This window comes from Bos taurus, chromosome 24, assembly GCF_002263795.3.
Source record: "Bos taurus isolate L1 Dominette 01449 registration number 42190680 breed Hereford chromosome 24, ARS-UCD2.0, whole genome shotgun sequence".
Taxonomy (NCBI): domain Eukaryota; kingdom Metazoa; phylum Chordata; class Mammalia; order Artiodactyla; family Bovidae; genus Bos; species Bos taurus.
The window spans coordinates 25,255,094-25,399,272 of record NC_037351.1 but is presented as its reverse complement, the minus strand read 5'-3'; the positions used below and the strand labels follow the sequence as shown (position 1 = coordinate 25,399,272).

Below are 144,179 nucleotides of genomic sequence, written 5' to 3'. Positions count from 1 at the left end.
TTGTCTGCACAAGTCTTAGTTGCAGCGTGTGGGGTCATTTCCCTAATGAGGGATCGAGCCCTGGGCCCTGCATTGGGACAGCAGAGTCTTAGCTGCTGAACCAGCAGGGATGTCCCTTATTACAAAAAGTCTTGAAGCCTGAGACTTGCCTTTGTGTCTTTCCATTCTCCCTAGAATAGTAATATAAGCCTCCTCTTTTGGAGACTAAAACCTTACTTATCAGGGCCAGCGGATTACCTACTTTTTTTTCCCAGTTAACTCTCCTCTTTAGATGTTGAGTGATCATAGATAAATTGTCTTTTGAGTTCTGCCTGTCATTATAGAACTTTAAGCTACTTTCTGGGCATCACAGATTAAATAAGAAGGTTCACTGGAAGGCCGCAACTCCAAGCTTCAACATGCTAATGTATGTTATTTTCTGAGACTGCCAGGGTCACATGCCAGGAGATGCCAATCTTATCTATCTTCTTGGTCCTCTGTACCTCTTCCCTCCCCGTCCTCCCCTTCATCCTTATGCCCTCTCTTCCCACCTGCTCACACCCCAAAATGTTGTCGTTGTTCAGTCACTCAGTCCTGTCTGACTCTTTGTGACTCCGTGGACTGCAGCATGTCAGGCTTCCCTGTCCTTCACCATCTCCCAGAGCTTGCTCAAACTCATGTCCATTAAGTAGGTGATGCCATCCAACCGTCTCATCCTCTGTCATCCCCTTCTCCTTCTGCCTTCAATCTTTCCCAGCATCAGGGTCTTTTCAAATGAGTCAGCTCTTTGCATCACGTGGCCAAAGTATTGGAGCTTCAGCTTCAGTGTCAGTTCTTCCAATGAATATTCAAGACTGATTTCCTTTAGGATTGACTGGTTTGATCTCCTTGGAGTCCAAGGGACCCTCAAGAGTCTTCTCCAACACCACAGTTCAAAAGCATCAATTCTTCAACACTCAGCCCAAAATGGATAAAGCTAAATTCTGAATATATTGTTAGCAATGCAGGCTTTCAGGGGCCCTTGGTCCTGGACATGAGCTCAGAGATGGGAATTCCTCTCTGATTCCCAGAGCTATGAGTGAGTGAGTGAAGTTGCTCAGTCGTGTCCAGCTCTTTGCAATCCCATGGACTCTAGCCTACCAGGCTCCTCTGTCCATGGAATTTTCCAGGCAAGAATACTGGAGTGGGTTGCCATTTCCTTCCCCAGATCTTCCCGACCCAGGGATTGAACCCAAGTCTCCTGCATTGTAGGCAGACGCTTTACCATCTGAGCCACCTAGGGCTATAAACCTGTTAAAAATCAAGAACATACCAAGGAGTGAGAAAATTGTTAATGAGATTCTTGACCTCCTTAATCAACAGAAATTGATCAGAGGCCAGAGAAGAAATTCAGGCAAGGCTATATTGGGGTCCCTGCTGCAGTAGGGGGCAGTGATAACAAACAACCGGTTCCCTTGGTTGCTCACTCCCCAAGGTGGGGACAAGCTTGTTCCTTACATGGGGTGGGGATAGGGATGTGTTGAGGAGTCGAGCTGGAGGGGTGGCTGGGTCCTTTGCCCTTAGGTGGTGTCCTGTGCAAGGGAGCTTGCTCAGTAACTTGCTTTTGCTCCAGGAGCTTCAGAAGTAACAACTGGTTCTTTTGGTCTCTTTGCATCTTTTGTCCAGAATTTGCCCTGAGTGAGAATGCACACGGTTATTTTTAGTCCCGTATAGTTTCTTTGTATTTTGTTGTTCTAGGAGAGGTGTGTCCAGGTGCAAGCATTGCAGCATTACAGCAAAGGGTCCCAGGGCTCAGCCTGTCTCAGGGTGATGGTGGGAGGGGTACATGTGGCTGAGAGGAAGGGGGAGGGGACAGGGGAGAACTTGGGGAGCAAGTTGACTGAACTGAGTACAGGTCCCAGGACAGCAGGAGAATCTGGGTTAACGCAGGTAGGTCTGTAAAAGATTCAGTGAGGAATAGGAGACAAAGCAAACTGATTATACTGAAATTCATTTTAACCTACTTCACAATTTTGCCTAAGGCCAGCTGTAGTCCTGTCCACTAGAAGTTAAGCACATGCCAGAAATAAAGATACGAGCCCTGATGGCTCAGAGGGTAAAGAATCCGCCTGCAGTGCGGGAGACCTGAGTTTGATCCCTGGGTCAGGAAGATCCCCTGGAGTAGGAGATGGCAACCCACTCCAGTCTTCTTGCCTGGAGAATTCTGTGGACAGAGGAGCCTGGCGGGCTACAATCCATGGGATCACAAAGAACAGGACACAGCTGAACAACTAACACTTTCACTTTCAGAAATAAAGCTATTTCATGAGCTTGATCTAAGTATTTCTTCTAATTAAAAATAGGATTCTTCAGAAACAGACTCACAGACACAGAGATCAGACTTGTGGTTTCCAAGGAGGATGGGGGAAGGATGGGGGGAAGGGAAGGACTGGGAAATTGGGGTTGGTAGATGCAAACCATTACATTTGCAATAGATAAACACCATAGTCCTACTGTATATCACAGGGAACTATATAAAATCTCCTAGGATAAACCATAGTAGAAAAGAATATTTGAAAAAGAAGGTATATATATATATGTGTGTACAGTTTGCTGTATAGCAGAGATTAGCACAACCTTGTAAATCAACTATACTTCAATTTAAAATATAAATAAATAAAATAAAAGGATTCTCTGGAAAAAAAGCAAATTATAAATACAGGCAGTTCTTTCTGTGTGTTTTTTAAACACATAGTTACCAAGAACATAAGATAAGTTAGAAAATATTTATTTGCTCTGTTCATCTCTCCAAAATACCACCTTTTAATAAAACAAAGCTAAATTTATAAGTTTCTCCCAAAGAGAGAAGACAACTTTGACAATCTTAGCAGCATTTCAAAGAGGGAACTCAGAAGTGAGATATTAATTCAGCTCTGGGGTCTGAGCTCAAGATGGGTTTAAGTTGGGTCTTCAAGGCAGGAAAATTTATTTCTATTGTACATAAATATAGAGTTTATTTTTACATATAATATGTTAAAATTATTTTATTACTTACTTATTTATATCTAGGTTGGTCAGCACAGCAAACCAAGGGTCTTGAATAAGAAACCTGTGGTTAATGAACAAGATTTTGCCCAGGTAAGCAACTTATTATCCCTAATGATTTGCTTTGAGGGAATTTCCTGAAGTAAACACTGAAGTTATTTATTGGTTTGCAACTGTATCTGTTTTGAACAAATTCTTAGGAATGAACTAGGAAGTCATGTTGACATAGGAATGCTACAGTTTTAGGTAAATCCCACTGATATACTTGTAACAAGAATTTCTTAAGAGGGAGGGGAGGAAATTTTTAGAAGTGATGGCTTTGTTTATGGCATTGTTTATGGTCATGGTTTCACAGGTTTACCTGCAAACTCGTCGAGATGTATATATTAAGTAGGTACAACTTTTTGTATGCCAATCATACCTCAATTTTAAAAATTATTTTACTTTGGCTACACTGGGTCTTTTTTTGTGGCACACGGGCTTTCTCTAGTTGCACTGCCTGGGTTTAGTTGCTCATGGGATCTTAGTTCCCCAACCAGGAATTGAATCCATGTCTCCTGCATTGTGAGGTGGATTCTTAACCACTGGACCACCAGGAAACTCCCTTAAAAATAATTCCTTTTAAGTATCTGCCTTTGTTAGAATTAGTGGGTGAACAACTTAGAAAAGAGACGTGTAGAATCTAAGAGTAGCTAAATTCTTCCACATGAGAAAGAGCATGGAGGTGCCCATGGAGATGAAACTTGGGAAACAGAGAATAGGAAGATCTTGACAAACTGGAGGCTGGGAGTCAAGAAGAGAGCTAGTATGGTGGCAGCGAGCAGCATGTGAAATAGAAAGAAAGATGGCAGAGGGAGTGGATATGGGAGGTTATGTGGAGGCTGGAACTGTGGGCAGCAGGAGTTAAATACTTGTAGTAGCATTTAAATACAATTGTATTAAAGTTAAATTCAATTATACAAAAATGTAGTATAAATCCAGTTTCCAAATTCTCAAGAGATGTTTGGTAAAGACCTGTGTGGAGTCCAATCTGCGTTTCTTTTATGTAACCATTCAGAGACTGGTCTCGTGAAGGGTGGGCACATTTAGGTCCCATTGACTGGACTGCAGTATTCAGATGCCAGGAAATGTTTACATGGTGGTTGTCCTTTAAAAGGCTCCCCAGGTGACTTGGTGGCAAAGAATCGACCTGCCAGTGCTGGAGGTGCAAGAGATAAGGGGTCGATCCTTGTGTGAGAAAGATCCCCTGGAGGAGGAAATGGTAACCCACTCCAGTACAGAGGAGCCTGGCGAGCTACAGTCCACAGTGTCACCAAGAGTCGGACACAATTGAGCACGCGCGTGTGCGTGTGCACGTGTGCGCACACACACACATTATATCCAGACAGTGAAACCACTGGAGAAAAACCCAAATAATAGATCAAGACCAGAAAAGAAGAACTAGATATATGAAAGGAAGTATTAGTAGTAGCCAACATATCAAAATAGAATCAACACTGTAAATGTTGGATAGACTCCATTTCCATACTAGAAAGATACTGGGAGAAATACAAAGGGTGAGAGAAAAAGAAAAGAGAATGACAACAAGTTTCATAATTTGAAACTATGTCATTAGCAGATGCTGTATTGGCTGCCTTCCTTGGCATTTATTTCATTAATAACTCAAAACAACCACTTACAGTAAATATTACACCATTTTCCAGATGAAAAACACAAGGGTCGCTTCCCTGATATCATTACAGCTTTTTAATAGTGAAGTTAGGATTTTAACACAGATGAGTCTTATTCTAAAGCTTACGTTCTTTACTTCTTATGGTCTGTACTGTTATTTTGGTGTGTTGTTATCGAAATTTCTGAGTAAGGTTTATTGCCATGAACTACAAATTCTGATGGGGGAAGGAAAAGATTTTCCCAAGCTCACAAATACCAGGCACCATTCTAGACAGAAGGTTAACTAAGCTTCCTGATTCTACATGAACAATTTGATTTGTCTCATAAAATCAAAACATAAAAGTAGTCTGGGATTTCCCTGGTGGTCCAGTGGTTTAGAATCCACCTGTGAATGCAGGGGACACTGATTCCATCCATGGTCTTGGAAGATTCCACATGCTGCTGGGCAGCTAAGCGTGTGCACCCTAACTGCTGGAGTCCAGGTGCTTAGTGCCTGTGCTCCACAAGAAGAGAAGGCTGCACACTGCAACTAGAGAGAAGCCCCCTTGATGCAACTGGAGAAAGCCCTTATGCAGCAACGAAGACCTAGCACAGCCAAATAAACTAAAAAAAGAAAGGAAAAAAAAAAAAAAAACAAAAAACCATGAAAGGAGTCTGAATAAACTTCCACACAATGACTGTCTAATATGTGAGAAGGATTCCTTTTGAACGAGCATGGCAATATCTTTCTAAATGAGCTGGATAAAATGAAAGCCAGACTAGTCCAAAGATACTAGAATCCCTAGATATTAAAAAACATAGACACTACTTGTGTTTCTTCTGTCGCCAACCTCCTCTAAGGGTACCATGAAGATACGTTCCCAGTCATTTTCCTAAGGAAATGTTACTGAAACTTTTAAAAATTACTATTTTTTTAAGTTGGAATATCCTAAGTGAGGTAAGAAGATTTTAGTGTAATTTTTCAGGAAGACAAAACAAGCTTTATATCCAGAAGCACAAAAGCTGGGAATTCATAGCCCGCCGGTTAAGCCTTGGAATATTCTTTTAAAAAGAAAGGAAAAGACGATGGTAAGGAAAAGATGAGTAAAAGGTTAAAAGTTCTATATGCTGCATGGAATTCGCTTGGGAGAAAAAGAAGTATCAGGCTGAAGAGGCATAAATGAAATAACCTTGAAGCCCATTTTGCCCTACAACTCTTGGTGTGTGTTCAGGGAGCATCAGATGTTTGGGTTTCATGTGTGTGTATGAGAGATGAGCAGAAACAAAAATAACCTCCCTCCCAGGAACAGTGAAAGACTTTAGCCACAAAGTAGGTCATAGCACCCGGCTACACCGCCCTCTGATGCAGGCTGCCCACTGTAAACAGAGTCAAATGACAGGCTTTTTTGGGATCAAATGATGGCGCTTCCCTGCCCATCCCAGTAACAGATTCCTGTAGTGAATTGCTCCTGAATGAATCCTACAAACCCCTGAGTCCTTTTTAAACTTTAGTGAAAAGAAATAAAACCTTCTCATAGAAGGAGAAAGGAGACACCAACATTCAGACTCAGACTGATTTTTGTAGCAATGATTTTCATTACAAATTTAATTGCTGGGTATTAAATATTAGCACTGCTGGAGGCTGGAAGGATATACTTTTTCTTTTTTCTGTTTGTTTTGTTTTCTTTGGTTTGGTTTGCTTTTCTCTGACATCGATAGTGAGTTCTCACTTTTTTTGTCAAGATGTTGGCAATCAGAATGCAGTAGAAAGAGAACTAAAGAGAGATGCTCAGAGTCTCCTGGGTGAGAGAACCTTGCCCCTTCTCAATGCGCCCCCCACACTAGAGCTGAGGTGATCATCTTCCTAATATATCTCCCTGTGTAAATCGTTTTCTCCCTGCGTAAATCATTAAACAATATCTGAAAGATAAAGGTCCCTCGTGATCGGATGTCTTCCTACCCTGGGCCCTATCTGCCAACACACTTCAAAAGGCATTCTTTGCACCAGCCCCATATCAAACGACTTGTGGTCTCCAGAAAAAAAGCATAACGTGTTGGCTGACACTTCTTTGCCTTTATATTGTTATCCCCTCTGCCTAAACTGTCCTTCCTTCTATCTCCTACTTAGCTTTTGGGAGTCTTTCCTAAATCCTCAATCTAAACACAGACCCCTTCTCCCCATACAAGCACAGCGAGGCCCTTGGCACCCTTTACTGCACCCACCGGTGACTATGCTCAGCTTCATGAAGACACAATCCACTCTCATGCCACCATGCATTCCCCAAGGTCTCAGCACGTGCTTAGGTCTTCACCTGCTGAAGAATGTTGATATTTGTGTGTGTGTGGTAAAAATACTTAAGTTCTACTCTCATCCAAATTTCAATTATACAATGCAGTGTTATCTAGGATGTGCCTTTGTAATAAGCCTGCCCAGATGACTGATGGGGATCCTATAAGTCAAAAAGTTAGTGGCAGAACTGGACTGAAATCCTGAGTGATGTTTTGTGATCTCCACACTGTCTGCTAATTTAGAGGTTAGATGTGAATATAAGACAGGGATTTTGATTCTGAGTGAAACTCTACAACGGAACTCTGTATGTTCAGTTCAGTTCAGTCACTCAGTAGTGTCCGACTCTTTGCGACCCCATGAATTGCAGCACGCCAGGCCTCCCTGTCCATCACCAACTCCCGGAGTTCACTCAGATTCATGTCCATCAAGTCAGTGATGCCATCCAGCCATCTCATCCTCTGTCGTCCCCTTCTCCTCCTGCCCCCAATCCCTCCCAGCATCAGAGACTTTTCCAATGAGTCAACTCTTCGCATGAGGTGGCCAAGTACTGGAGTTTCAGCTTTAGCATCAATCCTTCCAAAGAAATCCCAGGACTGATCTCCTTCAGAATGGACTGGTTGGATCTCCTTGCAGTCCAAGGGACTCTCAAGAGTCTTCTCCAACACCACAGTTCAAAAGCATCAATTCTTCAGCGCTCAGCCTTCTTCACAGTCCAACTCTCACATTCATACATGACCACAGGAAAAACCATAGCCTTGACTAGATGGACCTTTGTTGGAAAAGTAATGTCTCTGCTTTTGAATATGCTATCTAGGTTGGACATAACTTTCCTTCCAAGGAGTAAGCGTCTTTTAATTTCATGGCTGCAGTCACCATCTGCAGTGATTTTGGAGCCCAAAAAAATAAAGTTTGACACTGTTTCCACTGTTTCCCCATCTATTTCCCATGAAGTGATGGGACCGGATGCCATGATCTTCGTTTTCTGAATGTTGAGCTTTAAGCCAACTTTTTTACTCTCCACTTTCACTTTCATCAAGAGGCTTTTGAGTTCCTCTTCACTTTCTGCCATAAGGGTGGTGTCATCTGCATATCTGAGATATTGATATTTTGATATTGATATTATTGATATTGATATCAATATATTGATATTGATATTATTGATATTTCTCCCGGCAATCTTGATTCCAGCTTGTGTTTCTTCCAGTCCAGCATTTCTCGTGATGTACTCTGCATAGAAGTTAAATAAACAGGGTGACAATATACAGCATTGACATACTCCTTTTCCTATTTGCAACCAGTCTGTTGTTCCATGTCCAGTTCTAACTGTTGCTTCCTGACCTGCATACAGATTTCTCAAGAAGCAGGTCAAGTGGTCTGGTATTCCCATCTCTTTCAGAATTTTCCACAGTTTATTGTGATCCACATAGTCAAAGGCTTTGACATAGTCAATAAAGCAGAAATAGATGTTTTTCTGGAACTCTCTTGCTTTTTCTATGATCCAGCGGATGTTGGCAATTTGATCTCTGGTTCCTCTGCCTTTTCTAAAACCAGCTTGAACATCAGGAAGTTCATGGTTCACGTATTGCTGAAGCCTGGCTTGGAGAATTTTGAGCATTACTTTACTAGCCTGTGAGATGAGTGCAATTGTGCGGTAGTTTGAGCATTCTTTGGCATTGCCTTCCTTTGGGATTGGAATGAAAACTGACCTTTTCCAGTCCTGTGGCCACTGCTGAGTTTTCCAAATGTGCTGGCATATTGAGTGCAGCACTTTCACAGCATCATCTTTCAGGATTTGAAATAGCTCAACTGGAATTCCATCACCTCCTCTAGCTTTGTTTGTAGTGATGCTTTCTAAGGCCCACTTGACTTCACATTCCAGGATGTCTGGCTCTAGGTCAGTGATCACACCATCGTGATTATCTGGGTCGTGAAGATCTTTTTTGTACAGTTCTTCTGTGTATTCTTGCCACCTCTTCTTGATATCTTCTGCTTCTGTTAGGTCCATACCATTTCTGTCCTTTATAGAGCCTATCTTTGCATGAAATGTTCCCTTGGTATCTCTAATTTTCTTGAAGAGATCTCTAGTCTTTCCCATTCTGTTGTTTTCCTCTATTTCTTTGCATTGATAGCTGAAGAAGGCTTTCTTATCTCTTCTTGCTATTCTTTGGAATTCTGTATTCAGATGCTTATATCTTTCCTTTTCTCCTTTGCTTTTCACTTCTCTTCTTTTCACAGCTATTTGTAAGCCCTCCCCAGACAGCCATTTTGCTTTTTTGCATTTCTTTTCCATGGGGATGGTCTTGATCCCTGTCTCCTGTACAATGTCACGAACCTCAGTCCATAGTTGATCAGGCACTCTTATCTATCAGATCTAGGCCCTTAAATCTATTTCTCACTTCCACTGTATAATCATAAGGGATTTGATTTAGGTCATACCTGAATGGTCTAGTGGTTTTCCCTACTTTCTTCAATTTAAGTCTGAAGTTGGTAATAAGGAGTTCATGATCTGAACCACAGTCAGCTCCTGGTCTTGTTTTTGTTGACTGTATAGAGCTTCTCCATCTTTGGCTGCAAAGAATATAATCAATCTGATTTCAGTGTTGACCATCTGGTGATGTCCATGTGTAGAGTCTTCTCTTGTGTTATTGGGAGAGGGTGTTTGCTATGACCAGTGCATTTTCTTGGCAAAACTCTATTAGTCTTTGCCCTGCTTCATTCAGTATTCCAAGGCCAATTTGCCTGTTACTCCAGTTTGACTTCTTACTTTTGCATTCCAGTATGGGGCACACCCAAAAGGCAAGTACCACCTTCCCTGCCCCACTGGTTTCTGTATCTTATACAACATATTCCGGTTTTAATATCAATCAGATGAATTTTGAACATTTCTTGCTCTGATCAGCATATGAGTATCTTAAAAGCAGGCACTGTGTCTCATTCACCCTTATGACTCCCAGTGGGAAGGCCTGTCACATAGACCGTCAATAATCTTTAGTGGGTAAATATTTGGATCAAAGTTTCCATTCTAAAGTTATTTCAAAAATGGAGAAAAAGTTAGAGTGCTAACAGTGCACTAACAGTATTTTTAATCAATATTGCATGACCATTTAATTACAGAAAATAATTTAATATCCTGCCAAAATGGAGCAAGTTGTCTAATCAAAGCAACTAAACTAATGTACCAAATAGAGTAGGTGGAGTTAACCAGTATGGCTTCAGCTTGGCAAGAATTTAATTAGAAATATGCTTTTAATGAATTCTAGTACTAAACAAAGTCAACAATGATGCAATGTTTTTTCTGAAGAACTAACACTCTATTTCAAGCCAGAACTTGAAAGGTTGTTGTTGAATCACGCGAATACACTGGGATTCTTGGCCCCCGGAGGAGAAGAATTCAATCTGGGGCCAGAGACGAGGCTTGATTGCTCAGAGCTTTTGTGTAATAAAGTTTTATTAAAGTATAAAGGAGATAGAGAAAGCTTCTGACCTAGGCATCAGAAGTGGGTAGAAAGAGTACCCACTTGCTAGTGTTAACAATGAGGTTATATAATCCAAAGAATGTCTGGAGGTTGTAAAGACCTCATCAGACCTACTCCCATAATTTACATTTTAAGATAACACTGTCCTCAGGCAAGATACATCCTTGTAAAGACCAGGTCTACTCCCATAATTAACATTTTAAGATAACAGAAGGTTGAATCCAAAGACTGTCCTTAGGCAGGATACATTATTGGTATATAATCCTAAGGAATGTGGAAAAAGAAAAAAAAGTTTGTCCTTTCTTCCTCCTTGAGAATTCCAGACCCCTCTCTCCTTGGGGACCCCTAGACTCCTTATCAACCTGCCTAGGAAACGACTCTCTCAAACTCCAGATCCTCCTTCCTTACAATTGTCAATATTTGCATATTTAATAGAAGCCCTGTTTGGGAAACTGGCACTGTAGTGAACATGAAGGCATGTTTACTGTAATGGACGTGAAGGAGGATCTCTCCTAGAGATCCTGCTCTAAGAGAATGGGTTAATGGCATTTCAGGGACACATCCAGGACCTGTGGTAAAGGATCCGCCTGCCAATCCAGGAGACTGGGGTTCGATCCCTGGGTAAGATCCCCTGGAGAAGGAAATGGCAACCCACTCCAGTATCTTGCCTCAGAAATCCCATGGACAGAGGAGCCTGATGGGTTATAATCCATGGTATCTTGGCGACTACAGACAGGACTTGGCGACTAAACAACAACAATGGTCATAACACAGGCCCCACAGAAATGACTCCTCCCCCTCCACAAAAAACAATGATAATGACTAGACTTAGAACAGAGAGGTAGCACAGACATGAGAAGACTGTAACCTTGAGCAGCCATTCCTTGAGTAGTTATAGAAGCAGATAACCAGAATTTTGAAAAGAATATTGGAGAGAAGCAAAGACTTCTTGGTATAACTGAGATAAAGATTCGATTCCTAAAGTAGTAATAAATGTTGATATTTGCAGATGTCAAAGCAAAGAATTGTCTGCAAATACAAATCCACAATCTCTTCTTTGAGAACAGTTGTGTTTCAGACTTCAGAACGTTTCAAATTTTGAAAAGGAAGGCACCATAATAAGGAGCTCAAGCACCACAGTAAAGAGTAGCCCCCACTCGACTAGAGAAAGCCCTCACGCAGCAACAAAGACCCGGAGCAGCCAAAAATGAATAACTCTTAAAGGAGAGAGAGAGAGACCTGGTGCAGCCCAAGTAATAAATAAATTAAAAATTTTTTTAAATCAAAACACTTCAGTCACCTAGCTTTCTAATCAGCCTTTTCAACATCCTTGCGATTCTCAGTAACAAGACCTGAAGGAACTGTAGAGGTTCTTCCCATTCCTCTCTTGAAGTTGGCTTGGAGAGACATTTCTCCACATTGGGGATGAATCTCTTCTGGTCCTAACTCACACCGGAGCCACATTCTTATTCTTCAACCCCATGACTATTAAGCAGCCCCTGTTCAAATTATGGGGATCTCTATAATGAACTTCGAGAAGTTCCGAACCTATTCCCTTTTGTTTAGGCTCTTGCCCCACACCCTCAACCCCAGCAGTGCCAGGCAACATGTGGGATCTTAGTTCCCAGTTATTGTTCAGTCACTCAATTGTATCCAACTCTTTGCAACCCCATGATTGCAGCACGCCAGGCTTCCCTGTCCTTCACCACCCCCCGGAGCTTGCTCAAACTCGTGTTGAATCGGTGATGCCATTCAAGCATCTCATCCTCTGTCATCCCCTTCTTCTCCTGCCTTCAATCTTTCCCAGCATCAGGGTCTTTTTTAATGAATTGGCTCAATGCATCAGGTGGCCAAAGTATTGGAGTTTCAGCTTCAGCTTCAGCATTAGTCCTTCCAATGAGTTCCCAGACCAGGGATCAAACCCACATCAACTGCATTGGAAGTTCAGAGTCTTAACCACTGGACTGTCAGGAAGTCCCTGTTTGGGCTCTTTGAGAGATACACATCCCTTTCTCCTTAGTTCCTCTGCCCTATTTGTTAGGGCAAGACTTCTTACAGTAGGAGTTTGCTGGGATTCCTTTCTCCCAAAAATGGGAAAATAATTTTAGAACTTGGAAATAAGTGATCAAAGCAGTCAACCTAACTGTGATGTATTTTATTTGTTCCATCTCTAACAGTCTTAGCGCAAATCTGAAAATACCTATCATTTGTCCCTATTGAATCAGCTACCACCGTTTATGGGCAAAATCATCAGCTGATATTAGAAAACTTCACAGTACAACTCTCATGGGCAAAATCATCAGCTGATATGGGCAAAATCATCTGCTGATATTAGAAAACTTCACAGTACAACTCTCATCAAGATTCAATAGATCTATTGAAATCTCTTCCCAGAATGAATCAATATTCTGTAAGTAAAGAAGCCCTTCAAGGCATAAAGACTATAATAGAAGATTACAAGACTTAAGACCTCATGATCCCTTGTATTAGTCTGTGTAATTACTGGTGCGAAAACCTAGCGGGTGAGGGTGGCAGTTTATCTAGGGCCTCCCACAATAAACAGCCTTGTTATCGACACCCAGCTGCCCCTAGTTCTCATACATGACTAACATCTGTCCCCACTACTGTGGTTGATTTATGCTGTGTAGTCTTTAGTATTTCAGTTGATGAAGCTCGTCAATACTTCACTGCCTTCAGCTGGGGAGGAAAACAGTTCACTTGGACAGCAGTGCTTCAGGGTTTTACTGAGAATCCTTCTTATATTTTTGCAAATTCTAAAAGCTAATCTGTTTGATATAAAGTTCCCAAGAGGGTCTCCTTGGTTGCAGTCAATAGTGGATGATTTGTTTCTTTGTTCTTTTACTCAGGCCTCATCACAAGAAGCCAGGACCCACTTGCTAAATAAAGCATTCAGCCTTAAAGGGATATAAGATTGCCAAGGAAAATTACAGTTTGCCCAAACCCAGGTTCACTATCTAGGGCATCTGCCATCAGGACAAGGACAGCATCTGGATCTAGCTAGGCTTCATGGTGTCCTGAGTTTCCCAAAACTAAGAAGCAACTGTGAAATTTTTTCAGGCTAGTGGGTTATTGCTGAAGATCAATTCTGAATGTCTCTCTATGGTCAAACCACTGTTTTACTCAACAGTAACAACCCCAGACCCACGTTCATGGGGAGAACCATGGGAAATTCAAGGCCTTAAAGGAGAGTTTGATGACTCCACCCTTGGACATCCCATTATTGATTCCCTTTTTCCTTTTTGTATACGAAAAGGAAGGGAATGCCCTTGGGGTGTAGCAGTAGTGCCTAGTCGCTAAGTCATGTCCAACTCTTTGCAACCCCATGGACGGTAGCCCACCAGGCTTCTCTGTCCACAGGAATTCTCCAGACAAGAATACCAGAGTGGGTAGCCATGCCCTCCTCTAGCGGATCTCCCCATCCCAGGGATCAAACCCAGGTCTCCCACAATGCTGGTGGATTCTTTACCATCTGAGCCACCAGGGAAGCCCTGGGGGTACTCACCGCCAAACATGGGGCCACCAATGACCCATAGGGTATTAGAGCCGGCAACTGGACCCTGGGCCTTGTGGGTAATACCTACCTTGTCTTAGAGCCATTACAGCCACTGCCTTTTTGGTTAAAGCCACCAGAAAAATCACTGTGGGATCCTCTTTAACCACTTCTGTACCTCGCACAATAGAAGCCCTCCTGAATTCTCATCACATTCAGTATTTTTCAGTCGGATGTCTCACCTCCTATGAAGTCTCTTGTTAAGTGCTTCTTCCATCACTCCTTTCCACTCTCACAACCTTAACCTGCCTACTCTTCTTCCCTCTGTCACTGACCAAGTCCCTCATGCCTGCTTAACACTGACCTGTCATCTGACTCCTTGCAAAGATCTGCAGGAAATTCTGCTGGGTAATGCTGACTTCTTATGGTTTACTGGTGGTTCTTACTTAAAAGTGACAATGGCCAATGATGCACTGGATATGCTATTGCTACTCCTTTTGATATTGTTGAGGCAGCATCTTTAGCAATGGCTACTTCAACCCAACATGCTGAATTATATGCTTTTACATGAGGGCAAGGGCAAAACTGCCAACACTTATAACTGGTAGTGATAGGCTTTTGAAATAGCTTATGATTCTGGAATGTAAAGTAAAAAAGTAATGTGACTTCCTTACTCCCAGTGGAAATAGAATTTTAAATGACCCCTATATCAGGAATTATTGGATATAACGGTTTGACCTGCTGTTTTAGGTGGAAATAGTGGCCGACTTTATTTTTCTGGGCTCCAAAATCACTGCAGATGGTGATTGCAGCAATGAATTTAAAAGACCCTTACTCCTTGGAAGGGAAGTTATGACCAACCTAGACAGCATATTAAAAAGCAGAGACATTACTTTGCCAACAAAGGTCCATCTAGTCAAGGCTATGGTTTTTCCAGCAGTCATGTTTGGATGTGAGAGTTGGACTATAAAGAAAGCTGAGCACCAAAGAATTGATGCTTTTGAACTGTGGTGTTGGAGAAGACTCTTGAGAGTCCCTTGGACTGCAAGGAGATCCAACCAGTCCATTCTGAAGGAGATCAGCCCTGGGATTTCTTTGGAGGGAATGATGCTGAAGCTGAAACTCCAGTACTTTGGCCACCTCATGGGAAGAGTTGACTCATTGGAAAAGTCTCTGATGCTGGGAGGGATTGGGGGCAGGAGGAGAAGGGGACGACAGAGGATGAGATGGCTGTATGGCATCACTGACTCGATGGACTTGAGTCTGAGTGAACTCCGGGAGTTGGTGATGGACAGGGAGGCCTGGCGTGCTGCGATTCATGGGGTCTCAAAGAGTCGGACACTGAGCGACTGAACTGAACCGAACTGAACTGTGGTCCAGTGGCTAAGACTCTGCACTCCCAATGCAGGGGGCCTGGGTTCCATCCCTGGTCAGGGAACTAGATGCCACATGCTGCAATGAATATCCAAGACCCAGTGTGTCACAACCAAGACCCTGTACAGCAAAATAAATAAGTAGATTTTTAAAATGCTGCTCTTAAAGAAACCAATAGCAGCCAAGTCTCTGCCATTGTCCTAACAGATACTTCCCTAAATGATAATTTAGGAAAACTTGTTAGAAAAGTGTGACAACTGGCCTCAGAAAAGGGAAAACAAGATTGAAAATTTAGCAACTGTTGGCTTGTGAAAAAAAAAAAAGAAACTCTGGTTTGTACCAAATAACAACCTGGTCCTACTGGAGATTCTAAAATTCCCACTCCTCTCCACTGTACATGGTTTAAACCATTGGTCTACTGAAAAAATTGTAGCATTCATGGATCAGTATCAGTGGGGAAACATCAGCAAGGCCACAAAAAGTGCATACTTCACTTATTCCATTTGTTCAAAGTACGACCGAAGGAAGCCTGTTTGTATAGTTCCTGGGCATTTTAAACTGCCTGACGGACCTTTTGAGGTTTGGCAAATGGATTTCATACAACATTCTCCATCTCATGGATACAAATATGGTTAAGTCATGGTCCATATATTTTCACCCTGGACTCAAGTCTTCCCATGTGGACAGGCAGCATAAGCCAAAATATACTTTGCAACTCTCAGCCCCATAGAATCATCAGTTGAGGGCTTGGTTGCTTCAAGTCTGGTCCCCTTTGTGGTCTCTATGCCAGTGTTAGACACAGATTCTACTTTCAGTCCTTCCAGACCTTCCAACAGGTCACTATCAATAGTAAATAGATCTCTTTCACACACACACACACACACACACACACACACACACAATGCTCATGAGGACAAACACTGATTCACAGTATGCACCCATATGCTTTTTCATCTGGATGCTTGTTCTGTGTGCTTTTTCCTGCCTTGGGAGTGTATTCATAAGCAAAGCATCTAGTAATGAGCATTCTTAAATTCAGCTGTGTTTTTTTTAATTTTTCTGCTTTGGAGGGTGATGTCAAATCCTCATGCAATTTTTTGGGTCAGTTCGTAAGATGAAGAACACTGGATGGGCATCTATCAACCTCAGGTCCCCAAAGTGTGGGAAAGACCCTAATTTTCATCTTCCTGAAATGCAGCTCTTTCTGAAACCAACTTCCAAGTCCTTGTCATGAAGACTCGGAGCCCTGGGTCTAGGAAAATGGTCATTTTCCATCCTAGTCTGCAGTGCTCTTCTTGACTCTAAAAATATTTTCCTGTTTCCCACATCATCATTTCCCACTCTCAGTTACACCAATTTATCATCTTTTTATATTAGGTCTCTTTACTGTAGAGGTTGCTGTAGAGTTGCTTCCCTAGTGGCTCAGACAATAAAGGATCCACCTGCAATGCAAGAGACCTGGGTTTGACCCCTGTGTCAAGAAGGTCCCCTGGAGAAGGGAATGGCAACCCACTCCAGTATTCTTGCCAGGAAATCGCATGGAGAGAGTGCTTGGTAGGCTACAGTTCATGGATCACAAAGAGTTGGACATGACTATAGCGACTAACACTAACTGTAGGGGTAAATAGTCCATTACTCGTAACACCTGTTCACCTAAAACAAATAGACAACCTATTATATCTCTAGCAAAAAAAACAAAAAAACAAAAAAAACCTGTTATTCAGGATCAACAAAGAATCACAATTCAGGGTCTGCAACCATGGCGAGCCACATGTAAGTTCCCTGCAGCAAGGAGAGAGGGGCGGTTTTAAAGAGGAGGAAGGAAGTTGGGGGGCTGTGGAAAACAAACTTGGAAGCACTGAGAGTTCAAAGTTTAGTGACTTTTCATTGACTGAGTTGTGACAGCTTCTTGTTGGCTGAATTCTTGTAAATGTCATTCTGTTTTTGAAAATTTAAGCTAAATTAGATGAATCTACTTGCCCACACTTGTGAGAGGTCTAATATACAACAGATTAGAACTTTTAATGGTCTCCAAGGGTTTCCTTGGAATAAAAGCTATGACAAACCTAGACAGCATATTAAAAAGCAGACATTACTTTGCTGACAAAGGTCCATATAGTCAAGCCATGTTTTTTTTTTTTTTTCCAGTTATCATGTATGGATATGAGAGTTGGCTGAGCCCTGAAGAATGAATGCTTTCAAACTATGGTGTTGGAGAAGACACTTGAGAGTCCCTTGGAGACTCTCCAAGGAGATCCAACCAGTCAATCCTAAAGGAAATCAATCCTGAATATTCATCGGAAGGACTGATGCTGAAGCTGTAATGATTTGGCTACCTTTCCAGTGGTCATGTATGGACGTGAGAGTTGGACTGTGAAGAAGGCTGAGCGCCGAAGAATTGATGCTTTTGAACTGTGGTGTTGGAAAAGACTCTTGAGAGTCCCTTGGACTGCAAGGAGATCCAACCAGTCCATTCTGAAGGAGATCAGCCCTGGGATTTCTTTGGAAGGAATGATGCTAAAGCTGAAACTCCAGTACTTTGGCCACCTCATTGGAAAAGACTCTGATGCTGGGAGGGATTGGGGGCAGGAGGAGAAGGGGAGAACAGAGGATGAGATGGCTGTATGGCATCACTGACTCAATGGACGTGAGTCTGAGTGAACTCCGGGAGTTGGTGATGGACAGGGAGGCCTGGCATGCTGCGATTCATGGGGTCGAAAAGAGTTGGACACGACTGAGGGACTGAACTGAACTGAACTGAACTGATTCGAAGAGCCAAATCATTGGAAAAGACCCTGATGCTGGGAAAGATTGAAGGTAGGAGAAGGGGGCAACCAAGGATGAAATGGTTGGATGGCATTGCCGACTCAATGGACATGAATTTGAGCAAGCTCCACGAGATAGTGAAGGACAGGGAAGCCTGGTGTGCTTCAGTCCATGGGGTTGCAAAGAGTTGGACACGACTGAGTGACTAAACAACAATAACAAGGGTTTCTGCAAATTCCCCAGAGTTTATGTTTCCCTGAGCAATTCTGGCTTTGTGCTCCCAGAGGACTCCTGAAACTCAGAGATCTGTCACCTCCTGTGTGCCAGACTAGATGTCAGATCCAACTTCTTGTCCTTGGTTAACCACACATAGACTCATACGCTCACACAGAGTCAAAATGAGGCATTCACGCATATAACAGAATTTACTGACATTTGAGGTCGACAGAGGTATTCATGAGACAGCAATTCCAAATCCTAAAAATTAGATGAAGCCCGTTCTTAAACTGTTTTTCACGACCTCATCATGTTATTCAACTGCCCCCATCCCTCCAACACCATCCTCTTTTCAGAGATCCCCTTTCTCACACAGTCCGTAGAAACTTAACTCTCCTCACTTTATTAGTTAGAACAATTATATTGTCCCCTATGCTCTTTAATAGTATTGTTAGGGGAACCACCGACTTGAAACCACCTGCCCTGGCCAGGACCAATAGTAACCACTTGCATGAGTTATCCAAAACAGGAGGTCCTGGTAAGGAATGTGGAATTAACAAGTTACCACCAACCGAGAGAATTCAGCAGAGGTCTAAAGGAGAGAGGAGATGTCAGTCTGTATGTCCTACCAACCTCCCAGACTCCTCTCACTGGAATCAATCTTGGTTGAACTATATGCATCACCAGGAAGGACCCTGAGTCAGAAAGATTGACCAGAGACAACCTGGAAACTAACCCAACTACCATAAAACCCGAGACTAAAGCCGCAAGGCAGAGCAGTCCCGCTGACTCCCTCCCCCTGGCTCTCTGCCCAGGCGCCCCTTCCCAGGAAAGTCTCTTGCTTTGTCAGCATGTGTGTCTTCTCAGACAATCCATTTCTGAGTTAGAAAAGAGCCCACTCTTGGGAAATATAGTCTCCAGACTGGAAAGTAAAAGAACTGTGTGTTCTGCATCTTTGTTTGGATCCTGAAAAGCATCATGACAGGCAATGGACTGTTTAAAGTTCAGCTGCATTCCCGCTTCTGCTCTCTGCCTGACCCCATGTCACCCTTTCAGGTTGAGGGGACTAATGAGCACCTCAGCTGGGGGAAGAAATTTTGTTATTCCAGTGATGAGCACCATAGACATATCTGCATCATCTGCTTCTGGACGGCAGTTCTTTCCTGTTGGGTAGACAGGACACCTGGCACCTGGGACCCAGCCCACACAGACTTTTTTTGTAACCACTGATAGAGTCGTGATGTGAAACGAAACTATAATATTTCCTACTCTGAAAAACATTAGCTACTTATGTAATCATTCTTTCTCCCAGCTAGTTAATACCTTGATTTTCATTGCCTCTGTCTTTCTTCCCTTTGAACTTTACTGGTTCCCTTGACCCTAGAAAATTAATAATTGTAGGTAAAATCATGATCAAATTTGTCTAAGAAATTTTGTTCAACAATAAGCTCTTCTAAATTAATGACCAAAAGTTACATGAAAAGACAGTCTACATTATTTATCAGGGAAATACAACTTAAACCCCCCATGAGTTACTATCTCAAATCTACTAGAATGACTAAATGTAAAAGAACAACATCTCAAGTGTTGGGGAGGCTGTGAATGACCTGGACTGTTGGTGGCAATATAAAGTGATATAGCCACGTTGGAAAACATTTTGGTAGTTTCTGAGGTGGTTAAATGTACACCTATTCTGTAATCCAGACACTTCAGTCCTTGGCATTTTACCAAAAGAAATGCCAGTCCAGGTTCGATGCACGATACTGGATGCTTGGGGCTATTGCACTGGGACGACCCAGAGGGATGGTATGGGGAGGGAGGAGGGGGGAGGGTTCAGGATGGGGAACACATGTATACCTGTGGCGGATTCATTTTGATATTTGGCAAAACTAATACAATTATGTAAAGTTTAAAAATAAAATAAAATTTTTTAAAAAATCAAAAAAAAAAAAAAAAGAAAGAAAGACTTATACACAAATGTTCATAGCTGTTAGCTAAAGTTCATTATGATAGCCAAAATCTGGATATGACCTAAATGTCCATCTACAGGTGAATGGATAACCAAACTAAAAGACTAGGTTCTTACAATTCAATTCATATATTAGGTTGGTGCAAATGTAATTGTGGTTTTTGACCATGAATTTTAAATCATTGTAACTAGGCTCAAACACATCTTTATAGAAACCATTGCAATCAACACATTTTTGCCAATGAGAAATAAGTTTGTTTATTCCTGTAGCATAAAAGTCTATGCTTTGGGATTCGACAAACTCTTGGAAAGCATTTTTTTCTGCCTCTTGCTAGTTGTGGAATTGTCTTCACTGCAAACATTTGTCAAGATGCTTGAAGAGGTGAGAGGTGGGGAGAGGGCAGATGAATATGGCAGATGAGGCAAAACTTTGTAGCCCAGTTTGTTCAGTTTTTGAAGCCTTGGTTGTGCAGTGTGCAGTCAGGCATTGTTGCAGAGAATTGGGCCCTTTCTGTTGACCAGTGCCGGCTGCAAGCATTGCAGTTTTGGGTGCATCTCATCAATTTGCTGAGCATGTGTCTCGGATAAAATGGTTTCAACAGATTCAGAAAGCAGTAGTGGATCAGATGGGCAATAGACCACCACACAATGACCGTGACCTTTTTTTTTGTACAAGTTTGGCTTTGTAAAGGGTTTCCCTGGTGGCTCAGATGATAAAGAATCTGCCTGCAATGCAAGAGACCCAGGTTCGATGCCTGGGTCAGGAAGATCCCCTGGAGAAGGGAATGGCTACCCACTCCAGTATTCTTGCCTGGAGAATTCCATGGACAGAGGAGCCTGGTGAGTTACTGTCCATGGGGTCGCAGAGTTGGACAGGACTGAGCAACTAACACTTTGGCTTTGGGAAGTGTTTTGGAGTTTCTTCTCTGTCCAACTACTGAGCTGGTCATCACCAGTTGTCATATAAAATCCGCTTTCCATTGCACATGAAATGATGAGAATCTGAGAAATGGTTTGTTTGTTTTTGTGTAGAATAAGAGAAGAAACTTCAAAATGATGATTTTTTTGATTTGCAGTCAGCTCATAAGGCACCCATGTATAGAGCTTTTTCACCCTTTCAATTTGCTTCAAATGCTGAATAACCATAAAATGGTCAACACTGAGTTCTTGGGCAACTTCTTGTGTAGTTGTAAGAGGATCAGTTTCGATAATCCTCTCAATTGGTGTTGTCAACTTCTGAAGACTGGCCACTGAGCCTTCATCTTCAAGGCTCTTGTCTCCTTTGCAAAACTTCTTGAACCACCACTGCACTGTATGTTCACCTGGGCTAAATGAATTGTTGATGCTGTGAGCTGTCTCCACTGCTTTACAACCCATTTTGAACTCAAAAAGAAAATTGCTTAAATTTGCTTTTTGTCTAACATCATTTCCCTAGTTTAAAACAAATATAAAATGCACAGCAAGTAATCAGTGATTAGCAAAAATAAATAAATAAATAAAGCAAGAAATGAACATTAAAATAATGTAGATGATGTATAACATAAGCACATTTATTTAAGAACGTATTCCAGTGCCGTGCTGTGCGTAGTCACTCAGTTGTGTCTGACTCTGCGATCCCATGGACTATAGCCTGCCAGGCTGCTCTGTCCATAGGGATTCTCCAGACAAGAATACTGGAGTGGGTTGCCATGCCCTCCTGCGGGCAAATTTCAACAATGCAAAAACCGCAATTACTTTTGCACCAACCTAATAAAATCATAAGAAATGCATACGAATGTGGAATAACAGAAAGCAGATCAGTGGGTTGCCTTGGGCATAGAGGAGTTGGTGAAGAACAAGGAGAAATGACAAAGGGGACTTGGGGAGTCTTGGTGGAGAGGTATATTCATTATACTCATTGTACGAATACATTCATTATCTTGATTACATTCCTTATCTTGATTCTGTTGGTAGTTTCACAGGTGTACCACTTGTCAAAACTTACCAAATGTACACACTCAAAACATGCACTGTTTATTATGTGCATGGCAACCCACTCCAGTGTTCTTGCCTGGAGAATCCCAGGGACGGGGGAGCCTGGTGGGCTGCCGTCTATGGGGTCGCACAGAGTCGGACATGACTGAAGCGACTTAGCAGCAGCAGTTACACGTAAATAAAACTGTTAGACAAAGACTTTTTATAATTTTACTTGTTTATTTACTTTGGGCTATCCTGGGTCTTTGTTGCTGCTCAGGGTTTGTCTAGCTGTGGTGAGCCGGAGCTACTCTCTGGTTGCGGAGCTTGGGCTTCTCATTGCAGTGGCTTCTCTCATTGTGGAGCACGGGCTCTGGGTGCTTGGGCTTCAGTAGCTGCAGTACACAGGCTCAGTAGTTGTCACTCACAGGCTTAGTTGCTCCACAGCATTTGGAATCTTCCTGGACCAGAGATGGAACCAGTGCCCCCTACATTGGCAGGTGGGTTGTTATCCACTGGACCACCAAGGAAGTTCCAGAATGTCACCTTATTTGGAGTCAGAGTCTTTACAAAGGTCATCAAGTTAAAATGATGCCATTAGGTGGGGCCCTAATCCATTAGGATTGGTGTCCTTATAAAAGGGGAAAATTTGGAATCATCAATGGCACCCCACTCCAGTACTCTTGACTGGAAAATCCCATGGATGGAGGACCCTGGTAGGCTGCAGTCCATGGGGTCACTAAGAGTCGGACACGATTGAGCGACTTCACTTTCACTTTTCACTTTCATACATTGAAGGAAGTGGCAACCCACTCCAGTGTTCTTGCCTGGAGAATCCCAGGGACGGGGGAGCCTGGTGGGCTGCCGTCTATGGGGTCGCACAGAGTCAGACATGACTGAAGCGACTTAGCAGCAGCAGCAGCACACTTACAGACAGAATGCCACATGGACATGAAAATGGCTATCTACAAGTCAAGAAGAAAAGTCTAGAACAGATTCTGCTCTCACAGCCTCAGAAGAAGCCAATCTGCTGACACCTTGATTTCAGCCTTCCACCCTCCAGCACTGTGAGACAATGAAATTCAGTTATTTGAGCAAACTATTTGTGATACTCTGTTACAGCAGCCCTGGCAAACCAATGTAACACTCTTGTGTAGAAGAAAGACAATGTTCTCATCTGGAATTTATGACCAGGGATGGAATTTTTGAGAGAACCTGTGAGGAAAATATCACTTGGACCCCACTGGGTAAGAAGCTAATTGTGCCAAAAGATATATATTTGGATTAAGGAGATTAATAACTCCTTAACTAAATTACAAGGAAAAGCCTGTTGGTAAGCAATAACAGATCACATTTGGTTCCTGTTAGAAGTTCCTTGAGGGGCTACCAGGGAAAGAGGCTCTGGAAAATGAAAAGAGAAGGGCACCACCAATTTTGACTTACGAGGAAACGTACTTTTTAAACTTTCTATTATATTGGAATATAGCTGATTAACAATGTCGTGATAGTTTCAGGTGGACAGAAAGGGACTCAGCCATACATATACATGTATCCATTGTCCCTCCAACACCTCTCCCATCTAAGCTGCTGCATAACATTGAGCAGAGTTTCTTGTGCTATATGGGTGGTGGTTTAGTCGCTAAGTCCTGTCTGACTCTTGTGATCCCAGGGACTGTAGCCTGCCAGGCTCTTCTGTCCATGGGATTCTGCAGGCATGGATACTGGAGTAGGTTGCCATTTCCTTCTCCAGAGGATCTTCTGACCCAGGAATCAAACCCAGGTCTCCTGCAATGCAGGCAGATTCTTTATGACTGAGTTATGAGGGAAGTCCTGTGCTATATAGTAGGTCCTTGTTGGTTATCCATTTTAAATGTACCAGTGTGTACATTTCCATCCCAAACTCCCCATCTCTTCCCCCCACCCTTTCCCCAGGCAACCATAAATTCATTCTCTAAGTTTGTGAGTCTGTTTCTGTTTAATAAATAAGTTCATTTGCATCATTTCTTTTTTTAGACTCCACATAAAAGGGATATCATATGATATTTCTCTTTCTCTGTCTGACTTACTTCACTTGGTATGACAATCTCTAGGTCTATCCATGTAGCCGCAAATGACATTATTTCATTCTTTTTAATGGCTGAGTAATATTCCACTGTGTATATGTACCACATCTTCTTTATCCATTCCTCTGTCCGTGAATATTTAGGTTGCTGCCATGTCTTGGCTACTGTGAAACAATGCTGCAATGAACATTCAAATATATTTTCAAACCATGCTTTTCTCCAGATATATGCCCAGGAGTGGGATTGCAGGGTCATACGGTAGCTCCATTTTCACTTTTTTAGAGAAACTCCATACTGTTCTCCATAGTGGCTATACCAATTTACAGTCCCACCAACAGTCTTGGAAGATTCCCGAGAAACATATTTTTTAGGAAGTTATTTTTTAAGTATGTGAGTGTAAATATTAGATAACAGATACTACTAGACAACAGGCTTTAGTGTGATTTGTTTCCCTAGGCATTTTATATATCATTAAATTATTTGTTTGTAAGTATATTGTTTAACTTACCATATACTCAAGTAAAAAAAAATCATAATTAAAAACTGATTATCAAAAGTCAGATTACATTATATTTATGACACAAGGAGAGTCAGAAATACAATGAAAATAAAGTCCAAGGTTACAAATATGGCATTTACACCCATGATTTTATTAATTTTTCTCATTAATGTTTAAAATAATTAGTGACCATAGATAAAATAGTTCAAATAGTAAAAACCCAACATGGGTGAGGATAATAAAAAACCTCATAAAAGGAGAACTTCACAGCAGCTAATTTTAAGGAAAATGTTCCCTTCTGTTTTTAACCCCGCTTTCAGAAGTGCCTGGGAGCTATGTGAATGCTAATCACAGCTCTTGTTGAAACAAGAAATTCAGCCTCACAGCAGAATCTATACCAAGAAATCTATCAGGTAGATCTAAATACTAGGCATTAAATTTATAAGACACTTAATGTAACTGCTCTCCAATACATTTCTAGGATCTCATGTTCTCTGTATTGTAGTCAATGACTTTTTTTTGAAAAGTACAGCAGAACATTTCAAAGTACCATCTGCTTCTACCCACCCCCCAACCAGCTTCCTTCTGCTCTTGGAATATTGCTCTGAATGGGAAAAAATATGAAACCAAGAAACATTTAGACCTTCTCTCAATCTAAAGTGGCCACTTTAGTTACTCTCCACGCTCATTGGGATATCAACAAGGAAAAGAAAAGCGGAAGAGACGAAAGAAGAAAAGGAAAAGAAAGGAAATAAAAAATTCTAACTTGCACTTGCTTTTGTGGTTCCTAGAGGCCAGTGAAGTTTGCGCCCCACCTGGATTTTCCAGGAAATCTGAATGCAATAGGATTTGATGAATGCCAGGAAAGAATCATACCCAAAATTCCTCCTACCTGAATCTGCTATTGACAAATGGATTTTCCACTACGAAAGAAAAATTATTTTTCGGAAAATGTTGTCCTTTTTAAAATGTAAAAAAAGCAAAAACAAGAAGACTAACACTAAGCAAAGATCCAGATGTAATACCTTCATTGATCAATGATAACTGACAGAAGATATTGATTGGATGGAAAGATACCCGTTTTGCTTTATATCTGGCTAGACCAGATGGCTCAAGTGGTAAAGATTCCACCTGCCAATGCAGGAGCCAAAGGTTTGATTCCTGAAGATCCTCCGGGGAATATCCCTTGGAGGAGGAAATGGCAACCCACAGCAGTATTCTTGCCTGGAGAATCCCATGGACAGAGCAGTCTGGTGGGCTACAGTACATGGGGTCACAAAGAGTCAGACACGACTGAAGTGGCTGAGCACACATGCAGAGCAGGGTTTCTCCACTTCTGGACCTGGATAATACTTTGTAGTCAGGTAGAGGGAGGGAGCTCTCCTCACTGGACCCAACATTCAGCAGCGTCCTTGGCCTCTAATCATTGCCAGTAACAACCCAGTCATGTGACAACGAAAAATGTCCCCAGGGAATTCCCTGGATGTCCACTGATTAGGACTTTGCGCGTACTCTGCTGGGACCCCAGTTCAATCCCTGGCCAGGGAACTAAGATCCCACCAGCCACACAGCACAGTCAAAAGAAAAAAAAATCTCCAGATAATGCTAACTGTCCTTGGAAGGGCAAAACTGCCCTTGATTGAGAGCCACTGGACTCTCAATGAAGTTTTAATGAAGTAAAGTTTTAAATGAAGTTTTAAATGAAGTAAAGTTACTGATACATGCAACAACAGGAATGAACCTCAGAAACATTATGAGTGAAAAAAGCCTCACTCCAAAAGAACGTATATTGTATAATTTCATTTATATGAAGTTCTAGAACAGGCAAAATCCATGGTGGTAAAAAGTAAAACAGTGATTGCCAGTTGGGCCCAGGGATTAATGGAGTGAGACATGAGGACATGAGGGGACTTTCTGCAGTCAAGGTAATGTTCTACAGCTTGAACAGAATTTGGATTATACAAGTGTATGCATCTGTCAGAAGTCAGCAAATGTATGGGACTTCCCTGACGGTCTAGTGGCTAAGACTCCATGCTCCCCATGCAGGGAGACCAGGTTCGATCCCTGGTCAGGGAACTAGATCCACCTGCCGCAACTAGAGGTCCAGCATGCAGAAGCAAAGATCAAAGATCCCATGTGCCCCAGCTAAGACCAAATTGGATCAAATAAATAAATATTTTTAAAAATCCAAAAGGCTTAACAACAAAGTTTCCTTTCTTTAAAAAGTTCAGTTCAGTCCAGTCACTCAGTCATGTCCAACTCTTTGTGACCCCATGGACTGCAGCAGCCAGGCCTCTCTGTCCATTGACAACTCCCGGAGCCTGCTCAAACTCATGTCCATTGAGTCGGTGATGCCATCCAACCATCTTATCCTCTGTCGTCCCCTTCTCCCCCTGCCCTCAGTCTTTCCCGGCATCAGGGTCTTTTCAAATGTCAGTTTTTCGCATCAGGTGGCCAAAGTATAGGAGTTTCAGCTTTAGCATCAGTCCTTCCAATGAATATTCAGGACTGATTCCCTTTAGGATGGACTGGTTGGATCTCCTTGCAGTCCAAGGGACTCTCAAGAGTCTTCTCCAACACCACAGTTCAAAAGCATCAATTCTTCAGCACTCAGCTTTCTTTATAGTCCAACTCTCACATCCATACATGACCACTGGAAAAACCATAGCCTTGACTAAACGGACCTTTGTTGGCAAAGTAATGTCTCTGCTTTTTAATATGCTGTCTAGGTTAGTCATAACTTTTCTTCCAAGGAGAAAAAAAAAAAAAAAAAAAACAATAGCAAACATGTACTTAAGATTTGTACATTTCATTTTACATGCAGGAAAAATAAACTAAAAAAATTAAACTAATGATATGTATGCTGAAGTATTTAGGGGAAAATATTCAAATGTCTTTAATTTACTGTCAATTGTATCAGGGAAAATAAAAAGATGACTTGATGGATGAATAGGAGATAGACAGATGTGTTATAAAGCAAAATGTTTACTGTAGGATGTAGGTGGTGGTACATGGTGTTCAATGTAAAATTATTTAAGCTTTTCTAAATGTTTAACATTTTATTAGGGAAAAAATGACATGGCCGGTTAGTGGTATCAGATGACCTGAACCACCACTTCATAAATATTCATGCTAATAAAGCCAGTTCTTTGTTTGTGCCCTCACTTCATTCGGGTCTTCACTCAAATGTCACCTTAGACAGCAAAGCTGTCTCTTACCCCTTCTGTAAAAATAATGCCACAACCCCTGTCAAACCCTGATGCTGTCTTCTGAATTATTTTTCATTTTAGTTCATATCATAACTTGACATATATTTATTTCCTAGTTGCTCATCTTCTGCTAGAACATTAGCTCCATGCAATCAGATTCACTGTCTGTTTTATACACTGCTGCTGCTGCTGCTGCTAAGTCGTTTCAGTCGTGTCTGACTCTGTGCGATCCCATAGACGGCAGCCCACCAGGCTCCTCCGTCCCTGGGATTCTCCAGACAAGAACACTGGAGTGGGTTGCCATTACCTTCTCCAATGCATGAAAGTGAAAAATGAAAATGAAATCACTCAGTCGTGTCCGACTAGAACAATGTCTGACTCACAGTAGCAGCTCAATACATATGTGTTGGATGAAAAAATGTTGAAAGAACCAAGATTTGTCATGTGTGATCACTGTGTGCAAGATGCTGGGCCAAACATAAAAAGCAAGAGTGGGTATCATTGCTGTTTTCAGTAGATAGACCTTTCTTCTAGTTGGATGTCACAGGATGGTAATAAATAAGATAATAGCAGCACACAGGGGCAAATGAAAAGTGCCGGAGGAAAGCAACAAAGCAATGAAGGGCCTCCTGGAGATGAGAGTTAAGCTTGGTCTCAAATGAACACTTGGTTTCCTTGGAAATTATATGTGTCACTATAAATACATTAGCATGCCACCTTTCAGGGCTGTGTGATGTATCTGGGTTCTGGGGAATTCACTCAGTGTAACAGATGTTGACATAATCAAGCTTTGGGGAATCACAAAGCTGGGAAAAGCTAATGAAAGAAAGAATTTGAAGACAGGAAATAACTGAGAGAAGCAGGTCTCAGAAGTGGGATCACTCAGGTGGAGGGATTTACGTGGGACAGTATGCCTGCATTGAAATCCTAGTTGTGGTACTTAGTAGCTGTAGGGACCCTGAGCAAGTTCTACAATGTCTCTGTGCCTTGATTTCCTCATCTATAAAATGAGGCAAGAAGTAACAATAATAGTATCTACCATCCAGGGTTGTTAGGAGAATTAAATGTGCTTTGAGCAGTGACTCACACATTGTCAGTATATTATTATTTGGAAGCTTAGGTTTGTAAGAACTACGGTGAGAAAGCAGACCAAGAGGAGGGTAAAATGAAATTCCAGTGATGCTTAAACGAGGTTGCAGACTATGGGTTGATTGCTGTACTAAGGATGTTTAGGGAGGATAAACTGGAAGATTGGATTGACATATATGCATTCAGATCAGATCAGATCAGTCACTCAGTTGTGTCCAACTCTTTGTGACCCCATGAATCACAGCACACCAGGCCTCCCTGTTCATCACCAACTCCTGGAGTTCACTCAGACTCACGTCCATCGAGTCAGTGATGCCATACAGCCATCTCATCCTCTGTCGTCCCCTTCTCCTCCTGCCCCTAGTCCCTCCCAGCATCAGAGTCTTTTCCAATGAGTCAACTCTTTGCATGAGGTGGCCAAAGTACTGGAGTTTCAGCTTTAGCATCATTCCTTCCAAAGAAATCCCAGGACTGATCTCCTTCAGAATGGACTGGTTGGATCTCCTTGCAGTCCAAGGGACTCTCAAGAGTCTTCTCCAACACCACAGTTCAAAAGCATCAATTCTTCGGCACTCAGCCTTCTTCACAGTCCAACTCTCACATCCATACATGACCACAGGAAAAACCATAGCCTTGACTAGACGAACCTTTGTTGGCAAAGTAATGTCTCTGCTTTTGAATATGCTGTCTAGGTTGGTCATAACTTTCCTTCCAAGGAGTAAGCGTCTTTCAATTTCATGGCTGCAGTCACCATCTGCAGTGATTTTGGAGCCCAGAAAAATAAAGTCTGACACTGTTTGCACTGTTTCCCCATCTATTTGCCATGAAGTATGGGACCGGATGCCATGATCTTCGTTTTCTGAATGTTGAGCTTTAAGCCAACTTTTTCACTCTCCACTTTCACTTTCATCAAGAGGCTTTTGAGTTCCTCTTCACTTCCTGCCATAAGGGTGGTGTCTTCTGCATATCTGAGGTTATTGATATTTCTCCCGGCAATCTTAATTCCAGCTTGTGTTTCTTCCAGTCCAGCGTTTCTCATGATGTACTCTGCATAGAAGTTAAATAAGCAGGGTGACAATATACAGCCTTGATGTACTCCTTTTCCTATTTGGAACCAGTCTGTTATTCCATATCCAGTTCTAACTGTTGCTTCCTGACCTGCATACAGATTTCTCAAGAGGCAGATCAGGTGGTCTGGTATTCCCATCTCTTTCAAAATTTTCCAGAGTTTATTGTGATTCACATAGTCAAAGGCTTTGGCATAGTCAATAAAGCAGAAATAGATGTTTTTCTGGAACTCTCTTGCTTTTTCCATGATCCAGCGGATGTTGGCAATTTGATCTCTGGTTCCTCTGCCTTTTCTAAAACCAGCTTGAACATCAGGAAGTTCACGGTTCACATATTGCTGAAGCCTGGCTTGGAGAATTCTGAGCGTTACTTTACTAGCATGTGAGATGAGTGCAATTGTGCGGTAGTTTGAGCATTCTTTGTCATTGCCTTTCTTTGGGATTGGAATGAAAATGGACCTTTTCCAGTCCTGTGGCCACCTCGGAATTTTCCAAATGTGCTGGCGTATTGAGTGCAGCACTTTCACAGTATCATCTTTCAGGATTTGGAATAGCTCAACTGGAATTCTATCACCTCCACTAGCTTTGTTCATAGTGATGCTTTCTAAGGCCCACTTGACTTTACATTCCAGGATGTCTTGTTCTAGGTCAGTGATCACACCATTGTGATCATCTGGGTCGTAAGATCTTCTTTGTACAGTTCTTCTGTGTATTCTTGCCACCTTTTCTTAATATCTTCTGCTTCTGTTACGTCCATACCATTTCTGTCCTTTAACGAGCCCATCTTTGCATGAAATGTATCTCTTCACGGCTGCTCCAGCAAAGCACAGCCATTGCTCCTTACCTTGGATGAGGGGTATCTCCTCACCACCGCCCTTCCTGACCTTCAACGTGGGATAGATCCTCTAGGTCCTCCTGCACCTGCGCAGCCACAGCTCCTTGGACATGGGGTTGGGCCTACTGCATATAATATGTATATGGCATCATCTACTCAATGTACATGAATTTGAGCAAACTCTGGGAGACAGTGAAGCCTCCCAAGACAGGGGAGCCTGGTGTACGATAGTCCATGGGGTTGCAAAGAGTCGAACATGACTTAGCACCTGAACAACAGCAAACATATAAAATAGATAACTAATAAGAACCTGCTGTATAGCACAGGGAATTCTACTCAATACTCTGTTCTAACCTATATGGGAACTGAATCTAAAAAAGAGTCGATATATGTATCTCTATAACTGATTCACTTTGTTGTACAGCAGAAACGAACACAAAAGTGTAAATCAACCATGCTCCAATAAAAATTAATTAAAAATGAATAAATAAAGATGCTTAGATTTTCTCAAGAAGAGCTAAGCTACCTGATGCTGAAGAAGAGAAAGTGGACTTTAGGACATACCCCAGGTTGAGGGCCTCCAGAGTGAGCTGTGTGGAACCACGAAGGATCTTCAAATTGAGACCAGTGGGGAGGGAGCATCAATGGGTCGACCTGGTTGTAAAGATGTGAGCTCTGCTGCTGGGTCTTCCATTCGCTGGAGTCAGCCAGGGTGACAGCCTGAGGAATGGTGGGGGCAAGACTGGATTCTGGGGTGAGCATCCTCACGTGAAGGGAAGTCTCCCAATGCCCGGTCAGGGGTGACAAGGACTGTATGGGAAGGAGATGCAGTCACAGAAAGGTGTCACTGGGGAAGGTCACTGAGGGACAGAGGCTGGATTCTTTGGGCGTCAAAACTTCGTGGTGTTCCTGGGGGGGTGGGGGAGAGGAGGGAGGGTGTTGTGAACAAAATTCACGTGGAAGCCCCATCACCACATGCAATTATATTTGTAGACAGAACCTTTAAAGAGGTAATTAGGATCATGAGGGTGGGCCTGTAATTCAGTAAGATCATGTCCTTTACTTTTTTTTATTTTTAAATATTTATTTATTTGGCTGGAGTTGCAATACATGGGACCTTTGCAAGGTCGAGGCATGCAGGGTGTTTTAGTTGAAGGATTTTTCGTTGCAGCATGCAGGATCTAGTTCCCTGACCAGGGATCAAACCTGGGCCCCCTGCATTGGTAGAGCGGAATCTTAGCCACTGGACCACGAGGGAAGTTCCTGATCAATGTCTTTTATAAAAATAGGAAGAGACATCAGGGATGTGTACACAGAGAAAAGGCCTTGTGAGGACACAGTAGGAAGACAACCATCTGCAGGCCAGAGAGAGAGGCCTCAGGGGAACCAAACCTGCCCGCTCAGGCCCCAGAACTGTGAGAAAATAAAATTTCATCGTTTGAGCCACCCAGTCCATGGTACTTTGCTCTGGCAACCAGAACAGACTAATATAAGAAGTTATGGCTCCAGATCTCATTTTTGTTTCTGCAAAAAAAAAAATTTATTTTGTTTGTGTATACACTAGGTATACACACAAGGACTGATTCCTAGGTACCAAACTCAAAAAGAGACTGTTTTATGGACCAGAAGGGTACTATACATTAACAAGCAAAATAAAGCCTGAAGGAGAACTGGAATACACACTAATACTACCAACACAGGCTTCCCTGGTGGCTCAGTAATAAAGAATCCACCTGCAATGCAGGAGACGAGAGTTCCATCCCTGGGTCAGGAAGATCCTCCGGAGAAGGAAATGGCAAATCACTCCAGTATTCTTGCCTGGAGAATCCCATGGACAGAGGAGCCTGGAGGGCTACAATCCAGGGGGTTGCAAAGAGTCAAACATGACTGAACAACTAAACAACAATAACTATCAATGTATTCTCTCCCTGTTGGCAGATATTGGGGAAGCTAAATCACTATTTGAAGGTCAACAGCTGAGTGTGGCTTTAGGGGAAAGGGAGGTGGAGGGTGCTGAAAGACATTTCTGTGACTCCTGTTACCAGTGACGTGGGCCTGTGATCTCAGAGCGGGCTTATATTTTTGTTTATTCAACTTATTTTGACTCAGACACCCACAGGCGTGCTTCCTCCAAAGTGCCTTCCTAGCTATTTGCAGGCACTTCCAAGGTCTCCAGGTTCCTTTTTAACCTGCAACCCTGATAAACCTTGTGAAATCGTCCCCTAGTGGGGTCAGCTGTCCTTTGTGACAACCAAACCGCTGCTTCCACTCGGTCTTCAGCTCAGAGATCATGTTGCCACTAACAGCTGAGACTGGATGATGGCTTTTATTGATTTTTGGTAAAGAAGGAATACAAGAGAGCTTCCCAGGTGGCGCTAGGGGTAAATAACCCATCAGCCAATGCAGGAGACATAAGAAACTCGGGTTCAACCCTTGGGTTGGGAAGATTCCCTGGAGGAGGGCATGGCAATCTACTCAAGTATTCTTGCCTGGAGAAGCCCAGGGAAACAGAGGAGTCTGGTGGGCTACAGTTCATAGGATTGCAAAGAGTGTCCACAACTGAAGTGATACAGCATGCATGCACAGGCATACGGAAAATGATGCTGAGATGACCATTATATCTACTACTGTGGGTAAGAATACCTTAGAAGAAATGGAGTAGCCCTCATAGTCAACAAAAGAGTCCAAAATGCAGTACTTGGGTACAATCTCAAAAATGACAGAATGATCTCTGTTTGTTCCCAAGGGAAACCATTAATATCACGGTAATCCAAGTCTATGGCCCAACCAGTAATGCTGAAGAAGCTGAAGTTGAATTTCTACGAAGACCTACAAGACATTCTAGAACTAACACCAAAAAAAAGATGTCCTTTTCATCATAGGGGACTGGAATGCAAAAGTAGAAAGTCAAGAGATACCTGGAGTAACAGGCAAATTTGGCCTTGGAGTACAGAATGAAGCAGGGCAAAGGCTAACAGTTGTGCCAAGAGAATGCACTGGTCAAAGCAAATACCCTCTTCCAACAACACAAGAGAAGACTCTACACATGGACATCACCAGATGGTCAATACCAAAATCAGACTGATTATATTCTTGCAGCCAAAGATGGAGAAGCTCTATACAGTCAGCATAAACAAGACTGGGAATTGTCTGTGGCTCAGATTATGAATGCCTTATTATCAAATTCAGCCTGAAATTGAAGAAAGTAGGGAAAACCACTAGAAAGTGAAGTAGCTCAATCATGTCCGACTCTTTGCGACCCCATGGACTGTAGCCCACCAGGCTCCTCCATCCATGAGATTCTCCAGGCAAGAGTACTGGAGTGGGTTACCATTTCCTTCTCCAAGACCACTGAAGTATGACCTAAATTAAATCCCTTATGATTATACAGTGGAAATGACAAATAGATTCTAGGGATTAGATCTGATAGATAGAGTGCCTGATGAACTACGGACAGAGGTTTGTGACATTGTACAGGAGGCAGTGATCAAGACCATCCCCAAGAAAAAGAAGTGCAAAAAGGCAAAATGGTTGTCTGAGGAGGCCTTACAAATGGCTGTGAAAAGAAGAGAAGTGAAAAGCAAAGGAGAAAAGGAAAGACATACCCATTTGAATGCAGAGTTCCAAAGAATAGCAAGAAGAGATAAGAAAGCTTTCCTCAGTGATCAATGCAAAGAAATAGAGGAAAACAACAGAATGGGAAAGACTAGAGATCTCTTCAAGAAAATTAGAGATACCAAGGGAACATTTCATGTAAAGATGGGCTCGATAAAGGACAGAAATGATATGGACCTAACAGAAGAAGAAGATATTAAGAAGAGGTGAAAAAAAAAAAAGAAGAGGTGGCAAGAATACACAGAAGAACTGTACAAAAAAGATCTTCACGACCCAGATAATCACGATGGTGTGATCACTGACCTAGAGCCAGACATCCTAGAATGTGAAGTCAAGTGGGCTTTAGAAAGCATCACTATGAACAAAGCTAGTGGAGGTGATGAAATTCCAGTGGAGCTATTTCAAATCCTGAAAGATGATGCTGTGAAAGTGCTGCACTCAATATGCCAGCACATTTGGAAAATTCCGCAGTGGCCACAGGACTGGAAAAGGTCAGTTTTCATTCCAATCCCAAAGGAAGGCAATGCCAAAGAATGCTCAAACTACCGCACAATTGCACTTCTCTCACGTGCTAGTAAAGTAATGCTCAAAATTCTCCAAGCCAGGCTTCAGCAATACGTGAACCGTGAACTTCCAGATGTTCAAGCTGGTTTTAGAAAAGGCAGAGGAACCAGAGATCAAGTTGCCAACATCTGCTGGATCATCGAAAGAGCAAGAGAGTTCCAGAAAAACATCTATTTCTGCTTTATTGACTATGCCAAAGCCTTTGTCTGTGTGGATCACAATAAACTGTGGGAAATTCTGAAAGTGATGGGAATACCAAACCACCTGACCTGCCTCTTGAGAAATTTGTATGCAGGTCAGGAAGCAACAGTTAGAACTGGATATGGAATAACAGACTGGTTCCAAATAGGAAAAGGAGTACATCAAGGCTGTATATTGTCACCCTGCTTATTTAACTTCTATGCAGAGTACACCATGAGAAACGCTGGGCTGGAAGAAGCACAAGCTGGAATCAAGATTGCCAGGAGAAATATCAATAACCTCAGATATGCAGATGACACCACCCTTATGGCAGAAAGTGAAGAGGAACTCAAAAGCCTCTTGATGAAAGTGAAAGAGGAGAGTGAAAAAGTTGGCTTAAAAGCTCAACATTCAGAAAACGAAGATCATGGCATCTGGTCCCACCATTTCATGGGAAATAGATGGGGAAATAGTGGAAACAGTGGCCGACTTTATTTTGGGGGGCTCCAAAATCACTGCAGATGGTGATTGCAGCCATGAAATTAAAAGACACTTACTCCTTGGAAGGAAAGTTATGACCAACCTAGATAGCATATTCAAAAGCAGAGACATTACTTTGCCAACGAAGGTCCGTCTAGTCAAGGCTATAGTTTTTCCAGTGGTCATGTATGGATGTGAGAGTTGGACTGTGAAGAGAGCTGAGCACCAAAGAATTGATGCTTTTGAACTATGGTGTTGGAGAAGACTCTTGAGAGTCCCTTGGACTGCAAGGAGATCCAACCAGTCCATTCTGAAGGAGATCAGCCCTGGGATTTCTTTGGAGGACTGATGCTGAAGCTGAAACTCCAGTACTTTGGCCCCCTCATGCAAAGAAAAGACTCATTGGAAAAGACTCTGATGCTGGGAGGGACTGGGGGCAGGAGGAGAAGGGGACGACAGAGGATGAGATGGCTGGATGGCATCACTGACTCGATGGACGTGAGTCTGAGTGAACTCTGGGAGTTAGTGATGGACAGGGAGGCCTGGCGTGCTGAGATTCATGGGGTCGCAAAGAGTCGGACACGACAGAGCGACTGAACTGAACTGAACTGAACTATCATTTGTAGCTTCTGCCAGTCCCAGCAAATTGCCTTAGGATACTTCTGCTACATCTGTTGGGTTTTCCACTTTCTTTTCTTGTTGTACAGTCTCCAAGTTGTGTCTGACTCTGTAACCCCATGGACTGTAGCTTCCCAGGCTTCTGTGTCCTGCACTATCTCCCAGAGTTTACTCAAACTCATGTCCATTGAGTCAGTGATACCATCCAACCATCTCATCCTCTATCACCCACTTCTCCTCCTGCCGTCAATCTTTCCCAACATCAGAGCAGATAAAACCAAGGAGGGTCTTGGAATGTAAGAACAGAAAAACCAGACCCTTATCATCCTTGCCTCCCCCATATTATAACTATTAATGGATTTCAGGTCCTCCTGAGCAGCATAACCTGTCTCTCCTCCTACCCCAAAGAGAGAAGGTATTTGCCTTACTCTTCCCCCAACCCAGTATACATGCCTCATCTAATCAGCAAATGACCTGCAAGACCCTTATCCCACTCCTTGTACCCTGGGTATAAAAGTGGACTAATGACTCCTGTTCAGTGTCACTTCTCCCTTGAGCTGGCCCATTGTTCTAACAGCATCTCCCATAATAAACTTTATTTCCCTCTCTCATTCTGCCTCATGTCTGGAAATTCTTTTCCAACCCACACCCAGACCACAACAGATAGTAGAAGGTATAGATATGGTTTCTAAAGCTGTCCAAATTCCTTGATTCTTGGCTAGCAATTCCAACAATTTCTTTCATTTTTGGGCCATGACACAAGGCTCATGAGCTCTTAGTTCCCCAACAAGGGATTGAACCCACACTCCCTGAATTAGAAGGGCAGGGTCTTAACCACTTATCAAAGCCAAAGTGTTAGTCCCTCAGTCGTGTCCAACTCTTTGTGACCCTATGGACTACAGCCTACCAGTCTCCTCTGTCCATGGAATTTCCCAGGCAAGAATACTGGAGTGGGTTGCCAGGGAGTGGGTTGCCATTTCTTATTCCAGGGCATCTTCCCAAATCAGGGTTCAAACCCTGGTGTCCTGCAGTGCAGGACGATTTTTTACCAACTGAGGCACCAGGGAAGCCCATTACACGCTGAGGTATAAAATTTTCTCCAGTCTTATCATTACTCTGGAAAGTTCTTAATATTCAAGTAGCCTCAAGGGACAGAATACTGCTATCTCCTGGGAGACAGTTCACGGGGCTCCCGCTTTTCTGCTTGTCTTGTGAGCTAAGCTTTGTTCTGGCCCTTGGTAGCAGACCACCCTTTCCAGGATGTTTGTGTAGTAAACGGTATTGGAAGATCGGACTGGGGAAAACCTAGCTAATGACACCCTCTGCAGTGAAGTGCAGGCAGGTTGGCTTTATAGCCCATTATAAAAAGGTATCTTACAAATGATTAAATAAAATTTGTGTTTTATGGCAAGAAAAGAAAAATTTAACATAAAATTTTTCTCTGCCCAGATAGGCCTCCTCCCTCCCCTCCAGTGTGTCTGGTACATGTGCATTAAGCAGCCTGCCCACAGTTACACTCATCTCACACGCTAGTAAAGTAATGCTCAAAATTTTCCAAGCTAGGCTTCAGCAATATGTGAACCGTGAACTTCCAGATGTTCAAGCTGGTTTTAGAAAAGGCAGAGGAACCAGAGATCAAGTTGCCAACATCTGCTGGATCATCGAAAAAGCAAGAGAGTTCCAGAAAAACATCTATTTCTGCTTTATTGACTATGCCAAAGCCTTTGACTGTGTGGATCACAATAAACTGAGGAAAATTCTGAAAGAGATGGGAATACCAGACCACCTGACCTGCCTCTTGAGAAACCCATATGCAGGTCAGGAAGCAACAGTTAGAACTGGACATGGAACAACAGACTGGTTCCAAATAGGAAAAGGAGTACGTCAAGGCTGTATATTGTCACCCTGCTTATTTAACTTCTATGCAGAGTACATCACAAGAAACGCTGGGCTGGAAGAAACACCAGCTGGAATCAAGATTGCTGGGAGAAATATCGATAACCTCAGATATGCAGATGATACCACCCTTATGGCAGAAAGTGAAGAGGAACTAAAAATTCTCTTGATGAAAGTGAAAGAGGAGAGTGAAAAAGTTGGCTTAAAGCTCAACATTCAGAAAATGAAGATCATGGCATCTGGTCCCATCACTTCATGGGAAATAGATGCGGAAACAGTGGCCGACTTTATTTTTGGGGGCTCCAAAATCACTGCAGATAGTGACTGCAGCCATGAAATTAAAAGACGCTTATTCCTTGGAAGGAAAGTTATGACCAAACTAGATAGCACAGTCAAAAGCAGAGACATTACTTTGCCAACTAAGGTCTGTCTAGTCAAGGCTATAGTTTTTCCAGTGGTCATGTATGGATGTGAGAGTTGGACTGTGAAGAGAGCTGAGCACCAAAGAATTGATGCTTTTGAACTGTGGTGTTGGAGAAGACACTTGAGAGTCTCTTGGACTTCAAGGAGATCCAACCAGTCCATCCTAAACGATATCAGTCCTGGGTGTTCATTGGAAGGACTGATGCTACAAGCTGAAACTCCAATACTTTGGCCACCTCATGCAAAGAGTTGACTCATTGGAAAAGACCCTGATGCTGGGAGGGATTGGGGGCAGGAGGAGAAGGGGACGACAGAGGATGAGATGGCTGGATGGCATCACCGACTCAATGGACGTGAGTTTGAGTGAACTCCGGGAGTTGGTGATGGACAGGGAGGCCTGGTGTGCTGAGATTCATGGGGTTGCAAAGAGTCGGACACGACAGAGCGACTGAACTGAACTGAACTGACTTTAGGAGATAAACGTTCTTCTTAATCTCATAGGGCCTCACTGGTGGCTTAGTCGGTGAAGAATCCACCTGCCATGCGGGAGACCCAGGTATGATTCTTGTGTTGGGAAGATCTCCTGGAGCAGGAAATGGCAACCCACTCCCGTACTCTTGCCTGGAAAATCCCATGGATGGAGAAGATTGGTAGACTTCTGTGGGGTCACAAAGAGTCGGACACGACTTCACTTTCACGTGGCAGCTAAAGATGTGGGGCTCTATTATGTGAAAGGAGGAGAGAATGGGCATCATGAGACAATCAGCGATCAATCTGCACCCATAGCTTGTATAACACAATACAGTGGGCAGTACCCTGTGAGCTACGGGAGCGACTTCAGGCTTTGGGGGGCTTCAGGGAAGAGAGCTAGCTGGAATCCTGAAGGACAGCTAGGCTTGTCCTGAAGGCAAGTGTGGGAGGAGACATTCCAGGCAGAGGGGCAGTTCATATAAAAACTCGGATGTGAGAGAAAGCACAAAGCACTGGAGAAGCCCATGGTCCTGTTGAAAGCTGAGCTCAGAGTGCAGGGTTGAGGCGGGTGGGAGATGAGTCTAAAATAAAATTCAGAATGAAGAGCTTGCTGGGAGTTTAGACTTTCTTTGGGGGAAAAAGAGGAGCCAACGGGGAAATGACTGAACAGCTTTGCATTTTACTCTTATTTTTATTTCCCCACGGGTTAAGATTAATTGCTTTTTGCTTCTTACCAACTTCTGAGAGTCCATGATAATCGAGCTTTAGATCACAACAACTTTGATCAGGACTTGACAAAATTCTGATCAATGACAGAACTTTCTTTGGATAATTTTTCTATTAGTTTCTTCTGGTTAATATATATATATATTTTTTTTAATTGGAGTATAATTACAATGTTGTGTTAGTTTCTGCGTACAACACAGTGAATCAGCTACATGTAAACATATGTCTCCTCCCTCTGGAGTCTCCCTCCCCTCCCCTACCCCATGTAGGTCAACAGAGAGCACCAAGCTGAGTTCCCTATGCTACACAGCTTCCCACTATTTTACACACTGTAGTGTACATATGTCAATGCTTAGATAGAAACTCTGACTGTAGAGTAGCAACTGGATTGGAGGTGAGGTCGAACAGGGTTAGACCCATGAGATCATTTTTGTGGTAAACCAGACTAGCCATCAGAGCAGTCTGAAGTTCTGGAAGTATCAGGGCAAAAGGAGAAAGAAGACAAATTCACGTGGAGGAGACAGTATCAAGAGGACGCAGCAGTTCATTGGATATAGAGAATGAGGGAGAGGATGAGGTCGGGAACAAGTCTGTGTGTCACGGCTTGGGTTTGGCTGATGGTAATGCCATCTCTTGAGACAAGGAAGTTGATAGGGGCATCAGGTTGGGGAGGGTAGGGGAGCTTGGAACACGCTGAGGTCAAATGTCTGGGGCTAAGGCTCAGAGAGAAATTTTGGCTAAAGATACAAATCTGAGATTGATCAACATGTTCAAATGGTGGATCTAAGTTTACATTTTTAAGTTTTTTTTTAAGTGGACCATTTTTAAAGTCTTTTTTGAATTTGTTACAATATGGTTTCTGTTTCTGTTTTGGCATGTGGAATCTTAGCTTCCCAACCAGGGATTGAAGCCACACCCCCTACCTTGAAGGCGAAGTCTAAACCACTGGACCGCCAGGAAAGTCCCTAGGCTTAAATTTTAAATGAATTATAACTGACAAATAAAGGTATATGTTTGTGAAAAGTACCCAATTCCAATTTCTGTCAGTTCAGTTAGTTCAGTCGCTCAGTCATGTCCGACTCTTTGCGATCCCATGAATCGCAGCACGCCAGGCCTCCCTGTCCATCACCAACTCCCGGAGTTCACTCAGACTCACGTCCATTGAGTCAGTGATGCCATCCAGCCATCTCATCCTCTGTCATCCCCTTCTCCTCCTGCCCACAATCCCTCCCAGCATCAGGGTCTTTTCCAATGAGTCAACTCGTCGCATGAGATGGCCAAAGTATTGGAGTTTCAGCTTCAGCATCAGTCCTTCCAATGAACACCCAGGACTGATCTCTTTTAGGATGGCCTGGTTGGACCTCCTTGCAGTCCAAGGAACTCTCAAGAGCCTTCTCCAACACCACAGTTTAAAAGCATCAATTCTTCGGCACTCAGCTCTCTTTACAGTCAAACTCTCACATCCATACATGACCACTGGAAAAACCATAGCCTTGACTAGACGGACCTTTGTTGGCAAAGTAATATCTTTGTTTTTGAATACGCTATCTAGGTTGGTCATAACTTTCCTTTCAAGGAGTAAGCATCTTTTAATTTCATGGCTACAATCACCATCTGCAGTGATTTTGGAGCCCCCCAAAATAAAGTCTGACACTGTATGGTAGACCTAAATTTACATTTTAAAATAATTGTAAATAGGCAGATGAGTGTTTGTGTAAAGCTGCCCCTTCCAAGTTCCTATATACAAAAATAAAGGAATTATTATGTTACATTAATTAGATTAATTATGGCATTAGCAATCATCATTTATTTCATAAATCACATCTGATTTGCAGTTACCCATTTTCTGATTGATTCAATACGAAACATGCAGCATAAAAAATTTAAGTGCTAGGCAGATAGTCCCAATTTTTAATATATTAAACTTAACAAGTTTGGATCTCCCCAAACTGCAATTCATTTTAGATTAACAGACATGCCCTAAATTTTAATTAACTGTCCTTGAGCCTATGATTCTGGTTTTCATAATAAAAGAATAACTTTCTAAAGCATAGCATTTATTATATCAGAATATTCTAAAAATTCATTTTACCTCATTTCTCTGGAATTTTTTTCTATTATAAAGCTATTTCTCTGTTGTCCTTTTTATTAATTCATCTAGTCCATGAGTACTGTTAATTTTTAAATGCTTAATTTGGCACCCTAGAAATTCAGGAGGAAGGTCACTTTCCCTATGATTCCCTGAGCTTATTAACCCCCAATCTCAGAGAAGTATGGAAATAGAAATTAGGAGCAGAATCAAATGCCCCTTTTAGTGGAAACTTCACTCTGTGCCCCATGCAGCTCACTCTTTAAGAAACAACTAGGGACTTCCTTGGGGATGCAGTGGGTAAGAATTCGCCAATTCGGGGGACACGGGTTTGATCCCTGATCCAGGAAAATCCCAATGCCTCAGAGCAACCAAGCCCATGCTCCACAACTTCTGAGCCATTGCTCCAGAGCCCGGGAGCCGCAACTACTGAAGCCCAAGCGCCTAGAGCCCACACTCAGCAACAAGAGAAGCCACTGCAATAAGCCTGAGCACCACAACCAGAGTAGCCCCCACTCGCCGCAACTAGAGAAAGCCCGAGTACAGCAACGAAGATCCAGCACAGCCAAAATAAATAATTAAAAAACAAACAATTCGGGCTAACTGTTGGTGGTTGAAGAAAGGAAAATGAGCTTAAAAAGGAGACACAAAAGCAGCACCAGATGTATCTGAGGAAAACCGCAAGTGTGTTCTGTCATAAAAAGTCAAGGTGACAGTCTCCTGTTTGAGTCTGAACCTGAAGAAAAGCAGCAAAGGCAGGGCTGAGCAAGAAATTACACTGACAAGCCATTTCTGTGAGAAAAAAATCTTGCCGTGAGGCGGAGTGGAGGCAAAATATCCAGCAGTAGTTTCTACAGCTATTAATCTTGGTTGGCTAAAAAGTAGCAAAGGTTAAATTATAGATGTATATGTATCTAAAAAACCTTCAATCATAAGACAAATTACTGGGATACAACATTATCAACTACATACAACCCTCTCTCCAAGGACCTCTTGCAAATAGGAACAATAAATCAAGGAACTCATTTCTTTTAAAGATGGGTTTAGAAACTGTACTAGAATATGGTATTATAAATGTATATTTGGGCTTCGCTGGTGGCTCAGTAGGTAAGGAATCTGCCTGCAATGCAGAGACCCGGGTTTGATCCCTGGGTCTGGAAGATTCTCTGGAGGAGGAAATGCCCGCTCCAGTATTCTTGGCTGGGAAATCCCATGGACTGGCTACAGTCCATGGGGTCACAAAAGAGTCAGACATGGCTGCATGACTTTTAGTGGAAACTTCACTCTGTGCCCCATGCAGCCCACTCTTTAAGAAACAACTAGGGACTTCCTTGGGGATGCAGTGGGTAAGAACCACCACCACCATATACGTATATATATGTATATACATACATGTATGTATGTGTGTATATATGTATATACATATATGTATGTAGTGTATATATATGTATATACATATATGTATGTATGTGTATATATATGGGCTTCCCTGGTGGCCCAGCTGGTAAAGAATCTGCCTGCAATGTGGGAGACATGGGTACGATCCCTGGGTTGGGAAGATCCCCTGGAGAAGGGAACGGCTACATACTCCAGTATTCTGGCCTGGAGAAGTCCATGGACTCTATAGTCCATGGGGTTGCAAAGTCAGACATGACTGAGTGACTTTCACAACAACAATATATAAATATATACATACACACATATATGTAATACTACAAGGAAAAAGGAAGAACGAGAGAAATTATCAGAGTAATGTTGACACAGAGCAGGCAGAATATGTAACCAAAGATACACCCATCAGATAAAAAAACAAACACTTAATGAACCAAACCCCTCTACACAAAAAGAGCACAAGATACAGAATCTCAAGGACAAGATGTTGAGAATAAGATTTAAATAGCTACCAAGACCAAAGTGCCCAGATGACGTCAATGCCAGATTCCCACTGCCTCAGGGAGACAGGACAAATTCTGGGAGATTTGGAGGCAGCCAGGCATATCAAGACAGAAGGGGAGAAGCGTACATTAGAAAAAGGGAGAAGTTTGCCACACTCCCCCCTGCCCAATTTAAGGCTTCCCAGCAGAAAACTAGAGCTTTAACATTATGACATTCAGAAGGCTGGCTGTTGAAGTGTTTTGAAATTTTAATGATGGAATTGAGGCTGTTAAGATTTAGAGTGACAGGAGGATGTTGAAAGAGTTACTGACATTTCAGTCAATATGCCTGGGTGGGTTGGGGGTGTGTATTTGGGGTGGGTGGGGGGTGGAGAAGACTAGAAGTCTTTCTGTTTCACTCCTACAGAGTCCTGCTCTTTCCAAGCTGCACAAGACAGACGATTGCAGGCCTGGAGGCGGTCCAAATGGGAGACAGTGAGGTCTGGAAGCCAGATGATAAGATGGAAACTGGGGGAAGTAGGTCAGTGGGAACTGATGCCCAAGGATAAGGGTCACTGAAGGACTTCGACTTGGAAGACTGGTTTCCATTTGCTATTGGGCTGGCTTCAAGATCAAAGTCTTCCAATGCCACAAAACTTCAAGTTCCTGTTACACAGAATTTGGGTCACTGGTTCTTTAGAGAATGAAACTGAGCATTATGTGAGGAAACATGTTTTGCCCCATGAGTGATGTAAAATAATTCGTGAGAATCTCTGTGGGAACACGCCAGTTCTTTGTCATCAAGGGGAATGGATCCAAAAACATCATTTAGAGACAAAGAAAAACTAGACTATTATGAGTCTAGTTAATGTGAAAACTGTAGTAATTACCAGCAAAAACTGGTAAATATTGATGCTATGCATTCTTTCATGAGATAATTCTACATTCTATCATGACATTCATAACAACAAATTCTTAAGGAAACCTAAAAAGTTAACATTTTTGTTGTTAAATGTATAAATTCATGATTCCCTATTCAGAACTGCTTAATTAAAAGCTGGAAATTAGCTTTTAAGCTATTTGTTTGTAGTTATTTCAATTTTGAAAAGAAAGATATTTGCCTAGTTTGAAATATAGAGTGAAAAACAAGTTTCCTTTCCACTCTTGTCCCACTGTTATCAACTTTCCAGTCCAGAGGCAATCACCATGATTGGGTTCTTCTGTAACCTTCCAGAAACATAGTCTAAAAACCATGCATTTTTCAAAATCCGTATTTAAATAACAGCCACAATCATCAACTTTTGTGGGCTTGGAGGTTGTGATCTATTCACATTTTAGAAAGCATGTTTGTAAGCTAATTTTCTTAATAGGCAGTAATACTTGCAATGCTTTTGCTTGCTTGCTCAGTTGCTCAGTCACGTCCAACTCTTTGTGACCCTGTGGACTGTAGCCCACCAGGCTCCTCTGTCCATGGGATTTCTCAGGCGAGAATACTGGAGTGGGTTGCCATTTTCCTCTTCCAGGGGGTCTTTCCAACCCAGGGATCAAACCCACATCTCCTGTCTCTTCTGCATTGCAGGCAGATTCTTTCCCTGCTGAGCCATCAGGGAAAGCCTATTAAGTCACATGCTAATTCATATATTACAACAAGGTTTACAACCTGTAGTGAAAATAAAGTGATTTTCCTTCTAAGAAAAAAGATACAAAGTGAGTCCTCAAATATAAAGAAAGGACAGGATTTACATAGCATAACAATTACAGTATGAACAGTAGATACCCACCATATTAAAAAAATTTTTTAAGTAGTATCTATTAGAGAAATGCTAATTAAGACAACTAAGAGGGGAATTCCCTGGTAGTCCGGTGGTTAAGACTCCACACTTCCATTGCAAGGGGCATGGGTTCAAGCCCCGGTCAGGGAACTAAGATACCACAAGCTATGTGGTGTGGCCAAAAAGAAAAAGAAAAAAAAGAAAGAAAGAAACACTAAGAATTAATGTACCTATTATAATAGCTAAAATGTTTTGAAAATAAATACTAATTGCTGGCAAGAATGCAGAGAAACAAAAGTTCTCATTTATTGCTGGTGAGAATCCAACAGGTAGAGTCACCTTAGAAAAAATATGGGAATTTCTCATCCAGTTAAGCATACACTACCTGCGTATATGTGACACAGTAATTCCACTCCTAAGAACTGACCAGAAAAAAAGAAAAAATCAAAACTACGTTCATACAAAAACATGAATGTGCATGTTAATAGCAAGCTTACTTATGATGTCCAAAAACTAGTATTACCTCAAATATCCTGCAGCTGGTGAATGGATAAGCAAACTCGGTACATCCATTGAATGGAATACTCCTCAGCGATAAAAAGGGATATAAGCTACTGATACAGGCAACAATCTGTATGAACCTCTAATGTAGTATGCTAAATGAAAGAAGCCAGAGACAAGAATCTCTACTGTGTAATTCTACTTACACGACATTCTGAAAAAGGAGCGATTATGGACCTGAACACAGGTCGGTGGCTGCCAGGGATGACAGCTGGGGTAGTGGCTGGCTACTGTCATGAGTTGAATAGTGTCCCCACCCCAAGCCAATTCATATAAAGCCCTAATCCCCCAGTATCTCAAAATGTGATCTTATTGGAAATGGGGTCATTGCAGATGTAATAAGCCAAGATGAAGTCATACTGGAGTAGGGTGGGCCCTTCCTTCAAAATGACTGGTGTGTTTATAAAAAAAAAAGAGAGAGAAATTGGGACACAGCCATCCACACGGAGAGAACCCCAGGAGAAGACAAAGGCAGAGATAGGATGGTGATTCCACACACCGAAGACTGCCAGCAAATCAACCAAAGGGAGGGGAGAGGGGCCTAACAGGGCTCACAGCTCTACCAACTTTGATCATGGACTCTGGCCTCCAGAACCAATGTGAAATTAATTTGTTGTGCGATTCAGCCAGTTTGCGGTCTTTATTACAGCAGCCCTAGGAAACAACAGGGGCAGCATGAGGGGATATGGGGGGGTGATGAGCTCTTCTGTAAGTGACTCATGATGGCAGTCAAATGATTATACGTATTTGTCAAAACTCAAAAGCATACACCAAAAGGAATGCAATTACAGTATGTAAATAAAGTGAGCAAAAAATGTGAGGGTTGTGACTTGAAAACTGTAAACAAAAGATTTCATTGCTTGGTTTAGTAAATTCACATAGCAAAATATTTTCCTATAACTTTCAAAGATGAAATTCTGATTCTTCACAAATGTACTACTCACACAGTTGTTGTCTGAAGAGTGCCACATTTAAGGTAAAAAAATTAATGTATTTTTAAAAAAATTTATGTATCTATTTGGCTGGTTCCAAATTGAGAAAGGAGTACATCAAGGCTGTATATTGTCACCCTGCTTATTTAACTTCTATGCAGAGTACATCACGGGAAATGCCAGGCTGGATGAAGCAAAAGCTGGAATCAAGATTGCCCAGAGAAATATCAATAACTTCAGATATGCAGATGACACCACTCTTATGGCAGAAAGGGAAGAGGGACTAAAGAGCCTCTTGATGAAAGTGAAAAAGGAGAGTGAAAATGCTGGATTAAAACTCAACATTCAAAAAATAAAGATCATGGCATCTGGTCCCATCTCCTCCTGGCAAATAGATGGGGAAACAATGGAAACAGTGAGAGACTTAATTTTCATGGGCTCCAAAATCACTTGCAGATGGTGACTGTAGCCATGAAATTAAAAGATGCTTGCTTCTTGGAAGAAAAGCTATGACCAACCTACACAGCATATTAAAAAGCAGAGACATTACCTTGCCATCTGTCTAGTTAAAGCTGTGGTTTTTCCAGTGGTCATGTATGGATGTGAGGGTTGGACCATAAAGAAAGCTGAGTGCCGAAGAATTGATGCTTTTGAACTGTGGTGTTGGAGAAGACTCTTGAGAGTCCCTTGGACTGCAAGGAGATCCAACCAGTCCATTCTAAAGGAGATCAGTCCTGGGTGTTCTTTGGAACCACTGATGCTAAAGCTGAAACTCCAATACTTTGGCCACCTGATGCAAAGAACTGACTCATTGGAAAAGAGCCTGGGAAAGATTGAAGGCAGGAGGAGAAGGGGACAATAGACGATGAGATGGTTGGATGGCATCACCAACTCAAAGGACGTGAGTTTGAGCAAGCTCTGGGAGTTGGTGATGGACAGGAAAGCCTGGCATGCTACAGTCCATGGGGTCGCAGAGTCGGACAGGACTGAGCGACTGACCTGACATCTATGTGGCTGCACCAGGTCTTAGCTGCTGTCTGTGGGATCCAGTTCCCCCACCGGGGACTGAACCCTGCCTGGGGCCCTGCATCGGGAGCATGGAGTCTTAGCCACTTAACCACCAGGGAAGTCCCCCAAAGTTAATATCTTTTAATTCAGTATTAGCTATTACTGCAGCCAATGCCTAGGATGGGGTTTCTAGCACCTAAAACAGGGCCAAGGCAAAACTACATTCATATCTGTTGAATGAATGATCCATTAGAACTCTATACTTGAAGTCACTTTTAGTGAAAATGTTAGCAAAACAGGCAAATACAGAAGAAAACGCAATGTTTCCACTTCCCTACAACTCTTAAATTTTGTCATGGATAAAAGACTAGTTATTGTTTTCTTCCATTTTCTTAACAGGAAAATGAATTCATATGAATCCAAGTATGTGAATTCAGTTTTAAAAGCTCATTTTTATCAAACTAAGTGCCAGAATTATGAATATTTCTCATCTATAAAGCATTGTAAAGGGCTTCCCTGGTGGCTCAGTGGTAAAGAATCTGCCTGTCAGTGTAAGAGACATGAGTTTGATCCATGATCTGGGAAGATCCCACATGCCATGGAGCAACTAAGCCTGTGCACCACAACTATCGAGGTTGTGTTCTAGAGCCTGGGAGCCACAGCTACCGAGCCCATGTAATACAACTACTGTAGCCCGTGCACCACAGAGACCGTGCTCTGCAACGAGAAGCTATTGCAAGGAGGAGCCTGCACACCACAGCTCGAGAGTAGCCCTCGCTTGCCACAACTAGAGAAAAGCCCCCAGCACAGCCAAAAATAAACAAACATTTTTTTAAAAGGCATTATACATACGTTAAATAAAGCCATTGAAGAACTGTTGCCCGCTGGCACTGCTAATCACACAATGCATTCTACTTGTCACAGACAAAAGGTAATTTAACCAAGTCTTCGGTTCAATTCAACAAGAATTTCTAGCATATGTCCTGCACTGTTCTTAGTACTAAGGAAAGGATGATATGAAGGGAGCAAATCTTTTTGCTTCCTTCATGAGGCTCAAGTCGATGAGCATGAGGCCCAAGCCTATGATCAAAATAAAGCTTATAATCATGAACAAAATTGGAAACTTAAAATAGTGCAGTGGCTGCTACAGATAGAATTGATTGTGGGTTTATGGTTCATAGTCATTTGAAATGGCATCTATTAGAGGAACTTACAATGGGTATTCTCAAATGGGATTTAAGTAAATCATGTTTAAAAATAACAGATCATTGAGTGTTCACTACCAGTCAGTGAACTAATACATTTATGAAATTTTGTGATTTGATCACCACAATGACCCAGTGAGAGGGGAACTATTGTTGTCACACTGTATGAATGAGAAGACTAATGTGGGTGGTTAAGTTACTTTTACTTTCCCAAGATCTCATGTTTGAAGGAGCAATGCCTTGGTTTCCAATCCATGTAGACTTAGGAGTCATCTGTACTAGCTCTTCCAAGGTAGTCTTGTGTGCAGAGATTATGGTTCGTTATCCACAAGTAAACTCATATGCCCCAAATCATAGTCCCTTCCATTCCTGCTTAGAAAATATTACAGTTAGTTCAGTTCTGCAGCACGCCAGGCCTCCCTGTCCATCACCAACTCCTGGAGTTCACTCAGACTCACGTCCATCAAGTCAGTGATGCCATCCAACTTCCCTTTAAATATCTAAAATATTTAAGTATTATACTTGGTATCTCAATTTTGGTGTTGATTTTCAAATCAATGTTTTAGTTTATAATACTGTAACTTCTGTTTCAAAATTTGAAAGATTATGCATGCCAAGTTCTTCTTAGCCCCAGATTATGACTTTTGGGTAATTGTGAGATACTTTTAAAAAGTATCTGCCCAGGGATTTCCCTGGCGGTCCAGTGACTAAGACTCCGAGCTCCCCATGCAGGGGGCCCAAGGTTCAATTCCTGGTCAGGGAACTAGATCCCACATGCAGCAACTAAAGATCCTGCATGCCTCAACCTAAGACCTGCCACAATCAAATAAATACTTTTAAAAATAAAAATAAAATAAAAAACTGCCTAAATGATTGAATCAAGCTGGTAAGTTTTCTTGTTCTCCACATTGCCTGAGAGTTCCTCTGGTTTAAGTCATCTTGCCCTGTAATGTCATATCCTGCTGGAAGGAATTTTCCAGTAGCTCACCAATGCATGATTTGACTTAGTCAGCATGCACTGGATACCAACCAAGCTCTAAGAACTTTAAAAACTCATTATCTCACTTAAATATATTGTAAAATCCTGTGTTATAAGGAAACAAAGACATTAAGAGGTTTGTCCACAGCTAATAAACAGGGATGGAATTAGTCTCACCCACGTATTTTATCAGAGGTTTCATTAACAAAGTTCCATTTTAGCCTTCATTTTAGATTGTGCAATGACAAATTAAATGACTTTTGATCAATAAAACTATAGTGTCTTAAAATATTGTTTTAAGAAAACCCATCTATCTTGATTTTCTGAAATAAAGACTACTAAAGTCAGCAACAGCTTTAATTAGGAAGTATTTTCTGAATTAATATCGTAATTTTAGGTTGGTGAATTATCATTAACTTGTCTAATTCTCTACGGTAGAAGGAAAAAATGTTTGATGTGATACCCAGCTCTACCAAGTGCTATCTCATAAAATGCTAATTCCAACATTTTAAAGGCAAACAGTAAGGATGGCACTGAGGCAAAATCGCGCGCCTGCTGCCCTCTAGTGGATAGTTGGTTTCAGGACCCACTTGCTATGTTTTAACAGGAAACGTGCCCTAGGAAAAGGACTTTCCTGGTGGCTCAGCAGTAAAGAACCTGCCTGCAATGCAGAAATGGCAGGAGACTCGGGTTCAATCCCTGGGTCCATCTGGAAGATCCCCTGGGGGATAGCATAGCAACACACTCCGGTACTCTTGCCTGGGGAATCCCATGGACAGAGGAACGTGGCTCCCTGAGGTAGGCCTTGGAGAAGGAAATGACAACCCACTCCAGTATTCTTGCCTGGAAAATCCCATGGACAGAGGAACCTGGTGGGTTACAGTCCATGGGGTTGCAAGAGCTGGGCACGACTGAGCGACTAAACAAGAACAACAAGGTAGTCCTCTCTCCTTTCTCCTCTAGCTTTGTCCAATCCCCAAGATACGCCGAGAGTATCCCTCAGTGTCAAAGCTAAAATAACTTTATTTACAGAAATAGGTGTGTATGTACAAAAATAGTCACATTCATTTACGTTTTGTGTTTGACTGCTTTTGCACTACAACGGCAAGAACTGAGTAGTTGCAACAGACTGTATGACCCACAAAACCTAAACTACTATCTGCCACTTTGCAGAAAAAGTTTGCCAATCCCTAGTCTATGAGCATATCATTAGTTCTGAAAAACGCTTTGGTTTAGTAAGGCCTGGTCCCTATGAATATGTTTGGGAAACTCCCCATAAATACACATGAGCAATAAAGATAACTTTTTAGTTTAATTCCGTATTTCCCTACTTTTTCACCTAATACCTATTAACACCCTATTCAGTGGAAGACAATTTGGGAAATTCAAGTTTATAATATTGTGCTTAAATTTAAGACTTAAATCTTATTACTCTTATCAACCTAAAAGGAAATTCTGTCTTGAACACTGTGCCTTGGGAATCAAATGTTATATTGAGTATAATTTACTTAAAAATATTTTACCAAAGACAGTGTGACAAATATGTATGTTAAATGGTTTTACTTACCTACGAGTAGTTAAAAAACACTTCAAGTATCTAACTCGGGGATGGTTATCTAGCCTTTGAAAAATTGGTGAGTACACAAATCCAGAAGCAGCTACCAAAAGCCTTTCAAATGCCAGAGCTAATGTCAGCTCTCCCAGCAGACATTAGCACTGGAAACCAACATAAAGGAGTTGTAAGTGGAGTTCAAGCTATGTGTCTTGGCTAAAAACATCGTAAAGCTCCTCCACCCCAGGGTTTAGGAATCTAGCTGGGCCAGTAACCTATTCTCATTACAGTGGCATTCTTGGCCCATTCAGTTCTTGTTCCAGGCACTAAGTCATCAGTTGATTCTACCACCTGTTTTCCATCCAATCTGAAGGTTAGCTGAATCTTGTCACCCATCATCACATCTGAATTGAGCGTTTCTGCCAGTTGGAAGACTGGGTTCCAGTCCCATCTTAAGTGTGTGGTTTCACACCTACTCACTACATCTCCCTCTCACACTCAAATTTGCTTTTTTCTGCAGATCATGCCTCTTAACTTCCAAGAAGGAAATACATGTCCCCAGAGGTAACTTTCCTCTCCACCCTGCCACACACCTGCACCTAGAATTCAGGCAGGTGTGGCGGGGTAGACGAGATGCCCGCACGAGATGGTGGCATGGATCAGCAGCTTTGCTCTCAGGAGGCTTGGTCTTTCTGAACTTGGAAAATGTGGTTACTGATCTCTCCTCACTTCTGTGCAGCTCCTCCAGAGGGCTGCTGGAAAACAGACTGGGACAGACTACTGTCTGGTGGCAGCAGGGTTGGGTCCACTTGCCCCAGTACAGCCACGCTGGCTCACCCATAGCCCTTCTCCTTCAAGGATGAAAGCTCCCTTCTAAACACCCTCCTCCTCTTCCTCTGCGCTTTGCGTTAAAATTCCCTATTGTTTGCCTCTTGCAGCCAAATGCCTCTTCTCTAGTTCAAAAAGTTATAAATTTATTTTTTTAATTGGTCTTTGGCTGTGCTTGATCGTTGCTGTGAGCAGGGGCTACTCTCCAGTTGTGACGCCTGGGCTTCTCCTGTCGTGGAGCATGGATTCTAGGGGGAGTGGGCTCAGTAGTTACGGCTCATGGGCTTAGTTGCCCCATGGCATGCGCAATGTTCCTGGATCAGGGATCACACCCATGTCCCCTGGCTTGGCAGGCAAATTCCTTACCACTGGACCACCAGGGAAGTCTCAAAAAGTTATTTTGACAGCCAACTTTCTAAGCAAGATTGCTAAGTCTTACAAAGATTTCAGATGGTTTTATACACTACCTCCTGGTAGAATGTTCAGGTAACTAATGAACTATCCATTCACATGTGAAAAGGAACACTTGCTTTTTGCCTTTCACAAACATCCAATTATCAGATGTATCCTTTCCTGCCATCGAGTACAGAGTAATTAATTCAAGTAGGTAAGGAACTGAGGAGAACTGCTAACAAGTTTTAGAAAAGTTTATGTCAATCAGATTAAAAATCAAAACAAAAACATGGGGAGGAAGGCAAGGACAGATGGCACAGGACACTCAAATTTTATCCTGAGCTGAGAAACACCAAATAGGATTGACCCTAAGCAAAATCATGAAATAGATCAAGCTTTCTTTCTTTCAGCATCCTATCCCTTCCTCCTCCTCTCCCAAATTTCTGCTCCTCCCACCAGCTCGCCACACATCCTCCCTTCTAGACATGGTTCTGTGTCCAGTCTCACTGCCCTCTTATAGGATGGCTGAGAAATCTTATGTTTTAAAGACTGATGGCAGGGGGGTGGTTTCGGGGTCAGTTCAGTTCAGTCGCTCAGTTGTGTCTGACTCTTTGCGACCCCATGAATTGCAGCACGCCAGGCCTCCCTGTCCATCACCAACTCCCGGAGTTCACTCAGACTCACGTCCATTGAGTCAGTGATGCCATCCAGCCATCTCATCCTCTGTCATCCCCTTCTCCTCCTGCCCCCAATCCCTCCCAGCATCAGAGTCTTTTCCAATGAATCAACTCTTCGCATGACTCAACACAATATTGTAAGGCAACTACCCTTCAATTAAAAAGTAAAATGCAAAATATTCAAAAAATGCAAATGCCTGTAGGTACCCCGAGAAGACTCTTGAGAGTCCCTGGCAAGCACTGGAGTTTCAGCTTCAGCATCATTCCTTCCAAAGAACACCCAGGACTGATCTCCTTTAGAATGGACTGGTTGGATCTCCTTGCAGTCCAAGGGATTCTCAAGAGTCTTCTCGGGGTACCTACAGGCATTTGCGTTTTTTTAATATTTTGCATTTTACTTAATTGAAGGGTAATTGCCTTACAATATTGTGCTGATTTTTGCCATACATCAACACGGATCAGAAATAGGTCCCCTTCTTCTTGAACCTCCCTCCCTATCCTATCCCAGCCCTCTAGGTTGTTTTAATGGAGTCTTCTGGAACTCAGGCCAAAGGGTCCAAATCTTTAATGGAACAATTTCACTTGATTTGAGCTGCACAAGCCTCAAAATACTCAACACTCTAATTCCTATCAGGAGGCACTTCCTTAGCCATGTGATGGACAGACCCTGTTCCCCCTCTGCTCCTACAATGCCCCACTGCAAAGCTTCAAGTGCCTTGCCTGTCACAAGAGCTCTGGTCTACCAGATGCCTCGTACTTTTAACAGTCAGGATGACTTTCTCTTTGTTGAATGATTTTGGCTCACTCTTAAGCCCAGTTCTCTCATCTCCCTTCCACAGTGTCCTTCCAGATTCCTGTCTTCCCCACATCCATCCATTCTATAAAGACTTGCCATAGATTCTCAAGATAGGCAGATTATGTGCAGATAGTCTGAAGTTAGTATTCTGTCTAGTTCTGCTAAAAGCACAAGGTACGCATGGTTTCAATTGCTCTTATTGATTTGTATACTTCATTTGGAGAATAAGTGCAAAGATTTAGATTTAGGTAGACACCATAGGGTTTCCTAGGTGGCTCGGTGGTTAAAATTCTGCCTGCCAATGCAGGAGTCACAAGAGACGCAGGTTTGATGGCTGGGTCGGGAAGATCCCCTGGAGGAGGAAATAGCAACCCACTTCAGTATTCTTGCCTGGAAAATCCCATGGACAGAGGCACCTGGTGGGATACAGTCCATGGGGTTGCAAAGAGTCAGACATGATGGAGCATATGTGCATGCAGGTACACACATACGTATGTACACCCACACACACACACCATTATCCTCAGTCACCAGGAAGGAAGTAAACTCTCTGGTTTTGTCTGAAAATATCTTTGTTTCACTTCCCGTGACAGGTAGCCTCGTCGTTTAGAATTCAGGCTTAGTATCTTCAAAGGACTGAAAGGAACTATCTTCTGGCTTTCACTATTTTTGTTCAGAAATCTGCTATCAGTTGAATTACTGCTACCATTTGCTCATGGTAGCAAATGGTAAGTTTTGTCTTCTGTACTCAGGACAGGTTCTCCTCGTCTTTAAATTCCAGAAGTTTCACTACAATGCATCTGGATACAGGTTCCTTTTTATTTATGTTGTCTGGGATTTACTGAACTACTTGAAGCTGTAACTTGTCCATCTCGGAAAATTCTCAAATCCTATACTGCTTCTGCCCTATCCTCTCCCCTTTCTCAGACTCCAAATAAATATATAAGACTTTCTTACAGAATCCAGTAGGTTTCTTATCTTCTGGGGGCCTACTTTCCATCCTTTTTCTCTCCTTCCTTCAGTTTCAAATAGTCCTCCTGACCTATACTTCTTGTCTTAAAGTAAGTCAACTGTAGGCTCCACTTCTCAGCTGCTTCTTCCTACGTGGTCAAACCTCCCAAGGCAAAGTAGGCCCAAGTCTCATCTCTCTAGACTTCTCCTGGATTCCAGTCTTCTAATAACAAACCATATTGACAACGCTTTGTTTTTAGCAGTAAAACATTTTCTTTGATTTCGTTCTGACGTTTTGCTTTTCTTCAGCAGGAGAGCTACATTAGCTAGTCCTCCATAACCAGCATCAGAGTCTGCACTGTGGTTATTGACACAACAGTGTCAATTAGCATTGATCTTCCTTTCTTCCAAGATATGACAGGATTATCAAAGTTGTAACTGGGTATCAGACATGACACATTTAAAGACAAAATGCATTTGCTCATTTATAGCACAGCCAGCAAGGGCTGTAGGAACAAAGACTGTTCTTCACTTTTGGAAACAAAGGTAACACTTTCTCAGGAAACTGATCTGCTACCTGCTATAATAATATGGTTGGCATTGATTTTGAATAAAGAATATATTAAGTTCTCAGAATTTTTTTTAAAAGGCATCTAATAAATCTATACAGTGAATAGCATGTCTTTATTCTATTTACAGTACATTTGTTATAAATATAATACATTTTTGAAAAGCTTATTTTTAATTAACTTGAGTAGATTTATATTTTAAACAGATCAACTCAATTGTTAAAGTTACATAATAAAGAATATGATAATTTAAATGACAAAAATCTCATATTGTGAAATAGTGCACTCTATGCTGAGATGAATGAGAGGGGGGGAAGTCAACTCCTTTCAAAACTATATTCAAAGCATCAGAAAAAAATTTTTTTCTTTTTACAAAGTTATGTATAAGCCATAGGAACGACCAGATACTGAAGTATGAAGACTCATAACCAAAGTTCAAAACTGATTTTAGAGAATTGTGTGAAGTAAGACAAGAAACCGTGTATTTGACACTCTATAGAACTTCACAGTAAAGCTGGAATTTATAGACTAATGGCTTAAAAGGAGTATTGCCAACAAGGCCTTTTCTTCCTTCAAATCCTCTCCTAATGTTCATATACCATCAGTAAGTTGTAACAGCAGACTTAGACACTGGTTTTAAGATGGGGCTTAATAAGGTGCATGGATATGCTGAATTCTGTATTATGAGCGTGTAAATTATTACCAGGGTTTAAAGAAATACAAAAAAAGAATTTAAGTATTCTCAGTCCAACGTGCTTTGCATCATCAACAAATAGACAAACCAAAAGTATTCTGCAGTGATCCGACACCAACCTCCCGAACAAGTTAGGCATTTCAAATACTGCTGTAAAACCCATCCAGTAAAATAAAACTGATTCTTGTGCATTTCAGTACAAATCTGTAAGGTGTCACACATTATTGATGATGATCAGGGCAGGCATGGAGCTCTGCTGACTTGTTTCAAACACCGTGACTTGGTCCGATAACTTGGCAAATACCCTAGGAGTTCCAAGGTTATAAACACCCGTGTGGACAAAGCATGCTTTCAGCTGCAAACTGTGAATCTCCTGGCTTTTAAGCTGAAGTTTATACTGTGTTTGTCCCAGCCATGTAAATGATCCATGGATTTCCAAAGCTTCTGGGCTAAGGGAGGAGGAAAATGGTAAGTTGGAGGATATTTTTTCTTCAGGAATTTTTTCCCAAAGCCCCAGTAACACATCCCTTTCATCCAGCAACTCTAATTCTAGAAGTTATTTATGATGCCAACTGTTTATTAATAATAACATCAATAGTAATAACTAATATTACTATTTCTATAACTAACATTTATTAACAGTTACTATGTTCTAGACTTAGTGCTAAGAGTGAATTATCTCATTTAACACTCACAACAGCAGCCAGTAAATAGGAAACCTGATTTCAAACCTGAGCTTTTAACCACCTGGTTCTCCATACATAAAAATAAATGTATATCTAAGAATGGTTATAATATTTAGACTGTTTATAATATTGAAACATGGAGACCAACCCAGTGTCTACCAATAAGACATTAGTTAATTAATTTATGATACACAAAATATGTTCAGATTTCAGAGAGCTGACCCAGATCCTGTTTGCAGTGTTATACTGTAATTAATAATCAGCATATGCTTCACACTGCTTTTCTAAAGATCCCAAATTTTCTGAATTCTGAAAAGCACATAGCTCTTAGGACTGCCAATATAGACCTGCATTTTTTTTTTTTTTTGCTGTTGCTGGCGAAGGAAATGGCAACCCACTTCAGTGTTCTTGCCTGGAGAATCCCAGGGACGGAGGAGCCTAGTAGGCTGCAGTCCATGGGGTTGCACAGAATCGGACACGACTGCAGCGACTTAGCAGCAGCAGCAGCAGCATTATTTTATAAATCACAAAACAAGACCAAAAAAACTTCTATCATGAACTTACTCATTTTCAAGTTTAGAGTTCTTTATCACCAACAAGCTTTTATAAAAATTGTCACCTCTGGCCAGAACTGCTGCTTTTAGAAACCAGTTTTCATTTGCGACTACTGAAATGCTAAGACAAATCTCTGTAACTCTTCTCTAACACTTCTTTTTTTATTTGGCTGTGCCAAGTCTTAGTTGCAGCACACAGGATCTTCAATCTTAGCTGTGGCATGTGGGATCCAGTTGCCCGACCAGGGATCGAACCTGGGATGCCTGCCTTGGGAGCACAGAGTTGGCAAGTCCCTTTGCTAACACTTCTTAATACCAAACAAAAAACGGTATGCCTGAGTAAACTCTATCTATGTTAGATAATTATTTGCATAATTTCAAAATATGAAACTACTTTCAACTCAATCTTTAACTATAAAATAAACCTGCCCTAAACAAATCTTTACCTTGTTGTTTTATGCCGAAGATCAACTATTACATCGACGTGGGCCTTGGAGCAATTGGAAAGTAAAAGGGTCACTGGTACTAAACAAAGGCTGTGGGAAAGAAACACCAAAAAAAGATCAGTGGGGTACTGAAAACAAAAACACTTTCTTGAACATAAAACTTACAGTTACCTAACAGCATAAGATCCTCAAAAATAATTATATTCAAGTAAGAAAAAAAACTGAGTTCTAAAATCACTCAAGCTAAATGAGTTACATAAATAAGAAGTAAAACATATTAATACAATGCTTGAATACTAAATATTAGAATATATACATTCACAAAACCATTTTTATCTCCTTTTATTAAAGCTAATCTTTAAAAATAACCAGAATGTTTCTAGGTTGTTATTTCCCAAAATGAAAAACAGAAGGAAACAACTGCAACTAAGAAAGACAAATGGAGGGGAAAAAATCGTGAAAAGGTGCCAATAACTAACGCTGTTCTTTGTGTTTCTCAAAAATTACTTAACTTTGAGAACTTGGCCTAGATTGACATTTGCTATCCTATCAAATCTGCACAGAAGCCATCATGATTGGGAGACTATGAGAATTATTTCTGTATAGCCAGTTATGAGAAAAGCCCTTTCAAGTAGACATATTTGCTCAGTTAACCTAGTTTCTGATCTCACTTAGCACAGGAGAAAGGACAGGGAGTGAGAGAAGAGGACCTAAGAACAGACTGGTGCAGAGTTCATATTAAGAACATAATAAATGAACATACTCTATGCACAAATGAAGCCTGGTTACATAGTATTATTTAAAATACGTTACCCTATTAACATAAAGAACAACAGTAAAAAAATCTTATGAGCTCATACAATATTAAAATTCTGCTCAGATAATATATTTTATGCTCTCAAAAATTTTATATCCCCTTACTAAGAAACGCTTCCAAAACACAGTGCAAATAACAGATTTCCCTAGACAAAAACTAGGTTAATTTCAAAAACTCATGCTACATCCTTACCTTCCCCACAAACTTCTCACAGGAATGGAGGACAACCTAAACTAATGAACAGTGGTCTAGTCTAGAGCCCCTCATTAAGTTAAATTCAAGTCATGTAACTTGTAACTCAAAGCAAAACCTCAGGAACTCTAGCAGTGTTGCCACTTCAGCCTCAAATCCTCCATGCTCTATCTAAATGCTTCCAGTGAAAGAAATAAGAACATCTGGATGCTTCCTAACCCCAAAGTCATTATCTTCATTCCTCTTCTTCCTCCACCGCTGTTTCAGTGAATAGCACTCTCATCTCCCCAGCAAAGCGTGGGCATCATCCCAAGTATTTTTTTTTTTTAAAGTGGGAATGGGGGCTACTGCCTCATTAGCCCCCCATTCCCAACTTTCTACTATTCGTCACAAATTCCTATCAATTCTGTTTCCCACACAGCTCTGGAGGCTGGTGACTTCATTCAAAATTCACATTCCTTACGAGCTCAAGTCACTGCATCTCTTGGTTTACTAATCACCTCTGAATTAGTGTTCTGACGTAAACCAATCTTCAACTGGGTGTTTCTCATACCTGACGTGTGATCCTCCCACTACACTGCACCACAGTCACAGGAGGGCTTGATAAAAGAGACTGCTGGGCTCCATCCCCAGAGTTTCTCATTCAGAAGGGCTGGGTGGGGCCCAAAATCTGCGTTTCTAATAAGTTCCCAACTGCTGCTGCTCTGGGACCACCTTTCAAAAATCACTGCTTCACACAACAGCCTTTCTACAATGCTCATCTGATGAGCCAAAAACAGTGCCTAAAGATCAAACTGCTAACAACCATTCCCCCACCACTAACATCTGGTATTATTAACAGCATGAGTTCTAGAGTCAGACTGCTAGGGTTCACATGTCAGCTCAACAATTCTGTTTCTCAGTTTCCTCAACTGTAACCTAGGAATAATAACTTTACCCATCTCTTGAGTTTCTTGTGGTGGCTGGTAAGATGAAATATGCTAAGCGCTGACAATAATGCCTAGCACAAGTTCAAAAGCTTCACAAACACTATTTAACACGCCTTCTTACTGTGAGGAGCGACGGCAGCTAACCCCAGTTTGACGCTTTGTTGTTTCTCGTATTCTCGTTCCTCTGCTGCCCTGTGTCCCACTGCCATGACCAAGTCGCCTCCTGTCGCGCCCCTCCCCACTTCCCATGGCATTAAGAACACTCCTCCAGATCCTCAGTCTCTTCTCTTTATGTGCCACACCTCACTTTAACTGAAATCTGGCTGAGGACACAGCTGCCTCTACAGGCCTTGCCATAACAGATGCTGTTTATCTTCCAGCATCTTCCGCATCTCAGGCCAGAATGTCTCATTAATGTAGTTAACACCCCTTGTTGAGTTCTTCCTCCTCTCTCTCCTATAAAAACACCTCCACTTTTGTCATAAACTACTCCAAGGTTTTTGTTCTTTTTCTTTGCCCTCAAACTAACAAAACTAAACTAGTGAACGTAACTCAGTGCAACAGAAATTCCTTGGGGCAGGTGAAGGGATAAGCATTTTGAAATATCTGGGGTAAAGATGAGGGAAGCATCTGCTTCACCCCACCCCACCCCTGATTCATCTACGATGTGGGTCAAGCAGAGGCCTGCCACCTAGACAGAAAGCACTGCACAGGCCTTCTCTTCCACATCATCTTTCCGGTTTCATTCATTAAAAGCTTCTGCTTGAGTTTGCTTTCTTCTTTTCAATCCTAAATTTTGTCATCTTTTTGGTGAACTTCACTGTTTAGGTAGACAATTTATTCAGCTCCTTCTCAAACCCTTAATCTATCACCTCCATAACCACCAGGAGTATTCAAAACTCAGTCATCTGTCTTTCATGACTTAACTGTGAATTTTTTTTGTCACCTAAAATAACTACCTCTGAAATACTCCTCAGCTTTTCCACTCACTGACCACGATCACCAGCTCTCTCAATTATGCTTCTGATCTTCAGTTTCACTGGAATGTCCAATCATTTGACCCTCTAATTCACCGATTCTCAACCCTGATTATTGTGGTAATGGTCATTATTGTTTAACAATTATTCACTCCCCTCACATTCCAGCTGTGTGATGGGGGATCATCTTTGTTGACTGTGAAGGAGAGGCTATTTGGCCAATGGAGTAATAATGACTGATGCAAGCAGAAGCTTTAAATGTGCTACTGCAACGTGGCTCACTTTCTGTACTTCAGAGATACGCCATGAGAAGAACAGCTAGTTGCTGCCCATTTGGACTGACCCCCAAAATACATGTGCACAGACGTGAATCCAACCAACCCACAGACTGAAGGAGAATCGAAGTTGTCGATGCTCTGCACACCCATGAGCGTGGGAATAATAAGCTACTAAATTCTGGAGTGGTGTCTCACAAAGCATTATTGTGGCAATCTGAGGATTTATTTAAAATATACAGACACCTGGGTCCTATTCCCAGAGGTTCTGATTTAACTGGCCTGAACATCAAGATTTTAAAAATTCTCCAGGTGATTCTAATGTGCAGCCAAGTTGGAAGAAACTGCCGTATCTTATCCTTCTCGACCCTTCCTTGTTTTCACATATTTCCATGCACAGTTTGAATTCTGTGATGCTTTATTTTAGCTCACTGTTCTGCTTTAGTTCGATCAAATCTGTCCTGTTTTACATACTTCCCTGCACTGCCAAGTTTCTATGATGCTTTTCAACCCTAACAAAATCACACGAAGAAGTCCTTCATGTTCCAGCCTCTAACACACAGCCCAGGTTTTAACCACTAAGCAGCACCATGGAATCTAAGATGTTCAGGAAATACATGATGCAGGACAGGGTTTGATAAACAGGGACAAAGTAGAACCGTGAGGTAAAATGAAATATTATGGAATCAAAACTGTCTATGGAAGTGTGTGAAATCAAGACAGGTTCAGTAGGGATAAAACATTTCTTTCCTCAGCTTTGGCTGCACATTAGAAAACTTCAGGAACTCTGGATGTCCTGCCTGCACCCTTGGCCAATCAAATGGGAATCTCTGGGAGTAGGATCAAAGCATCTTCCTTTTTTTTTTTTTAATTTCCTCAAGTGATACCAGCATGCCTCTGTCAGTCAAAGGCACACAGACTGAGTACCGAGCAATTAAGACCCAGACAAAGATTTAAGACCAAAAGTATTTAAAAATAACTTAAATGGCTAAAATTTTTAGAAGTCTGACAACAGAAAGTGTTGGTGAAGGTATCAACAGAAGGAACTCCCACGTACTACTAGTGGGGATGTACTAATTAGTAAAACTAGTTTGAAAGAAACTGGGCATAAAAAGAATAAACTCTGTATAATACCACTTATACAATAAAGTTCAAAAACCCCACAAAAATCAAAATACGGAGATGTAAACTTGGTTGGAAAATTATAAAGAGGAGCAAAGAAATGACTGCTAATACTGGGGATGGACGGCAAGTACACAGGGGGCTTGAGACTGCTAGCAATTTTTAAATTTCTTCCCTAGAGATGATTTTTTGGTATTAGTTTTATGGAAAAGAATCACTGTGGCCACACATTTTCAGTTTTGAGAACTTTTCTATGTTTTATACTTCCCTGGTGGCTCAGATGGTAAAGTGTCTGCCTAAAATGCGGGAGACCTGGATTCGATCCCTGGATGGGGAAGATCCCCTGGAGAAGGAAATGGCAACCCACTCTAGTACTCTTGCCTGGAAAATCCCATGGACGGAGGAGCCTGGTGGGCTACAGTCCATGGGGTCGCAAAGAGTCGGACACAACTGAGCAACTTCATTTTTTAATGTGTTATATTTGACAATAAAAAGGTTTAAAAATGGTTGGCACCATTCAAGTTACGTTTTAGATACTTCTGATGCTCCTAAGTCTCTGTGAAGGTCTTCGTTTTGCCCAGCACTCTGTGTTCTCAGCCAGCTTCTCATTCCTCTCAGTAGTTATCCTCAAATTTCACTTTTAAAAATTCTCTACCCTTTCTCATTTCCTAGAGTACTTTGAGTACTTAACCTTGCTCCTACAAACTCTCTAAAAGGGAGGCATGTGCAGACTTGTTAAAATTTCTCCCTACTTTCATCTTTCTGTCCAAAGCTAATCCTGCCACTTTTTTCAGCGTTACCTTTTCATCTATTAAGGGTTTTGTTGCCCTTCTTGCGTCCCATCATTTCCTTCAAGACCATAAATACAATCTGTATCTTCTAAGTAAGAAAACAGTAATACTGAAGGGTATTCCCTGATCCCTGTTCACAGCCAGGCTTCTTGAAAGGCTGGTGGTCTACACCAGTATCCTTACTTCCTTCCCACCTCTATCTCTCCTCAAAACCTACTGTGTCATGCTTCCACCCCCCATACAGTTAAGAGTCTTCTCAAAATCAGGAGTGATTTCTTTATCGTCAGAACCAATGAAACGACTTTTTGCAGCCACTTTCTTCTCCTTGAACTGCTCTCACTCCACCTCTTTGATCCCACTTTCTACGCACTGGTCTTGTCTTCCTAATTCTTTGACTGCTACTTCTCAACCAGTATTCTTGATGGACTCCTTGTTCCTTAGCTCATCTCTCCAATACCACTGTTCTATGGGTCATCATTCTCTTTTGTTCTATCCCACCTCTTCCCTACCCCTACCCATGGTGCCTTCACCAAAATTTACACCTTCAATTCTAATTTACAGACTGGCTCTAACAGACTTCACTCCATCTTGTTTTATATCTGCAAACCAGCTCCTTTTTGAAGTATCACCTGACTTAGGACCTTTTATTTTAGAACCTCAAATTTATGTAATCAAACTATTTGTCAAAATTATAAATACATCACCCCCCAAAAGTTTAACACTTGGTAAACCTTAAGCCAATGATGCTGTCTAAACGTAAACTGATGAATCTATACCATAGTCATGTCTCAGGTTTATTCTGTATCTAAAACAAAAACAAAATGATTTACTATTTTTCTTTTTGACTTAATGATAAATATGTTCATCAAAAGAAAACTTCTGACAACTAATTGGCTGAGGAAATATCCATCTATTAATTACAGTAGCAACATATAATAACCATAGTAACACGTAAATTACTTAATGGCAATTTCTGTAGACTCAATATTAGTCTAGATTTCTTCAATATTTGTGTGAATGCTATTAATAAATGTGTGGATGTGTGTGCATGCACATACAGGTGTGTATATTGCAGAAAAATTTTAACAAAAATACATCTCAAACCTTTTTTGACGAAAGGGATGATTAAATGATTCTGGATAGTGAAGACTCGTTTTAATAAGATTAGAAAGCTGCTCTGCTGATGGTCTTGAGGAAACTGTAGTGTTTTCTGGCCTGAAAAATTTTAATAGTTCCATTTCTGGTGGCTCCTGAGAAAAGAAAAAATACAACAATAGAAACACTGCCTTCTTAAAGTAAGGTTTAACAGATACAAAACAAAAGAAGCTAAAACCAGTGGAAATAAAGTAAAGCATGTACAATACTTTTTCTGCTGTAAAAACTAACAAACTAACAGTAGGAATCATGTGCAATACAACCTAGGATAAAAAACTAGGATCTGTAATCATTTATTCATTCTCTATTATGTGCTAGTGTTAACTTGATATCCAAAAATCTCACATAGTAGTTCTATAGTTATTTAATACTTCAAGACTTAATTTCCTCATACGTAAAAATGGGTTCACAATAATAATAATTTCAAAAGTTGCTGTGTTTCTCATCTAATAAAACTACTTAGTACTTAGGCTATAGACATTCAATTGTGTATCATCTGCTTCGAGAGTTTTTTAAAATATTCTCCTTATTTATTTATGGCTGCACTGGGTCTTCCTTGCTGTGGGTGTGCTTTCTCTAACCGCAGTGAGTGGGGGCTACTCTCTATAGAGTTGCAGTGCACAGGCTTCTCACTGGATGGGTTCTCTTGCTGTGGAGCACAGGCTCTAGGTGCATGGGCTTCACTAGTTGTGGCTCACCAGCCTAGCTGTCCCCAAGCATGTATCTTCCCAGACCGAGGATCAAACCCATGTCCTCTGCATTGATAGGCAGACTCCCAACCACTGGACCACCATGGAAGTCCTCTTCCTTGATTAATTTTTTCTCCATTTTCCTTTACCATCAGAAAATTTTCATTTTTTAATTTCCTGGTAGCCTAGTTGGAATCTGATCTACACCCAGGACTGGCGAACCACATCCCATGGGCCAAAGCCAGCCTGCTTCTGGTTTTTGTAAAGAGAGTTTTATGGAAACAGAGCCACATCCATTTGTTTACATACTGGCTATGGCTGCTTTGGGACTCTAAACAACAGAGATGAGTAATTTTGACAAAAACCTTCTGGCCAGCAAAGTCAGAAATGTTTATTATCCAGCTTTCCTCAGAAAAAGTTTGCTGACCCTTGATTTATACAGCTGCCAAAGCAATATTCAAATTTGTTTTTAACTTATGAGTGAGAGGAAAGTGACTGTAGAGGTTTACTCTGGAGGAGGAAAAACTTGTGCCTGGAAGCCAGAAGGAGCTGAACGTCTGAAGTTTCCCTTCTTAATCTGGGTCCTGCTTATACTGGAGTGTTCTTCAATTTGTGAAAACTCACTCTTCTGCATTTTTGTTAAACTTTAATAAAAAGTTCAAAAAATATCCTATTGTTTAACATAGTATAATCATCTAAGATAAACAAGCTGTTATTTGAGGCTTCTAAACTATACTGAATCTCTACATACCACCTACCAGGAGGCAAACACATGAACAACAGCCATAAAAGGCTACCAAAAACCTGACGCTAATTTACTGAGGGAATACTGACAAAAGCGTCCCTCTCTGTCAGCTTAAAAGCAGCAACAATTTTCACAGTGAGTGCTGGACAATTTGTACAGTAGTTTTTTCCAATAAGGGTGACAGACAGTTATACTCCAAGATAGAGAGTTCCATCACAAGAGAGGCAAGATATACTCCCTGTTTTATAAGTAAGCTAAAGTTTATCAAGTTATGCAAGTAAATTGCACTAGGTCATCAATCTTAAAGTCTCTGAGCTCCATATATATTATCCTCAATATGATGAACATGCCATATCTCCCAACTCAGCTAATCATGTCAAATATTTCAAAGGTGAAATACAGAGAAATAAAAAGGATATGCCCTAGATAGTATTTTTGTAAAATGGGAATATAACATGAGTAAATTTTATAGAGAACACTTTGTTTCATTTTATAAATGAAAATCTTGCCTTGAGATGTTACAAATTATCAAAATATGACAATTTATAAATAAAATGAGATTTTTAATTAATCAAATCAGTTTGAGGAAAAAAACTTTCTGAAAGTACAAAACAGATTTGGGGTTAAATATATCTTCATTAAACCTAACAGAAAATTACCATTAGTCATCACTAAAGTAAAAATCAATTCAAATTATATTATTACCAATGGAATGTAAAGCTAGTATACCTAACTTTGATGAGAAATCACATTTACATAGTCCCAAATTATCTCCCCACAATTACTTCTTCTTATAAATAAAAAGAAAAATAGTAATACTGTGGAGAAACATGGCAGGTAATATCTTAATCAAATGATCCATCACCTATAATGGCACAAATTAATATCAAGTGCCTTTTTATTTTTTTTTAAGATTTTTTGACATGGATCATTTTTAAAGTCTCTATTGAATTTGTTACAATATTCATTTTGTTTTACGCTTTGGTTTTTTGGCGCTGAGGCGTGAGGGATCTTAGCTCCCCAACCAGGGATCGAACCAACCCCTTGCATTGAAAGGCAAAGTCTTAACTGCTGGACCATCAGGGGAGACTCTCATGTGCCTTCTGATGTAATACACTGACAGGGATATAACATCACTTAAGAAGTATTTCAGTTAAAAATGTGTAACTTTAATTTGATCATAAGAAATATTCAAAGTATTATTTTACATTAAAATAACTGGCCAAGGCTCTTCAAAAATGTCTACATGGTAACTGAAAAATAAAGGTTCAGAAAATGTTCCAGATTAAAAGAGACTGAAGAGACAAGTGAACACAGTGTGCGATCCTGGACTGAATTCTGAATGGGAAAAAGCAAACCAAGTCTTATAACTAAGACCGTCGATGACATCTGAATTTAGACTGTATATATGAGTACTGCATCAATGTTAAACTTCCTGAATTAGTAATGGTTTCTGTGATTACGGAGAAGATTGTCTTTGTCTTCAGGAATACTCAGTCAAGTATTTAGGGGGCAGATAGGCAGATGTCTGCAACTTACTTTGAATCACAAGACTAATATGCTTAAATTTTATTTATATATATGATGAGAACTTTTGATAAGATTAAACAGTATTTTAGGAGAAATGAGAAAACAAACAGTACAGCTGCTGCGCAACTCCAGAGGCCCTCCTTTACACTCTATGACCAGTCCCATTAAGTTTTGCAATGGTGTGGGCCTGCTGAACAATAAGCAAGGTAAGATAGAGGATATAGTTCCTTCCTCTCATACAAGTCAATTCTTTTTATAACTATGAGTTCTAGATTCAATAAAGAGTATATCTTAGGAAACTCCAGGATCACAAATGCATCTTATGCTCTTATTAAGGGCTGCTGCTGCTAAGTCGCTTCAGTCGTGTCTGACTCTGTGCGACCTCATAGACAGCAGCCTACCAGGCTCCCCCGTCCCTGGGATTCTCTAGGCAAGAACACTGGAGTGGGTTGCCATTTCCTTCTCCAATGCATGAAAGTGAAAAGTGAAAGTGACCCCATAGATGGCAGCCTTCCAGGCTCCTCTGCCCATGGGATTTTCCAGGCAAGAGTACTGGAGTGGGGTGCCACTGCCTTCTCCATATTAAGGGCTAGCAAACTTCAAAATCAATTTGTTCATTTTTAATTTTAATCAGCTTTCTGCCACCAACCCCCAATTCAAATCTCAGTATAAAAGCTTGAAGAAATCAGATACCTTCTAAAACGCAAAACAATCAAACAAACCCCCCCCCACAAGTTCACAGGAGGCCCTAAAGCATGTCATTACCTGTTTCTGAGGATATGAAAAAGCTTCTTTTCCTATAGTGCGAAGAACAACATGGTGCTGACCTTCCAAAATAAGCTGCTTACTGTCTTCCACTACATAAGCCTAAGAAGAACAAAACACAAAAACGTTACCCCTGCTTGGCAGTAACCTCAAAAGTAACCAAGGCAAAATCTGCTGGAAAGTTGAGGTATTACAGCTAATATCTATCAAATACCAATACTCATGACTGTGTCAGCATTTCTAACTTTTATTCATTCCTTCAATCAATAAAGTATCTGTCAAAATCTGCTCTGCCTCAATATAAAACAGTTGGCCTGGATATTGGAGAAACAAATCTTGAAACCTTTCCTAATTTTCTCTAGAATGCTTAAGAAGCTAGCCCAAAAAGAACAGTGCTATACCGTAACACAAGCTTTTTTCTTTACTGGATTGACAATATACAGGCAAAAGGCTTTTTCTTATACTTGTGCTTCTAAGACATACCAGAGTTATCACATAGTAGAGCAAAATCAGTGAGTATAATTGTAAATCCTGTAAGTGGAAATGCCAGGTCCTTGGAGATCTTAAATTTAAGTACGTAAGCTTAAAAAAAAAAAAAGGCTTTTTTTCTTCTTATACAATGGCCTAATTTAATCTATATTAAAACTCATTCCAGCATGTAATTCTTCTTCTTGAACTTCTTCTATCCTGGAGAAAATAAAATCTCTAAATGGCTCTGATATACTTAACATCACATTATGCAAATACAGATAGTTAAATTCTTTTTTTTTTTGACAAGCCCAATTTTTTTTAACTATTAGACTCAACAGATTCAAAATTACTTAGTCAAATGCTATAAACATTCCAAAAATGTTTATTTTCAATTTCTATACTTAACACGTGTGGCAATTTGCCATCCACTGATCACACTTGGAGAAGTGCTGCACTAAGGCCCAGGCAGGCCCAAGGCCTGCTTAGCATCCATCCACACATAACTGAGAAATGCAGGAGGAGTTAAATAAATACTTGATGAAGTGATCTTTAATCGAGAATATGACAGCTGATAAAGTCCTGACAAAGGACACACATCTCTTTCAGTGGTCTTGTGAGATCAAAAAAAATCATGCATAACCCTATAATGCAGTCTCTCCTGTACAAAGTCTTCGTTTTTCAAAACAAACCTTTATTTTTGGTTAAGAATAATTATAAGCTGTATTACACCCCCTTGGGCTTTCCCTGGTGGCTCAGATGGTAAAGAATCTGCCTGCCATGCAGGAGACCGGGGTTCAATCCCTGGGTCAGGAAGATCGCCTGGAGAAGGGCATGGCAACCCACTCCAGTATTCTTGCCTGGAAAATCCCATAGGCAGAGGAGCCTGGGGGCTACAGTCCATGGGGTTGCACAGTTGGACACGACTGAGTGAGTAACACTTTCACACTTTCAATCATACCCCCTTACAACTAATTTTTTTTAAACAAAAATGTTGTCCAAGGTCTTAGTTTTCTTCTGAATCGTATTTTATTAGAGTGCTATGTTCCCTAAGCATCCACTCCACAACTTATATGAACTGTCAGGTTTTCTTTCAGTGAAGGGGATACTTTGTGCATTATCCAGAGCCCTCACTAAGGAAAATCTACTAGTCACTTTCTCAAATGAGCTGAATCATAAACTTATCACATACCAGACAATATCCCATCCTTTAATCTATTCAAACTTCCATTTCCTAACTGTGGAGCATCACAGTCTTGGGTAGTTTTCTTCTTCTTCATGCGATCAGCAATAATAGTAGCTGATTTTCATTCAGGGTGATTTTTAAAATGAAAACTCACCCCTCCAACCAAGGTTACTGTGGGCTCAACAATAAGTACAGAATACAGCACACATTACTCAAGATCCTATCTCGGATATATTACAATTGTTACATTGCAGGCGTTTGTGGAGTGACAGCTACAAATGCATAAGGTCTATTATACACTTAATGGATGGTTGGTTTACATAAAGGGGCAATGCTATTGAGGCTAAAAATAGAATTTTGACTCAAAGCTTCAAGGACATTTGATTTCAAGGTAACAATGTATAATTTATCCTTATAGCATTAAGCATCTTTACCTTCTATAATCAACAAGAGTCAATTTGCTTAAGTACTTTTATTGGAACTCATGTAAAGCCAGCTTGGTTTCAGGAAAGTTGATTTAAAAATGTACAGCTTGGTAAAAAGAACACGCTAGAACATCTGAATTAATTTAAAATGCACGTTCTGATCATCTACCATGAACATGTCCCAGTGTTAGGCCTCTGTACTGGACAATACAAAATAAAACCTCTTCACATAGTTCAGGTGAATATCCCTAGGCAAGGTCCTAAATTTCAGTGTAGAATCATTTCTAAAGACACATACTTAAGATACAAAAGGGTATACTGTGAGAAATAAATCTCTGTATTATAGTTCAAGTTAACTTTGCGTGCGTGCTAAGTCACTTCAGTCATGTCCGACTCTTTGCAACCACCAGGCTTCTCTGTCCGTAGGGATTCTCTAGGCAAGAACTCTGGAATGGGTTGCCATGCCCTCCTCCAGGGGAACTTCCCAACCCTGGGATGGAACCCTCAGTTAGGGGAGACCAATGCCTAAATTACCTCATTCTAGTCTGCCATGCAGAGAAGGCAACGGCACCCCACTCCAGTACCCTTGCCTGGAAAATCCCATGGACGGAGGAGCCTGGTGGGCTGCAGTCCATGGGGTTGCTGGGAGTCGGACATGACTGAGGGACTTCACTTTCACTTTTCACTTTCATGCATTGGAGAAGGAAATGGCAACCCACTCCATTGTTCTTGCCTGGAGAATCCCAGGGACAGGGGAGCCTGGTGGGCTGCCATCTATGGGGTCACACAGAGTCGGATATAACTGAAGCGACTTAGCAGCAGCAGCAGCAGTCTGCCATGAGTATGTGTAGATGGCATTTCAATCTGTTTGTTTTTTTTTTTTAATTAAAATGGTATTTTCAAACAATCTGGAAAATTTCAGAGATCAACAATTAGGTAATTATAAATAATTTTTTTGTTAATTAGAGTGAGATAATCATATGGCAGGGTTATATTCAACAAGAAAGTCCTCATCTGCTAGAAAAGCAGTTTGCAAAATGCTTTTACAGATGAAATATTATGTCATTAAAAATATATAGTACAAAATAAAATCAAAGGAAGGTAAAAATAAAGTAAAGGAGCTAATGGAATACCGGTGGAAAATGAACAGCAGCAAATTAGTGGCTGCTGGAGCCTGAGTAATGGGTACCTAGAGGTATGTGGTGTTATTTTTCCTTTTACAGAGTTTGAAAATGCTCACAATAAAGAGTTTAATAATAGCACTTTGCTTTCATGGAGCTTATGTTTTACAATATTCTCAGTACCTCTTGTAAGTAGTAAGTAACAGAATAAAGTCATTTAATTTGAATGAATATTTTTTCCTTTAGGCAAAAAAAAAAAAAAAAAAAGTCATCTGGAATTGTTAACAAAAAGTTATAAAACAGCTTTCAAACTCAAAATTGGAAAATTTAAGCAGAAAAAATATACACAGTAGCTTACATTTACTGTTCAGCCTAAGAATCAAGTATAAATAAGGCTTGCTGAAATAATTTAACAACACATACCTTCCACAACACCACAATATTCAAATCCACCTCATTGCACTTCTGGATTAATTTCGTAACATCCTCTACTGACTGTTTTCCTGTATGCACCGAAGACTGGGCTTGTGGTTTCTTCAATTCAGAGGATAAACTCCTATAGAAGAAGTCTGCACATGGGCTTGCTGAACTTACTATCTGTTAAAAGGAAATCACTTGTCTATATGTGTTTTCAATTAGATATACCCTGCCAAAATTTGTATTTCTACAACTTATACATTTCTTATCAATTTGGTTGAATATAAGAAGGCCACCCTAATGCTTGAACACCTAAAATATTTGGTACAAATTACCCTGAATCTTAAATCTATACTGCCATGACATTAACTTGGACCTTCCAAATATCCAGGGAAGACAAATGGGTATTAAAATAAAATAGGAAGTTAACTGTTGAGAATCTGAAGAACATATATATAAATATGTATGTATAACTGAATCACTTTGCTGTGAACACTTGAAACTAATAAAATATTGTAAACAATTCTTCAGTTTTAAAAAAAGTAGATTGTTAAAAAGAAAAATTTTAAATTATTTTTTCCTATTTAAAAATTTGTTTTACTATTAAAAAAAACAAGTATTTCCCAATCAAATACTTGGAAGACTAGGTGATACCCAATGAAACACAACTCAAATGAAATTATTGGCATTAACTTGGCTTTTACACTTGAAGGGAGAGAATAAGGGAAAAGACTTTTAAACAGACTCAGAACTACAGAATTTCCCCTAGTTAATAGAATACTGTGTTTCACTTTAGAATCTCGACACTTAATTTCCTGTATTATAAATTCTGTTAAGCAGATGTTAAGCTTCCAAGTTAATTATTAAATATTAATAAATATGTAAGATTTTCCCCCTCAGACATGAACTTTTTTCTGTTAAACCACTGTTCACATAGTTCGCTGGTTACAAAAATTACAAAAAATTTTCAGTTATCTCATTACCCAAAAAAAAAAAAATTACAAACAGCTTATTATTTGGGTCTCAGAACCATTTGATATTCCCAAATCCAGGGGATCATCATCTGTATGTTCCACTGTGATCACTTTTCCAAATAGGTAGGTTCTTTCCTATAATCCTGTTCCTTTTTTTAATGCCAAGAGCTAAATTTATCTCCTGAGTATCTTACAATCTAAAAGAAAGCTAATTTTAAATTACTAATTAAAATGGCATACTACATATAGCATTTTTATTTGATTTGGGACATGACAACAGTTGCAAAACTCAACAAAGCTGACATGTTCATCCACCAAAGAATTTAGAGATTACCAGAGTAACAATTTTGCCAAAACAGTCAAGATACTCCAGAACTATAACTTTAAATATCAAATGCTATTAGGTTTACTTGCATACCTGTTCATTTCCAAAGATGATATCTGCAAAGGTGTATTTTTCTGAGACCTCCGTAACAACTAAAAAATGGAGGAGAACAAACTAATCATATCATTGGCACGAAACAGAAAATGACCATTTAAGAAAGTGTGACACTAAAATGAATTTACCTTCTTCTTCCTTACATTGTGTTGCCTTGAAACAAAACTTTCCCTTCTCCCTACTGGCAAGTTTGGCGTCTAGAAAAAGAAAAGAGTAAATTTCAAAGATATTTCTCCGTTTGTAAAATGGTAAAACCTAGTTCAGTACTCAGACTTCTATAGCCAAACTGGAAAACATTTCATCATTAGAAATAATGTTTAATGGCATCTGGTCCTATCACTTCATGGCAAATGGAGAAACAATGGAAACACTGACAGACTTTATTTTCTTGGGCTCCAAAATCACTGCAAATGGTGACTGCAGCCATGAAATTAAAACACACTTGCTCCTTGGAATAAAACCTATGACCAACCGTTAGACAGCATATTAAAAAGCAGAGACATTACTTTGCCAACAAAGGTCTGAATAGTCAAAGCTATGGTTTTTCCAGTAGTCATGTATGGATATGAGAGTTGGACTATAAAGAAAGCTGAGTGCCGAAGAACTGATGCTTTTGAACTGTGGTGCTAGAGAAGACTCTTGAGAGTCCCTTAGACTGCAAGGAGATCCAACCAGTCAAACCTAAAGGAAATCAGTCCTGAATATTCATTGGAAGGACTGATGCTGAAACTTAAACTCCAATACTTTGGCCACCTGATGCAAAGAACTGACTTACTGGAAAAGACCCCAATGCTGGGAAAGATGGAAGGCAAGAGAAGAAAAGGACGAGAGAGAATGAGATGGTTGGATGACATCACGTACTCGATGGACAAGAGTTTGAGCAAGCTCCAGGAGCTCTTGTCGGACAGGGAAGCCTGGAATGCTGCAGTCCACGGGGTCGCGAAGAGTCAGACATGACTGAGGAACTGAACTGACTGAAAAACATCTTTGCTTTTCTCTCAGTGAAGCAAATCTCATTCAATTCTTTAAAAGGGTAAGATTAAATTTTCCTGAAATTCATGTTCATACAGATAAACAGAAATTTTGAAAACTTAGAATTTGGGAGCCAGGGAGCACACAACCCCACCATGCTATCATTTCATTTCCTATCAGTATTTTTCCATGTGGATAATTTGTATCAATATTATTATATGCACATAGTTTGCTATGATGCATTTTCCCACTATATTACAGACACATTTTAAAAGCTTATATATTTTAATGACAACATGAGTTGTAGCTTAATTCACATTAAAGATAACATTCAATTTTTCCCTATTAAACATAACCCTGAAATAAACTGCTCTCAATATATGGATCTTCTTATATTTTGAATTAATTCCTTTGTATAAATTCCAAAAATAAGGATTACTGTGAGGCTAAGGGTTTAAAACATTTTTTTAATCTTTTAAAATACATGTATAATTCTTTCTAGAAAGAGTATCATTTTGCCAGCTTCAATCTATTCTGACAAGCACTAAGCACTCTCATATTACTGGCAAGATGATAAAATGATAGAAATATTTTGGAAAACAATTAGACAATACATGTCACAAGTGTGCATGTTCTTTTAAGTGTTATATGGGTTTGGAAATACACAGAAAAGCCAATCAACATACAAGTATGATTATATACAGAAAAACAGCTTACCAACAGTAAAGGAAACAAAGAGAAACTAGTCTATATGCTTCTGTACTATTTGAAATTTTGACTGTGACCATATACTCAAGCACTACTTTTACAATCGAATTTTTTTTTTTTTTTTTGATAGATCATTTCTAAAAGTCACTATCGAATTTGTTACAGTACTGCTTCAGTTTTATGTTTTAGCTTTTTAGCCACGAGACATGTGGGATCTTAGCTCCCCAATCAGGGATCAAACCTGCACCCACTGCATTGGAAGGTGAAGTCTTAACCACTAGACCACTAGCGAAGTCCCACAACTGAATTTTTTTAAAAAAGAATATACAAATAGAAAAGATGTGCAATAAAAAGATGGGAAATCATTGATTAAGATGGGTAGTTTCATTAAAAATCATGCAATGTAATGAATGCACAATTTAATGCTTAAAAAAGTTAATTATAAGAAAAGCACCAATAATCTTATTATATTCTGGTACTGTTCTGAAGAAGAGTAAACTAATAAACTAGTAACTAATAAAGAGTAAACTAATAATCAGAATTTATTCTGAAGAGGGAAAAAGCACAAACCTTTGTTTTCAGAGAGATTTACAGACTTCTGTAACTTCCAGTGTCTACTACTACTTGATACTTGTACTATATGGAATTCCTTCACACCTGCTTCACTCTATCAAAAAGAAGTAAGAGAGTCATTTAGGATTTAGAGGCACTAACTTAGTATATTCTACTGAGAAGGACACTGCTATCAAAGTCACTATCAGTTAACATAAGATGCAATTTTTATTCTGAAATAAATTAACACTATATATTTCAGGAATGGCAATTATTTAAATTCCTTCACAAACATTCTTAAAACAGGTAAGTCATCACCTATCCAAGAAACAGATTTAATTATACTTCTGGTGGCAAATTTTTAAATACTGAAAGGCATTCAGTTATTAGAATCTATCATAGTGAGTTATTTATCAAAAATTATTTATCAATTTTTAATCAAAACCATAGCACTTTCATTTTTTTTTCGTCTTTCTATCACATTCTTATTAAGGCAAAAAAGCAACAAAGAACAGAATCCCAAAATACAATCAACTTGAAATAACCTTACAAATTTATGGAGTTGAAAGAAAAAGGACATTACAGAATTAATAACAATTCAAATCGGTATCTAAACTGAATCAATCTGAAGCTAAGATTCTATTTTAATAAGATCACATTCCCTTCCTTCAAGAATTTTCATTTTTATATTTAGAGTACATAAACAGGAATGGTAAATAAAATGTTTGAAATGCTTTATATAAAGGAAATGGTACTGTTGGAAATGTGTAAGTGAGGGGTTATCAAGTTACTACTGAATGTGAAATCCTAATAGAACTTTGTAAATTTAATCACATCAAAAGACGTTCTCAATGGTGAGACTAGAAAGCATTTTATAAGATCTCTTTTGGGTTGAATTAGTGGTATGTATGGCTATATACCATACGACTATGCAGCATATTAATACCACTAGATCCTTTTATTTGAAGCACTAAAGGATAAAGCCACAAAAGCAAATTGAGAAGTAGGATATTTTTATATTCTATTCCAAATGAACACTCCCTAAATTCCTAGCTTATGCTGTCTTGTGAAGGAAAAAAATTCATTAAAAACAAAGTTTATTTTTAAACCAACTTACCGTATTGGTATTTTCCACATCCACAAAGACTAGCATATTGCCTCCTCTGCCCTCCTCATCTTCAAGAGAATTACTTCTGCAGACAGTGGCTCGCACATTCAAAGATCGGCTGGTACAAATGACTGCAGTATGTCTTAATATTCTGTGACTAAAGAAGTAAAAATTACAAATTTAATCTAAGAACCTCTCCCAGCACTATGATTCTCTAATTCCAAATAAAGTTTTTAAAACCTATTCACTCTCAGGACCATTTATACTATTAAAAAAACAAAGACAATAATGTAAGAGTATCTAGTTAGCCTAACTTTAGTTCAATTCTTTACTCCCAGTTCGGAAGAAAACTATTAGTCTCCCCTTTTCCCTGCTCAAACTCATTCAGAGCACAGACCTGAAAGTAATCATCATATAGTTACGTCTTGATTATGACTCTTCTGATAACAGTTCCAAAGTTCCTGGATGCCTACCAAGTACTGATAAATTACACACTTTCACCTGGCATTCAAGGCTCTCCACAAGAGAACTTTACAATTCAACCTTCATTCCCGTTTTACACATTTTACACTGTAGCCAAACTAACTATATTCAGTTTGTATCTCCTAACTTGTCAATATTTATCCATATATACAGCTACTTCCTGGAATACCCACTACTCTTTTGCCTATACCCTTTGACATTCAAATTCTGAAACCTTTACTTTCTTTGGAAGCTCATTTCACCACTACTACATTCCACAAAGCCTTAATGAATTGCTTTGGCCAGAGGACTCATCTTCTTAAGGGGAATTAACATTTACTGAGGACCTAACAACATACTTTTCCTTACAAGTATTGTATCTTTTTGTTCTCATAGTAAACCTTTTATGATATTTTAAATAGTCAAACAAATTTTAAAAAGTAGCACAATTATTCCAAGTTAATTCTGTAAAAATGACAATAGGATTAGCATGAAATACTCTGTCGTGCAAATATACAAGCTACAGCTCCTTGTGTTTTGATTTCTTCAGAGATATCCATAATACCACCCAAATTACTTGCTCTGCAAACACAAATTTGGGGAGGCAGAGGAGGGCACTAGAGAAAAGGAAAAGTTAAAATAATTTTCTTTAAAAAGGATGACTGTAGGCAACCTGTCTTCATATACTAATGACACTCTTAATTCATGGTACCTGTGAATTTCATTATTATGTGGTAGCTCTGACCACAGAGCTGTATCAAAAAGCCATGAAGTTTACAGAAAGAAGCATGAAAAAGATTAACGTAGCTTAATTTTTTTCCACTTCTGGCTACTCAGATTAGGGACAACCTCAGATAAAAACTTCTTGCATAATTTGGATAATGGTAATTTCTTAGTAAACAACAACATACGTTAACAAATAATAAAATGTTTATTTGAATGGGTATATACTTTCCTGGTGGCTCAGATGATAAATAATCTGCCTGCAATGTAAGAGACCCAGGTTAGATCCCTGGGTCAGGAAGATCCACTGGAGAAGGGAATGGCTACCCACTCCAGTATTCACGCCTGGAGAATTCCATGGACAAAGGAGCCTGGCAGTCTACATACACTTAGTCTATGGGGTCGCAAAGAGTCGGTAACACTTTCACTTTTTTTCATATATACGTATCCTTAATGCAGAGGTTAAATCTAAAAAATTTTGTAATACTCACCGTATTTTAGGCTGCTTTTTAACACTTTCATAGTAAAACAAAAAGTTAATTTCATGGACACCTTCTTCATCTGGCCCACGTAACCACATTGGTAGCTGAACTGAAGCTCCAGGTAGAAGAACAGTGTCAGGAAGGGGAACAGAAATCACCTCTGGCTGACTTCCTATGCCGATGCCAAAGTCCACAGACGAAGCTGATGATACGAGTGCTGTACACACAGAGGTAGAATCTGTCACAACAGTCTTGTAAGCACTACAGTTCTCGGAAGCCGAGGGACTCAGCGGTGTTAGAACAGCTGTGTTACCACCAAAGGTAAAGAACTCTGGACGTTTAGAAACAACCTTCAATCCAGTAAGAGGACATTTGCTGACATTGACAAATTCTACATAGGCTTTTCGGATTTCTCCACAGAGGAGCCCTGTAGGAAAATGTATAAAGAACACCTGCATTGGAGGGAAAAAATATTATTATATTGTCTGTTAAAAATTCTGAACCTCTACTGAATAACACTTTAAGTTGCTGTTATTTCTTTACTACAAGGTTACAAGTATTTTATTCATTCTCTTTGATATCTCCCTGTGTATATGGTTATTAAGAACTCCATGAGTTCTTAGACAGAGACCAATGTTACTCAGTAGCAGATTTCAGAGTTACATATTAAAGGTACAATGTCAACAACTAGAGGGCCACCGGCAAAATTTTCACAACTGTGTAGATTATGGTTAAGACAAGCTATTAAGCCATTTAACATGATTACATGAACAGTTATCAGCTGAAGAGCCCTTAACACTCTCAACTTAAAAAGTAGCTCATCTATTTATTTATACATCATTAAAATGAAGCGATGCACAATAGCTCTGAAAAGAGGAGAACATACAGAAGCATGATTCCATATCCATAATTTTTAAACCTGGTTCTCTCTGAATATCCTCAGGGTTCCCATAACCCAATGTGTGAGGGAAACCTGATCTCACTAACAGATTCTTTATAGACTAAGTGGGAATTTAGTGCAATATTCATGTGGTTCATTCAAGCTATGTTAATGTGCTTGATAACTGGTGCTGCCACAAACCCAACAGGGGTCACAAAATGTGGAAGATAAAAACACACATGTATATGCGTGATTTCTAAATATTAAAAAAAAAAAAAAAACTTTCAACACATGCCTGGCCTCAGGATTTCAGAGAGGGACTGTTGACCTTTACTAAAGAGCTAGAAATATGGACTAACAAAACCATCCAGTAAGTCATTTGCATTTAAAAGATCCACAAGCATAAATGTCAGAAGTATTCTGACAGAATCACAGAAAGGAGGAATGAGAGAGTAAGAGTGTGAGTAGTAAAGGTACAGCTGGCTGTCCCAAAGGAGTTATCAAAGTCCAGTGGAAATATCTGTGTCTTTCAATCTAAGTTTGAATAAGACTTCATTCTGGCCAAATTCTTAAGGCATCAGATAAAATCAGGGGAAATGAGAAGCTTCAGAAATGGACACGAGACAATAAGGGATTAATGCAGAAATCCAAAACACAGGTTAAAAAGTTAGGAAAAAACAAACTAAGCATAACACTATACTGAAAACACAGATAATGTACTCATTAGCCAGTACCAAATAAGCTTAGTCAAATAAGCTAAAATTTGTGAAGGAATATCAATTTTGAGTTGTTACATCAAAACAACCGCATGAGTAACCAGTGAAATAAGACTACTGTAAAGATGCACTAAAACACATAGACACCCAGACAGCATGGGTAAGGCAACAGCACTGGCAGAAGGGGAAGGGTGGTGGACTAGGACCAGTGAGAAACCATATGTAGGGTACTCTGTATATATCTTCAGAATAAAGTTTTACTAAATATACTGTGTTGACTCTAAGGAGAACCAGTATATCTAGCCTTTACTTCAAATGCATTTCTGCTAAAAGTCCTCATAAAAAGTTTATGTTTTAGACAGCTTCAAACTTTAATGGAAAATAAGACCAAGAACCAGGACTTTCACTTCTACTAATTAATCCTCAAGATGTGTGATAGGCATATAAAGTAAAAATGATACACGTAAGGCTAGTCATTGTGATTTCATTTGTAACATCAAGTGATCTGACATGATAGGCAAGTCTGGTTGAATAAATGTCATATATACAACATACTGCCTACAGTGAGAACCTGAAGGGCCTGCTCTTCTATTTTTCTATGTACAACTTTTTTCTAATGAAATGTAAAAAAAATTAATAAGGGAAGAAAAAGTTTTGCAATGACACCGTTTTTTTCTCCAACAGAACTTAAAATATTTCTAATCAGTAGATACAGCTCACAGCTGTATGCTTTCAGTATGCTACACACCTGACAGTTAACACACGACACTTTAATTTTCATCTTTTCTCAGCTTCGGTAATTTTCATGCTCACTTTGTTTTGATTAAGAGACTATTTCATCAGATGTTGTAGATTGATTACTTCTTTCACTACTCCCTTAAACACTTCAAACATCTACAAAATATTTCTGACATAAGGAATGGGAATATTCTACGAATTTTTTTTACTAATATTAAGGTATATTTAATAGTAAGGTACTATTACTCATCCAAATATAATAGACGTTCTTTTAACTAAGTTAAAAATCTTAAATGATGAAAACCGCCAGATGAAAGATAAAGTATGTACAAGTATTTATTAACCAGAAATGAGCACTGACTTCAGTCGAAAGTCTTCTACTTGCCCTATACAACTCTTTATTTTTTATTATTATTACTAGTGTTTCCTGCATTGACAGGCGGATTCTTTACCATCAGGCCACCAGCGAATCCCCCGTACAGCTCTTTAAATGCAACATAATTATTGTTGCTGTTTAGTCACTAAGTCATGTCTGACTCTTCTGAGACCCCCATGGACTGCAGCCTGTCAGGCTCCTCTGTCCATGGGATTCTCCAGGCAAGAATACTGGAGTGGCCTGCCATTTCGTTCTCCAGGGCATCTTCCAAACCCAGGGATCAAACCCATGTTCTCATACTTGGGTGGTGGACTCTTTATCACTGAGCCACCTGGGAAGTCTGCAACATAACTAAGCAGGTATAAAATCTGGGCAGAAAACATGCAGCTCAACAATACCTTTTGCTCAACACATACAGATATCACCATTTTCATGAGCATGTTACCGATCCCACCACTATAAGTATAGGATTAGTACCCATAAAATCATCCAATGAGAAAAAGGAAGTAACATCCAATTAAAGGGCATCATATGGACTTAAAGAAGAAAAAAAATCACATGGGCAAAAAAAATGAAGACTAACCAACCTTATCAGTTATCAAAGAAACGTCATTTTTCACCAGCCTGATTTACAAAAGTTAAAAAAATAAATAAAAATAAAAACATGATAGTATCCAGTATGGCACTGACACAAGGCAATGGTACTCTCATTCTGAAGGAAAAGTGTCAATTCTGAGAGGCTTGCTAAAGGTAATTCTGTGGTACATTACACAATTGATCCAACAATTCCATTTCTAAAAGTCTATAGCCTAAACTAGAGCATGGACAAAATATATACATAATGTTTACTGCAGAACTGTAATGATGAAAAGCCAGATCCATACCCATCGATACATAAATGACTAAAATACAGTATAATGTATCTAAATAAAGGCATACCTTATGTAGCTGTGAAAGAATTTTTACTGAATGAGAACAAAGACCAGGTTTTGTTGAGAAAGGCAAAAAGCAAGTCACAGAATAAAATGTGCAGTATGATTACTAAAAATATATACAAATATACAAGGAAAGGTCTGAAAAGAGAAACATCAGTTTGGTATCACTGGCTGAAGGTGAATGACTAAGCTTCTAACCCCCCCCTTCCAGGGCAATCTGAGGATGCAGGAGGAAGAACCTCCTTCCAGGGTTCACACTTATACTCCATGGCTGTGCCAGCGGCCTGCCTCTCAGGTAGCTGATTCAAGGTGGGCCACAGTTCTCTCCTAGACACTTGATATATCTTGTAATGAAGTGGCACAAAGACCAGAAGTTGTAAGACTAATAAAGTTGTATCAAAATAGGAGTTTGGGATGGACATGTACACACAGCTGTGTTTAAAATGGATAACCAACAAGGTCCTACTATACAGCACGTGGAACTCTGCTCAACGTTATGTAGTAGGCTGTGGGAGGGGAATTTGGAAGAGAATGGATACATGTATACGTACGGCTGAGTCTCTTTATTGACCACCTGAAACTATCAAATATTGTTAACTGGCTATACTCCAATATAAAATAAAAAGTTATTTAGAAAGTAATGCCTTCTAAAGGTTTTACAAATTTCCCACAGCTGCTGAGTCCTTATTCCTTCTTGAGCTTACTGTTCTATGATGGTTTATAGTTTCCATGAGGTTATTCCCAAATCCTTTGAACTAAATAATAGGTGTGGGGAGGGCGGTGGTGGCAGTGGGTTTAATACTACCTAGCATCAATTTCTATCTTTTGCAGCTAAAAGACTGCATGAAGGCATGACAGTGTGGGACACAAAGAAAGTGAAATGAATATTGCTTTTATTCATACACCTATCTATACTGCTTAAACATTTTATAAAAATTAACTGTTATTTTTATATCTTACCCAGAAAGAGTCACTGATTTTAATAACAATCAAAGTGTTCTTTTAGAAGCTTTTTCCCAACTTCTATTAATATTTTGAGGATTATATCTTATAACCTGGCTGTGACTTAATGCCAATTTGCATGATTATCTTGTCTTTGTGAATTACATCTATTTAACATTAGCTTACCAAGAATTTAAAACTGCACTTCAAAAATCAACAATCTCAAAGTCTAAAATTAATCTATCCAAAATATCATCCTCACCTTAGAGATAAATTATTAAGCCCATGAATTTTTAAAAAGTGAAATACCTCCAATAGTGGCATTTCCTCAGTAATTATGGGATCTAGACGTCGATCAGGACCATATTTAATAGACGTTTTCTCTTCTTTTGTGTTGTTAAGTCGAGGACCTTGAATTTCTAAATCCTGTCTCCCTCGGACTGACATACTCAAGGAATGTTTTCCTGAAATAAAAAAACAATCAATGCCCTAAAATAATTTGATAAGTTAACTGACATCAAGTTAGCCTGAATATATGAGTACTGTATGTTTCAGATTATTTCTAGAAGAACTCTAGACAATTACCAATTAACATGGTTAAGCAAAGAACTAAGCGTATTTTATGTTCAGGTTGAACCACATCTACTATTGCATGCTGCTTAATTTCTCATTTTCTTAGGACTTACTTTGCAGAAGGACTGTACATCATCAAATGGGAAGTTTCTGAAACCTATAATTAACCAAAAAGACCCATCTGACAGAATAGCTATTCATATTCAAATATATATACTAATTTGAATTATTTCTGGATTATAAATAACTACACTTTCTCAACACTTAACTGTACCTTCTCAATAGACTACACAAAGAAAATTATAACATACATAGCTTTCTCAAAATTAAACTCATTTAATACGCATGTGAGCTTTTCCCCAAAAACTTCCACGCACTGCACGCAGGTGTGAAAATAGCAAAGGCAGACAACTGTATTTCCTGCAGGAATACTTAGAACCTATCGCTCAGTCGTGTCAAACTCTTTGTGACCCCATGGACTGTAGCCTACCAGGCTCTTCCGTCCATGAGATTTTCCAGGCAAGCATACTGGAGTGGGTTGCCATTTCCCTCTTAGCAGGAATACTTAGAACCTTTAATATGCTGAAGCTCACTGTGATATGCTCAGACTAGACATACAAGGTAACATTTCCATTACCTCATTTGACCCAGATCCCTATCAGCATTTTACACTAAAACTTCATTTAAATTCTACTATAAGGTACAATTTATTTTAATAGGTAATTCAGAGTCTTCGCCCACTAACATCATAAAAAATTTATAAATTATTTATTAATGCATGTATTTGGTAACTTGAATGAAGTAATTAGCTATAATTTATTGACAATCATAACTTTGTGGTACAAAATTAAAATCATAGGTTAGTGGGAAAGGAAAGAAGCTTCAAAAAGTTTTTAACACTCAGCTAACTTACTTTAAATATTTAAAAATTAACAATATTATTTGTAGAAGAATCTCCTCTGGTGTTTGTCAACCAAGAATTATACATGTAGTACTAAACTGCAGAATACTATACTTTAGTGGCAATTTTTTTTTTTATAATTTTTGAATTCTTATGGATTCATTCCATTTCAGTATACGGTCCAAAAAAATGTTTTACTAAATTACCCTAGATATGCAAGCAAGGAGAAATTTCAAACTGAACTTTAAAAGAACCAACAAATTTTCCAAGTGGTCCCAAAAGATTTCTCAATATTAATAATAAGCTTTTATAAATGCTAAATTCAAGTCTGCTAACTATTAATTTGTTAAAAATAGACAGGTATTAAAATGAAGAGACAGGAGAGAGGAATTTTATAGTAAATTCTCTCTCTAGTCTTGTCAACTTAAACTCAAATAGCAACATATAATTATTACAAAATAATGAGAATGGTTTCCTGAAATTAAAGGAAAAAAAAAAAAAAAAGACAAGCTGTGTTAAACATGTATCTGGTAGTTTTACTCTTCAAAAATTTGTAAAATTTATCAATTCTGGGGAACCAAGAATACCAGCTTAACTCTAAATCCTTCTCTTTTTACAAAACAGATGACAGAATTTTATGTCATTTCACATTCAATGATGTGGAAACACTGGTCCTTAGTTCACTCTATGTTTTTATAAATATTCAAAAAAAAAAAAAAGACTATCCTAAGTCAACCTTTGTACTGGCAGCAGACATCTCAACCAATGGTTCAGCTCAGTTCAGTTCAGTTCAGTCGCTCAGTCGGGTCCGACTCTTTGCAACCCCATGAACTGCAGCATGCCAGGCCTCCCTGTCCATCACCAACTCCTGGAGTTCACTCAGACTCACGTCCATCGAGTCAGTGATGCCATCCAGCCATCTCATCCTCTGTCGGCCCCTTCTCCTCCTGCCCCCAATCCCTCCCAGCATCAGAGTCTTTTCCAATGAATCAACTCTTCGCATGAGGTGGCCAAAGTACTGGAGTTTCAGCTTTAGCATCATTCCTTCCAAAGAAATCCCAGGGCTGATCTCCTTCAGAATGGACTGGTTGGATCTCCTTGCAGTCCAAGGGACTCTAAAGAGTCTTCTCCAACACCACAGTTCAAAGGCATCAATTCTTCAGTGCTCAGCATTCTTCACAGTCCAACTCTCACATTCATACATGACCACAGGAAAAACCATAGGCTTGACTAGCCGGAACTTGTTGGCAAAGTAACGTCTCTGCTTTTGAATATGCTATCTAGGTTGGTCATAACTTTCCTTCCAAGGAGTAAGCGTCTTTTAATTTAGAATACATTAATTTAGAATTTACTAAATGTGGATCAGTAACAAAGAAGAAAAATACATAGGGTAGAACCACAGAATTAACAAAAATACATCAGAAGGGAATAAAGTTGTTTTTTTTAAGCAACTGCAGAGTTAAAAATAATTCAATTATTCATTCTTTCATCTGATTAAATGTCTTTATTAAAGGTACTTTAAACCTAATTTTAAAATATCTCATTTCTCAATTTATTCTAAGGAGATTTACTTATTAGCTTCTAATTGTTCAGCAATGCTATAGCTTTACCTGTGTGACATCCAGGAAGAGCACCAATGCCATCTACTGCCACAGAGCCCTGAATGGTACCAAGGTTATACACAACTCCCAGAATATGCAGCTCCCCTATGTGATGGGGAAAGAGCTTTAGCCTTGCCTGTGGAGATATTTAAGTCACTCTTATTATCTGTTTTCACAATATCTTAAATAGCGCAACACCTAAATTCTGTAATGTTACAGAAATAAAAACTCAGACCTAAATTTATTTAATTCTCAACTGATTTCTCCTACTGGAAAGCATTTTTTTCAAAAGAAACTTTCTAAACTCAATAATTATAGGCATCACAACTTTTAATAAAAACCAAGATATTCTGGCCAACCAAATATCATATGAAATTACAACATTCAACCCAAGAAGAAAGCAAAACCTTTTTTTACCAGGCTTCTTAGGAAATTAACAAACTAAAAACCACTGCAAACCTACTTTCCCAACCTATTTTCTTCTATGTAATTCCAGTTTCCTAAGATGATAAATTTTAATTTTTAAGAAAACTGGAAAACAAACTGAATAAACAGGCTTTTAAAATCTGTTGTTATTTTACTTTTAGAAAGGCGTGACAGAAAAGTAATAATTACCACTTTAGATTCTTCACTATTAATTAAGAATTCTGAAATAACTTCAGTTCCAATCATTTCAGGTTCACCTTTTACCTGAAAAGTAAATTATGTAAAATATACATTCGAACGAATCAAGTATCAGATTATTAACACTGCTACATATCAATACTTAGCAACAATGACAATAGCTATAGTTAGCATTTATTAGGTTTTATTATGTGCTAAGCAATATACAAAGTGAACAACATACAAAACAGAAACAGTTATAGATACAGAGAAGAAACAGATAGTTGTCAGAGGGGAGACGCTAGGGGGAAGAAAGAAATAGGTGAATACAAAAAAAAAAAAAAGGAAATAGGTGAATGTGATTTAAGAGTACAAACTTCCCCTTACAAAGTAAAGGAGTCACAAGAAGTACAAAGTGGGGAATAGAGTCAATAACTCTGTAACATCTTTGAATGGTGACAGACAACAACTAGACTTATGGTGATCCTTTTGAAATGCACAGAAATAGCGAATCACTGGGTTGTGTATCAGGAACTAATGTAGTGTTGTAAGTCAACTATACTTCAAAAACAGAACAAATGAACAACCTCATGGAAAAAGAGACTGATGTGTGGTTATCACAGGCAGGAAGTGGGGAGAGGGGCAACTGGATAAAAGCAATCAGAAGTTATAAACTTCCAGTTATAACATATAAGAAACAATGTAAAGCATAATAAATATAATTAATACTGCTACATGTTATATAAGAAAGTTGTTGGGAGAAAATCTTAAGTGTTCTCATCACAAGGAAAAATTTTATACTTTTAATTTTCAACAATAAGCATATTATCCGGAGAAGGCAATGGCACCCCACTCCAATACTCTTGCCTGGAAAATCCCATGAACGGAGGAGCCTGGTAGGCTGCAGTCCATGGGGTCGCTAAGAGTCTGGCACGACTAAGCGACTTCACTTTCACTTTTCACTTTCATGCACTGGAGAAGGAAATGGCAACCCACTCCAGTGTTCTTGCCTGGAGAATCCCAGGGACGGGGGAGCCTGGTGGGCTGCCATCTATGGGGTCACACAGAGTCAGACACGACTGAAGTGACTTAGCAGCAGCAAGCATATTATCATACATTTTGTAATGAGGGAAAATAAGCATAAGAAAAGAGTAAGTTCAGCTCCCTGAACAGAAACTGCTGAAATGTTATTACAGCATCTGTTAGACTATTACTGAAACATGCTTATTACAAATACCTTTTAACAACTTACTAGTTCTTTAACTTCTTCATTATCCTTTCCACTGACATATTTAGGTTGAAACTTCCAGAGCAATGACAAATCAGTCAACAAAAGTGGAACTTTCAAAGGATTTCTAAAAGCCACTTCCACTGTTATTGGTTCTGCAAAAGAAAGGCCTTAGTTAGTAATTTTAATAAACCCCACACATCACCATATGCTTCAATTCTATGAACACACCTTGCTTTCAAAGCTCTGCATTTCTGCCTAGACTGTCTTTTTTCTCTATGTAAATGTGCATTTATTCAGGATATGGTTTTGAAATTACCTTCCTTAGAAGATTTCCCCCATAATTTTTCTGTACTCTGTCATTCTCTCTTCTACATTCCAAAAGCACACTGAATATTCCTGTATTAAAGTCCCCACTGCCTGGTTTTATAAATGCAGCTCACTAGTACTCAATTTACTTTTGTATCCTCAGCCTCCCCTCATATTTGGCATGCAAAAAATTACCGTGAATACACTGTAAGCTAAACGAACAAGTAAAAAACCATGAATAAAAATTCAAGTGTATTACCTTCCACAACTGCAAGGGGAAACCTTGAGTTATCTGAATAACTGTTCAAACAATACTGTGTGGGATGGAAGTTGGATGGAAGGACTCCTCTGTTGACCACAGACACCACTTGTTCCTCAAGCTCTCGCCACTGCTGAGAGGATTCAGAGTCATATTCTTGATCAAGACTTACATGAGTAGCTGCTTGCTTTTCACCTTAAAAATAAAAAAGAAAAGTGCCACTACTAAATACACTTATTTATTAACACCTGCCCTCAAATGAAATATATTTTAAATAAAAATCTAAGGTATCCAAATACATACATATACCATTCTTGCCTTTTTCAATTTTAGCTGAGAGAAAAATATTCTGTTACTAATTCTAGCCTAATTGGAACTCAACTTGTAATACTGATGCTCTTTTCCTTCTGACTCTGACAGAATATCTTCTCTTAGTGTCCACAATTTTATATGAAATACTTCAAATATATGGACAAAACATGAAAAATAATATAACAAATACTTGTGTATCAAAATTTAAGAAATGTCAACTTTGTTATAAGAAACCAAATTTTATTAAAAAAAAACACAATAAATGTTACTGATGGAGCTGATTTCCTCTATCTCACCTTCCCTAATTCTCTCTCCTTCATCTCTTCCACTGGTACCAATTCTTCCCAGAGCTATTCCAAAGTTGAAGTATAGCATGCACATTCATAATTTTTGTTTTACTTTATCAAATATGTGTATATATAAACAACTCATAGAACTAGCGTATATGTTTGAAATTTATGTTAATGGAATAACTTTTGATCCATCCTTCTGCAACTTTTTTCACTCAACTTTATGTTGTGGGTATCATCCACATTGAAATATAAAGAATTCATTCACTCACGTCCTACAGCATGAAACCAATATATGGAGGTACCAAAATCTATCGATTCATTCTGTTTCATTTTTTTTGCTACTAAAAACAATGCTGCTACAAGTACCCTGATAAATATTTTAAATAAAAGACTAAATTAGCTCTCAAAAAGAAACATACTAAGCTCCAATTAAAAAGACTTAAAATTACAAAGTTTAACATGCATAAAGACCTTTAATATATTTAAACTTTTGGCCCAGTATTGCCATTCTAAAGCTCAATGCTAAGGAAATAATCCTAAATTTTTTAAAAGTCTCACAACAAGAACAGCAATTATATTGGCAATTGTTCGTTGCACATTTGAAATTTTCCATAATAAAATGTTAAGACAAGATTCATCCACAAAGATGTCCATTACAACTTAGATTTCACATAATCAAAAAAGATGGACACCATATAGCAAATATTAAAATACTTTATATCCATTGAATGCATTACAACCATTAAAAATGTTTATCAAGATTATATAATCTTTATATTATGAGAATTTCTTTATATTATGTGAGAAAAGTCATTATACGTACAGCTATTTTGTTGTTATCGTTTTTAGATTTTAAAGCCGGAAGGAAAAGCACCGAAGTAGTAGGTTCAAGTGGCAGGATGATAGATGATATGGTCGAGTTGTTTACTTTCAAATATTCTTTAACAATTACACATTATTTTTTAGTGGAAAAAGATGAAATAACTTTAAAGAAAAAGTCACTAGGTAACAAAGCCAAATTAAACTTTACTAACCATCTGCTGGTCGTCTGTCATGGCCAAAGAAAACTCGGGTTGCTGAACTGTTAATATATGGTAAAGGAAGCTGCGGTAAAGGGCCATCTGGTGAGAGTTGACTTACATTCTAAGAGAAATACAAAAGACGAAAAGAATTTTTTAGAGAACTCTTATCCGTCCTCATTTTTAATACATAAGGTATTAAAGGCGTGTTAAGAAAGAATATTAAGAATCACTAGTTTTACTTAACATACGAGTCATAAAATTTTACGATGAAGAACTTTAGATATATTTATTTTGGTCCAAGAGAATCTCCTTAAGGTTACTCAGCAAGTTAGTTCTCTCTGGACGCTAAAGCTCCAAATATTATTTTTATATGTGTTTTACTTTCTAGACTCATTATAGCATTCTATCTGCCAAAATTCTTACCCATATGATTTAAAATTACTAAAGTAAAAAAGGGTAATTATATTCTGCAGGACAGATAAAATATTTACTATTCATGGACCTTGAGGAAAAAATTACAACTTTCCATTTTGTCCACAAAATAATGCTTTAACTTTGCTATCCTGTCTCAGTGAAATGTTTTTTCTTCCTATTAATTTTTCTGCATTACATCAAAGTAATGTCTACCTCTCACAGATCCATATCTACTCATCTTTCATAGAAAACAGAGGAATGTACTTTTCCAAAGAATGGGACAATAACCCAAATGCTGTAAAACCAGTTATAATTCAAAAATACATAATGAAGAAAACAGTCCCAAAAGCTCATGGTATTTTTTTAAAGATTCCAAATACAGCCACAAATCAAATGCTTACTATAATATTAAAATTCTCTTTTATGAGAACTGTAGAAGGGCAATGTAACTCAGATTTATGACCAAAAGCCTAGTCTGTTGCACTTTATTATGAAAGATAGTTATATGTAGTCTACTAAAACCACTTATAAGAATCTTACTAGATAGTACTGAAAATGAGTTTTGCCGAAAATAATGACAAATATAATTTTAATATCCACTCCTGAAAATAAGTATTCACCTTGTAAACATAAAGATATTCTCTGAGGAAGGCCCCTTGTTGAGCAGCAGATTGTTTACTTTCATTGATTAAAATATGCCTGAAAGCAGACACAGCATTGTCCAATTGCCTGAGAGTGTAGGACTGTCGCCCAATGGTGAAGTTAATATGATCCTCTGCAAGAGACCAGCCTTTTCCTTTGTAAACTTGCATGGCTTGACAATAGCAGCGTAAAGCATGTTTTTTCTGTAAGAAAATATATAAAGCAAAGTATTATAATCCAAATTTCTCTGGGACTGGACAAACACACACACAAATCAAGTAACTAGTAATGAGTTCTTCTAACAGAGACTGGGATGATGATGAAGAAAATGAAACTAAACTTTGCAACGATCGCTAAAAACCAAGAGGTCCTGAAGCAGACAAGCAGCTGCTCTGTCCAAGGGTAAGAAGTCTGAGAGGTCAGGAATAATACTGACTTTGTGAAAAACCATCTGGGAATTTCCAGAGCAGCAGCAGGTGGAGTCATAGATCAGTGAGAGACTTGCTGTTAGCTTGTAGCTGAGAGCTATCGTGCCAAGTTTAAATTTGGTTAGTCACTATACCACTGCCCTGGACTGAAGAGTAAAGTGTGTTCTAATTCTGCATATATGAGTATGAAGGTATATGTGTCTACATGTATTTGTTGGTCTTTGATAGTGACAGAGTTTGGCATTCTTTTCTTCTGCCTAAGGCTGCATCCTACCACACCCTTGAGTATATGTTAGGCTTTAATTACATATTAATGCCACCCTCTGAACTCAGACAACCTCCATTCTAAACACGGGATTTGGTATTCCTGGCAGCTCAAGACCCCGCCTGCAATGCAGGAGACCTAGGTTCAATCCCTTGGTCAAGAAGATCCCCTGGAGAAGAAAATGGCTACACCCTCCAGTATTCTTGCCTGAAGAATCCCGTGGACAGAGGAGCCTGAAGGGCTACAGTCCACGGGGTCACAAAGAATCAGACCTGACAGAGCAACTAACTTTTTTTCACTTTTTAACCAAGAAAAAGGTTTCTCTCCACTAAACCTTTTCCTTCAGAGTAAAGTCTTATACCCACCCTCTTCCAAGGTAGATTAACAAAATCTGTATCATTTTCAACCAGAATTGGTCAATTTTTTTAGGAAATGTTAAAGGCAAATCAAAATTATCTGCCACTTGATAGCATGCAGTGAGAACATAGTCTCTTCTTTGTGATACTCCTACAAATATACCCAATTTGAATCTCAGGATGAGGAAACATTCAACAAGCCTAAATGGAGGCACATCTCTACAAAATAATTGGCCTATAGTCGTCAGAAGTGTCAACATCATAAACATCAAAGTACCCTTCTGACAGGATCCTTCACTATACAGCCATCAAAACTTGAATAGGGTCTGAGGATTAGATAGTAATACTGTATTAAGTGCTAAGTTCTCAATTGGCATTGTTGTTTTACTGCTGTAGAGGAAAAAAGAAGTTTGTTTCTAAGAAAGAGGAAATATATCCTAAAGTATTAGGAGGGTACTGGGGCACCAGGTAGACAACTTAACTCCCAAATGGCTCAGGTAAACAAGTTTCTGAACTGTACTTGAAACTGTTTTATAGGTTTGAGATCATTTCAAAATAATTTTTTTTTAATTTTATTTTTAAACTTTACAATATTGTATTAGTTTTGCCAAATATCGAAATCAATCCACCACAGGTATACCTGTGTTCCCCATCCTGAACCCTCCTTCCTCCCCATACCCTCCCTCTGGGTCGTCCCAGTGCACCAGCCCCAAGCATCCAGTATCGTGCATCGAACCTGGACTGGTGACTCGTTTCATACATGATATTATACATGTTTCAATGCCATTCTCCCAAATCTCCCCACCCTCTCCCTCTCCCACAGAGTCCATAAGACTGATCTATACATCAGTGTCTCTTTTGCTGTCTCGTACACAGGGTTATTGTTACCATCTTTCTAAATTCCATATATATGCGTTAGTATACTGTATTGATGTTTTTCTTTCTGGCTTACTTCACTCTGTATAATAGGTTCCAGTTTCATCCATCTCAAAATAATTTTTAAGTGATGTTTCTTAAAAACAAAACAAAATAAAAATCCCAATCTCCATATTGCATTTAGTAAAGGAACACAAATACTGAATCTTAAAAACTGAGAGATACAGAGAACCAATAAAATGTGTCTAAATGTCAAGTTCAAGTGCATTTTTTAGACTCTTGGAAAAGCATCTAAAGAGATTTAAGAGGTAACAAGGATTTAAAGTCTGCCTTTTAAAGTAATAGAAAGATCGTCCAGGGTATACTGGGCATAATCAGAAACACCTTCAGACTTTAATTTTTTTTAATACTGATTATAGTGTTGTCTCTCTTTTTAAATACCTTTTACTTGTTAATACTCTTAATGGAAAAAACTGAACAATTTCTGGGGACAAGATAAGCAATTCGGCATGAACTTGCAATCACAGAGGACTGAAAAATGACATCACTGTATACATATAATCTCCTCTATGCTCCGCACTCATCTCTGTCAATAGCCACATCTGGGTTTTTTTTGGAGCTTCTCAGAAACAACTTGGCCTGAGTCAGAATTATGTACACGATGAGCACCTTTATCTTCCAAGGAAGACGCTGTTCTTGACCAACTTCAATGGGACATATATTTGCTTTTCTAACAGGTCTGCATATTTCAGATTTCTACTATTTGAGAAAGCGATCCTCCGGGTTCAAGGTATATAGGTCACAAAACAGCAAACCAGCTACTTTGGAATCATTAACTCCACAAGATAACTACAGTTAAAGATGATTATTAGGCCAGAGAGCAAATGTATCTCAACCTACCAGAATGTAGCATTTTTAACCTGCCATGCACTTCCTAGAGGCAGTATGTCCTGTACCTTTAGAAGGTAAATACAAGATCCAATGACATCATAACCACAAACAAAATCATTCACAAAAGTGGACAAAGATGTGGAAAAATGACAGAACCATTTCTAGTGGGGCATGTAATTTTTCTTCTGCTTAACACATTTTGTAGATTTCTCTAATAGAACACTTTAAGCAAAGAGAAACAATGGGGTAGTATATTTCAGATGCATTTGTACTAATTATGGAAAATGGACTGTGAAAAATCAGAGCTTTTTTTCTCCCCTCACTTCAGAACCTGAGAAATTCTAATCATAAAGTACATAAAATTATTATAAAGACTTAATTTCATAAATATTTTTACAATTCTGTATTTAATATAAAGCAAGTTCACGTATTTTCTAACTTCCCATTTTCCAAAAGTAGAGGAACTCAATCTTGAAAAGTTGATTTTTAAAAATCATGACATTCTTCCATGAAATTGAGAGTAATTTTGAACACCTTTCCTTCTTTGCACCTTTGAATTAACACTGGCATGTTTCTGTTATCACAAGACTTTGAAAAAGGAACATTCATAAAAATGCATATCAATTAAATTCAAAAAAATCCTCATACTCCCTGACTAGATTAAAAAATTCCTTAAGAGACAAGACCATGTTAGTTTAACAAGTGTAAGCTCAGCTCCTAGCAGAGTGCTTGGAATATACAGATGATTACTCAGCCCATATTTTTACATATACCTATAGTAAACCACCAGGGACAGAGAAGCCTGGCAGGGGTCACAGTCATGCAGTCCATGGGGCTGCAGAAAGTCAAGACACAACTGAGCACACACAGACCCTAATGACCGCATCTCAGGTGCTATTACCATTCTCTGCCTCAAGAAGGCTCCCTGCAGCTAATGTTTAAAAGGACTACTGGGGACCAGAGAATCGCTCCAAATTAATAAAGATCTCTTCCAACCCAGCTGCTCCCAGGGAGAAGAGATAGATGACTTCAACCCATTAAATATTTAGCAAATACCATTAAGAGATACTCTGAGAGACAACAGAAGACCAGAGTTGAAGTAGGGAAGGTTCAATCACCTTTAAGAAGAATTAAAGTTACTTAAGTGCAGTATATCTGGCCTTCACATATATCATTTAGCCTCAAAGAAATCTGGGCAAATCGCAAATTAAAAAAAAAAAAAAAGGCTCAAAGACATAACTTTAAAAGTTAAGTTGTGAGCACAAGGTCAAGATTTAAACCCAGATTTGTTTAAAACCAAATCTCATGTCCTTACCAATGTACATTACCTCAGAACAAAATTTAGTTTCATCTTAAAAATTTTAAATCAAAAAATTGACAAATAACATACATTTATAAAATAAACAAGTTACAACAAATAAAAATTAAAATAAATAAAAAATTATCTTCTTTTTAAAGCAAGCACACTCACCTGCCCTGCTTTACTGAACCGGTGGCCTGCCAATATCATATGAAACGCATATTTTCTAACCATGGGACTCTTCATGTTTATAAAGCAATGTGCCGCCTGTTCCAAAAGAAGTGCACTTCGAAGATCAGAATCCTATTGAATGTTTAAAGAAAAAGAAGGTTAATTTCACAAAAATTATAGTTAATTAGTGAAAAAACATTTTCTTCCTTAAAATGATATACAGCGTATCCAATATAAATTAGAAGTATCTGAGGACAGAGATCAAGAGACAATCCAGTCTTGATGATTCTTTCTTCCAATAAGCACAAATTTTAAAAAAAGTTCAAATAAGTCTCTACCATGAAATATTTTCTTTCGCTTTAAATAAAGCCAAAAGTCTGATTGTGATATGCACCATGCAATAAATCTGTGAAGAAATGCAATCCCTTTTCAAATGGCAAAAAAAGATTATAAACTGAGAATTAATACAGGTATACTGACTTGAACCAGAAAACGGAGTACAGAAAAACAGATTCATATCCAATTTCTTCTGGAAACGGATCTGTGACATACAATAGCCTATTTCTATTCATCCAATAAAAGAGGAAAGCCAAAACAGAATGTGTGCAGATCATTAAATAATCAAATCTGTTACTTTATCCTCTATAAAGGTTTACTATACTTAAAAGGAATTCTCACTTTTGCTCTAGTTTAAAACAGCCAAAGAAACTGCTTTTCATTAAAACATCCAGAAGGTTTCCCCTTCAAAGATTATCACCTACTATTAGTATATTAGTAAATGGTACAACTCAAATTAGTTTCCACTGCAACTGACTTATGACAGAGTCTACAAAAACCACATTGTGCATTTATAGCCTCACCCATAAGGACAATCTTTCAACTGACAGAGCCATCATCACTTGACAAATAACTGAGAAAGTACTGAAGGTTGCTGATCAAGCATCAACAACATTTTCACCAAACTTTCTCTAGCTTTTCAGCTGTTCTCAAGCTGAACTTACCATGCCCTTCCATGTGTTCTGCTCCATTATTTTCCCCAGGGAAAGTTGAAAACAGAAAACATTGACTTTAAATGCAATAATTTCAACAAATTATAGTCACATCAAAAGTGTTCATAGACTACTGATTACTGCAACTACCTCCATAGCAATCATAAAATTATATCAGAGCGGAAACATCTGAGGAAAAGCATTCAGTAAATGGTAGATATTATCTATTTCAGACCCCCTCATAACAAAAACTAAATGATCAGATGATTTTCTTAGTTAATTAGATCCAAAAGCTAGTGAGTGGGAAAATTAGGAATGTATAGTTAACAAGCAGTTGTTAAGCAAGGCATCAGAATTACTTGGGGAAGATAGGGCGCTTACTTCTCTATTTTTTTTAGGAAAATGCTTTCTTCTTAAAAAATTATTAAATATGGCCTCTTTTATTTTTTTCCCCTTTAAGAATGAATGTTTGAAGAAAAAAAGGAAGTATCTTTCTTCCCCACTTCATGCCTCATCTGACTCCGGGATAACTGCCATTACCAACCTGGCGCTGGTCCGTGTCACTTCTCTCTTTCTAAATAGGTATGTACTTATATGTTAAATGCCACAGCTTTTCTTATACAGAAATAGTATTACACAGAGTATTATCTCACTTTTTACCTTAGTATCAGACATCTTTCCAAAACATCTACATCTCTCATTTCTTTTAAAGCCATGCCGTATTCTATTATATAAATGCATAATTTATTAATATAGTCTCCACTTGATTGATTCAATATTGCCACACATTTTTACTACTACAAAAAAAACTCTTCCATAAACATCTTTAAAAATATTTTTAATAACTGTACAAATATTTTTATTAGACAGTGTTTGGAAATAGAAGTGCTGAGTTAATGAAAGCTATGCATATACTTCAAATTCTAATCAATATATAATGTACATTGATACAAAAAAGGTCGTATCAGTAAAAAAAACTCCTGGAGAGTAAGAGTTTATTTTCTACTCTACCCAGCCAAAAATAAATTTTAAGATTTTTGACCTTTTTCATATAAGAAAAATAATACTTAGTTCCTCAACTTAGACTTCTTTAATAGTAAGGCTGTTCATCTACCATATGTTTAAGAGTCTTTGTACTTTTTCTGCAAACTGCCCGTTAAGCCCATGTGTGAATGGGTTTTTGTGATTATCTAGTTTGTAAGAACCCTTTGTACACTTAATCAATATTAAGCCTTTGTCATACATTTGCAAATAGTATTTCCCAATTTTGCTATAAAAGAGTTTATTCTTTAGTAGTCAAACATACTATTTTCAGTTTCATGGTTTCAAAATACTGCAAACTAAGAAAGAATGTTATCATTCCTAAATTTAAAAAAAATGCTCTTCCATATTTTCTTCTGTGTGTGTGCACGTGGATGTTCAGTCACTCAGTCATGTCCGACTCTTTGTGACCCTATGGACTGCAGCCCACCAGGCTCCACTGTTCATGGAATTTTCCAAGCAAAGAATGGTTGCTTTTTTCTACTCCAGGGATCCTCCTGACCCAGGGACCAAACCCATGTCTCTTGCATTTCCTACAGTGGCAGGCAGATTCTTTACCATTGCACCACCTGGGAAGCTCCGTATTTTCTTTGAGGTTGTTTTGTTTTTTTCATATTTTAGCTTAATCAAGCTATAATTATATTATGCAATGAGTAAGATAGGAATCAGTTAATCAGGTGTCACAATACCATTCAGTGATTAATCTAACATTTCCCACTAATATGACACAATGACAGCCAATCATATGTAGCATTTAAATTCTCATTCTATTCTATTACTTTATCATTAATATCTAGAACAGGCAGATACCCTCTAATTCTATTTTGGAATTTAGGTTTCTCAATGCAGTCAGTTTAACTCCAATAAATTTCTCAAGTTTATTCCCAGCAATGCACACACATCCATACACACACACATACATGCACACACAGAACATAAAAACATCTTAATTCTCTACAGAGCTTCATTATCCTGCAAAACTTGGTGGGCAGCAATCCTGGACATTCTGATTAAAATAAGGAATTTACACTAGACAATTTTGGTGGTGTGTAATGATTCTATTAAGATTGTACATCAGTTGAGAACCAGGACAGTAAATCCTCAACAGTCTCTAACTGGATTGACCAATTCAAGAAAGACATGGCAAGTCCACAGCATATATTAACTTAGCTGAAGCAAAATGTGCCCCTGCGTTCAGTAAAGCTGCTGAGAGTTGATCTGCAGGGCTAAACACTGCACTTATATCTCACTGCAGCTTTGTTTTTTGCTTAGTTCCTGTCTTACAGAGACACCTAAAGTAGGAAAACATTGCTTTGAAACCAAAAAATGGCCCCGAAAAGAATGCTAACTACCATCAGTGTTGACGGAAGAAAAATGGCAGAATGTCACAGAGGGACAGTTTTATCCAAAAAGCAGAGGCTTTGAATGTTTGAAGTACACAATTTTACTTCAGTGGCAATTCACAACCATGCTATGACAAGGCCATCATGCATGCTCTATGAGGAGCTGAGAAAAGAAAAAACCCATGGTGCCACTTCAGCAAGAACTCCAGTCTGTGAACTTTGCCCACAACCAGATATAAAATCATTTGGGGTAGAGGCTTCAGTAAAAACTTCCATAAAAACACAGCTGATAAGGACAACAAACTTCACTGAATCAGATCTCAAGGATGGCATGGCACTAAGATTTTTTTCCTTTGCATAACTGTGAAATTAATAGGAAAGGTGCTAACAGCTAACCAACGTACCACAGGAACAGAACAGTTCCTCCCAAGCTGGAGAAACTAATAAAAAACTGCTGCTATTACCATACCTCTGATAAGCTGATTTATTTGCATTTAAATGGAGTAACACACAAAAAGCATTACAGGACCAGAATAAATGTACAACACAGAAATACAGACACAAGTAGAGGGAAAGCATCATGCTTTAAAGCACCAAATTTAGACATACTACCTATATGCTGATAAATGTGACATGTTTTATCATTAAGCTGCATTTGCTCTGCCATGCTGAAAAACCCAGAGCACGAACCAAGAATAAGATCCACTTGCCCACAAACTTACAGTGCAAACAACAAACTCAAAGCTCAACTCTTCATCCAGGCCTCACAGCTGTCAAGTGCTATAATGGTATTAACACAACACTAGGAAAAACAATTCCTGAGTGTCAAGACTATGTGACTCAGTTCTCAACCCTCAGGATAAATGCACTTGTCATTTTATACAGCTTTTCCAGTGAACAAGAGTACAATAAATATAATTATTAGCTAAAATTTAATAATCTTAGACACATTATGCCTAGCAGTCTCTACTTTCAAGTTACTTCAAAGAAATACCTGAAAAGCACAGTAGAAAAGGCCACTAAAAATCACAACTTCCAGGGAAATACACACATTCACCCCCATCTTTCACCCCAAAGCAGTAAAAGACAATAATAAATTTTCTAGAATTTTATGACAAAATAAATCATCCAGCTGTGAAAAAGGGTTTAAAAGAGAGTTGGAAAGAAAAGACAGTGAAAGAAAATAATGTTACAATGAGACATAAGAATCTGCTCTAATAAAAGAAATTTTATTCCAAGCTTCTAAACCATAAACTCCTTTTACAGTTACTGATAATTCCTAGGCTGAAAAACATGGCCAACATATTCAAACCTAAGTTAAGATTATTTATTAAAAGACAGAACATCAACACACTCAACACACTCAGCTCTACCAAACAGGTTAATGTCTGACAACTGTTCGTATTGGTCAGTGTCCACATAGTATCAATTATAAAATATTTTTAATATCATCCCTTAGCCTACTTAGTAGTATCCTAAGAAACCTTTATAGAATAATTAATGGTTCAGCTCAACAAACATCTGTAAATCATATACTATGTGTCAAGCCCAGTGTTAGGCACTAGGGAAAAACAAAGTTGAAAGCAACAGTTTCCTATCTCCAAGAAGCTAACAGCTTAAACATAAATTTTCAGTATATGCTATGGTGGTCTCACAGCATGTAAGAGGGCAGGACAGATACACTGAAGAAACCTGGGTACTGTCTGAAGGATCTGACTGAGAGCGGAACCACTGAACTGAGGTGAAGAAAAGATGAAATGGGACAAAGTCCAGGAGAAGGACATTAAGGACATGAACCAGGGTAGTAATAGGAGGGATTTTAAAAAGAGAAAGATAAGTGAAATATTTGAAGTTATAACAAGAACACATATTTAAGAAGTTAAAACATCCTGTGTCACTAACAGTATAGAACACTATAGGAGCATCTCAAATAGTTTCTGCCTTGAGCAAATTAGGAGCTGGTTGGCTGTAATTTAAGATCATGATCTACAAAGTATTAAGTTTAGTTATTGATATGTAGACTCAAAGGTGCACTGGAAACACTTGAATAGGTGAGTCTAAAAGACAGTTGGTCATTCAAATCTAAAGTTCCAGGCCAATCAAATCTAAAGCTCCAGGGCTGCAGAGATTTGAGACTGAAAATCATAACTGTAAACAGATGACAAAAAAGTAAAAAGGCACAATGGTCCAAGGGTTAAAACCCTAGGTTAAGTTAATATTTAAGGGGCAAACAAAGGTGTTTGTTTTTTCTGTTCTTGAGCACTCATCTAAAAAAACATGTCTTTAATCATATTACTGCCATTCTTTACAAGCCTATAGTCAATGCAACTTAATATTGTTGGAAACCTGAAATAGCAGCTATAAGCAGGTTTTTCATCCTTCTGAAATATTCATAATATAGAATTTTTAAAATGTTTAGGATGATTTAGCAAGTTCATATGAATAAAAACAAAATTAAAAATTCCCAAATATTTTTAAGTGTTGATTTTTACATCAGGAATGATGTATATGCATGTTGCTTTAAATACTGTTATCCATAAGCAAAACCTAATTCACAGAAGACATACAATGCATGGTTGTGGTTAATAATCATGTAGACTTAAAATGTATAAATAAAATAAATCCTGTTTACAAAACACTGCATTTAAAATTAATTCTACAAATTACTAAAGTAGCCAGGTTATAAATTCCAAAAAAGAGATCCCCCTTTCATTTCATTCTGCATACCCTTCTCAAGAAGAAAGAAAATACTTTTTAAAAAATATGAAGCAATACTAATTAAAACAAGTACTACACAGTTTTAGTACCTCACTGGTCAACCGTATTAGGAGAGCTGCAGCCTCTGAATATTTGCCTTGGCTTTTTAAGATTTCAGCACTAAGCAATACACATCTTTCAGCCAATACCATATTCCTAAAGAAAAATAGTCAAGAAAAATATAATTAGCACTATAATAATATTGTAGTACATCACAGTAACCATGAGTTCAACAAAAACTTCCAATTCTGAAAGAAATCTGTATCATATATCATATATATGCTAGAACATAACCAGAACCAGCAGTTAGTAAACAAAACCTGCTTTCAGACATAAAGGAAGGTACACATTTCACCCAGATTTCTCTTCTTTCCTTACTGTAAACTCTGGTTATGTGTATTTCATTTTACTGACTACTTTCAGGAATAATGAAACATTTTCTTTGTGGTAGTACTACTGGAGATATTGAGGAGCTACTGCTGTCTAGCTGTTTCTGACCAAAATCTTCTTTTTGAAAATATTAAATCAGCTGATTTTTCTCATGGACTTCTACCATCAAAAATCTAGAATTGGATTATTTATTCTTGAATAAAAATAAATGAAAACTGAGAAATTTCAAGATGGAATCCTTTTGTTCAGAAATACAGCTGACCCTAGAACAAGTCAGGGGGTGGGGCTGCTGACCGCCCAGTGTAGTCAAAAATATGCGTTTGGCCCTCAGTACCCAAAGTTACATATCCATGGATTCAACCAACCTAGGATTGTGTAGTACTGTAGTACATATTTTGTGAAAAAATACACGTATAAGTTGGACCCGCAGAGTTCAAACCCATTTTGATCAAGGGTCAACTGAAGCAGCAAAGTTCTTCTCATTTTACATTCTAATCCTTATATGAAAATACCACTTGACCTTAAAATTACAACCAAAGATCACTAACTTGAAGGCCATTCTGAACAGTTATACTTTTAAAATACAATTCATTGCTTCCAAAATTACTGTAGTGATCTGCGATAAACTTTCTACAAACCATGATATTTCTTAGAGGGTTGGTATTTATGACTATCTGAGAATGTTTTGGGCTCCCCAGGTGGCTCAGTGGTAAAGAATCCACCCGCCAATACAGGAGACATGGGTTTGATCCCTGGGCTGGGAAGATCCCCTGGAGAAAGAAATGGCAACCCACTCAAGTATTCTTTCCCGGGAAATCCCATGGACAGAGGTGCCTGGTGGGCTACAGTCCACGGGGTCACAAAGAGTCGGACATGACTTAGCAACTAAACAACAACTTACATATACTACTACACGCTCAAAATGCTCAGTTCTTAAAGAATCTTTAGTAAACTTTGTAAATCTAACGCAATTGTTTTATTTTTGTCTTCACAAATTCCCCCATATGATCAGTTATGAAATCACAAGGCTACCACAAGTCTAGGACTTTATTGTTTCTTCAAGCAACAGTTTAAACTCATTGTGTCAAGCAGTGAAAGTGCTACAGATACAAGCGTTTCTAAAACAAAATCCCTATCTAAAAGCAGAAACTGACATAAAACAGATAATGATGAATAGAGTACAACTAATTTTTATTATGATATGAGAGATAAAGGAGGGAAGGGAAAGCTTCATAAGAAATTTATCCAGATAAATAGGACTGCATCAGTTAAAAAGTGGGACGTGGCATTCTAAGGGCACTGCTAAAGTATACTGTATTTTAAGAAAATTTATTTATATTTTAATATTTCTCAGATCTGGGAGATTCTTAAAATTGCTATGCATAACTAATGTAGTGTTTCTAATTTATCCCCAAATATCTATTACATTTATGATAAACCTTACCAATCATGGTAACTTAGAAGGAGGATTATATAGTAAATGTGTATTTAGTTAAGTCTGTATTTAGAAAAAGCATACAATCTGTTGTGAACAGGAGGACAAAACCAGATTGTCATATAGCTATCTGGGTCAATGGTATTTTCACTTTTGTCTTGCATCATTCCACATGAATCTCGCCAAAAGCTCTGGGCTTCATGAATAAATCTTCTCAGAGAAAGGACTTCATGAGAACTTTAGCCCTTTGTGGAGAAAGGACTTTAAAGGACTTCAGGCTTCCTTACTGCCTCCCTCTCACAGTTCTTCTACATCTGAAACTCTTTTTCAGAATTCTTCAAAGGTTCCTCTTTGACAGAAGGCTGTTTCTTCTGCTAGAAACTTCCAATATATTCTCAAACAATTATAAAAAGGGCAGGGTTTGATACTGGCTCAACCATTTATCAACTGCATCCCCTTCAGTTCAGTTGCTCAGTCGTCTCTGACTCTTTGTGACCCCATGGACTGCAGCATGCCAGGCCTCCCTGTCCATCACCAACTGCCAGAGCTTATTCAAACTTATGTTCATTGAGTCAATGATGCCATCCAACCATCTCATCCTCTGTCGTCCCCTTCTCCTCCCACCTTCAATCTTTCCCAGCATCAGGGTCTTTTCAAATGAGTCAGTTCTTCACACCAGGTGGCCAAAGTACTGGAGTTTCAGCGTCAGCATCAGTCCTTCCAATGAATATTCAGGACTGATTTCCTTTAGGATTGATTGACTGGTTGGATCTCCTTGCAGTCCAAGGGACTCTCAAGAGTCTTCTCCAACACCACAGTTCAAAAACATCAATTCTTTGGCACTCAGCTTTCTTTATAGTCCAACTCTTCATATCCATACATGCTGCTGCTGCTTCTAAGTCATTTCAGTTATGTCCGACTCTGTGCGACCCCATAGACGGCAGCCCACCAGGCTCCCCAGTCCCTGGGATTCTCCAGGCAAGAACTCTGGAGTGGGTTGCCATTTTCCTTCTCTAATGCATGAAAGTGAAAGTGAAGTCGCTCAGTTGTGTCTGACTCTTAGCGACCCCATGGACTCCAGTCTACCAGGCTCCTCCTTCCATGGGATTTTCCAGGCAAGAGTACTGGAGTGGGTCTCCACTGCATTTTCCACATCCATACATGACTACTGGAAAAACCACAGCCTTGACTCCACGGACCTTTGTTGGCAAAGTAATGTCTCTGCTTTTGAATATACTGTCTAGGTTGCTCATAACTTTTCTTCCAAGGAGCAAGTGTCTTTTAATTTCATGGCTGCAGTCACCATCTGCAGTGATTTTGGAGCCCCCCAAAATAAAGACTCTCATTGTTTCCACTGTTTCCCCATCTATTTCCCATGAAGTGATGGGACCAGATGCCATGATCTTCGTTTTCTGAATGTTGAGCTCTAAGCCAACTTTTTCACTCTCCTCTTTCATCAAAAGGCTCTTAAGTTCTTCTTTGCTTTCTGCCATAAGGGTGGGGTCAATTGCATATCTGAAGTTATTGATATTTCTCCCGGCAATCTTGATTCCAGCCTGCGCTTCATCCAGCCCAGCGTTTCTCATCATGTACTCTGCATATAAGTTAAATAAGCAGGGTGACAATATACAGCCTTGATGTACTCCTTTCCCAATTTGGAACCAGTCTGTTGTTCCATGTCCAGTTCTAACTGCTGCTTCCTGACCTGCATACAGATTTCTCAAGAGGCAGATCAGGTGGTCTGGTATTCCCACCTTTTGAAGAATTTTCCAAAGTTTGTGGTGATTCACGCAATCAAAAGCTTTGGAATAGTCTATAAAGCAGATGTTCTTCTGGAACTCTCTTGTGCAATTTCAATAATCCAATGGATGTTGGCAATTTGATCTCTGGTTCCTCTGCCTTTTCTAAAACCAGCTCGAACATCTGGAAGTTCATGGTCCACATACTGTTGAAGCCTGGAGAATTTTGAGCAATACTTTACTAGCATGTGAGATGAGTGCAACTGTGTGATAGTTTGAGCATTCTTTGGGAATGGAATGAAAAGTGACCTTTTCCAGTCCTGTGGCCACTGCTGAGTTTTCCAAATTTGCTGGCATATTGAGTGCAGCACTTTCACAGCATCATCTTTTAGGATTTGAAATAACTCAACTGGAATATCTCACCTCCACTAGCTTTGTTCATAGTGTTTCTTCCTAAGGCCCACTTGACTTCACATTCCAGGATGTCTGGATCTAGGTGAGTGATCATACTATCGTGATTATCTGGGGCATGAAGATCTTTTTTGTATAGTTCTTCTGTGTATTCTTGCCACCTCTTCTTAATATCTCCTGCTTCTCTTAGGTGCATACCATTTCTGTCCTTTATTGAGCTCATGTTTGCATGAAATATTCCCTTGATATCTCTAATTTTCTTGAAGAGATCTCTAGTCTTTCCCATTCTGTTGTTTTCCTCTATTTCTTTGCACTGATCACTTAGGAAGGCTTTCTTATCTCTCCTTGCTATTCTTTGGAACTCTGCATTCAAGTGGGTATATCTTTCCTTTTCTCCTTTGCTTTTCGCTTCTCTTCTTTTCACAGCTGTTTTTAAGGCCTCGTCAGACAACTATTTGGCTTTTTTTGCATTTCTTTTTGTTGGAGATGGTCTTGATCCCTGTCTCCTGTACAATGTCACGAACCTCCATCCATAGTTCCTTAGGCACTCTATCAGATCTAATCCTTTGAATCTATTTCTCACTTTCACTGTATAATCATAAGGGATTTTATTTAGGTCATAACTGAATAGCCTAGTGGTTCTCCCTACTTTCTTCAATTTAAGTCTGAATTTGGCAATAAGGAGTTCATGATCTGAGCCACAGTCAGCTCCTGGTCTTGTTTGTGCTGACTGCCCAAAGCTTCTCCATCTTTGGCTGCAAAGAACATAATCAATCTGATTTTGGTGTTGACCATCTGGTGATGTCCATGTGTAGAGTCTTCTCTTATGTTGTTGGAAGAGGGTGTTTGCTATGACCAGTGTGTTCACTTGGCAGAACTCTATTAGCCTTTGCCCTGCTTCATTCTGTACTCCAAGGTCAAATTTGCCTGTTACTCCAGGTGTTTCTTGACTTCCTACTTTTGCATTCCAGTCCCCTATAATGAAAAGGACATCTTTCTTTGGGTGTTAGTTCTAGAAGGTCTTGTAGATTTTCACAGAACCGTTCAACTTCAGCTTCTTCAGCATTACTGGTTGGGGCATAGACTTGGATTACCGTGATATTGCACGGTTTGCCTTGGAAACAAACAGATCATTCTGTCGTTTTTGAGATTGCATCCAAATACTGCATTTCAGACTCTTCTGCTGACTATGAAATTTACTCCACTTCTTCGAAGGGATTATTGCCCACAGTGGTAGACATAATGGTCATCTGAGTTAAATTCACCCATTCCAGCAAGTTAAACTCTTTTGTTTCAATCTCCTTGTGGGTAGAATGCAGTAATAATAGTATCCACCGTTTCATACGTTTGTTGTAAAGATTAAATGAGTATATAAATTACTTTGGCACAGTGGTAAACGCTGAGTGCTAAATCAGTGTTAATCTTTATTACTAGTGCTGTATTCTAAACACATTATTATGACTACTACTTCAACACTATAGCAGACAAAGCTACCTTTGTGTCCCCATCTTTTAATTTTTCCATTCTACATAGAAAAGGCTAGTATTAATCTTTCTGAAAAATAACCATGTCAAAGCTCTACTCAAATATTCAGTAACTCCCCATTTATTAAACATAAATCTTAACCACAGCTTAAAAATAGTAATAAATGAGAGTTAATGTTCTCCCACACTGATTTCTCTCAAAACACCTTTCCATATGCACAAAACCCTCTAATCTCGCCCAGGCTCTCTTCCTTTTCTCCAGTAATGTTACATCCAAAATACTGTTCCTGCCAACCAAAATTCCTGAAATGGCTTTATGGTTCTCAAATCCCAACCACGTTTCTTTCAAGGTCTATTCCTCAAACATACCATAAAACCTGCTCTGGACCAACTTTCATAGTCTCCTTTACAGGTGGTGAGTTCTAACTTCCATGGAGTTTCAACAGAACTCACTACATGTACAAAACGTTTCTCATTTTCTTCCCGAGACCATTATCTACCTCTCTGTATTTGCCTATTTAACAAGGAAAAGTTCAAACTAGCTAATTCCTGGCTTAACAGTAGTTAAAGTTAAAAATGTTCTCAAAACACAAATCTCCCTCAATGAAACAAGTAAGTTCAACATTACATATAACTAATTCCTAACTGTACATCTTTCCAGGAAAGGAAAATGTAGTAAAACACTGGTTTTAAATGATCACCTCATCTATATATTAACTTGATTTGGGAGCTTAAGATTAAAACATAAAACAACAAAGAACCACTTATATCTAATTACAATATAAATGTCAAGTTTATCTCTAAAGGGATAGAACATAAATATTCTAGTCACCTACTTGCAGATATCCCTATATGTCTGAATTGCTGTATCCATATAATGTGCAGGGTATGGCCTGGGTGCTCCTGGCTGAAGAAAAGCTGACACAGCTGCCATTTCCTAGAGGGAAAGACATCACAGTATTTCAAAACGAGAAAGTTCTTGCCGTCAGTTTAGCATTCAGAGTCTAAAAACTGGAATGCAGTTCACTGAATTTTTTTATGTAGCCATATATATAAATTCGATAGCCTAATGCAGACTTGGAAATAATTACGTTTATATGCTTTCAGTTTTAAAGTTCTCCAATCACATTCCAAAGTCTGTCATTCACTATTTAAATGAGAGTTTTTCAAGAAGACCTAGTAAACACTTTTGGTCATGGTCTGTAACTATCAAGTAAGATTTCTGCTGCCACCTCCTCGTTACTGCCTATTCCTTAGAGACTAGAGAACAGACCAATGATAGAACCAGAGAGAGAGAAACAGAGTGCATCTGTTTCCAATTTATTGGCTTCAATATTTGAAAACAGAGCTCATAATAACTTGTACTATATACCTTTCACCTCTTACAAACTCTATGGTTCATATGCTGTATCAGAAGGCACAAAAACCATTTCTGAAACCGATCTGTCAGCTTTTTAGGACTTCTTACTTCAAAGACCCATTCCATTGTTAATAATTCAAATAATACACAATGGTGCTAAAGGATTTAAAAATGAAGATAAGGGGCTTCCCTGGCCGTCCAATGCAGGGAGGCACGGGTTCCATCCCTAGTGGGGAACTAGGATCCTGCATGCCTCACTGTGAAGCCAAAAAAGAAAAAAGAAATGAAGATAAAAATGAAGGTTTTGGATTCTTAGTAAAATACTGTATTACATTCATACTTGTAGTCTCATATAGACCAACTTTTAATAAAAATTTAACTAGAAATAAATGAAACTTCCATAAATCGGAGGGAAATTTGCTAATGCCAACCTACTTTTAGGATGAATAAACACTTTACTGCAACAGTTTTTAAAATAGAGGAAAAAACACAAAAATAATTTATGTAAAAACTGGGATATGATTAAACCCGATAGACTATTTAAGTTCCATGATAGTATGAACCCTGCCTATTTCAGAATATCTGTATCCTCAGCATCCAACGCAAAAATTTATTGAAGAAACTGAACGAAAATATGTGATCTCCATGTGACAAAATTTTCTACGGCTCTGAAACATCATGTTTTCTTAACTAGCTTATATTTTAATTAATAAATATAATGAATACACACAGGATTCTATATTACACAAAAAAACTAAAATACATTACATATGTAGCATGAAAGTGGAAATGTTAGTCACTCAGTCATGCCTGACTTTTTGAGATCCCATGGACTGTAGCCCACCAGACTTCTCTGTCCATGGAATTCTTGAGGCAAGAATACTGGAGTGGGTAGCCATTCCCTTCTCTAGGGGATCTTCCCAACCTTGAACCCACATCTGCTGCATTGCAGGCAGATTCTTAACCATCTGAGCCACCAGGGAAGCCCCATATATATTATATAACACTATATAAAAATATATTATATTTGTTACATATGCACTATATATACTACATACACACACACACACACACACACACACACACACACATCAATAAAAGTATACTAAGGAAAAAATCCTGTAAGAAAAACAGGCTTTGAATTCTAAGTCACTTTCTAATTTAATTCTACAAGAAATCACAAATCAATATACATACAAGCTAACAATTTCTAAGGATACAATGAGAACATTCAGAATGATCACCCCAAGTAACTGCATGATCTTCAATAATCAACCATTAAATCATTTCTTACAGTATACAGTAACGGGTTAACACATTTTACAAAGACTTTCGTCAAGAACTGGAGTGACCTACTTAACCTTCAGCTAGTTATGACAAATTAAACTACAACATAAACTGTATTTCTCCAAAAATTTTTTTTTGGTTTTCTGTGATGTACCTTTTAACTTTATAGTTAAAATAATTAAGTATCTTAATTTTCATCAAAAAAGGCAGGCAGTATAGTCTGTGATCAATTATCTACTATGCGAATGGTATATAGGAAGGTGGTATCAGTACAAACAGAATTTTTATTCATTCAAAAATAGTTTTGCTTAGACAAGGGGATCAAAAATAACAAATACAGAATTATAACCTTCAGCAAGAAAGGAAAAAGCTCCGAACTTAGCTGTTGCCCAAGCAGGAGCTTTTGTAATCTGTGCTTTAAGAAAATAAAAAATGAATGCCTACTCTGTGTGTGTGCGTGTGACTGGGGGGCCGGGGGCGTCTCTCTAGAGAGGTATACTCCCAGCCTTGCACAGCTCTTGCTCAAGGCAGGCTGCAGTTCTTTCCCTGCTTACCTTCACGACAATTCCACTGGTTACGAGTTCTTTTCCCTACCCCAGGGTTCACAAACTGGTTTTGCATACTTTTTTTATTTCTTGGGATAACCTCCACCATGCTAAGCTGCCTCACACAACACCTTATGCTCTAGTTACAAAGATACATAGTTTTTATGAGGACTCTACCAGACCAATTTTTCTCTAAGGCTTATTATTTTTAGGGTAATTATAGACTACAATGATTTTTAGGTGTGCATATGTTATAGTAGCTATGCCTTTACTTTCCAGTGTTCAATTATTTTTCCTTCATATGCATCTACTAATATGCCCAATATGCCACTAATTTGCCTCCATCTAAATGGTTTAAATGCAGTATTAGTCAGATTGTAGACAGAAATGAAAAAGCTTACATACCATAAAATCATACAAATTTTGTGCCATTTTTCCAAACGTTCAATTTGCAGACACATTATGCATAATTTTGTAATTATGAACTTACATTATAAAGTATTGATGAAGTAATATTTAAGTCTTTGTGATTTTCTATTAGCTTATGTTAGTTAATCATAGACCAGAGGCTGTCTAGCCAAGAACAACTCATATACTTTTTCAAATACTTTTATTCATCAACATTTTCAGTTCCTGAAGGATTTTTAAAAGTTAGATGACTTTTTGCTATTTTAGCTTTACTTTTTAAAATTACTATCTTATTTTTATATATACAATATAAAATATTGTATATATATCTTTATATATAATTAATATAGAATACTGTATATATATCTTTATATATACAATAATTACTATCTTATTTTTATATATACAATCGTTTTTGAGATTGCATCCAAGTACTGCAGTTCGGACTCTTTTGTTGACCATGATGGCTACTATATAACACAATCTTATTTTTATACATACAGTATTAAAACAAATGCAAAATAGATGGCAGTTATTAAACAGGTTATCTACATGGTAATTATCAATGAAGTAGAGTTCTTATGTATTTTTATTCTTCACACTGTTGTTTATAGCTTACATGTTTTTAAGAAGACATGCAGAGTGGGGAAGGGAGCACATGACCTGTGCCCTCTGCCTCCGCCACCACTGCCGCCGCCTCCTTCTGCCACTCACTCATATGCCCCTTTGGTGTGGACCTGATACCTCTTTTTTGAAGCAACAGCTGAGGAGATTCCTGCACATGCCATGGCCAATGAAAAGCCCAAGGGAGGAGTCACGACTGAGAATGATGATCCTAGTCATTTGAAGGGGGTTCTGTGGCACAGTAGTAAACTAATGGAAGCCTACTGTGAACAACAGGCTTTGTCAACGAGGCAGACCAGATTCCCTTCTGTCTGGATGCCAATCAATGAAACAGACACACCTGCACAGTTGGAAATGGAGGCTGAAGATACAGCTGATGTGTTCCAGTGGCAGACAAAAGGTTTCTACTAAAAACGGAACCTGCTACTTAACTCCAGAATTCTGTTCCTCCAGACCAAGAAGACATTCTCAGTTAGAAAGCTGCAATTTGGTTCCACCACATCCTGACTACTACAGTACAGTTTCTCTGTTCTTTCCTTTTCCCCTTCCCCATTCTTTAACTGAACATAAAGTAACTGGTGTATGTGCACAAGCACACTGCATTTTTTTTTAAACCAAATGGCCAATGGTACGCTTTGTTCAACATCGAATGGAGATGAGATGGAGAAAAATACTGGTTCTCTGAAAATATCCCTTTCCCTTTTCTCCATTAGTGGCATGCTCTTTCAGCTCTTATTTTTATATTCCAGCAACTCACTTTGTTCTAATAAAAAAAGAACATAAAAATCCTTGCATACCTTATCCAATTGGAAAATTTTAATGTTTTTCATTAATCATTTAAAACCAAGAACAATTTTATAACTTTTCTGTATGTAGCTGTTACATGCAGGGCAATCTGTCCTTATGTGGGAAAAATTACCCTAAAAGAAATGAATCCTAGTTTCCCTTTAAGTCATGTGTCCTGCTATTTAAATAAATAGACTATGTAGAAAGTAACAATGCTAGTTTACTCTTTTCTAAGCACAGAAAGTACATTACAAACATATTTATGACAACTTTTCAAATACAGTAGAAGTTTATAAGGCAACACGGAAAATTCTTTCTGAAACACCTAGGTTTTATATCAATTACAAAACTAACATTGCCAATGCCTACTGACAGCCTAGGTAGTGTGCCAGGCACTTTACAAACTTTGTATCTCATCTAACCACATTTAGGATTCCCATTCTGCAGATGAGAAAACTAAGGCTTAGAGATGTTCAGTAACTTGCCTAAGATGAAAGTTTGTCACACACCAAAGTACATGTTCTTAACCAACAAACAGTCTTAGATCAGAAAAAAACATTTCGAACAATTTAAAAACATTTTTCAAGACATAAAAAAGAACCCTCTATAAAAGAGAAGTTCTTATACTGGGAATACAGTACAAACTATAATTCAAATTAAATACAAAGTATTAATCAAATCTAAGAAACCCTCATGTATGACCATGTTTGAAGATACTAACTTAACAGAAATCCATCAAGTTATCACCAATTAATTCAAAATCTATAAAGCGTTATATGCTCTTTGAGTACAACTTTATCCCTAGGGAAAATTCTGCTTGCCATTTCATAAAGAAAAATTTCTAAGTCATTCATGGTAGCAGGAACAAGAAATTATAGTACTACAGAATACCAACCAAGGCACCAGCTGCATAAAGCATTGCTTGATCATTAAGAAAATCTTTCTTTGCAGTATGATAGCAACTGTACGCCAAATCATAGTGCTGCACCAAAAAGCACAGGTCAGCCATTTTCCTGATCTGAAGCTCTGGCGCTTCTGGTGGATACCTGCAGATACAAAATAAAAAGAGGAATTCAGAAGCTATGACCTCTAAGCCATTAAATATTACAAAATGTCAAAAAGATGCCCAACTGTCCAAAACATACGAAAACCTGATCCTGTCTTATAAAAATCCTACCTCCAAGGAGGTAGAATTTCTCAAAGATATTTGGAAACAGATTGTTACATCTGTATCTATATAATTTATATCTTTATATTGAGAACTTCTCAGCAGAAGGCAAGCACTTTCTCCATGGTCAAATTAGGAAGCAAATGATCAATTCCAGGTGATTCACCTTTATGTACAGTCAAAAAAAAATCTAAAATGAATTTTATTTTCCCTTAAAACCAGATTTTAGACAAAATTTCTAAATACATGCTATGTCTTAGAATTACCAGACCTCAGTACTTTAATAAAGAAGAGTTATCAATGAATACCTAATCCAACTCTTATCTTTTTAAGGAAAACAGACCCAATAATGTGACCTTCCTGTGATCTTGTTTATTTTTAGATATCAAATTACTTATAGTTTTTTTTTTAATTTAATATAACTTTTTTATGGTCACTATTCTTATCTACTGGAGTTTTTTTTTTTTTTTAATTTTTATTTAATTTTTAAACTTTACATAATTGTATTAGTTTTGCCAAATATCAAAATGAATCCACCACAGGTATACATGTGTTCCCCATCCTGAACCCTCCTCCCTCCTCCCTCCCCATACCTCTACTGGAGTTTTGACCAAATTGAAACTAAGAAACTAGAGATACAGTCATTTTTTGCAGAACATCATTAAACACTAATCAGAGTTAAATACAGGAAAACTAAAAACAGTAATATTTTACTCACAGCAATCCAGATGTATTTTTTAGCTCATTAACACTCTTTTCTGGAACTTTACTGCCACTAAACCATTTTTTAGTTGCAGAAAATAGAGATCGACTCAAACCTTTTCTTGATATTAGCTAAGAAAACAAATGAAATGTTGACAAACATGAGTTTAGTTTTCTTTACATAGAAAAAAAGAATTCTAAATAACTAAAAAGTTTTAAGAGTAAGCAAATGTGCACTTTAGTAACAATGATTTAAAGAAAATTATCCAAAATCCCTAGTAAAAATAAATAAGCCTGTTCTAGGATTTACTTGGAGAAGGCAATGGCACCCCACTCCAGTACTCTTGCCTGGAAAATCCCATGGACGGAGGACCCTGGTGGGCCGCAGTCCATGGGGTCACTAAGAGTCGGACACGACTGAGCGACTTCAATTTCACTTTTCACTTTCATTCACTGGAGAAGGAAATGGCAACCCACTCCAGTATTCTTGCCTGAAGAATCCCAGGGACGGGGGAGCCTGGTGGGCTGCCGTCTATGGGGTCACACAGAGTCGGACACGACTGAAGCAACTCAGCAGCAGCAGCAGGATTTACTAGAATTTCATCACTGATAATAAGTTAATAAATTCTAATACTGGACTATTTTTACAATAAAAACATAAACTCTTTAACTTATACTACTATATTCCCAAGTTTACTATTTCCTGAAATTTTAAAAAATACTAATGCAAATAATTAAATCTTACCTGATCATTTAATTGCCGAATCGTTTTCTCTATATGTGGCAAAAGGCCCCGAAATGTGAACTCTTGTATAAACTGTCGAATTCTATCATGATCAGTAAGGGTTAAACATGCACCATGAATAATTCCAGCATTTGCTTTCTTTGTTTCATGTAATGAAGTGGATTTTACATGATCTGGGCCATCAATGCTGTTAGAAGAGTCACTGGAGGGGTCCAACTGAAGTGGATGAGCTCTAAAGTTATTTGGTAAGCCATCTACTGAAAAACAAATCTTTCTTTTACTCAGAAAGCAACAGAAAATTGCAGCATTACTACCATACTGCTTAAGAAAAGAAACAGTATTGGAACCCTTTCTCTTACTGTATGTCTTAGAAGTCTAAGACAACGGCATTCAAGTTTCCCCCTAAAATCAGGACTTGGGTTAATTACATGTAGAAAATTTTAAATTCATGTAAAAAAAATAGAAATATTAAAAATAGAAAATTTTTAATTCATGTAAATAAATGAAGAAAACAGTGTTAAAATACAAAAATTATTTTTAAATAGCACAACTAACCAATGAGAAAAATTATAACAAAAAATTTTAAAGCTGTCACTATCCAAACTATAATTTAAAATACAAAAATAAAACTCAAAATTACGTGAACAGGGGAATAATTAATGCTACATATCATACTGTCCCTTGTTCTGTACCAAAAAAATTTTTATGAAGTTTGACTTATTACTCTTATAAAGCAAATTTTTAAATATCAAAAACCATCAAACTCAAATAACTCAATAAAAATCTTCAAAGGAAAAGCTAATCTGACCATTACCTCTTTTCACTATGAAACTTTCCCCCATCTTTTACATATAAAGATTAGCATGCTTTAACAAGAGGGCTATTTTCAATCAAAAGACAAACTTAAGAGAAAGTATATCAAGACCTTTGACTTCGTTATCTAATCCATCCAATGAAAGCAAGTTACTATCAGAATTCTTATTTGAAGTTATAGTACAAGGGCCATCTTCATATGATTCCTATCAAAATAAAATATAAAAAGTATTAACGGTTATACTTAATCATGTTTAAGATATCACCAAATTTATCAACTATAGTAAACCTCATTGTTTTTTTGCTACAGCAAAAAATGTCTAATTCTCCAAATTCTTAACTTCCATGTATCATATTCTATCACTTAAATCCACACCTACTATATCCTTATATTGTTTCACATGCACACTACCCTAATTCTTCTGAATTCAAGTTACTTCTATCTGTTTATCTGTTTATATGTGATATGCACATGCCTATATGAATCCCTGTATATGCAACTATGTAAGGAATAATGGCAAGACAGATGGACTACTGGAGGGGTAAAAAAGGATGGTATGGAATCCCCTGGCTCATGGATGCAGTATTAATAGCCTGGAGTGCATTCTGAATACACAGAAGTTTTGGGAAAATATCCAATGCAATGTTTACTTGTCCAAAGGGTATTGGTTTCAGCCACCAAAACAACTTAAAAAATGTCCAGACTACTCCATGAGCCCACTAATATCATGAGGTTATTATTCTGAGTGCCAGACTTTGAGAAAAATATATAACCTAGAACTTAAGGGGAAGGTGATCAGGATAAGAAATTTACTAGAAACAACATTTAAGAAAGAGTTGAAAAAATGGTATATTAAAAGACATGAGAGTTCTGTTCTATATTCTGAAAATCATCTTAATGAAAAACTGACATGGTCCCTATAGGATTGAGTACAAGCTTGATCCTGAAGCTGCTTAAACATGGAGCAGGTCACCTAAAAAGACAGTGAGTACTTTCAATAGATGAGGTCACTCATAGATTTAAAGGAAATTAGAGCATCACAACAACGACTGGATCTGACAACCATTAAACTATCCTCCAATCCTGAACTTCTAGAATTCTAAGCCATAGGATATCTATAGCTCTGTCTTCTGTTAAAAGTTCTCCAACTGCACAATCTGACCTATTATGTTCCCTTTCCCAACCTTAGATGGTTAGATTCTAAACTGAGTATTTCAATACTATTCCTATTCTGAGTATGGTCCTGAAACACTATTTAAAGCTCTTCTACCTCCAACTGGTTCTTTTTCTCTCAGATATTTTCCCCCAGCATTATCTTAAAGAAGGTCAACAATCATGTCAATGTTAAAGTTGAGTAAAATTGGATTTAAAATTTCATATATAAACAGATTATTAAACAATATTTCTATTAGAACATCAAAATCTACATACTTTCTAATTCATATTTCTTAAAATAGTATCACATAAAGTATTTAATGCAGCTTAGTTATACAAAATATAAATATATTTTCTATTCACTTTAGAAATCTTCCTTCTAAACAAAAAATAGTCAACTCTTGATTTTCTGAACTAAGTGTTTAACTTGCCATTCGACTAGTACCAAGTGGCATAAAATTCTATCTTAAAAGTTGGAAAGAACGTGAAACTTTACACCCACCACACACCAGCCAACAGACAGCAATTAACATTAGTCTAGAAATCAACATTAGAAAAATTGATTAGGAAGAAACAAAACTTCCTTGAAATTCAAAAGAAAAGGAAATCAAAGGAAAGTTAGGGAAAAAAGCCCACCCACCTAAAAAAGTATGAGCTCCAAAAGGTGGCCATAAGAACAGCATGTTGAAAATGAAGGAAGGCAACCCCCAGAGCATGTGGATAATAAAGAATTGACTGTAAGCATTCATAATGAATTTAATGTGCAAGCCAAAAATTCTAATATCTACGTGTTTAGTCAATCTAATTCAATTCTTAATGTATAATTCACTTTTCATCTTTTTTTTTTTTGCCACACCATGCGCCTTGTGAGATCTTAGTTCCCCCCTCAGTGGAGGCGCAGAGTCTTAACCACTGGACTGTCAGGGAAGTCTCCACTTTTCTTTCATCTTTCAAGAAAACAATTAACACTGATATTTATACCTGAAAGGTATACACAGAAGGGATTACTGCGAGTAAAAACAGCTTTTGAAACATTAAGAGCTCGCATACTAGTGGATCAAAACTAGCCAGATTCCATAAAGTAACTATTAGTAATTCTACAAATTCTACAGTGCTGCCATTGGCCATAAAACTGAAATACAGCTTTTGTGGTTTGCTTCATTATTGTTTTTTACATATACCTGGTTTTGAATACTATTTTTCTGGAGATACTGACTCCAAGGATCTGGTATCTGTTCATCTGATGCTCGATTAGATGTTCGAGAATTAATTTTAAGTAGATAGCAACCCTGAGTTCCATATTTCTGTTTCATTTCTTCATAAATTGACTCAGCTCTAAAATAAAAAATGGAAAAGTTTGTAGCCAACGAAGAGAGGATCTTAGGCAATAATAGATATTAAAATAATACAAAAACCATGAAAAAAAAATAGTTCCCAAAAAAGACATTAGAAGTAGCATAATTTTAAAAATTAAAACAAAGTTCATGATTCTAACTGAAGTTTAGCTAGCTTGGTTATCACCTTAAAGTACAGTTACCAAAGTACGTCTTATGGAATAAATTTTGCAAAAATACTCATGTTATTAAAAAAGAAAGTTTCAGTGGTCAAACTAGTTTGGGGAACTACAGTAATCAAGCCAACCAGTTTCTTTGCAGCAGATCACCCCTGAGTCTTCCATTGCTACTGTGTACAGTGAATTTCCAAAGAGTGGCTTCAAACTTATAAATCAGAAACTCAACTATGTGGACTAGCCTTCAGGAAATACAACTTTGTGAAATTCTGCCTTAGATAACAGATACTTATCAAAAAATATAAGTGCTAAAATAGATAATTATAGCATCCCCCCCAAAAAACCATCTTTTACTGCTACAGTTTACCCTTCCCTAAGCAGTCTCCAAAGAAAACACAGTTTAGAAGAAGAAAACACACACACACACAAGAAAAGCAGTCAAAATACTTATATAAAAATACAACTTTTTTGCTTGGTTTATTATCGGCTGGACCCATGAGCTAATCTCAGATGCAACAAAAAGCAGTTGATTTCCTTACTTTTAGTTAACTAGACTTGACAGTTGGTAAGAGGTAAGATAATTCAAATAAGTCAGCCTAAGAATCAAATAGTACATTCTAATGGAAATGAAATTTTGGTACATAGAGCTAACCTAGTTTTTCTCCCTAAACTCATCAGCTATCTGGTGTCAAAAAACATGTGGATATAGCCCATTCAAATGCAGATACTAATACTATACAAATAACAAAACTAACGAATAATTAAATCCTACTACACACTGTAAAATTAAGGCTGGTTAAGTAAAACAGTTATAAATTTGTATAAACACAAAGTATATGTGTGTGTATATTTACTCACGTACAATAAACATCTACTTGCTTTACCAATGACACTGTTAAGCATAAGAACCACTGATCTAATAACTTTAATTACCACTTAAATATCTACGTTATAACCATTTAATATGGAAGGTATCCATATTCAAACAACTGAAACTAATAAACACCAGTTCAAATTATTCCTATTTATATAATACACTTTATCCAAGAGGTTACAGATTATTTATGATGTCAAAAAAAAATTATAAAGGTTAGTAATCCTCAGAACAATTATCTGGTTTTATCAAGAAAACTTTATTTTAAAACGATGGCGTGTGCTCAGAACAAGGACAAAAAACAATTATTTAACTGCATATTCTAAACAGCATCGACATAAGAGAATAACAGTTTGAAACAAAAGATTAATTTTGATCAATATCTTGAACCAAAAATCAAAATAAACTGCAAAGCAACAAAAAGTCTTAATGCATTTATTTTTAAGCCTTTTTTGGACATTTAAGTTTCCCTCTTAACAAAAAAGTATTGGGTGTCCCATCTTCTCCCCAATCCCCACTGGCCAGAAAAAGCCACAAAAGCAAAACTGTTTTAATATTATCTTTTTCCAAGAACTCATCTTTAAAGATAAGCTATACTCTTATCCCAAACATAAAAGGACTATGGCAAATCACTAACAAAGAATATTAAAGGGGACATAAGAAATAAGTGTGTGGATGTTTTTTTGAGACTGTGAAAAACATCAAGTTTAAAAATATAGTTTAAAAATATAAAGTGTTAAGAGTGAAGAGTGAAAAAAGAAGTGCCTATAAACCAGGAAATGAAAAGTTACAGGAAAACTGGGAAAGGGACAAGAGAAAAAAATGAGCAATAATAATATACAAAGTAAGAAATACAGCTAAGATCTATAGATATAAAATGGCAAGCATTCGTGAACAAAGATTAATAGACATACATTGAAGGAAAAGCTTGGATAAGCATATGAAATAAAATGATATAGCTGCTGAATATAACATCAAATAAAAGATTGAGCTAATTTATTAATTTTTACTTTCTTAGATGAAAAATATATCAAAAACTTAAGCCATGTCCAAATTAATGTTAACTCATTTGACAGGAAATATTTTACAATTAAAAAAATAAAACTTACCTCTGTTCATCTCCTGCACTTACATCATGTAAAAGTACATAATATTTAAGTGTATTTGGTATAAACCACTTGGGGTAGGAATAGTCATTATTGTGCTGAATTCGATGTTGTTCTTGTGACAATTTTGAAAACTGTTCCACAGGTTCAGCTTCACCAGAGGATGCCACCAACATACCTTGTAAACCACATTAAGGTAATTATCACTTATCACTTAATAGTAACTACTATCCTATTGAAACAAACTGCAAGCATGTGTACAAAGAAGGCAATGGCACCCCACTCCAGTACTCTTGCCTGGAAAATCCCATGGACCGAGGAGCCTGGTAGGCTGCAGTCCATGGGGTCGCTGAGGGTCGGACACGACTGAGCGACTTCACTTTCACTTTTCACTTTCCTGCATTGGAAAAGGAAATGGCAACCCACTCCAGTGTTCTTGCCTGGAGAATCCCAGGGACAGGGAAGCCTGGTGGGCTCCTGTCTATGGGGTCGCACAGAGTCGGACACGACTGAAGCGACTTAGCAGCAGCAGCAAGCATGTGTGCATACTCAGTTGTGTCCAATTCTTTGCAACCCACCAGGTTCCTCTGTCCATGAGATTTCCCAGGCAAGAATACTGGAGTGGGATGCCATTTCCTTCTCCAGAGTAATCTTTCCGACTCAAAGGTCGAAACTGTGTCTCTTGCATCTCCTGAACTGGCAGGTGGATTCTTTATCACTGTGCCATTTGGAAGTCCAATAATTAATATTATTCTTTAAAAATAAATTTAGGGAGGTATTTTATGAGCTAAAACAAACAAAATCTGATGTTTACAGCTTTTCCTGAAAGCATAAAATAATTTCTTTGACATTTCTAAGTAATTCAAGGTTCTAAGTACTAAAGGTATCTTGTTGACAGCTGTTTAGATCACTTATATATACAATAAGGAAATCCATGAAAATAAAAACGGACAATATGAAAACTGTCCAACTATCAACATAATGAAAACTTCTGCTGAGTCTTGATCCTCTCCATTCCATTTCAGTGCAATTTCATACTCTGTCCCTTCTCAACTTTTCTCTGTAACCACGTTAAAAAAAAATGAAAGTCATAACTGTGAAAGGAGGTTAATAGCCATAAAACATGTTACTAAAGGAAGGAAAGCTGTTTCTCAATCTGAGCTTTTGCATAAGCAGTTAATTTTGAAAGTAAAAGGGTTAGTCACTCAGTTGTGTCCCACTCTTTTGAGACCCCATAGACTGCAGCTTGCCAGGCTCCTCTGGCCATGGAATTCTCCAGGCAAGAATACTGGAGTGGATAGCTGTTCTCTTTTCCAGAGGATTTTCCTGATCCAGGGATCAAACCTGGGTGTCCTGCATTGCAGGCAGATTCTTTACTGTCTGAACCACCAGAGAATTTTGAGACAATCAGCATAAGCAGTTAACACTGACAGTTTACATTTTTTCTTTCTAAAATCACTTAAAACATATTAAGCATGAAATGTGCAAGTTGGATGACAAAAACTAAGCATGCTCTTAGTATTCTTATTTTTTAATCAAAACTTAGCTCTAGGGGTACTCTTTCTGCCCCCTTCTGATGCCTATGTCAGAAGCTTTCTCTATCTCTTTTATACTTTAATAAAACTTTACTACACAAAAGCTCTGAGCGATCAAGCCTCGTCTCTGGCCTCGGATTGAATTCTTCTCCTCCGGGGGCCAAGAATCCTGGTGTATTCGCGTGATTCAACAACAACCTTTCATCTTGGGGGCTCGTCCGGGATCCTTCAGGACAAGGTAAGGATGCTTGGAGCTTTAGTTCTTTGTTTAGCGAACACGTTTTCTGCTGTGCTTTACTAACTCTACAGTGTGCTTGTGTGAATGAATGGCATGCCCTGCGTGAAACAAGTAAGGAGCTCTGCTCTGTGGTTCCACGGTGATCTCATAGGGCTTATGGCAGAAACCTGTCGGGGCGTTATACCGACCTGCCAATGCCAAGAGGCACCCAATGTCTCCTTCGGGAACCGACCAGAAATGGGCAAAGCGTGTGGACCGAACTCTCCTTTCTCGGTCAAACTTTTCGGTCTCTTTGACCATTTCATAACGCCTTGGGAATTAGAAGTACTAACCTAATCTATCGGATCATAGACTTTCAAGGGACTTGTGATCTATACTGTTACTGTGTACTGTGGCTTAGGTCCCAAACTTGGATTGGTAGTCAAGAAAGTGTCTAGCCTCACTAGGAATCGAAAGTTCGGAAGCTAGATGGAGCTCTAGCTCCCAGAACATCTCTGAGGTTAAAGGTTACTCAGATTGGGACTGCGATGGGTTTTTTTTTCTTTGGTAATGCTAGCTCTTAGTGGATCAGAAGAGGCTGTAAAAAAAAAAAAAAACAAAAAAAACAAAAAACTTAGCTCTACCAGTCTTGAAACTAGGATGCTATTTAACAAGGACAACAAGAAAACCTGAAGCATATCAATAAAAAATAATTTTTACATCCTCTCAACAATTTTGTGTTTATGTAACTCTTTCTGAGATTAGTAACTTCCAAATATTTTAAGAGAACATAAAAGTCAAAGGATACATGCTAAATAGTGATTCAGAAATTCATGATCTGACGCTGGCATCGACTGAAGAAAGGTCTCTCTGTAAGACTCAAACCATGGAGTAGTAGCTAAAATTAATAAAGAAAAAGTTAAAACTGTTCAGTAGAATCAGTTTACAACAGACCACATTTCAAGTTCATATTCCTGAAAGGTATAAAACATCATTTCTAGCAATAAACAAGCATTTTTCACATGTGCTTTAATATATATATTGATATACATACATGAGCCATACAAATATATTCATACATGGCAGTACATGTACTTGCAAAAATAAAACTGACCTATTCCCAACCTACACAATGATACCACAGTTTATTTATTAATGATTTCAGTATTACCTATGTGAACAACCAGATTTTAAAACTACAGTTTTCCCTTCCACTAGCCACGCTGTTGTAAGTAGCTCTTTCTCATAAATGGCATTATTTCTGAACAGCGGTCCTCAACCAACAGCAATCGTGACCCCCAGGGAACACCTGGCACTGTCTGGAGATACTGTGACTTGTCACAAATAGGAACAAGGAGGAGTGCTACTGGCATCTAGGGAAACAGGTCAGGAACGATGGAATAATGAGAACATCCTACGCTGAGAAAAACGGGACAACAATACCCCCCACACACCCCACTCCAACACCAGCAAAGAATTATCTCGCTCAAAACGTCAATAGTGGTGAGGCTGACAAACCGTACTTCATAATGTGATTACTCGAGTCAGACAGCAACTGAACCTCTCCAAATGGAATTTCCAAACATACTTACCTCACGATCAAATACAAAGATGTGTATTTTTACTTTTTGTATACATGTATGTGATGTGATTCTTAAAATGTCAAATCTCTCTCACTCCATGCTAAGCATTTTACATCACAACTATTCTAACTTGTTAAAAACCTGAATTTTGTTAAAGTTGGTCATTTCATTAGGTTTAAGCAGATTATCTAAATCACAGTTTTACTAAAAGGACACTCTATTCTCTATTCCTAGTTACTTATGTTGACTATAAAACCTTACGTACTTTTTGTTTTATTCTTAGAATCACGGAAAGCATATCAAGTATATTTTCTGTTTACACTGTAACACTACATTAAACTGGGACGGGTGAAATAATAAAGCTATTCATCTTAACCAAGTAGCATATCCAACCCAGTATCATATATACAGAAAAACTTTAATTCCAACAAATAGATTATGAGAATAACCCATATTGTTTAGAAGGATTAGTACTACAAAAATTTCATGTTTTCTTGCTACAGAAGAGGAAAGATATTCCCAGAAATAGTACTCTCTCTATATATATACACACACATACACACACATACACGAAAAGTGGCATAATTGGAGAATGACACAGACTAGTCTGTTACAACAGGAAACCAATTTTCTTACTAACCAGTAAACATCTTTCCCCTAAATCAGTCAAAATGAGTCTCTATCTTGAAAATTAGTTTTTATTTTCACTCAGTACCAATGAAGAGAAAATATATAAATAAATAATGAAAGATTTGGTTAGATAAGAAATCGCCACAGATGGTGGGAGAAATGGCCTTATCAACTTTATTTTTCTATTTTCCTTGCTGCTTCAACAATGCTTAGATTTAACAAGTAACAGGTAAGTTGTAGACATATGACAAGGGGTCTGTTTCACAGTGGGTCTGGGAGTTCTGAATAAACAAATTAGGTCTTCCAAAATAGCTATTCATTGCAACATTTCCTGTAATAAAAGACTAGAAAATGCACGTGTCCACCAGGAGGGGACTGGTTAAGTAAACTATGGTACACACACTGGATGTGCTATGGAGTTTTAAGAGAAAGGGGAAAATCGCCACATGATTACTATGAAGTGCCCCCAGGATATATTAAGTGAAAAAAGACAACAGCAGAAAAGTATGCAATTTTGTGAAACAAAGGGAAAAAGAAAGAGCCACACGTGATTTAGTTTACTCTGTCAAAGAGAAATTACAGGATGAATCTAACAAATGGCACCATGTGTAAGACAAGGAAGAGATGAGAAAGGGGAAGGGCCTGGAGAGAAGCTAGGCCTCTGTGAATACACCTTCTTTTATAGTTTTGACTCTGCAACTGTATGTTCCAGATAACAAAACCTAACCAAAAAATAAATCAAAAAGAAAAAAAGCATGCATACACATGTAGGAGTTCTTAAACTGAAATAATACTTTCTAAATACTGGTACAGGAAAACACTGGGTACTCAACATAGAATACAGGAACAAAGGAAAATTTTCTAAATATATATGGCAGAAGTGGGTTTTATCCTTCAAGTCGGTCACATTCAGGTTGATGAGGTAACTTTTTCCTTCAGCCACATGCCTCCTTGAAGGGCTAATTGATTAGGGCATCGTTCTCTTTCTGCTTTTTCAAGCAACTTTTTTGCAGAACGTAGGGAAAAAAAGGTGGTTTTTTTTTTTTTTTTTTTTTTAATGTTAACATAAGACTAACATTTAGTGACACTCCTCATCCCTTAAAAATTCTCTTGTACATATTTTGGAATGAAATCAGTATTTTTCTCATATTTCTTTCCCTCTCTACATGTTCTGTTTGGAACTGAAACAGCAACCATGACATCCTACCAGTTAAAAGTTTCTCTATGTAGAATATACACTTCCCCTGGTAAGAAAGGAAAGAAGGCAGCCAAGAAGTAAAAAAAAAAAAAAGTAATGCTCTATCCTCCACTCTACAAAAGGCAGCCCTCTCTCTCTCCCCCCATTTCTTCTTTGTTCCTTTCTTAGTGCCAGTAACTTGGCAAACAGAGTTGTGTGTGCATGCTTAGTCGTGTCCAACTCTTTGCAACCCCATGGACTGTAGCCCACCAGGCTCTTCTGTCCACAGAATTTCCTAGGCAAGAATACTGAAATGAGTTGTCATTCCCTACTCCAGGGGATCTTCCGGATACAGGAATTGAACCCGTGTCTCTTGTGTCTCGTGCACTGGCAGGTGGATTCTTTACTAATGTGCCACCTGGGAAGCTGAAGTTATTAGTGTTCAAATACGTATCTAACAAGGGCTGCAGGCAGTGAGATAGACCTACAGCAACTCTGGTCTTCTTTCTATTGAAACCAAATACTATCATTAGTGATCCCAAACCTGCAAGTGAAAAAGACTGGCTACCCTAAACATAAACATCACCCATAAATCACATATTTTCCCTCTCTAATCATTCACAAACGTTGAAAGTACCAGAAAACCACCATTCAGGCTAAAGAAAAAGGCACTAAGAAATATTACAAATTCCACATAATGTTTGCACTTAAGACTTTAACTTTTGATAAACAGTAGTAGCACAATAATATCTTCCCAAATGAAAATATTCAAGTAAGGGAAAGAAATATGATAATTAGATGTATAATTATTTAATTCAATAAGAGTCTCAAGTCAAAAATATTTGACACTTGTAACAGTGATTATCAGAATATATGGTTTAATTCAGAAGACCTGAGACTACAAAAGCTACAAAAAACTAAAACCAGAACTTTTATATAAAATTTATGAGCATTTTGCAAAATCAAATAATCTTAAATAATATGAAGAGCTAAGAAATACTAACCTTGTATTTTAACAACACCCTTGAGAACTATCCTTGAAGAGACTATTTTCTAATCAAGTGTTTTCTAAAAAAAAAAAAAATCAGCAAAACTCAAAGTATTCTAAAGAGATGAAAGCCATGATTACTTATGTCCAATAATTAAATTTATCATACATCAGATTTTTTTAAAAAAACAGATCAGTCTTTTTGAAACTATATTCCTTTTAACCCTCAGTATATCAAGAAAAATAGACATTGCATTTACTATCTGGATTTAACAGACGCTTGATATTTTATTGTATTTCTAATTCATTTTATAAATTATTCACAGAATTAAGAATAAAACCAAAACAAGCTTTTTATAAATTTTAATAAAGCAATCTCAAATTGTATTCCATCTATTCCCAGTTTCAAAGGTATGTACCTCAATTAGGCAATGTTTTTTGAATGTCCATCAGCTATTATGCACAAACCTAGAACACATTCACAGTGTAAATATTGATTCCAGATTTAAACACATGTCTAACAACTTCTAGTTTATCATTATTTCTGGTTTTTCTTGCACAGCCAAGGTGCAACATTTTGGAAAAACGTGATGGCTCAAAATTTTGCTGAAAACAAAAAGGTCATTTTATTTTGCTCCATCACTGTGAAGCATTTTCATTCTTTACATTTTTAAACAGCAAACACAATGATTAAGTTAATGAATTTTCATTTCTACATCATCTGATTCCTTCCAATTACCTTCATACACATGCCTGACACTTACAAATTTTATCAAGTAAATTGTTACACAAACATCATAAAAGATGAAAGAATATGGTCATATGTCCTTTAATAAAATGGAACGGTCTAGGTTAGCATTTCAAAATATTATATGAAGTCCTTCCTGTTAAATTAAGTCCTTTCTGTTAAACTGGGTGAAAATACTGTATTTTCTTTTTGTTTTTAGAAGTACATTGCTCACTCATCAACTCTTGAGTTTGAAGACAACTGTCCTAGATACTGTCATCTGAAGACTCAAAAGATTGGGATTTCTATATAGGATCAATTTCACCACTGTCATCAGAGTCCAATAAGGTAAGTAACCACTAGCCACATGTGGCTCTTGGGAACTTGAAATGTGGCTTGTCTGAATTGAGGTGTGCTGTAAGTATAAAATACACATAAAATTTTGAAGACAATACAAAAAAAAATTTCCATTGATTACATTTGAAATGGTAATATTTGGGTGAAAATTAAATGTATTATTAAAATTAATTTCACTCATTTCTTTTTACATTCTTTTTCCCCCCTCTCGGCAATGCGACAAAGTTTGTGAGATCTAGTTCCCTGACCAAGGATTGAACTTGGGTCCCGATAGTAAATGCACAGAGTCCTAACCACTGGACCACCAGGGAATTCCCTATTCTTACATTCTTCATTGTAGCTACAGAACACTGAAAACAACGTTAAGTGGCTCATTTATTTCTACTAGATCGCATTAGTCTGAACTGCCATATGTCACTGCATTCATCTTCTAATTTGTCTAGTAACTGTGAAAAATTGTGTATTTCACTGTCAATTTTCTTTTCTTTGTCAATATGGACTAAAAGTCCCCAAGTCTCAATTGTGTTCAATAGAGAAAAAAAAAAAAGATAAAGATGATGACTATGAAGATGTTGTCTCCAAACTTCTTTCATAACTTCCTGAAAGAAGATTTAGAACTGTGGGCAATACAAAATTTCAAACTGAAGGATGATATAACAGTGATTTTGTTCACTATTGCATTATCCTAGGGAATTTCATTATTTCTGGACTTTCTTATAGTTCAAAGTAACTAGTATTGATAAACAATTCCCGGGACGAAAAACAGAAAAATACTTCAAGATACTAGAAAAATAAGAGCAATGATTTCCTATTTTGCACTACCCACATTTTAAATAATAACCACTTTTTTAAAAGGTTCTCTATGCTTTTAAGCAAAAATCTTTGGAAAGACATTAAAGAGTACTTAAACAGCCTCCTAAAACACTGTTTACACATGACTATTCACTGAATCTCATGGTATCTTACAGAGTATTAGTAGTTAACATAAAGCCAATCAGAAAAAGTACACTACATACTGAAAAAGGGTGGAAAATATGTTCTTCCTTCTTACCAAAACAAGGTGCAGCCCAATTTATACTTTTCAAGGTCAATGCCTGAGTTTAGCAGATAATACTGTAAATCAAGAGTAAATACAATAGGTAATAGATAAGAGATAACAAAAGTTATCTCCATTTTAGAAAAATTAAACAGACATGTTAACTGAAACAAATACAAAAAAGTAGTACCTGAGTGGAAAAAAAAAGTAATAGACAAGGAGTAGACTGTGAACAATCTGGAAAACTGAGACCACCAGAGGAAATACCTGTATATAATGAGGATTCTTTCAATTCCATCCTTATGTCTCTACAATTACTACACCAAGGAACACTAGCTTTAATTGACCAATCTGATGAAGAAATGGCACTGTGAAAGCTAGGCTTATGAGGTAAGTATCTAACATGTATTTCATAAACAGAATGGGTGAAAAGTATAATGACTCACATTAATGGTAAAACTAGAGTATTTCTAGACAAAGAATTAATCTTACTTAAAATGAATAAAACCACTCAAATCTCCAAAGAGTATTATTCTAACAGAATTTTATTAAAATGAATTCAGTACTTCAGCATCTCACATTCTCAGTCTTCAAGACCAACGTAACAATAAAGCTAAAGGGAAGTGCCTTAAGTAGCAGAGAAAGAAGCTAAAGAAACTGTTTTCTTCTGAAGCTTGTCCTAACCACTTGAGATTCTTTTTTACAGTCTGCCTAAAGAGAAGGAAATGGCAACCCACTCCAGTGTTCTTCTTGCCTGGAGAATCCCAGGGATGGGGGAGCCTGGTGGGCTGCTGTCTATGGGGTCACACAGAGTCGGACACGACTGAAGCGACTTAGCAGCAGCAGCAAGGAGTTTCAGACATTAATTCCTCAAAAATTTCACCTTCCAAAACATCAATCTTTTTTAGGAAGACACTGGAGATGTCCTTTACCAAATCAATGAAATACACCTAAAGATATGAATGAGAGGCTACAGAGAAGGGAAGGAAATCTCCAGGATGGCAGTTGTGGAGCAGGTCTTGGAATGCAGCCAAACCATGACAGAGTAGAACAGTGTTTGAAACTTCCATTTCATTCTATTCCCTCTCCCCTCCATCCCCGCCTGGTGAGCTTTTTAAAATATTCTTCTAAATGTTCCTTCTCCCCACAGAATATTCTTACGTAATACCACAGATACACTATGTATCCATTAATGTACTGTGGTTCTTTGGAGAGTCACAAATCACTGTAGTATATATTTTTTGTCCCCCAACTACCAAATTTTCACCCCCTTGAGCAATGCTTATCATTTCCTATTGAGAATACGTGTGGAGTAGAAAGAAGACATTAGGAAGGAGATCTTAATAAATGGATTATCTCATAAATTAATCAAGGGGAAAATCTTACTGAAGGGCTACTGGAAGTTTGAGAAACTAGCAAAAAATACGAAGAACTCTGGGCAAGTTGTTTTTTAAAAGGTGATTAACTAAATCCTGAAAAAAAAACAAAATGCTGTATAAAAACTAACTTAAAGCCCAATATTTGGCTCAGCAGTGAAGAAGTGAATACTTAGTACTGCCAACAGTGAGTATTCACCGAAAATTATAAAAAACCACATTAGGGAGATGGAAGAAGGGGCGTACTTAAGCTAAATCATATAAAGAAAAATCAATAAATAAAAAATTTTAACTAAGCCATAAACAACCACATAAAAATACTACTTAGAAACACAAAATGAATACCAGAGAAAACCACTAAAAGTTGGTGGGGCAGGGGTACAGAGAGCAGATTACTGTTGCTTGTTTCTCTTAAGTCTTTTCAGCATTATCTCTGTTTGTATTGGGCTTCCCTGGTGGCTCAGACAGTAAAGATTCTGCCTGCAATGCAGCAGACAAAAGAGATGAGAGTTCAATCCCTGGGTTGGGAAGATCCCCTGGAGAAAGAAATGGCAAGCCACTCCAGTATTCTCACCCGGAAAATTCCACAGACAGAAGAGCCTGGCCTGCTACAGTCCATGGGGTCACACAGAGTCAAACAGGACTGACTGACTGACACTTTTGCTTTCTTTCTGTGCATGTATCATTTTAATAAATTTTTTTTTCCAACTCATTTTAATAAATTTTTTAAAAGTAAAAGGTATATGAGCTTTGGAGGTCAGGAATGTATCTGCACTATAAAAAAAGATAATTTTGAAAAAATAGGATAGTTAATTTCTCTCTGTGCCCCTCAGCACTCTGGCATATTAGATATGCTATATCTCTATTATAATATATTTTAAGATACTATAAATTAGAATGTCTCCTAATTATTGATCAGGTTATGAAGTTACATATAGCATCTTATCTCAGAGCAAAGCATAATAGTAAGAAATCAATAAATATTTGTTGCATGAGTAATAAAAATGTTAAAGTCCCTATAAAATAGAATCACAGGATTAAAGGTCTAGAAGAGGCCTTAAGAAGTAATCTAGTCAAATTCTCTCATCTTCAGAGAACAGAACTGATTCTGAGTAAGTAACTGATTCAGATTATCCAACTAACTATAACTAACCCTGGCAATGGTAATATAAAAACCTGGACACTCTGGCATTAGATTCAGTGCCTTTCCTTTCACACTTCAAATTTTCCACTGATGAGAGAAATAATTCAAATTCCATCACTTTCTCCCCAAAATACGCAAATCCTGCCTCATGAAAATAAGTTATGTCAGGAACTGCTTAAAGTACATATCCTGAAATGGATTCCTTTGATTTAAAGATAACCAAAATTTTCTTAACTTAATCTTATCAAGGTAACTTACCTTGTTGGAATTAAAATGACATAGAAAGAAGAAAAATTGTTAATTTTTAAACAATGTAAATCTACAAATATTTCTAACTATACAAGTGCAACCAAGTAACTTCACGATCTAAAACATACCTCTTAATTTCTCTTTGTATGTTTAGGAAAATCTTCAACTATGCAATTAGGAGGCATTAATATAATAGATTATAAGTTATACTGATCTAAGATGATTATTAGGTAGCTAAAATAGCCTAATTAGATGACGTATGGCGCATGCAGAAGCTAAGTTCCCTGCCCAAGGATCAAACTCATGCCTCTCTGCAGTGGAAGCTTGGGAGTCCTAACCACTGGACCACCAGGAAATTCCTAGATGATGTACTTTTCATTTTTCCCCTCTAAAAATCTATCCCATGTCCCCCCATCAAGTCTTTTCTACACTAGCAAAGAGTCACACCAAATACTGCTAACTCACTTCACATATTATTATAGTTTCACCTACCAATTTTATTATGAAAACATTTACCAGTCACATCAGATTAGGATAAGTATTTATATACTATAAACATTTCCTCCATTTAACACTAAGCAAAATAAAAGATAAAATAAAATGAATGCTTTTACATAATCATTGTATTACTAATGTCACAAAAGAATAGCTTTTTTGTCTACTGTTGGTTCTTTCATTCAAGAAATATTATGTACATGTTCTAGGAATTAACTTTACAAGTAGAACTACAAAAAAATTATTCATTATGAAAATGTGGAATCACGTATTTCATCGTTATTTTAATGGCTGCCTGCTTACTTGATTGTAATCTCCTAAAAAGCAAGGACTTGTCTTCCACATTGTATTCTCAGGCTCACGCACTCAGCAAGTACTTAAGTGTGTGTTGAATGATTTCCAAATTACAGAATTACCTTTTCTAACAAAAGAAATGTCATTTAAAAAATAATAATAAACCTTATTACATACCACTGAGGTTGAGGTCATAATCTCCTGCTGTTATCACATTAGCTACTAATCCTTCTGCAGGCTGACTGCCAGAAACCACATCATTCAAGAGTTTCCGAATGGCTCCAGGCTGAGGTGGCTGGGTGGTAATGTTGCTTACAGCTATCTTCAAGTTTTTAATTACGTGAAGCTGATTATTGGGATCTCTCATATGAACTAAAAAAAAGAAAACAAACTTGAAAGTAATTCTACACAAAGTATAACAAGCCAACAATTATAACAACAATTAAAAAGAAAAAAACATGGGTTAATGATTTACAAACAATGCTCAATTTGGAACCCAGAAATTCCAAGTGTAACAGTCTTCCAAAATACAACTGACTTATAGTGTGCTACAGTCCACAGGGTCCCAAAGAGTTGGACAGGACTTAGCAACGGAACAACAACATTCCATTACACACCACAGGGCTAGCTAGACAGTCTAACCTTCCTCTCCGGTACCGCTACTGCTCACAGCTACTCTACCATAGGTCTTTTCCTTCCTCTTACCTTTGGAATTGACAGGGAGGGCGTCTCAGGTGGCTAGTGGTAAAGAATCCACTAGCAGGTAAAGAACTCCTGCCAATGCAGGAGACATAAAAGATGTGGGTTCAATCCTGGGTTGAGAATATCCCCTGGAGGAGGGAGGGCATGGCAACCCACTCCAGTATTCATGCCTGGAGAATCGCAACAGTCCATACGGTCACAGTTGGACATGACTGAAGCAACTGACCACGCAGCACGTAACCACCATCCATGTGGTGGTGGTGGTGGTTCAGTCGCTAAGTTTTGTCCGACTTAGCCGGCAGGCTCCTCCGTCCATGGGATTTTCCAGGCAAGAATACCGGCTGCTGCTGCTAAGTCGCTTCAGTCATGTCCGACTCTGTGCAACCCCATAAACAGCAGCCCACCAGGCTCCTCTATGGGATTCTCCAGGCAAGAACACTGGAGTGGGTTGCCATTTCCTTCTCCAGGGGATCTTTCCAACCCAGGGATCAAACCCCCATCTCCTGCTTGGCAGGCAGATTCTGTACCACTAAGCCACCTGGGAAGCCCAACCACCATCCATACCAAATCTCTTGATTCTCACTTTACCCTAAGGCTGGTTCAAGGCAGTGTGAGATCTATGGTATCAAAACTGAAAATCAGGGAAGAAAAGGCATTAAATGCTCCACCAGGGTTCCTCTGGTTCCCTGACAGAGATGCCTGCATTCTCGGCCCCTGTTCTACTATCATAAAGATCAATGCCCACTCTAGTGTGGGATGCTGATAGTAGGTGATGCTGTACACATATCCTAACAGGAGGTATATGAGAACTCTGTATCTTCCGCTCAATTCTGCTGTGAATCTAATAGGGCTCTAAAAAACAGAGTCTAGTAAAAAGGAAGAAAACAAAAATCAGTGCCCATATTCCTTCTCCTAACCTAATAAATACCTCTGGTCTCCTCCCTACTACAGGCCTTGTCTCAGTCTAGATGATTTATAACCAGGGCTCAGAGCTTCAAGGCCAGGCAAGAGGTTCTTAGGCAACTGTAGTAAGACAGGGCTCATGGTGCACAGTAGGAAATTTAAGTATATTTTTTTCTTATAATCAGACAAGATGATTGGCTTCCATGGTAGCACTAGAAGCAGTCCATTGTATAGATTAAGGACCCAAATCCTGGAGTCAGACTTTACCTGAAATGCTAACCCACTACTTTTAACTGGGTTATCCTAAACAACTTTTAACCTTTTCCATGCTTCATTTTTTTCTTCACCTGTAACATATGAAGGAAATAACCTACTTCACAGGGTTATTTTAAGAATTTAAATGACATATTGTTAGAACACAGTAAGTGTAAAGCACTCAGCAGAGGCCTAACACATGAGTACGTAGTTAGGATGGCGGCGGCACATATAACACCCTGTTTCAAGTATGTTATGGATCATCATGTACCAACACAGGGCAATTCTTAGAAAACTGACTTTGCATACCTACCCACTAAAAAATGACATTTTCCTCTAATGGGAAATGCTTTATAATAAACTTTTAAGTTCAGGTCCGCCTAGGTTTTAAATAAAGTTACATCCATTAAAAACTGTCTTAATTTCCAGTGTGTTCTCTCTCAGCTGATGTCTATATTTTCAATTAAAAAATATAAGACAAAAAGCTTTTAAAAATACTACATATGACATGAATATGTGTATTTGTAAAACTAAATATATGTACAGAAAGTATACACACAAATTCCATTATAATGATTACCTATGGTAAAAGCAGGAAAGAAATGGGACTAAGGAAGGGTAAAAAGGTGAATTCAACTTTGTTTCTTAAAGCAAAGAAAAAGATACAAAGCAAGTATGACAAGATTCGCTGGCTCCAGGTAGCGGCGAGCTGGATGCTTCTTGCATTCTTCTGCATTCATCTGTAATTGCTCGTTTTCTAAATGATTTAAATAAACATACTCAAGTTCCCTAATTAAACTTCTCAGCTGGTCTATGAAAGAGAAACCAAAAAACATCAAAATACTATGATATATTTCTGATTTTTTAGGATACAAGCTGTTTCCTTGAAGTTAATCCATAACTGTCAAATAACATAAGCAACCATTATGTATATTAAATCTCTCTTAAAATTTTAAATTGACTCTGGTATTCTTAAGTGTTAACACAAAAAAGTTATTCTACTAAGAGTTGTGTCCTATATTCGGAATGGGTCGTTATTGGGTAATCTTATCAATAATCCAGAAATGAGTCAATATATGGCAGCCAGCCTCTGAAATAGCACCTGATGATCCCGATATTTCCCAGTATATGCTCTCCCACATCCCAGGATGGATATGTGTGACCAATGTTCTTGCTGTTTAGTTGCTAAGTCATGCCTGACTCTTTTGGGACCCCATGGACTATAGCCTACCAGACTCTGCAGTCCACAGGATTTTTCAGGCAAGAATACTGGAGTGGGTTGCCATTTCCTTCTCCAGAGGATCTTCCTGACCCAGGAATCGAATCCATGTTTCCTGCATTGTAGCTGGATATGTTACTAGAGCCACCTGGGAAGCCCATGTGTGACCAATGGAACACAGCAAAAACTACTGTGATAAGGTTATAAGAGATAAGGTTACTGAGATAAGATTTTAAGAGTATGGCTTCCATCTTGGGTTTTCTCTCTGATCACTCCCTCTAGGAGAAACTTACTGCCAGGTTATAGGGACACTCAAGGAACCTCTGGAGAGGCCCATATGGCAGAGAACTGGGGTCTCAGGCCAACACCCAGTGAAGAGGTGAAACAACAACTGTAGGAGTGAGCTTGCAAGTGGATCCTCCAGCCCTAGATGACCACAGCCCCTACTGACAGCTCCAGGGCAACCTCAAGAGACAACAGTCCAGATAAGCCACTCTCAGACCCCTGAGAAAATGAGGGATACAAGATGCTTTGGGGGCATCCCTGGTGGCTCAGTGGTAAAGAATCTGCCTGCCAGTGCAGGAGACACGGGTTTGATCCCTAATCCAGGAAGATCTCACGTGCCACAGAGTAGCTGGGCCAGTGTGCCACAACTGCTGAGTGTGTGCCCTAGAGCCCAGGAGCCGTGACTATTGAAGCCTGCGCTGTAACAGCAGTAGCCCCCTGCCACACCTAGAGAAAAGACCCGTCAGAGCCAAAAATAAGTAAATAAAATTAATTTTTAAAAACGCTTTTGTTTTAAGGTGCTAAGTTTCAGGGCAATTTATTACATAACAATTGATAAGTAATACACTGGAGTAGCACAAAATCAGCTTAATAAAGAGAAAAGCAAGAATTAAGAATGATTGACAAAAGCTCTTAAATCACACACACAAAAATCCCAGAGCTTCAAAATTAAATAATTATATTAAGGCTTTATTAAGATTATAACGTCACAAAAGGTGACTTTATATAGCAAATAACATCTCAATTTCAGGGTGAAATTCAGCTCCACCACTGCCTTACTTTTATAGACTGCCACATATAGCTCCTTGAAGCAACATTCACCAGTACGTGCTGCCCACAGATTATTGGCTGCTCAAGACCACTGTTTCTGAAAACTCAACTTCATGTTCAAATAAATCTGGTAAACTAGATTACACTTTTAAAACGTCTCTTGACAGTAGGTGTTCCCAGAGCTCTTAATACACTGCTGCTGCTGCTGCTAAGTCGCTTCAGTCGTGTTCGACTCTGTGCGACCCCAGAGACGGCAGCCCACCGGCTCCCCCGTCCCTGGGATTCTCCAGGCAAGAACACTGGAGTGGGTTGCCATTTCCTTCTCCAATGCATGAAAGTGAAAAGTGAAAGTGAAGACGCTCAGTCGTGTCGGACTCTTAGCGACCCCATGGACTGCAGCCTACCAGACTCCCCCATCCCTGGGATTTTCCAGGCAAGAGTACTGGAGTGGGGTGCCATTGCCTTCTCTGCTTAATACACTAAATGACACTAATTCTCCCAAATTCACGCTTTTTAAGCAAACTTACTCGACCACAAATTTTTTTCAGGAAACATACATAACTGGTGTTCTACAGAATTATTTTGAAAAATAATGACATCTTTTATCTTTACGTAACACATAAAACTTTCCTGTATTAAAAAAGAAAACCTCAGTTGCTTACAAACCACACAACTTCCCCCAAACTCCATGCCCTTGCTTAAGAAATCTTTTTTGACTATCACATATCCATGAGATAGGAAATCAGAAATTCCTTTCCCAGAATTCAAGATCCTTCCTCATCGAGGCCTTTTCCCTTACTATCCTGTACTGAAAAGGGAGTTTTCCCACTGTTCCCCGACCACTCAATTATCATTTCTACCTTAGTCCATACCATTCTAACATCATCTCTGTTCTCAAAAGGGAGTGCTCATCCTCTTCCGTTCCAACATCTACCTATTCAAGTCTATCTCATTATACTCCATCCCTAAATCTTTTGCAGTCTACACAAGGAAAAGAGTAAAGATTTCAGCCTCTATTCACTGCACTGTCCAATACAGGAGGCACCAGGCACAAGTGTCTACCGAGCACTTCAAATATATCTAGTCCAAACCTAGGTGTTGATATAAGTGTAAGATGCACACCAACTTTCAAAGACTTAGCAATAAAAAACAAATGCAAAATAGCTCATTAAGTTTTTTTATACTTACTATCTGTTGAAATGACGTTTGGAAACACTGGATTAAATAAATTATTATTTAATCTCCTTTACCAATTTCTTTTTATCTTTTTACAATGTGACTACAAAGTAACTTCAAGTTACGCATGTGAGTCACACTGTTACTACTGGAAGACACTGCTCCTGCCTGTGAACAAGTGAGTCTAAACATTAACAGGAGATAAGATGATTTGACTAAGAATACCTTGTCTTGAATCACACTGCCTGTTTTTAAATCTTTCCCACCTGTATAGGACTGACCAAGTTAGTATCTCCATGCCTCAAATTTAAAACGTCCTCAAACTTAAAATGGTGTTAACAATACCTTTCTCACAGGACTCAAGACAAACTAAAAGAGAAACCCTAAGTATATACATCAGTTAGTGTTACTATTCTTTATTAACAGAGCAGGAAAGAGCACTCCAATCATAGGCAAACTTGCTCCTCTGTTTTGTTTTTTAAGAATTTAGAATGTAGAACACTTTGTCATTTTTGTTGAGTTAGTAAAAAATACTGCAGGAGATGAGATGGATGGCTAAGGTACAGGCTGAAGGAAATTCAAGAGTTCTCAACCTGTTTATTTTGGATAGCTCCCTGTCTCCTTTAAATACAGAAGTAAACTTATAATGGAGGTATTCTCCCAAAGAATACACACGTGTGGCCTGTAAATACATAAAACTTATGGCACAGCATTTGTGTGTGTGAAGAAGTCATCATAACCAAGTAAACATCATTGTCGTTGTCTTGACAACCTTTATTACAGAACCTTTTAAAAGTCTAAAACAAAAATCTTACCCATATTTTTCAATGTTCTGTTTGCAAAGTACAGGTAAAGATATTGATTAAACCACACTAGGCTATTATTACGCTTACTTTTCCCTAATAAAGAATCTAAAGCTGGAGAAAACAGGTAACTCTTCAATAAAAGATATTTCTCCTGTTGATTAAACTTTTATCTGGAAAAAAAAAACACCCACAAACTTCAGGACTTTTCCATCCCTATAAATCTAGATAACTGCCACTAACTCGATTAAATTATTGTAACTACAACTTGTCCTTATTTCCTCATCCATCAGGCCAAAAAAAAAAAAAGCTGTTCCAAGTTTCACTATTATACCTTTTATTTGCTTGAGAGGTAAAGTAAAATTCTGGATACCTAGAGAAATGTTTTCAAAAGAAAAAAGTAAAGTAAACCTAAGTCTTGAAAGGGATACGCCTCACTGCTAAAGAATATAATACTTAAGGCAACTTTGAAAACCCAGTGTAACTCCCAGGGGAAGACGATTCGTCTTCTTTACTAAGACCTCATTGGTCTAACAGCGAGCATCTTCTTAGCCTGACCTCCTTGCAACTTCCTAATTCCCTCCCTACGGCCCTTGAGAACAGGCTCAATGCCCTTCTCTGCGGCTCACGTTTTTCTTTAATTACCCAACAGTGTTCTTGCCTGGAGAATCCCAGGGACGGGGGAACCTGGTGGGCTTCCGTCTCTGGGGTCGCACAGAGTCGGACACGACTGAAGCGACTTAGCAGCAGCAGCAGCAGCAGCTCGTTTGTCCGGGAAGTGCCCGAAAAACTGGAGGTCAGAACCACGTTGCTGTCTTGACCATCTCTTTTACGGAACCTCCTCCAGCGGCCACTAAAGACACCGTGGGGCCCCAGCCCGACGCCACTCTCCCGGCTCCGAGATGTAAACACCGCCCTTCTCTTCCCCGCCCGCCCCCAACTTCCCTCTCCCGGCCCCGGCTTTGCGGGAGCTCAGTGCAAAGGGGAGACCACATACCCTCGGAAGTGAGGCGAGAAAAGGGCTTAAGCAACTCCGCGAAGCTAAGGTGATTGAGACGAGTAAGCCGCTCGGCTTCGTCACTACACAGCGCGGCCACACAGGGGACGAAGGAGTCCGGGATGAGCTCCTGCACTGATTGTACACACTGGGCCATCACAGCGGCAGAGGCAGCGGCGGCGTCCGCCCTCCGGCCCACTCTCGGAGGCTGATCCTGCGGCTGCAGCAGCTACCGCCGCCGCCCGCCGGCCTGGCCCGGCCGGGCGGGGCCGGGCGCTGAAGCCTTGAGACCAATAGAACGAACAGACGCTGCCGCCTTGGCTCCCGGAGCACCCGCCACCGACCCCTCCCCGTCACCGCCGCTCCTCAGCGCTCGCCCCGGCGTCCTCGCATTCCACCCTGATAGGTGGAGACGCCGGCAGTCGCCAGTTAGTCCTCTCGACGGCAAAGCCTTGGTCACTGCCGGACTGGAACCGCCATATTGAGGCCGAACCCTGACCCACCGGCGTACTTATCCCGGCAGCCCCCGCGCTCGCCCCTCACGTGACAGTGTTAAAGTCGATAGGGGCGGGAGAAGAGAGCCTTGAAGAGGGAAGGAGGCTGGTCGGCCGGCTGATGCCGGAAGTGCGATGGGTGGACCTCCTGTTGGGCGGGTCTCGGGCGGGGCTACGAGCGTGGTGGGCGGAGCCAGGCGGGTAGGCACGCGACGTTTGGCCTGGTTCTGTCAGCGCGTAGAAGACCAGCGAGGTGTGACGAGGGAGTAGGTAGGATGACGCTCGTGGTCGGTGCTGTCACAGTGGGGAGGTGCCCATTCGCCTTCCACGCCGACTTGGTCCTCCCTGGAAACAGTGGACAAACCTTGTGTGGCTGTTCTCGCAGCTTCCGGCCGGCTCGCCCCGCCCTTCCCACACTTCTGGTGGAATGACTAGGGAAACCTGCTCGCTGTAGAGAGCTAGCTGCCGGCCGGATTCTTGGAGGTTTCTCTGGAGCCGGCTTAAACCGTCCACGTACCTTTTGAACACAACCATGCTTTTAGAAAGGTGTACTGCGAAGGTGGACTCTAAACCAGCGGGCATAAATATGTGCCGTTGTGGCACAAAAATATGTGGCAGTTAACCCAAGTGTAAGAGAAATTCCTGCGTTTTCGTTGGTCTCAGGGAAAGCCTTGGCCCCCGACCCCTTCATCCTCGGGCGCTTCCTTTTCACACTCTGCTGGAAAAATTACTTTCTAGGGATGAGGGTGTGGGAAGCCAGTAATCATGTACCGAATGAAGACCTGAATCGGCTTCTCTTCCTAGCTTTCATTTTTATAGACTTTTCTTCTCAAAGTGTAGAAGTTAATGAAAGGAATTTTACTAAAATATTCAACTGATTGGACTTAACTCTGAATTGTATGTCAAAAATACAAGACAGGGAAAAATGCAACGCCGTATCATGGCTTTATGGTCCTTGGTTTAAAGGACGCTTCTCCAAGCAAGGGGGCTTCCCTGATGGCTTAGTGGGTAAAGGAATACACCTGCAATGCAGGAGACACAGGAGATGGGTTGGACAGAGGATGCTGGCCGGCTACAGTCCATGGGGTCGCAAAGAGTCGGACATGACTGAGCGACTAAGCACATTCCCCAAAGAAGAGTGTCTCAAACTGTCGGATTGTTTGGCACCCTGAAGTTTCACCATGGTAAGAATTCATGAGAGGTGAGTATGCCTTTCTCCTATAAATTGAAAAATGGGAGGTAGGAGAGGGCAATAGGAACTTATGACATGGCAACTTAGCCACAGATCAGTCTAGAAACAATAACACATGCAAGTTGAGGATCTGGAAATTCATTTCCTTAGAACCGTCTGTGCTTGAGAACCTCTTGGAAAGTGGTCTTTTATCCCCTGGAGTATACATACTCTCTTTTGAATACCTTTGATATGTCCCTTACGCTTTATAATGTGAGAATCTTATGTAACCGCGGGTGACTCAAGTTAATACATTTTTTGTAACAGGGCGCCTCAGTGCAAGCATGCTACTTTAGTTCTCAACTCAGAAGTTAAAAAGGCAACTTGTTTTTTACATTGGAGGTAAACTAACTGTATTAGAGTCTGGGAGAAGGACTCTCAAGTGTAATTTACTCTAAATGGATATTTGAAGATAGACTTCACATATCATAAAATTCACTCCTTTAAAGTGTACAGTTCAGTGGTTTTTACTGTATTCAGAAAGTTGCACAATCATTACTAGTAATCCTGGAACACTTTGATCACCCCCCCAAAGAAGCCTATTGCCCACTAGCAGTCACTCTGCACCCCAACACCCCTCTGAAGTGAAGTCGCTCAGTCCTGTGCAACTCTTTGTGACCCTGTGGACTGTAGTCCGCCAGGCGCTTCCAGCCATGGGATTTTTCCAGGCAAGAATACTGGAGTGGGTTGCCATTTCCTTCTACTGGGGATCTTCCCAACCCAGAAATTGAACCTGGGAGAATCCCAGGGATGGGGGAGCCTGGTGGGCTGCCATCTTTGGGGTCGCACAGAGTTGGACATGACTGAAGCGACTTAGCAGCAGCAGCAGCTCCCACATTGCAGGCTGACTGCTTACGATCTGAGCTACCAGAGAAGTCCCTAGAGCAGCCCTTTAGCCCCTGGCAATCTCTCATCTACTTTATGTCTCTATGGATTTACCTATTCTGAACATTTCACATAAATTGAATCATACAATACATGGCCTTTGGTGTCTGATTTCTTTCATTTGGAGTAATGTTCAAGGCTTATCCATATTGTAGCATGAATCAGTATGTCATTCCTCTTTATGTCTAAGCGTAAATGGATTGTTAGCTTATGCATTGAATTTACTGTCTGACACCACATGCACACAGTTTCCAGTAAGTGCACTGTTAAAATCTATTTCCTAGTCTATCCTAAACTACCTCACATGTTCATCTTCTAAGGTATTTTCTTTCCCTATAGATTGAAGCTGAGTCACTGGCATATTTGCATTTCAGTCGACAGGAATGGGGAAAAGAGAATGGAAAAGTAAATGACTAACGGTTTCAGATCAAATTTTAAAATGGCATCCAGCAATTTCACTCTAATATCACTGGCTCTAGTGTCTCCAAAGGAGACTAGAAAGTATAGGCCTGAGAGTTCTGTTGCTAAATGAAGAGAATGAAAGTGGGATGACAGGGCAAGTTTCTCCTCCCCACTTTATTAGGAATGAGGTACCCCGCAGGATGTATTTGCCTGAATTCTAAGATATCACACTTCTCTCATTTCTCTGACTCCCCTGGACATTGACCCTTTTAACATCACTTGCCCTCTGAACCATTTACTTTCTGCAGAACCCTCAAGGCCACGAGGATAAGATCTATCACTAAAAGAGAGGAAGCTTGCTGGGCCAAATGATAACACAAACAACTAAGGATCTCTTTTCCAAGTATTGAAGATGAAACCCAACTTCTTAGACTCCCAACATCAAAGAATCCCATAAAACATATGCTATGCCAGTAGGCTTATATTTTGAAATACTGTGTTATCAAATGCCCATGAATTATTTTGCATGTAAAATAGTGCCAGTCTCTTCTGATACCTGCTGTGGTCAAAAACATGGACACTGAAATCAGAGAGTCCTGGACTCGAAAGTATCTCCACCACTTGTGCATAAAAGTCATATCACCATTGTCCATCACCATACATCAAGCAAGCATAGCACTTTAGGTATACTGACTACTACTTCTGCTTCTTACACAAACCCTGAGAAGCACATGTGTAGCCAGTTACCAGATATGGCACCTGAAGCACACAGAAGTTAATTAGCTTGTCCCAGGATAACACTGGTGCAGAACCAGCTCAGTTCTTAACCCTAGAGACTTGATCACTAGGATAAATTGCTTTTCCACATGTTTCCTTACTTTGAGAGCACCTACAGAAATTTTAACTTGCAATAGCTTGCAATACAGTTTTACCAATAAATCTGTGACTTTTAACAAGTTATGTGTCTTTTCTGAGCCTCACATTCTTTATCTGTGAGCTTATGAAGTTGGAACTAGATGATTTCTTGTATTCACTCCAATGTGAAGATCTTTTCACCATTATTAAATTTCACTGTGTTAACAGTAGATGGTGCTATTGAGTACTGGCTTCAAAAGCCAATTAAAAAACTGGTTCTAATTAGCCACTAAAACAATTCCTGAGTACATGGATCTCATATGGGAGGTAATTGGAGGTCCAGGGATGCTGAGAAAAGTGGTGCATTAAAAGTTTCCTAGGCTTATGTAGAGTCTAAAAAAATGGATGTATATACAAAACAAAAACAGACTCAGACATAGAACCCAAACTTACGGCTATGAAAGTGGGGAGAAGGAGGGACATATTAGGAGTATGGGACTAACAGATACAAACTGTGTAAAACATATAACAAGGATTTACTATATACATGTTATACCCAATATCTTGTAATAACTTATAATCTGCAAAATCCTGAATCACTGTGTTGTACACCTGAAACCAACACAGTATTAAAGATACTTTACTTTTTTAAAAAGTTTCTTAAAGAATTTTATGCTAGGATACTTTCAAACACTAAAAAAAGAAAGGTTTAAATATATAATCCACATATTGGCCCACACTTGTTATCTTATTTACTGTACTGGATGTTTTAAGTAGGCTTATTATCATTAAAATTCTGACTAAAACAGATGGCATCCACTTCCTGGTTATTTTAATGATGAATCATAGCCACAATATTGCTCATAATTCTATTTTATACTTATTATAGGTATTTAAGCCCCATATAAATCCTCCTCTAATTTAATCTGCAACAAGTAAAAATCTTTTATACATAGTTTCTCCTTTAGGCTTCTAAGATAAGGAATACTATTAGTACTTGGTTTTAAATCATGTGTAAATACTTCCAAAAACAACTGGATTTGGATAAGAAAAATATAGATGGGGGAAGCAGTGGGTGGGAATGTTGAAGATCTCAACTCCAAACAATTCTATAAACATTAATCCTCAAGATTTAGGCTAAAAATAATTTGCATGC

At 38.8% G+C, this 144,179-nt stretch overlaps 2 protein-coding genes across 4 annotated transcripts; one reads left to right on the top strand and one right to left on the bottom strand.

Moving 5' to 3' along the window:
- Window positions 1-56,225: 56,225 nt before the first annotated feature.
- Window positions 56,226-139,674, bottom strand: TRAPPC8 (trafficking protein particle complex subunit 8). Of its 3 annotated transcripts, none has more exons than XM_024984432.2 (29): window positions 139,157-139,674; window positions 132,223-132,417; window positions 122,798-122,887; window positions 120,241-120,415; window positions 117,929-118,082; window positions 115,704-115,797; window positions 114,779-115,035; window positions 114,050-114,165; window positions 113,059-113,209; window positions 107,990-108,090; window positions 101,745-101,850; window positions 95,565-95,696; window positions 91,256-91,480; window positions 90,234-90,342; window positions 88,595-88,789; window positions 88,051-88,181; window positions 86,811-86,885; window positions 86,205-86,331; window positions 83,430-83,584; window positions 78,543-78,985; window positions 76,876-77,023; window positions 75,777-75,873; window positions 73,655-73,723; window positions 73,506-73,564; window positions 72,120-72,293; window positions 68,497-68,598; window positions 64,717-64,862; window positions 58,510-58,599; window positions 56,226-57,272 (listed from the first exon to the last, which is right to left on the bottom strand). In XM_024984432.2, exons 1-29 carry the CDS (start codon window positions 139,311-139,313, stop codon window positions 57,038-57,040), a joined length of 4,308 nt encoding a protein of 1,435 aa, XP_024840200.1. In that variant the 5' UTR covers window positions 139,314-139,674; the 3' UTR covers window positions 56,226-57,037. The 3 variants fall into 3 exon arrangements, with proteins under 3 accessions (XP_024840200.1, XP_024840201.1, XP_024840203.1); XM_024984433.2 differs by having other exon boundaries at window positions 114,779-115,032; XM_024984435.2 differs by lacking the exons at window positions 122,798-122,887; window positions 132,223-132,417; window positions 139,157-139,674 and having other exon boundaries at window positions 117,964-118,082; window positions 120,241-120,330.
- Window positions 111,136-111,930, top strand: LOC112444153 (small ubiquitin-related modifier 2). Its single transcript, XM_059881019.1, has one exon. It carries the CDS (start codon window positions 111,540-111,542, stop codon window positions 111,786-111,788), a length of 249 nt encoding a protein of 82 aa, XP_059737002.1. The 5' UTR covers window positions 111,136-111,539; the 3' UTR covers window positions 111,789-111,930.
- Window positions 139,675-144,179: the final 4,505 nt, after the last annotated feature.

Coding starts and splice junctions, on each gene's coding strand:
- TRAPPC8 (XM_024984432.2), bottom strand. CDS start 139,313: ATGGCCCAGTGTGTACAATCAGTGCAGGAGCTCATCCCGGACTCCTTC. Junction 122,888..132,222: donor TTATGACCTCAACCTCAGTG/GTATGTAATAAG, acceptor TATTAATTTTAG/CTACTACTCCATGGTTTGAG. Junction 86,332..86,810: donor ATAGTGAAGAATCTAAAGTG/GTAATTATTACT, acceptor ATATCTCCACAG/GCAAGGCTAAAGCTCTTTCC.
- LOC112444153 (XM_059881019.1), top strand. CDS start 111,540: ATGGCCAATGAAAAGCCCAAGGGAGGAGTCACGACTGAGAATGATGAT.